The 144,179-nt window shown below is 39.3% G+C and overlaps 1 protein-coding gene across 2 annotated transcripts; it reads right to left on the minus strand.

Moving 5' to 3' along the window:
- MAOB (monoamine oxidase B) lies at nt 5,156–120,996 on the minus strand. 2 transcript variants are annotated; one of them, NM_000898.5, is made up of 15 exons: nt 120,800–120,996; nt 82,216–82,310; nt 77,414–77,551; nt 41,846–41,950; nt 40,718–40,809; nt 35,671–35,812; nt 34,285–34,434; nt 31,965–32,124; nt 19,994–20,090; nt 18,888–18,941; nt 17,228–17,285; nt 13,721–13,818; nt 7,853–7,964; nt 7,200–7,262; nt 5,156–6,164 (listed from the first exon to the last, which is right to left on the minus strand). In NM_000898.5, exons 1-15 carry the CDS (start codon nt 120,843–120,845, stop codon nt 6,012–6,014), a joined length of 1,563 nt encoding a protein of 520 aa, NP_000889.3. In that variant the 5' UTR covers nt 120,846–120,996; the 3' UTR covers nt 5,156–6,011. The 2 variants fall into 2 exon arrangements, with proteins under 2 accessions (NP_000889.3, XP_016885013.1); XM_017029524.3 differs by lacking the exon at nt 120,800–120,996 and adding an exon at nt 82,438–82,462.

Genomic DNA, 144,179 nt, shown 5'->3' on the forward strand with positions numbered 1-144,179 from the left:
TGAATGTTGGCAGAGAAAAGATGTCTCTGTTAGGTACACTCTGTTTCCATAGGAAAACTAGGGGCAGTGAGGAAGTAGAGGAGATCAGCTCCACTGTGGTTCATTCAAATCTCATGATGTCCCGGAGCATTGGTCATTAGTATTGAGATGCCTCAGTAGGTCACATGGCACAGCAGCCACTCAGATTTGGGCTTCATTCTCCCATTCCCTGTGACTTAGCCTGCTCTCTCCTTGTATCAACTTTGTCTTCACCACTGTCATAGAAAGGCTTTTAGCCAGGCCAACTCATGGACCACTGGCCACCTATAGAGTGCTTTGACTCAGGAATCAATCCTAGTCCAATCAGTTGTGGCCAGTTAGTAGGATCAAAAAACCAGGTGACGTTTTTGCAAAGATTCATTTCTGACCACCTTTTAAAAAGGGAACCACAGGCATGGCAAGCACTCAGTGTTTCATAGACATCTTTCTGGCATGAGACCTTACCGATAGATGGGATTTATCCCACTTATGCAGCCTTGAAGATCCCAAATTGAGATGTTCTCTTTATAACTAAAATATCCATGAGACTGTCACATAAACAGGTTGTTTTTCTAAGATTCAACATGTCTCTCCCTTGGACAAAGAAAAAAATTAAAAAATAAATAAATAAATGAAATACTGTGCTTCTTTCAATAGAATTCTTTTAAGTTGTGTATTGGTTCCTATACGTTACACCTCTTAGGCACCACTGTATCCTCTCAGCCCATCTTTTTACTCTAGCCATAGACGCGGCAACCAGATGTGCAAACTGACATCAGCACCTTCCCCAGTGGCTATTCCAATTCATGGGCAAACCTGGAAGTTCAAGGGAGTTAACATTCCAGCGAACACTTTAACTATTCTAGGGTACATTGTGCAAGACTCCTCAAAGGGTCCCCAGAAGGACTGAGCCCCTGTATCCCACACCAGTGACCAGCTCAATAATACATCCTCGGATTGGCTCTCCCACCTCCCTTGTTTCACAGTCCTGCTTCCTGGGATCACTTTCCAGAGTGAATGGTCTCCATAAAAGCCCTTGTTTGAGGCTATACTTGTGGGTGGTACCCAGTTCAAGACAACCATGCCTTCCAATCAAGATAGTCTTTCTTTAATCAAGTAGTTCCTATGATCCAGGAAACATGTATCACTCTTTAACTTGTTAAATTGATGCTTAACTTTTATTTTAATTTAATTTAATTTAATTTTTTTGAGACAGAGTCTTGCTCTATTGCCCAGACTGGAGTGCAGTGGCACGATCTCAGCTAACTGCAACCTCCACCTCCCAGGTTCAAGCAATTCTCTTGCCTCAACTTCCCAAGTAGCTGGGACTACAGACATGCACCACCACACCTGGCTAGTTTTTGTATTTTTAGCATAGACGGGGTTTCGTCATGTTGCCCAGGCTAGTCTTGAACTCCTGACCTCAAGTGGTCTGCTCGCCTCGGCCTCCCAAATTGCTAGGATTACAGGCATGAGCCACTGCACCCGGCCCAGATGCTTAACTTTTAGGGAGCAACACTGTTTGCTTTTATTCTAAGTATGTTATTAGCATCTTTTTTTCACTCCAATGTAGCTGAGTAGGTGAAAGAGGATGGAGGCTGAGCAGCAGTCTTGTGAGAAAAGCTCAATGCCAGATCTCCAAGCTTTACTGCATCTTTGAACCAGTAATTCTTAGCCCTTGATTATGACCTTCACAGAGAAGGTCTGTGAAGACACTCACCACCTACCACCCTGCTATATTCAATTCCTCATGTATTTAGGTACAAGGGGTCTTTCCAAAGTCCCCCAGTCATTTTGTTATGCACTCACAGTTGAGAATCATAGCTTTAGATCCATCAATCGACCCAAGAGGGAAACTGTATCCAACCAGTTAATGCTATCTCAACTAAAATCTAGTAAAGAAGACAATTGACACTTTCAAAATGAGTATGCCAAAAATTTAAGTTGGCTCTCTGCAAAACAGCATAGGAGCATTCTGTTTGCTGAGTAAGTATAACAGGATTGCTAATTCAGAATTAAAATAAAAATTACAAGAATCCATTCATTTATTATTTTTTAGACATTATGATGGCTTAGGCACCACAGGAGGTACGGAGGATGAAAAGATGAATAGAAAACTGTCTCTGCTCTCAAGAATAGATGATAATAATACCAGTGTATTGAATGGGATGTAAATAAATCACTTTATTTTTTGTCTTCCACTGTTCATTTAAACCTGCTCAGTGAGGGAAGTTTCTCCATTTCTTGCATTTGAAAACCCTGGCAGGTCTATGACTCTATCATCAATTGCTCTTAAATAACAGACAATCCTATGACTTCCTTAAGCCACAAACCACAGTCTCAATTCAGTAATTTTGATGTCCAGTACTGTGGAATGATCAAGTCTCTGAACTTGATTTAAAGCTCAGTCTTCTCCCCTCTTCCAGTTAAGACCAGCTTCAGGGGCAGCTGTGCCATCTTGCAAGGGACATGTGGTAAGCTTTTCCTTTCCTTCTGTACTCCTTCCTTCCTTAGCTTGCCAACCGTGGATTCTGGGACTTTATGGGTTGAGTGTGGAAGGCAATGAGGGAAAGTGGTTTACTGAACACTCCTACTTGACTGTTCCTCTTATAAGGTAGTTTTATATGATCCAAGCCTGGCTGTTATGAGAACTAACTCTTTCTTGTGAGGACACTTTTGGGTGTTTTTTTCAAAGACTCTCCCTCTGGCTCTAACCTTGACTGCCACAAAACAGGCAGTGCCTCTCCTTTGGGTAGCCAATTTTAATCCCTGCTTAGCTTGTTTTCTGGCAGTTGCTGTGGCAGCCCCTAACTCTCTGGTCAAAACTATCTCAGCAAACTATTGCAAGGACAAAAAACCAAACACCGCATGTTCTCCCTCATAGGTGGGAATTGAACAATGAGAACACTTGGACACAGGAAGGGGAACATCACACACCGGGGCCTGTTGTGGGGTGGGGGGAGGGGAGAGGGATAGCACTGGGAGATATACCTAATGCTAAATGACGAGTTAATGGGTGCAGCACACCAACATGGCACATGTATACATATGTAACAAACCTGCACGTTGTGCACATGTACCCTAGAACTTAAAGTATAATAGATAAATATATATATATATATACATACATACATATATACTACCTCGAGCAGAATCGAGGTCTTTGATTCTTCAGAGGTACGTGAAGCTCTCAAAGGGGTTTTCTTGATGCTTCTCTCACTAGACTTGGAATGAGAAGGCAGCCCCCCCATCCCTCCCTTTTGTGCTGTGTTGGACCCAGAGAATGGCAGCTCTCTCTCTAAAGAGATCTGTACAAATCTGCCCCTTTGAAAACCCTCTCTACTCCTTTTATATTCTCAAAACTGGTGAGGGGTTACAACAGAAAACAAAAACACGTTTTTTATATCTTTCCTTTGAAGTTCTCTATTTTTGTCTATCTCAGGACTCACCTTGGTAGCTGATATTTAATGTAACTTGGCACCTCAGTCAAATCATGTAAATTAACACGACACAATTGCAGTATCATGTGGTCAGCACAGAACAAGAGGTCAATGTATGTGACATTGGGAAAACAAAGAAAAGGGGCACCTCACTCAGCTGGAGAATGAGTGATCCAGGACATTTTTGGAGAAGGTGATTCCTTTTCTTTTTTTTTTTTTTTTTGAGACAGAGTCTCACTCTGTCACCCAGGCTGGAGTGTGATCTCGGTTCACTGCAATCCCCGCCTCCCAGGTTCAATCAATTTCCTGCCTCAGCCTCCCCAGTAGCTGGGACTACAGGCACGCACCACCATGCCCGCTAGTTTTTGCATTTTTTATAGAGATGGGATTTCACCATGTTGCCTAGGCTGGTCTCCTGAGCTCAAGCGATCTGCCTGCCTCAACCTCCCAAAGTGCTGGGATTACAGGTGTGAGCCACTGTGGCCAGCCCTTGACTCTTTCTTAGCAGATGCATTAGAGTTAGCAATGAGATCAACTTTTAGGGAGACTTTTTTGGAGAAGATGCTCAAGAAGGCACCCCATGCCATGTACATTTTTAGAGAGAATAAAAAAAAATGGTTACAAAGAAAATCTTGGTGGGTTTCCCATTTAGTATCTGCTATGGATTGAATGTATCCCCCAAAGTTCATGTGTTGGAACTTTGATCCCCAGTGCAGTGGTGTTGGAAGGTGACATCTAATAATGAAAGATGTTTGGGTCATGAAGGCACTGCTTTCATAAATGGGTTAATACTATTATCATGGCAGTGGATTTGTTATCACAGGAGTGGATTCCTTATAAAAGGATGAGTTTAGCCCTCTCTTGCACTCTCTCACCCATGTGATGCCTTCTGCCACACAGCAAAAAGGCCCTCACAAGATGCCAGTTCCTTGATCTTGGACTTCCCAGCCTCCACAATCATGAGTCAATAAATTTCTGTTCACTATAAATTACTCTGTCTGTGATATTTTGTTATAACAAACAACACAAAATAGAGTAAGACAGTCCCTAAATTTTCCATAAACTCATACATGTTAATGCCACTGTAAAATCAGAAACTCTATACTATTATTAATTAATCTTGGGAGATTTCTTCAATTTCACTTATGCTAAGAATAAGCTTCATTTTTTAAACAAAAGTATAAGAATGGCCATTTATGGATTTAAAAAACATACCAATGAAAACTGACGGTGGGAGTCGAGAGGTATGAGTGCTTTGAAATGATGATACCATTTAAAAAATAGTCCAAATAGAATTTAATGGACTGTGAAACTGCAGTTTCAAATTAATGAGTGTACCTAGTAAAAAGCTTTGCACCAAGAAGGAATATGAAATGTCAACTGAAATATTATAATTAGCTTAATAGTTTAAGCATCTTGCTTATTAATATGTCATTTATTTTGGCAGGTATTTTTTGGGGTAGTGAAGGCAAGGAACTGCATCTTTTAGTATTCTTACCATATCTTTATAAATCATTTTCAGCATGCTCACACATATGCCACCCATGATGGATCATGCAATCAAATGCATGCATCATCCAGGCTTCAAGGAAATTTTGACTAAATGCTTTCAAGTCACAATTATATACTTAATACTGGATCTTGATTTGATGTGTCCAAAGCTTGAAAGTCATTACCCAAAAAGAAAGGACAGCAGATATGGTCAATCAACTTTTATTTTTAATTACCCAAGTGTGTACTGTCCTTTGTATGAAGATACAATGGAGGATACAAAAGGAAGAAGAGATAAAATTTCTACCATCAAAAAAGTTAAAATCAGCTGGAGACACACCGCACAAAACAGTAAGACTTAAGGCTATATACTGAGTAGCATTTGAGAAGTGTAAGACAACTTAGCACAGAGTAAACCCACACAACGGGACACCATCGGTAACTATGACAGGGAGTGAAGGAGGATAATTGGGGAAAACATCCAAAGAGGTGGGAAAAGCGTTGGATTTGTGTTCTAGTCCCCCAGATACCAGTGGCTTATTGTGGCTCTTAGGTAATTAAGTTCCACCTCTGTGGGCTTCAGTTTGCTCAACTCTAAAACAGAAGGTGAGGACTAAATGGTCTTTACTGTCTTTCAGCTGTAACAATACAGTATTCTAAGGACGAATGCAAAGAACTAGGGAAGGTGAGGCTATTACAGGTAAGAGGAAGAACAAGCACAAAGCCATAATGGTAGGAAAAAATTCATTCCTTGTGCATGGGCAAGGTGTGTTGTGGGGCAGCAAGAACCTTAAACAAGCCAATTTAACTATTCTAAAGATTTTGAGGGCAATAAACTTGGAAACTGGTGAAACAGAACGCTAAGCCAGGTAAGGGACACTAAGCAGGGGCCACAACGGAGAAAGAGATACCATGTATTTTACAGTCAGAGTTGGATTTATCTTCATGCTCCCCGCCTCACTCCACACTATTTGTCTTCATGGAACTTTACTGCAACTCTTTCCCCAAACTCATATCCCAAATACAGTAAGAAGAGAGTGTGATTACAGACACCCTCTCTCTTTAGACTCTCACAAGTAGCCCCCTTTTGTGGGCCAGGAAGCCAAGAGCCGTTGCTGAAAAGATGGTGGTCAATCCAATCAGCCTGAGCAGGCCTGGCACGGAGGGCAAATGTCTCTCCAAAAAGGTGGTGGTGATGGGCTGTGCAGGGACATCCTAGGTTCAGAAAACATTGGGTATTAGTACAGGGCTTGTGCACTTTATTCCAGAAAGTCTGTACTTTCTCCAGCTCTCTGAACATGACCCATTCTTGCCAACGTCTAGACCAGTAAACACGATGTTCCCTCTGCTTATACTGTTTACCCTGTCTTCCTCACTGGACCCTTCACTTCCTCAGGGAGGCTTTCTTTCCTGAGACCCCAGCCTAGGATGACATTCTCCTTTTGCATTTTTTCTCAGCATGTCTTCTTCACTGTTCTGTACTTTTTGGTTATCATCTGCATTCTCCACCAGATGTTGAGCTCCACAAAAATGCTGCTGTGCCTTTGCCACAATGGCTGATACAGAACACGTGTGCCATAAATACTTGTTAGTAAATGAATCAATGGTCCCTACAGCCCACAATCCCATCCCTGGCAGAAGCACTAAGAGAATGACTGTGGAGTGGCAGGCCTATTCTCTTTGACTTCACACTTAAAAGGATAGAGCAATAATTCTGACCTTTGTGACTTTGTCCTCTAAAGTGCGTTTGCACTCTAACCTCTATGCATCCCTCCTTCCAGCCAGGAAAACTTCCTAGGATTTTATTACAAAAATGATGAGTATATTAAAAATAAAATTTTAATCTAAATATTCTCCATTTCATTCCATTTGTTTGTCCCTGGACAGGAGATGCTAACACACTTTCCTTTCTTTTCCTACCTCATGTGGAGAATCACCAGGCTAGATATTTATTTGACAGGCATTTATTGAGTTATTATTTTTAGAAGTCTCCGAGAAATGTCTCCCTCCTCATCAAAAAATATTTTTTCCTAATAATCTGTAATGAATGTGACAGCTACAAATTTATCAAAGTTCATCTAAATCTCTCACCTCTACCCTAACCCATGATACTTATTTAAACATTCATGTTTAAATCACTTAGTTGAATCACTTAGGAAAAGGTATGTGAATATATACAAGTGTGCTCTTCTTGAAAATAATGGGTTTAGAGAAAAGATATCTAATTTCATGAAATAAAACATAGCCTACCACAGACTCTGGTTCTGACTGCCAGATTTCATCCTCTGGAATCTTCCCCATGGCATGCAGGATCTGAAATGAAAGAACACACTGGCAAATAGCAAAAGTGACACCATCTTTCTTCTAATCTGCTCCCTAAAGGACTAAGTAACTGTCTCTTGAGATATCCATCAAAAACACCAAGGTAAAGGCCAGAACACTCCATACAACCTTTAAGAGGCGCCAAAAGGTCTTTCTCCTGTGGTATAAGAGGTTCCAATCATTAGGCTTACCATAAATTTTAATAGTTATGAACACACCTCAAATAGGGATGACATCAGAGGAACTGTCAGAAAATCTTTCCTGTGAAATGAATTGAATTTTGAGTCCTAATAGAAGCATGTTTGGTTCTAGAATATCAGACCTAGGTTACCTTTCAAGTATAGTCAGGTTGATCGTTTGCCCCATGGGCTCTTTTTACTTCGGGTGACATGTTAGGTATTTTCATTATTACTTCGGGCTAAGGTGTTCACTTCACCTGAGACAATAGTTAAAATAGTATTTTATGGGTCTTAAGATGGGGGTTACTGGAGAGTTGGTCTCCAGGCTCTCAGATATCTTTGACCTACATGTCAGGACCATGAGTTGCCTCCTTCCCCATAATCTATGACCCCAGACCCTACCTCTCGGGCTGCTCTCTCCCCGGCCTCTACAGCCCCCTCCATGTAGCCGCTCCAGTGTGTGGCAGTCTCGGTGCCTGCAAAGTAAATCCTGTCCACTGGCTGGCGTAGAACCCTTGGAACAAAACCAAAGAGGCAAAAGTGGTCAGTCTCAGAGAGTCAGAGAAAAGTTTTCCCATAAAGACCAATGCTGGTCAGCTTCCACAGATTCTAAACAATCAAGAAGGACATTGGCAATTTTGGAATAATGTTTATGTGGTTCCTCCAGCTCTTACATGATCCTTGTCACAAACAAAATAGAATAAAAGCCAAAGTTCACTCCTGCACCAAGAGTTGCAGGTGAAGGAGCTGACATTAATGGACGTAAATTATGTATTTGCTTCATCAACATGAAGTGAGGGACTGTGTAAGCCCAGTCACATGGCTCCCTTTATGGCTCACTGGCTCTGTGGCAAGGTGATACATGCCCCCAATTCCCCACTGGCTATTCCACTAGTGAACTTGGCAAATCACTTACTCTCACTGTGCTCTGGCTTCCTTGCCTCTTAAAGGGAATGGTCCACTGATTTCTAAGACCCTTTCAATCAGTAACATTTAACAAATCTGAGAGTCTGACTATGGCTCCATAACTCCTATTCCTTGAACACTTGCCTGTACTGGTGAGGTCGGTACTATTATTATCACCATTTTGCAGATAAGAATATGGAGGTAGACTGTGGTGGACATTGTGATGAACCACGCAGGCCCCCTTCAAGAATGAAAGACTTATTCCCAGCTGCTGGGAGTGCTGCCAGAAGAGGGCCTACTGATGTCAGCCCTCTTTGGAGATTGCCTCTGCTAAAAAAAACTATGTTACCTACTAGGTCATGCCTCCTTCCAATAGCAGTTGCATCCAGTGACTGATCACCACGGGCTGTAAATACCTGATTCCCAAGCTCCAACTTGAGACCTCCCACTCTGAAGGGCCATTCTAGTTCTGGAACTTCCTCTGGGGTCAGCTGAGGCCTTCACTGGAACTGCACTGCAGCCCAAGTTCTCCCTATGCCCACTCCTGCTTCCTTCTCCCTTCCACAGCTGCCAATCCTAAGGGCATGCCTTAATATATATCCTGTCTGCTAATCGTTGTTTCAGGGTCTGCTTCCTGGAACCTAACCAGCAACAAAGACAAAGTAATTTGCTCTCGGTCACAGCTAGTAAGTAGCAGAGTTGGTATTTGAACACAGGCAATCTGACTCTGGAACCTACAGTCTTAACCACTTAGTTATACTTCCTCTCTCTACTGCATTATTTCTTCAATCTATTAAAGAACTCTGTGATGTAGCTACTATTATCATTATCTCATTTTTACATATGAGAAGACTGAGGCTTGGAGAAATGTTCAGTGATATGCCAAGAGCCACACTCCTAGAAAATAGCAAAGCCAGGATTTGAACCATGTCTAACAGATGTCAAAGTCTCTATTTTTATCTTATATTCTTTGCCTGGTGTATCATCACCCTATAATATTTAATAGTTAGTAGACTGCCCACATGCTATACAAGGGACTGAAATGTCATAGCACTTGGCCTGTAAGAGGGGCAGTTCATTGTTGCTCTGACAAAAATACCATAAGGAAAGCACCGTCAACATGCCATTATTCATCCTGTCTCATGGTTCTCTTATATCTGATAAGCGATGTCAAGAACTAACATCCATGTTCCATCTTAGTCAACACTGTACACCACTGGGCCTTTTATTAGAAAACCAAATGAGCTGGCTTGCATTGGTGGGTTTTCTTTCACCTGCTCTGATTGTAGTCATCACAAAAAGGAGAAGAAAATACAAGGAGAGATATTATATAGAATACAGATGGTCTCCAACGTATAATTGTTAACTTTATGATGGTGTTAAAACAATACACATTCAGTAGAAACCATACTTCAAGTACCCATACAACCATTCTGTCTTTCACTTTCAATACCGTATTTAAAACTTGACATGAAATATTCAACCCTCTATTATAAAATACGCTTTCTGTTAGATGATTATGCCCAACTGTCGGCTAATATAAGTGTTCTGAGCACGTTTAAGGTAGCTAAGCTAAACTATGATATTCAGTACATTAGGTGTATTAAGCGCATTTTCCACTTATAATATTTTCAATTTATGGTGGGTTTATTGGGATATAACCCCATCATATTTTGAGGAACACCTGTATTAGTATATTGATGACAACACATGAAATATATAGAGAGCCTAAGGGTACTCAGGAAGGAACCCTTCCTACAAGAGAAGGTGGATTGACTTTCCCCGTGTTGATTAAACAATGCCGTTTTTCACTACATGTTTACTTTTTTTTCAATGGAGAAAACTAACCCCAGCTGGAGACCTCTAGGAGGCCTGGCTAGACCCTAAGAATGAAATATTAGAAGACAGAACAAAGGCTTAGAGAACTAATCATACTATAAATCAGAATATGTGAAAACCAAGAATTAATTTTAAACAAAGAGATAGTTTCCCGCCACTTGTCATTTGGAAATTATGTTCCTTTAAGGGAAAAAAAGAGTCCAACAACCAGGTAAGAAAAATACCTGCCCCTTCTTTTGCAGGTGCGTGAACAGACAGTATATATTTACAAAAGATATAGGACATCATAAAGGGGAACTCCACATATATTTCTTGTGGCTTATGAGTTTTACTGCATAATCACGACAATCATTTTTTTCACCCTATCCAGAAGAAACATTTCTTAAGAAATGTATATTTAGTTCTTTACCAAGTTGTACTGGTAATTCTGTCTTCTCTTTTCCTTCAGAACATGTACTGTGAACTTTCAGGGCTCTGAATATAAAACTTATTGCAATATCTTAAATACCATGGCCCTGAAGGGTCAAGGGAAGTCTTCTGGGCAGGTAGTCTCTGTTCAAGCTGGGAATTATGTTAAGCTATGCTGTGCCTTAGTTTCTACCCTAAAAATTGAAGGTAGTTATAGGAAGCCTGACATATATCCCTGGGAAGGAATAAAGATAAAAGAAGGCATTACTGTATCACCACCAATGCCAGATACAATGGGATTTATCTTGCTTCTCTCACGTGGTCAGGATCAGGCCAGTTCAGGTTAGTGTCCTCTTTGTTCCCCAAACCAAAAGGTATTTATGAAATTGAGCATAAAACCCACCACTCTGTGGTCAGAAATCTAATCATATCACACTTCTGATTTAAAACAAAGCCAAAAACAAAAGTAATGCAGTGATAGCTGTTCTCTGTTGAAATATCAAGTTTTGTATTCCTGAATGTGTCATATAGGGCAAACTGTTCTTCCTCCCCCTTTGATCTGATTCTCCATTCTGTCCTTAATATCACCCATAGCCCATCTGATATAATATTTTGATATTTGTCCCTGCCCAAATCTCATGTAGAATTGTAATTTCCAATGCTTGAGGTGGGGCCTGGTGGGAGGTGTTTGGATCATGGGGACGGATCCCTCATGGCTTGGTGCCTTCTTCATGATAGTGAGTTCTAGCAAGATCTGGTCACGTTAAGAGTGTATGGTACCTCTCCCCACCACACTTGCTTGTTCCTGCTTTCGCCATGTGACTTGCCTGTTCTCACTTTGCCTTCTGCCATGATTGTGAGCTCCCTGAGGCTTCACCAGAAACTGAGCAGATGCCAGCACCATGCTTGTATAGCCTGCAGAACTATGAGCCAATTAAACCTTTTTTCTTTATAAGTTCCCCAGACTCAGGTATTTATTTTAAGCAATGCAAGAATGGCCTAATACACCATCCATGCAAAGTTCTTCCCCAGACTTTCCAGAAACCTGTGGGATCCTAGCGTTTTCCTCATGCCATTCCATCTGCATAGACTGCATCCCCAATAGCCTTTCTCTGCCTCCTACAACCCTCAGGTGGTATGTGCATTATGAAGCCTTCCCAGATTTCTCTAAGTAAAGCTAGCCTGTGCCTCTGTGTGTTCCAGTGGTATCTCTATGCCCCTGTATTAGAGCATTTACCTCAGTGGTAACATTCTGAGTGGTGATACAGTAGTGCCCTCCTTTATCCTTATTCCCTTCCAGGGACATATGTCAGTACTTTAGAGTCAATTTTTGATATCATGTCCTCTCCCCATCCCCACCCTAGCCCTCAACACTGTCAGCTCCTTCTCAGCAGGGAGGCTGTCCTTGGTATTGAAGTTCTCAGCACAGTGCTTCGCAAATGGTTGGCACTTAGCCAATAAATGCAGAATGAAACAAATACCATTGACATATTCTACACTCAGTGATACGATTTGGCTCTGTGTCCCCACTCAAATCTCATATTGTAGCTCCCATAATTCTCATGTGTTGTGGGAGGGACCCAGTGGGAGATGAGTGAATTATGGGCGGGGGTCTTTCCTGTGCTGTTCTGGTGATAATGAATGGATCTCACAAGATCTGATGGTTTTAAAAACGGGAGTTTCTTTGCACAAGCTCTCTCTTTGCCTGCTGCCATCGACGTAAGATGTGACTTGCTCCTCCTTGCCTTTTGCCATGATTGTGAAGCCTCCCCAGCCATGTAGAACTGTAAGTCCAATAAACCTCTTACTTTTGTAAATTGCCCGGTCTCAGGTATGTCTTTATCAGCAGTGTGAAAATAGAGTAACACAGTCAGCATATCTAAAAATTAACTTAATGACCCAGCAGCTTATCAGGTGCTGCCCCTTGGCCCCAGAATGTTCTCTTGGATAATATTTTGCCATCTTTAAGCAGGTAAAGAAAGTGCTAACCAAAGTTATTACGTATCTTCTGATAAGCAGGTTTTACTCCTTATTCGACCAGTTTTCATGGACAGATTGATTAGCCATTTCCACTTACCCCCTCTGTTTGCTGCATACTTTCAACAGTCTTTGACTCACTAGTCTACATTTCTCATCCTGTTTAGATTAAGCTTTTGGCATTAAATTATTGCTTGGTTTAGTAATAGTATAATAGTCATAAAAATCACTGCTATATTATTAGTTCATTTATTGTCATCAAATAAATTAACTAAACAACAACACACTTGGATGTATAATGCTGTGAATGCTAAAAGCCATTGAACTGTGCACCGTTTTGAATAGGTGAATTGTATGGTATGTGAATTACGTCTCAATAAGGATGTTAAAAAATAACTCATACTTCCCAGCATCTAAGGATTAGGATCAAAAAATAAAAAAAACTCATACTTTCTTGAGCATACTGATTATTGCTCACTTTTCATCATTTTGTGCTTTCCCATCCACTTGCTAAGAAAGTGAGGTTCAGAAAGGAGAAGTGACCTGTTTGGCATGACAAAGTTTGTTATTGGTAGAATCAGAGCTGGGACCCAAGTCTCTTCATGCCCAGTCTAGAACTCATTTTGTTTTTATAATTTTGTCCCCGTGTTGGCAGTTGTACAGTGGCATTTGAGGAAGTTTTACTGAGTCCTAACTCAGTATAAGGACACTTCTTCTGACATTGGGTGAACCCTTGGACTACCTAAAATGCTACTCTTTTTTGATTTTTAATTTTTATGGGTACAGAGTAGGTGTATATATCTATGGGTACATGATGTGTTTTGATACAGGCATGCAATGCGTAATAATCATATCATGAAGAATGGGGTAAAATGCTATTCTTATGCTGAAACCTTCTATGGTTATATTGATTGGAATTGCTCTTCCAGGGAAAAGCAGCACCATGATGTATGTATAATTATAATGATTTCATTCATAAGATACACGATTTCATTCATAAGATACAAAGGAAATTGGGTTGTTTTTTTTTTTTTTTTTTGTATTTATAAGAAACAAGGGAGAAGAGCTACCTGAACCTATTTAGGTTTTGGATTCAGGTGCAGGGGATTTCTGTAACAGCTTAGCATGCTTTTACTCTACCTTCCATATTGAGTCAGGATCCCAGGGGGGAAATAAGTTGTGTAGCAGCCCCCAGAGTACTGCTCCTCACACCAGTTCTTTTCTTCATAATGCACTGGCTGCAAGATAGAGCAACAAAAACTTGAAGGAGACTCAGAGAAAGCTATTTAGCCTAGAATAAATCGAACAGTTTAGTAGGCTTTGTATTGTCAAACCAATGTATTTCGGAAATAGAGTTGCATTATCCTGATGTTTTTAAAGATATGTCTTTGGGCAGGTAAATGTCCTTGGTAATAAGCTTCTAAGAAATTCAGATCTTAGAATGTTTTTTTCATTTGGTTTCTTTGTATCTTAAGTACTGTTCATAAATTGCGATAATCTAATTCCATTTTTACCTTGGTTTTACCTATTAAAAAGTTTTAGTGCCTGATGGTTTCAAGAAAAGTTTTTAAAAGGATTTATGTTTACTGGAGTGACTGGATAGGAAAAAAAGACAGAAAAATATGTCTGTTGAAGAAAAAGGATTATCAGGTTCATGTTTTGGTGGAGGTGAGCTTTCTTGAGGGAGGCTGAACAAACATGTTTTTGTGGCAGGCAAGCACTTCTGTTGATGGTGGTATTTGTAAACAACTATTGGTCTGAAAAATATGTTTTTGACACGAACAGGAAAAATTGGCAGAGATTTTGTAAAGCTCAAATGCTTTTTTAAAGTAACCAAACAGAAGCTTTATCATTAAGCATTACTTCGAAAAGATAAAATCAACGTAGCAAGTTTTAAGAAAACAATGTTTGTTTTAAAGGGAGATTTTGAAAAACATTTTGTTTAAAAGAATTGCAATCACACAGCTGACTTTGGACAGTCATTTGTAAGGCATCCTATTTACAAAGTATGATTATGAGGTTCTGCCTGATGGGTTAAGTGGCTCCAGGTCTTCTGTGGTATCACCACGCTACACGCCCCAGCACCTGACGGCTACATCCACCTCCTAAGCAAGCTTCTCTGGCTGTCTCCAGCCAATCAGAAGAAAAGTTGGACTTTATCTTTCAATGTATCTTGTTCCCAGGAATTTCTTCCTTCCACAAAATAGACACCAAAGCAAAAAGAAAACAAGTGGCCTTCTCTATGCCAAGAGCAAACAAGGACAGGACCAACTTATTTTTATCATCAGGAATTAATCATGCACACCCTTCTTAGGAAAAGAGACTTTCTCAAATGAAAAATGATCAGCCTTTTTCAAAATATGAGGACAAATGCTTTCCCCTTCAACTGAAGTTCCCCAAACAACCATCTCACGAGTTGTTGCAGGAACTTCAATTAACAAACTGCTTTAGCCTGGGAGTGCCTCAGAATGTAACTTCACAAAGCTTGAATATCTACCAGGGTGAAATATCTTGAATGGCTTTTTTTTTTAAATCAACTCCACACTCTTTATTCTCCAGACCTCTAGCACTGAATGGCATTTTTTTTTATTATACTTTAAGTTTTAGGGTACATGTGCACAACGTGCAGGTTAGTTACATATGTATACATGTGCCATGTTGGTGTGCTGCACCCAGTAACTCGTCATTTAACATTAGGTATATCTCCAAATGCTATCCCTCCCCCCTCCCCCCACCCCACAACAGGTCCCAGTGTGTGATGTTCCCCTTCCTGTGTCCATGTGTTCTCATTGTTCAATTCCCACCTATGAGTGAGAACATGCAGTGTTTGGTTTTTTGTCCCTGCGATAGTTTGCTGAGAATGACGGTTTCCAGCTTCATCCATGTCCCTACAAAGGACATGAACTCATCATTTTTATGGCTGCATAGTATTCCATGGTGTATATGTGCCACATTTTCTTAATCCAGTCTATCATTGTTGGACATTTGGGTTGGTTTCAAGTCTTTGCTATTGTGAATAGTGCCGCAATAAACATACGTGTGCATATGTCTTTTACACTGTTGGTGGGACTGTAAACTAGTTCAACCACTGTGGAAGTCAGTGTGGCGATTCCTCAGGGATCTAGAACTAGAAATATCATTTGACCCAGCAATCCCATTACTGGGTATATACCCAAAGGATTATAAATCATGCTGAATGGCATTTTTAAACAGAAAAACTAATAATTTTTAACAGATGTTAAGTTCTGTTTTTAGTGAGTATATACTGTATTTTTTGTCTTGATACTTTACTCAATATCCTTGAGCCTGGAGGCTATGCCTATATTTAAACTTGCTAATTGGTATATGAAAGCAAAAAAAAAAAGCAAAACATATTCCTCATTAATATTGTTTCTCTAATTGTTCTAGTTTATTTGCTGAGAAAGAATTCCAAGAAACATCAAGAGCATGTGTTTCACCTGTATCAAGTACAGAAGATCTGCAATGGTGGGGCGAGGAGGGAGGGAGAGAATTTTGCTTTAAAATAGTGAACAAAAATGACAAATTTGAAAGACACAACAACTTAACCAGGAGGAAGCAAGTCACTCCAAAGCTGAGCAAAGTAAGTGTTAGAGTAATAGGACTAAGTCATGTAGCTGCTCAACTAGATTGTGGTATATACTACAGAGACTTGGATTTAAGAGGCTTAACAAGTTAAACATTCTCAGCCTCCTCATTAGACTTTTCTCACGCATTAACTGCTCATTTGTACATTGGTCTCCATTGTCTTCAAATGCTTCACAGATAATTGGATTTAATAATCACTTTCAAAAGGTGACATAGTCTATGTCAAAACATTAAAAACTTAGCAGTCTGATGAATGTCATGAGAACACCAATTCATCATTTTAAATATTGATGAGGGAGGTGATTATGGGTACTTGTTATGAGTACTTTGGGCCCTCTGACTGTCACCAAATGCCCCCTACCCTGCCCCTATCCCACCTTTAACCACCTTAGAGTTCTACTTGATTCATTTGAAGATCACCGTTTTCTCAGGCTACTTCCAAAGGTGTCTAGAAAACTCAACTGGCATACAGACAGACAGCCTGTCTTCTTTACATCTCTCATGTTCAAGGGTAAAACAAGGCAGAAAAGAGGGCATGCAGGAGTGGGGACAGGTAATCTTATTTTTTTACTGTGAGACAGTGGGGGATGGGGTAGGTATAGGTTTATGTACCTGAGTGAGACTCTGTCCTTCTTACAAGATCACCAGAGAGGGGAAAAAGCCCTTTTCATCCCCATCCTGGCTACCAGGATCTAGGATCTTCCTATGGGTAGTAGAAGCTCCCCTCTTTTACCCCCCTAACAGAACTGGAAGCAGAGTGACCCAATGCCCTCTCCCAGGAAGAAACTCTGAATTCAGGGACAATGTAGCATCACCTAAACCACAGCATATTGCAAGTTCCCTGACCTGCCACCAGCACAGCCAGGGCCCACACTCTCTGGAACCACTTGTAAACTGACCAGTCCTGTGTAGATGCCTCTGCAAATATATTGGGAAAAACATGAACTTCAGGACCCAACTTGCATTAACCTATCCCTGCTAGTCACTTGGGGACAAAGAAAGGCCTCTCACCCTTAGTATAGGGTTGGGAAGCAGCCTTACCTCCAGAGCTTCTAGGGAACCCAGAACCTTGGCATAGAGTTCACAAAGTTTCTTCAACCTGTGAATGAAAAGAGACAAAAGAGAAAATAAAGGAAAGAAGGGAGGGAAAAAAAAAGTGGGAAAGAGGCATTTATCCCCTCATAAAAAAGATTCCATGAGCCATTGATTCCACTCCAGCATTTCATTTTAATTTTTTAAAACAAGGCATTTTGTTCCATTTCAGATGTCTTAAATCTTTGAGGTCACAAATATTAATCACACAGGATTGCTGGTAAGTCTTTAAGAAAGTAAAGTGACATGTTGCCTGAATCATGGTATTATTTTATTATTTTAAATCCAGGAGCCCTTTTGTTTATGAACAAAATGTTTCTGAAACAAATGTTTATGAAAATGCCTAAGTTCTTCTCCCTCCCTCTCTTCTTTCTCTCTCTTTCTGTCTTTTTCTTTGTTTTTATACAAATGATGTAACTTGCCACAAGCAGAGGAATGGATAGAAAGAGCAAAGAAATAAGTACAGAAGTAGAACCAAATATATAAGGAAATTTAGAATTCATAAAGGTGGACATTTTGAACCCACAGGGAAAAGACAGTTTTCAATAAAATGGCACTGGGACAAATAGCTGCTCGTGAAAGAAATAAAGTAGGATGCTTACGTTATTTTCTTACACCAAAATATGTTTCAGAAGGATCAAAGATTTACATATAATAGGTCAGACCATAAAACGAGTGGAAGAATGGGTGATTTCTAAAAAATTATCTTGGAATGAGAAAGTCTTTTCTATGTATGATAGATACTCAGAAACCATGGTTTTAAAATGGATAAATTTGATTACATAAAAAGATAAAATTTTATTATAGTATAAAATGAATAAGCCATAAACAGGATCAAAAGGCAAAGTGGGAAAAGATTTGTTCCAGACACTGGAAACCCAGCAGTGAGCCAATCAGACAAAACATCCTACCTTCATGATCTTATATTCTAGTGGGGACATTTTTAGGGAAGAGGCCGAGGCAGACCGCTACGGCCCTGGCTATGTGCAGAGGTAACATTGGTCATTGAGGAGAACCCTGATGGAATCGGAAAGCATGCATCATAATATAATTCAGGAGCTCTTTCCTGGTAAATAGGTTATTAGCAGTGGTGTGGGAATAAATAATTGGCACTGGTGAACACTAATTGCAAGAAGAAATTGCCACCTCCAGAGGAATTAGTCCCACTGTACCTATAATCTGTAATTGTTATGCATCATTCATGTAGTATGTGTACAGCAGACTTCCCCACAACACAGTAATTTTTCTCCCTGGTTTATCTCCTTCACAAGCAAATTTTCAGCCCCTGGGTTATATCCATTTTCATATTCTCCGTAGCCCCTAGCATGGTGTCTTATGTACAATAAACTCAATAAATATTAATTTGAATACTTTGGTTCTTAAGTTATCAGCACTATGTCTTTTACAACAAGACCCTTATAATTAACATAGCAAACACGTAGCACTGGCAATACACATATAATTAGGCAGTCCGTAAGTTAAAAAGTTAAGTAAAAATGAAAGGCAGGCAAGTAGGTAGAAAAGAAGGAAAGAAAGAGAAAAGGGAGGGAGGGATGGAGTGGGGGGGAAAGGAAGGAAGAAACGAAAGAAGCAGCATTTCTTTTGTTACCTTTCCTCTTTGGTAAGACGTGCCAGTTTTCTGGCTTTGTGGGCCAGGATAAATCTAAAGAATATAAACAAGAAAAAGGGGAGAAATTAATGGTTGGTTTCATCCTAGCCTCATTTTCGTAGCTACACATGTGCCCAGTTTACACAGTTAAGTCAACCAAAAGAAACAAACTATACACTAGCTTTTCTTACGTTCAAAGTTTTATGATTTACATATCAAATTTCTGACACTGAAGAGCACTTTCTAACTTCAAGGAATCAAGCGACTAAAAGTAGATGACTGGCCATAATTTTTGCCTTGGATAACACTATGGCTGACCCACTTCCCCTCACCCAGCTGGTGGTCAATAAGAATAACCCTTGGGCCTCAGATGCCCACTTAAGGCTATGTCTGAGCTCTTCCAATTTCATCCAGTCCTTGCTCTTTGGTTTTGTCTCCACCATGGTGTCTCCCTAGCACCCAACCTTCTAGATTCCATCTCCATTTCTAGCCCCATGATTGCTTTCAACTAACAATTAGCTTTGATCTCTCTGTTCTGACTGTTGGCTCTCTCTGAGATAAACTCATACATGTCCTGAGGCCCATCTTAATTTTGGATACTCCAGGTCACCACCTCTCTGGGCCAGGATATCCTGGTCTTCCCTTCCCACGTGCTGGTCGTCCCTGGAAAGCTGAAGACTGGGCTGGTCTTGGCTCTTCTCTACTGGGACTCAGAAATCTCAGCATCTCATTTAAGTAACATGGATGCCCACACAGCCTCCACAAGAAGTCTCTTAGTAAAACACCCCAAGTCAGGTCTTTTTATCATGCTTTCAACAAAAGATGGGTCACCTAAATATGTCTACCCCCAACACTAAATACTAATAGAAAACTAACATAAAAATTTTAAAATGTTATTGGTATTCTGCTTCCTACCTAGATATTTATTCATTGGAAGACATTATTTAGAAAAGAACCAGTAATAATTTTTGTACCGCTGAATTTGAAAAATAATACCACTGGGTAAAAAAAAAATCACTTAACAAAGTTTGGGGCACATTTGTTAATAGTATGTGATTATCTTGTCAACACTGAATAGCAGCCACAACACCATAATTGTGCCTTACCCCATTATGGCAGCATAGTTGCCTTCAGGTTTGGTATCATCCAACGTGTAGGCAACTGGAGCTTCTTCTCCATCAATAATCATGGTTCCACAGTAATCTTAGAGAACAGCAAAATGGAAGAGCATATTCATCACTCTATCAAAATATCCATTACAGATATAATGAAGTGCATGTTTTTAAACTTGAGAAGCCCAAAGGCCAAATAAAGCATGTTATACTCCAAACATATGAAGGCAAACCAAACTGATGTCAAAGGAGGGATAAGTAGCCAGCATTTTTTGAAAAAATCAAACCATAAGCCCTTCTCTGCAAAGAATAAAGCATATGATATTAGGAATTCATCCAGGTCACCGTTTAATGAAATCTGGTTCTCCTTGCAGTTAATACTTGGGCTCCCTGTTTTCTCTTTCATAAGAAATCAGAATAAATCCAAAGATGTGTAAAGGAAATACCAGTTCATTACTGTAAAAAAGAAGAGACTGAACACTGACACTTTATGAAAAGTCACTTATTCTAAGTAGTTCTTTATTATCTGGAGGCAGTGTTTAGAGGGAAATTTATAGCACTAAATGCCCATAAGAGAAAGCAGGGAAGATCTAAAATCAACACCCTAACATCACAATTAAATGAACTAGAGAAGCAAGAGCAAACAAATTCAAAAGCTAGCAGAAGACAAGAAATAACTAAGATCAGAGCAGAACTGAAGGAGACAGAGACACAAAAATCCCTTCAAAAAAATCAATGAATCCAGGAGCCGGTTTTTTGAAAAGATCAAAAAAATAGACCGCTAGCCAGACTAATAAAGAAGAAAAGAAAGAAGAATCAAATAGATGCAATAAAAAATGATAAAGGGGATATTACCACTAATCCCACAGAAATACAAACTACCAACAGAGAGTACTATACTATAAACACCTCTAGGCAAATAAACTAGAAAATCTAGAAGAAATGGATAAATTCCTGGACACATACACCCTCCCAAGACTAAACTAGGAAGAAATCGAACCCCTGAATAGAACAAGAACAAGTTTTGAAATTGAGGCAGTAATTAATAGTCTACCAACCAAAAAAAGCCCAAGACCAGACGGATTCACAGCCAAATTCTACCAGAGGTACAAAGAGGAGCTGGTACCATTCATTCTGAAACTATTCCAAGCAATAGAAAAAGAGGGACTCCTCCCTAACTCATTTTATGAGGCCAGCATAATCCTGATACCAAAGCCTGGCAGAGACGCAACAAAAAAAGACAATTTTAGACCAATATCCCTGATGAACATCGATGCAAAAATCCTCAATAAAATACTAGCAAACTGAATCTAGCAGCACCTCAAAAAGCTTATCCACTATGATCAAGTCGGCTTCCTCCCTGGGATGGAAGGCTGGTTCAACATATGCAAATCAATAAACGTAATCCGTCACGTAAACAGAACCAATGACCAAAACCACATGATTACCTCAATAGATGCAGAAAAGGCCTTCGATAAAACTCAACAGCCCTTCATACTAAAAACTCTCCATAAACTAGGTATTGATGGAACGTATCTCAAAATAATAAGAGCTATTTAGGACAAACCCACAGCCAATATCATACTGAATGGGCAAAAGCCGGAAGCATTCTCTTTGAAAACCAGCACAAGACAAGGATGCCCTCTCTCACCACTCCTATTCAACATAGTATTGGAAGTTCTGGACAGGGCAATCAGGCAAGAGAAAGAAATAAAGGATATTCAAATAGGAAGAGAGGAAGTCAAATTGTCTCTGTTTGCAGATGACATGATTGTATATTTATTATCTGGAGGCAGAGCAGAGAGGACATGTATAATTGAAATTCATAGAGTCCCAAACCCTCATTTCAAACATGACCTCCAAAGACTCTTTCCCCTGTCAAGAACAACTTGAGAAACAATTTCAGCTCATCCTGGATAAGAGTGTCTTCCTCAGTTCCCTCCTGAACAAAATACAGGCACACCTCAAAGATAATGTGGGTTTCATTTCAGATAATGGAAATAAAGTGAATATTGTAATAAAGCAAATTGTGTCACGTAAATTGCTTGGTTTCCCAGTGCATATAAAAGTTATATCTACACTACACTGTAGTCTATTAAATGTGCAATAGAATTATATCTAAAATATGTACATAATTTAAGCATACTTTATTACTAAAAAAGCTAACAATCATCTGAGCCTTTAGTGAGTTGTAATCTTGTTGCTGGTGGAGGGGCTTGCTTCAATGTTGATGGCTGCTGACTGATCAGGGTGGTGGCTGCTGAAGGTTGGTGTGGCTGTGGCAATTTTAAAAAAGAAGACAACAACGAAGTTTGCCACATCAATTGACTCCTTTTTTTATGAAAAATTTCTCTGAAGGCTGCGATGCTGTTTGATAGCATTTTACCCATGGTAGAACTTCTTTCAAAATTGGAGTCAATCCTCTCCAACCCTGTCACTGCTTTATCAACTAAGTTTATGTAATATTCTAAATCCCTTCTTGTCATTTCAACAATGTTCACAGCATCTTCACCAGGAGGAGTTTCCATCTCAAGAAATCACGTTCTTTGCACATCCATAAGAAGCAACTCCCCATCTATTTAAGTTTTATCATGAGTTGGCAGCAATTCACTCACATCTTCAGGTTCCACTTATGATTCTAATTCTCTTGCTATTTCCACCATATCTGCAGTTACTTCCTCCACTGAATCCCTCAAAGTCACTCATGAGGATTGGAATCAACTTCTTCCAAACTCCTGTTAATGTTGATGTATTGACATCCTTCCATGAATCACGAATGTTTTTCATGGCATTGACAATAGTGAACTCTTTCCAGAAGGTTTTCAATTTACTTTGCCTAGATCCATCAGATAGGCAGGAGGACTGTAAGGCAGGTATAGCTTTACAAAATGTATTTCTTAAATAATAAGACTTGAAAGTTGAAATTACTCCTTGATCCATGGGCTGCAGAATGGACATTGTGTTAGCAGGCATGAAAACAACAATAATCTCCTTGCACATCTCCATCAGAGCCCTTGGGTGACCAGGTGCATTGTCCATGAACAGTAACATTTTGAGAAATCTTTTTTCTTCTCAGCAGTAGGTCTCAAGAGTGGGCTTAAAATATTCAGTAAACCATGCTATAAATAAATAGGCTGTCATTCAGACTTTGTTGCTGTTTGATAGCATTTATAGAGCACAGGCAGAGTAGTCTTAGCATAATTCCTAAGGGTCTTAGGATTTCCTGAATGGTAAATGGACATTGACTTCAACTTAAAGTCACCAGCTGCATTAACTCCTAACAATAGAGACAGCCTGTCCTTTGAAGCTTTGAAGCCAGGTGCTGACTTCCTTTCTGTAGCTATGAAAGTCCTAGATGGCATTTTCTTCCAATATAATGCTGTTTGGTCTATATTAAAAACCTGTTGTTTCCGGTCGGGTGTGGTGGCTCTTGCCTGTAATCCTAGCCCTTTGGGAGGCCAAGATGGGCGGATCACTTGAGGTCAGGAGTTCAAGACCAGCCTGGCCAACATGGTGAAACCCCGTCTCTACTAAAAATACAAATATTAGATGGGCATGGTGGTGTGTGACTGTAACCCCAGCTACACGGGAGGCTGAGGCAGGAGAATCACTTGAACCAGGGAGCCGGAAGTTGCCGTGAGCCGAGATCGCGCCACTGCGCTCCAGCCTGGGTGAAAGAGTGAGACTCCATCTCAAAACAAAACAAAACAAGACAATCTGTTGTTTAATGTAGCCACCTTTGTCAATGTTCTTACGTAGAACTTCTGGATAACTTGCTGCAGCTTCTTCATCAGCCCTTGCTGCTTCACCTTGCACTTTTATGTTATGGGGAGGAGGCTTCTTTCCTTAAACTTCATGAACCAACCTCTGCTAGCTTCACACTTTTCTTCTGCAGCTTCAACTTCAATTGAAGAGAGTTGGGGGCCTTGCTCTGGATCTAGGCTTTGGCTTAAAGGAATATTGTGGCTGGTTTGATCTTCTATTCAGATCATTCAGTTCTCTGTATCAGCAATAAGGCTGTTTCACTTTCTTATCATTCATATGTTCACTGGAGTGCACTTTTAATTTCCTTCAAGAATTTTTATTTTGCATTTACAACTTGGGTATTTGGCACAAGAGGCCTAGCTTTCAGCCTATCTCAGCTTTCAATATGCCTTCCTCACTAAGCTTAATCATTTCTAGTTTTTGATTTAAAGCAAGAGATGTGCAGCACTTTCTTTCACTTGAACACTGGGGAGACCACTGTAGGGTCATTCATTGGCCTTATTTCATTACTGTTGTGTCCCAGGGAACAGAGATACCCAAGAAGATGGGGAGATCTGGGGGAACAGTTGGTTGACTGAGCAGTCAGAATACATACAGCATTTATCGATTAAGTTTGCCATCTTATATGGGTGCTGTTTATGGAACTCCTAAACAATTACAATAGTAACATCAAGGGCCACTGATCACAGATCACCATGACAAACATAATAATAATGAAAGTTTGAAATATTGTTAGAATTACCAAAATATGACACAGAGACATAAAGTGAGTACACGCTGTTGGAAAAATGATGCCGATAAACCTGCTCAGTGCAGGGTTGCCACAAACCTTCAATTTGTAAAAAGTGCAATTATCTGTAAAGTGCAATAAAGTGAAGTTCAATAAAAAGAGGTGTGCCTGTATATGCAATTTCAAAAGACTGTGACAGGGCACTGGTGAAAATATCAGGGCAGAGTCTGAAATGTTATAACAATATATTACTGCAGTGTCCAACTCCTTCTGCTCCATCATTTACTTGCAAAATTGAGGTTGTTTGAACAAAATTATTGTGGAAGACTCAGCGGCAAATGTTGTATAGAAAACCCAACAAGAAGATTTCAAAATAAGGAAGAAAGAACAGAGAAAGGACCTCCCCAACATGTGTGCATACGTGTGTGTAAGCAGACAAACCAGGAAGCCTTTTAAAGGGAACTTGTCTCTTTCTCGTCTCCTGCACCCCTCCCCACTGTGCACCTGTTAGAATCAATGTCCCAATCTGCCACTGGCTTGAGGGGTGTTTGAATGTCCTTCAGGCATGCTGGGGCAGGAAAAGATGTTGAGAAAGTCTGAAGTATGTGAAGAAGAAATGTTTAAAGTCTAAGAGCTCAAGGTTTAAAAATACAAGAGAACCATCTTAGGAATCCCCTAATATAAGAAGGCAAGAGAGAGAGCAGACAAATAGGACAAGATCTGATCAAAGAACGTGTGCATACTGATCATGTGGGGATCGGTTGGACAGGACCAGCATAGGATGCCAGGCTGGCCAAGGTGGAAGTACTGCTTTCTCGATGTAGGGGCTCCTTGGACACTTCCTTCTCAGAGTGAATCTGGCCTCTGAGTCAAGTGAGTGCACTTAATGGAGGTGAAGGAACAAGGAGCAGAGAGAAAAGTCATGTTCATGCCAGGACAAGCTATGCAGCATGGAAGAGATTTCTGCCACTTGCAGATAGAAAGCTCAAGAGCCCCACCCATGCACACAAAACATCTCATCAGCTTTGTAGGGCTTTACTCTTAGAAAAAGAGATGATATTCAAGGACATCCAAACACTTAAAGAAGTTCTTAAAGAATAAATGCAAAGACAAAGAAGAAACAAATTCACAACTAACAAATGAAACAGAAAAACTATGGGGGGGTGGGTAGGGGGAGGGACCCAATAATTCAGGTAGTAGAAGAAATTTCCCCCAAAGTGCTAACTTTCTCAGAGAGAAAAGAAGCCATTGTAGCTCTGGGAGGTAACAAAGAGGCATGTTCAGAATAAAATAAGTCAATAGAAGCTTTTGTAATGTAGGGGTGTGGAGGCAGGAGCTTTGATGAGATGATAATAACATTCATCTGGATGAATAACTGAAGAAGTTTACCAAGGACAAAATTAAAGGAAAAATAATAATAAGGGAATGTCCTACCTGACATAATATATAACATATTATAAACATATCATAAAGCTACAGATATTAAAACAGTACAATGCTGCCATAGGATTAGATAATATAAACTTGTGCTTTCCAAAGTGGGGGTGTACACCTAGATTGCACATCTAGATAGTGGAAGAAAATACTAGAGATTCTGGTTTTTCAATTTAAGCTTTTTAAAAAGTCTACTTTTCAAATGTTTTATAGTTACAACGATATAATTTTTCAGAGGTACTTGTGTACAATTTAGGAATACCTATAGTGATAGTTTATGTGTACATTTTTTAATAAGTAGAGCTGCAAAAATGTTTAGAACGCAGTGAAAAAGGTCAGTGGAACAGAAAGAATCAATGTGTATCTGAGAATTTAGTAGGGGGAAACCATCATACAACAAATCGTTAAAAACTGATTCACTGGGAGAAAATATTTGCAATATAAACAGAAAAAAACTTTAATGAGCAAAGGTAATTTACAAAATGATACTTTGTTAATGATAAAAATTACAAATTATAGATAAATGAGGCAATTTCTCCTACCTGATTGACAAAAAAATTTTAAATATTATTAGCTGGTGTCTTAGACTGCTGGTGTTGCTATAAAGGGATACCTGAGGCTGGGTAATATATGAAGGAAAGAAGATATTTACTTGGCTCATGGTTCTACAGGCTGTACAAGAAACATGGTGCCAGCATCTGCTTCTCATGAGGGCCTCAGGAAGCTTCCACTCATGGCTGAAGGTGAAGAGGAGCTGGCGTGTGCAGATCACTTGGTGAGACGGGAGGCAAGAGAGAGGGGAGGGAAGTGCCAGGCTCTTTTTAACAACCAGCTCTCATGGGAACTGACAGAGCAAGAACTCATTTATTACCTCAGGGAGGAGGACGGCACCAAGATGTTCAGGAGGGATCTGTCCACATGACCCAAACATTTGCTTTTAGGCCCCACCTCCAACACTGGGGATCAAATTTCAACATGAGATTTGGAGAAGACAGATATGGAACTTATATCAACTGACAAGGATGTGAGAGGACAGACCCTAACAAAAATTTCACAGGTCTACCCAAATCAATTGACTTGATAATTCCATCCTACAGCATTTATCAAAAAGAAATGCTCCTATACAAATATGTAGAGCTATATGGAGGATGCTGTTTATTGCAGCATGGTGTATAATAGCAAAAACATGGAAACAAGAAAAATGACTATCAACAGCTGATGTCTTGGGTAAATTCTGATAAGGCACACAATGAGATACTGTTTATTCAGTTGTCGAAAGGGGTTAGATTTAAATGTACTGCTATGGAGAGATGTCCATGGCATATTGTTAACAGGAAAAAGCAAATTTCAGTGTGATATGTATGATGTATGTTTTTTAAAAAACATGTTTTTGGAAAAATATATTAACATATTTATTTAAAATTAAAGTTATATTTGTATAAAATATTTATTATATTATTTAACATGTATTTCCAGTATATATAGTTCTCTCTACATATATATAGGGATGCTCACACACATATATTTAAAGTACAGGTTGAGTATCCTTATCCCTTATATGAAATGTTTGAGACAAGAAGTGTTTCAAATTTTGGCTCTTTTCAGATTTTGGAATTCTTGCATATACATAATGAGATTTGAGTGTGAGACCCAAGCCCAAATACCAGATTCATTTATGTTTCAAATACATCTTATACACATAGTCTGAAGGTAATTTTATACATATTTTAATAATTTTGTACATGAAACAAAGTTTTGACTGTGACCCATCACATGAGGTCAGATATGGAATTTTCTACTTCAGACATCATGTCGATGCTTCAAAAGTTTCAGAATTTGGAGCATTTTGAATTTTGAGTTTTCAGATTAGGGATGTTCAACTTGTATTACCTATGCATACAGTAAATCTTTAAGGATAAACAATCTAAATTTTTAACAGTGGCCCTCTAGGGGGAGGAACAATAGAAGAGAAACATTTTTCACATACTTTCAGTTTTTGAAAGTTTTATGGTCATTATATTTATTTCTGTAATTTAGAAAAACAAGTACAGCTTCTGCCATTGAAAACATAAATTGAGATAAATTAGATGTAAATATTCAAGGGAAAGTAGAAATGGTTCATAGATGAACAAAAGCAAGGAGACCACAAGAATTCAATGCATTGCTAACAGCCTATCCTTTCCACAGAAGTGGGCTAGAATGAAGGGCTGATGCATCCCGTGTAGGATGGGGTGCTGACGGTGAGGGCGGCTAGACTTAGAATGCCTCAGTGGAAGGCCAGCAAAATATAGGAAGCCTGTCCTTGCAAATTCACAAAGATGTTACACACTAAGAGACTGGGAAGCATTTCCTGGGATAATCAATCTAGAAGCAATCAGGTGCTCTTACCACACACAGGAGATGACCATGTGAGGAAATGGGTATGTTAATTTGCTTGACCACAAGATCATTTCACTATGTACATGTGTATCAAAACATTATGAGGTACACCTTAAATATCTACAATTAAAAATAAAATAAAAGCAGTGTTTAGCATGATGCTGGGATTGGGTGGGGGGTGTGGAGGGGAGAAGCAATCAAGAGTTGGCTACCACTGTCTGTATCAAAATACAAAATGTTACCTTCTCTTTAATAACCCAAGCCACACTGAACTTGTGAAACAAAACAAAGCAACATAAAACCAAAACTCTGGTGATTACTGACTGTGTGCCTGATATGTGCTAATCACTGTGCTGGATTGTTGGGGCTGCTTAATTCATACCCTTCTATCTTGTTACCTCATATTGACTGAGCTTGTATGTTACTAGTTAATTACAGTGTCTTTGGCAGTGATGTTGATAGTCTAGTGCAAAGCAAAGATCTTGTTATAAGAGTGAACTTCTTCAGATTTCATTACAGAAACTTTCAAATAAGTGTCATTGAATACACTTATCAATGTAACAGGAATCATATTGGATGTGAGTCTGGAGCCCTACTTGGTGTTTCTATAATAGCCTAGAACTCAATACATTGTGCAATTACCAGTTTGCATGACTGTCTTCCTCCTGAGCCTGGATTTTCTGGGCAAGGAAAAGTGCCTTTGAATTCTCAGTGCCTAGCACTGTGTCTGGCATACAATAGGCGCCCAGTTGAAGAAATACATTAAAGTTGTAACTCAAAAGAAATCTCAAATGCTTTGGTGAGGCTATCTCATGTCAACAAACTTTTTTTTTTTTGAGATAGAGATGGAGTCTCACTCTGTTGCCCAGGCTGAAGTTCAATTATAGCTCATTCACTGTATCCTCCACCTCCTGGGCTCAAGCAATCCTCCAGTCTCAGCCTCCCGAGAAGCTGGTACCACAGGTGTGCACCACTATGCCTTGCCCACAATCATTTTTTAAAAGTCTTATGCAAGGCTCATTACCAACAAGGACCAAGTCAGATTCTGAGGGGTGGAGGTCTTGGGTTTTCTTTCTGATACTAGTGCCTAACAACTTGCCTGGCACATAGCAGGCCTAAGATAAAGATTTGCAGGCATGAATGGAAAGTTACAGTTTCTCTCCATAAATAAAGGCACCCATGCTCATTCAGAGAAGACTGTATTCCTGGTCCTAAACCTTATCTACTTGCCACCAGCCAGTCATTTAAAATGGGTGGCCTGGGTCACAAGAGGAAGAGATTCAGCACCAGTGTGTTACAGCCATTAGATTCAAAGACTAAAATGACAGGGCTCTTTGTGGTGGGTCACTGCACTGACTTTGCAAACAGTAGATTACTTGCCCAACTGATGCACCAATCCAATAGCAGTCCTAAACGTGATTATCTGCAATGTGGAGAATGAGGAGCCTGTGATGCAGCGGAAAAAGAGTAGTTACACAGGAAGAAGCACCCTAAGCCAAAATTGTGGCACTTTCCCCATTTGCCTCCAACCTTCTTTCTGCAGTCTTGCTCCTCCTTGGAGTACATCCCGCCCTTCACCCTCCGTTCTAGATACTGACTCTTCTTACATGGCCTCCACTTGGAAGAAAAGTGGGTTCTATAAGAGCAAATATGACAAGATTCTAGCGTTGTGCTGTCTGCATGTGGCTACTTGCATTTATATTTAAAGCAATTAAAATTAAATAGAATTCTTATGCCTGTAATCCCAGCACTTTGGGAGGCCGAGGCAGGTGGATCATGAGGTCAGGAGATCGAGACCATCCTGGCTAACACGGTGAAACCCCATCTCTACTAAAAATGCAAAAAATTAGCCAGGCAAGGTGGCACGCACCTGTAATCCCAGCTACTTGGGAGACTGAGGCAGGTGAATCGCTTAAACCCGGAAGGCAGGGGTTGCAGTGAGCCAAGATCGCACCACTGCACTCCAGCCTGGGCGACAGAGCGAGACTCCGTCTCAAAAAAAAAAAAATTAATTAAATAGAATTTTAAAATCTGATTCCCAAGTCTCATTAGCTATATTTCAAGTGTTCAGTACCCACATGTGGCTAGTGACTAGTGTATTAAAGCAGCTCTAGAACATTCCCATCATTGTAGAATCCAGCACTTTAGTGAGCAACCCTGCAATGTTCTGCCCAATTGAGTAGTACACTTGTTGAATATGTGCAAGTGAATAAATGAATTTAATTTAATATGGTAGAATCGACACTAGTGAGAGAGAGCCAAGACATTTTCAGAATCTCAACCTTGGTGATTGGCTTTATAAACCCATACTTTAAAACACTGAATTAGAAAAGATTACTCATCTCTTTTCACAAGATTTTGGGGGAGGATTAAATAAACCTTTTATTGATTTACAAAGAGTTGGTTATATTCTAAAGAAAGTTAATTCCATGAGTTTGTGCCAATATATTTTATTTGAAAGAACTGTGCTTAGAACCTGGATTAACATTTTATGTCCAGCATACTAACAAAACAGTTACATGCAAACACATGTCTTTAAGTTTTCAAAAGCAATTGAAACAAAAACAAAAATTGCCAGGTAGGACCTAATTAAACTAAAGAGCTTCTACACAGCAAAAGAAACTATCAAGAAAGTAAACACACAGCCTACAAAATGGGAGAAAATATTTGCAAACTATGCCTCTGACAAAGGTCTAATATCCAGAATCTACAAGGAACTTAATTCAACAAGCAAAAACCAAATAACCCCATTAAAAAGTAGGCAAAATGCATGAACAGACACTTCTCAAAAGAAGACATACAAGTGGCCAAAAAGCATACGAAAAAGAGCTCTGCATTACTAATCATCAGATAAATGCCAATCAAAACCACGATGAGATACCATCTCACACCAGTCAGAATGGCTATTATTAAAAAGTCAAAAAATAAGAGATGTTGGAGAAAAAGGAGCACTTATGCACTGTTGGTGGGAATGTAAATTAGTTAAGCCACTGTGAAAAGAAATTTGGAGTTTTCTCAAAGAAGTAAAAATGGAACTATCATGCGACCCAGCAATCTCATTATTAGGTATATACCCAAAGGAATATAAATTGTTCTACCAAAAAGGCACATGCACTCACATGTTCATCGCAGCACTACTCACAATAGCAAACATATGGAATCAACGTAGGTGCCCATCAAAGGTGGATTAGATAAAGAAAATGTGGTATGTATATAGCATGGAATACTATGCAGCCATAAAAAGAGAATTAAATCATGTTCTTTGCAGCAACATGGATGCAGCTGGAGACTATTATCCTAAGTGAATCAATGTAGAAACAGAAAACCAAATACCACATGTTCCCACTTATAAGTGAGAGCTAAGCATGGGGTACATATGGATATAAAGATGAAAATAATAGACACTGAGGACTACTAAAGGGGGAGGTAAGGAGTACAGCAAGAGTTGAAAACCTACCTATTGGTACTATGTTCACTACCTGGGTGACAGAATCATTCATACCACAAACCTCAGCATCATGCAACATATCCATGTAACAAATCTGCACATGTACCCCTGAATCTAAAATAAAAGTTGACATTTTTAAAAAATGCATGCCTTAGCAACAAGTTTCTTGGACCTTCTTCTAAAGGTTTTTATATAAGGAAAGTACTCACCCTTTTTCCTCCAGAAAGGCTCTTTATAATAAACTATACACTTGATGACTGAACCCAAAGGCACACGAGTGATCATCTGGTTTCTCATCATTGGCAGAGGGGGATTGAAGTGAATCTTCATGCCCAGAGTAGGAGGAATAGCACTAATCACATATTTAGCCTGAAAGAAAAGCAACATGGTTAAACATTGTTGCCGTGTTGCTTTTGTTTTTTTCCCAATGATTCTCTCTCATTCTATCGTTATATTCTTTTCAGTCTCTTAAAGAAGTGACAAGGATTTTGTCGAAACCTAAAGTAGCCCTTATTGTTCCTTAGTTCAAAACCTCCAATGACTTCCCATTGCACTTAAAGTCAAAGCCAGATTTCTCACCATCATCGCCAAGGCCACACATGAAATGGGCCCGTTACATCACTGATCTCACCTCCTGTTACATTTGCCCTGACACTCTTACTTCTGCTATTTTTGTTTTCTTTTTGAGACCCAGTCTCACTCTGTCGCCAGGCTGGAGTGCAGTGGTGCGATCTTGGCTCACTGCAACCTCCACGTGCCCAGGTTCAAGCGATTCTCCTGCCTCAGCCTCCAGAGTAGCTGGGACTACAGGTGTGCACCACCACACCCAGCTAATTTTTGTATTTTTAGTAAAGACAGGGTTTCACCATGTTGGCCAGGGTTGTCTCGATCTTTCGACCTTGTGATCTGCCCACCTTGGCCTCCCAAAGTGCTGGGATTACAGGCGTTAGCCACCAAGCCTGGCCCTGCCATTTTGATCACCTTGCTGTTCCTTGGTCACACCAGGCTTGCTCCCACCTCAGTGCCTTGGCACTGGCTGTTCCATCTTCTTCTCTCAGGGAACCACATGGCTCAATCCCTCGTCTCCTCCAATTCTCTATCAGATATCACCTTCTCAGTGAGGCCTTCCCTGATCACCTTATTTAAACTTGCATAACCAATTCTCCCATCTCACTTTCTGGTATGCCCTCTCCCCACCTTCCTGCTTGATTTTTTCCGCACTAATTATCACTATCTGACATACTTTATATTATAACTATATGTTTCATTACTGTCTTTCTCCTTCACTAGAAGGAGAATTGTATGTGGGCAGAGAATTGTATCTGTTTTGTTCACGACTGTGTTCTTAACTCCTAGAATCATGTCAGGCACATAGGAGGTGCTTGATATTTATCAAATAAATATTTTCTGTGTTTTTCTAATTACATAAAAGCAAAATACAGAGGGTTGATAATACCTTTATAAGTTTTTATAAATCCTCCCCCACCCCAAATATTCTGGTTCTCTTTTCCTTTTTTTCAGTTAGAGATAGCTTTTTCACTATTGGCAAAAAGACTGTCTATAAAGTGTGTGACATTGTTGACTTCGGCTTTGATTATCTATGAGACTGTGGCCTCTTCCCACTTGTTTAAGTGTCTTGGTAACTCTGAGTGGAAAAATTTCAAAGCAAAGTTGAGTTCAAAGCAAATGTTGAGTGAGAGAATGGAAAAAAGTGCTTTTTTCCATTCTCTCACTCAACAACGATCACCACAGAAGACTTCTGTGACCAAATGTGGAGTGGTTTTTCCCCACATATTAAGCAAGCAAGCAATTCTATAGCAGACATCAGCCATGTGTCCTCTGAATTCAACTCAATTCTGACAGTATCTACCTGGAGATAACTTCTGATCCTACAGGTTGAGGGCTCAGTCTCCAAGACTGTCCCCCACCTTCAGATGTCAGTCACAAGTCCAGCTTCCAGAATTTCTGACCAATCTGCTTCCAGTTGATGTTCCTACAACCCCTTCAAGTTTGATTGATTTGCTACAGTGGCTCACAGAACTCAGGGAAACATGTTTACTGTTTTATTATAAAGGATATTACAAAGGGTACAGAGGAAGAGGTGCATTGGGCAAGAGTTGTGAGAAAGGGCATGGAGCTTTCATGCCCTCCCCAGGCATGCCATTCTCAAGGAACCTCCAGTTGTGCAGATATCCAGAAGCTCCCAGAACTCGGTCGTTTTGGGTTTTTATGGAGGCTTCCTTATGTAGGCACAATTGATTAAATCATTGGCCTCTGGTGATCAATTCAACCTTCAGCCCCTTGCCCCATCCCCTCCCTGGAGGCTGGGGGTGGGGCTGAAAGTCCCAACCCTCTAGTCTTTCCATGGTCTTTCCTGTGACCAGCCCCATCCTGAAGCTACCTAGGGGCTGCCAGCCATCAATCATTGGCATCAAAGGACATCACTCTGGAGATTCTAAGAATTTTTAAAGTTGTATGCCAGGAAACTGGGATGAAGATCAAATATATATTTCACAATATCACAGTTACCTCATACATCTCATGGTTTAGGGTCTCCACAAGGACATTTTCTCTTGTCTGGTCAATGTAGATCACAGGCCTCTCCAGCTTCACTCGGTCTCCAAGGAGGTCCATTATCCGCTCACTCACTTGACCAGATCCGCCCACAAATTTCCTCTCCTGGAAAGAGAAAAGGAGGTGAAAGAGAAACGCAGGAATGGGCATAAATTGCTAAATTCTTAGTTGTCCTCACATATGTCTACTCTGAGATGTCTAACATTTCATTTTGCTGCAGTGAATAGTGGCTTTCACCATGGTTTTCTAAGTAGGAATTGCTGTCTTTGGACAAAGTTACAGGATTTCTAAGTTACTTTACAAGCTATGCTCTTGTAGATTCCCAGACTCCAACCTTAGCTGGACATCTTCAGAATGACCCCTGTATCCCACCTTTCTGGTCACCATCCCTGCTCTCTGTCCTATCTGCAGTCTTTTGCTTAGAGCTGGAACTGGTGAAGCTGTACCTAAAGCTCTTCCCTAGCTTGCCTGAGCAGACCTAAGCCTGCTTCCCCTTGCTTTGTGGCTCAAGCGCAGAACTTCCCTGCCTCCCACCATGTCCCCTTCCCCCAGGCCAGCCTACTCCCTGTTGCAGGCTGCCCATCTTATCCTGGGTCAGATGCCTGCTGCTTCTGTAGCCACCGAACTCATTTCACCTCACTGTACCCACCTGCCCTCAGCCTTGCTAAAACTTCCAAATGTTCTACCTGGCTATGCACACAGTTGACCTGGCTGCCTCCTCCTCAATTTTCAGTTAAGGTCAGAGAAGGAGAAGGAGAGGGAGAAAGAGAAAAGGAGGAGGAGAAAGAGGAGGGGGAGGAGGAGAAGAGAAAGAAAGAAGAGGAGGAGGGGGAGAGAGAAGAATGGAACATGACAACCAAGCAGATTATTTAAGAACTCCAATATGTTCCTACTGTGTCTAGCACAGTGCCTTATACAGTGCCGGGGCTCAAGAAATGGGCATTGAATGAATGAATAGATAAATGAATTCCATGAATAGTGTGTGTTTTAAATTGAAAATGCATTACTGAATTTCCTTTATAAGCTTTCCAAGAAGTGCTCAAGCTAAGCTTAATTCAGATGGTCTCCTACAAACTTACCAAATAATAATTGAGCGTATGGAAAATGGCCACAGTGCATAAAGAGAGACAAGCCTAGCTTTAAAATTACATTGGACACTGGGTTCTCACAGTGGGTACCTGACAACAGACTGCCTTACAAGAAACACTTTGAGCTGCCATGGTAATGCTCTAAAAGCCACAAGCCTGCTTCCCACTTCAGCAGTTCATGATTGAAGGATGATGATCTTTCATTTCAGTAGCAGTGTTTTTCCATTGGGACTGTGGAAGAATGGATGGGTACCTGTCCTCCATTTGTTGTCGAGATGATTCTTGTTGTGCCTCCACACTGCTTCACATACCACAGGAACCAGAGAGCAGAGACCTCATGGGTCTCTGCAGTGACACACAGGTTCACAAAGAGAGTGGCAAGCTGCTTTGCAGATCTGCACAGGAAGAAACAAGAGCAAACTTGGCAAACGCAGGAGAGCAGCTTCTTAATTCTCTAAAAATTATTTAAGTAACACATTTTCTTGGTTAAGTTTAAAACAATGTGGTAAGGTCAAAAAATTGTCACTAGAATCTAATATTACAAAACGTGACATCGGAGGTTTTTGAAATATCAGATTATTTTCCCTGTAAACAAAACACCTTACTCAGAATCAGCTTCTATTCCAGATTCTGTGCTTTCATGATTTCTCCTTACATTCCTGCTGCTCTTCCAGTGATCCCCATCTCAGTAAAAAGCACCATCATTTACTCAGTGGTAAAAACCAACACTCTAGAAATCAAACATTATTTCTCTCTTTCCATCAATCTTCCCCCATCCAATTCATTGGGAAGTCCCATTATCTCTCACCACATCACTCCACCTTCACCACAAATTTAGAATCCATCTCTTTCCAGGAGTACTGCAATTACTTCCTTCAGACTGGCCTCTCTGCCTCCATTCATCCTCACCTGGTATCTGTTCACCACACTCAAAGCCAGAGGCTTTTCCCTCCCTCCCTACCATGATGCTCTCTCTGAAGTATAAATCAAATCATGTCATTTTCTTGCTTAAAAAGTCTCCAGTGGTATCCTATTAAAACCAGAATAAGATTCAGATCTTACACCATGGCTTCCAGAGCCCTATGTGATCCAGCCCATGCCTACCTTTTCTGTCTCATCTTGTACCCTCTTCTTTTTACTCTAATGTTTCCTTAGAAAGACATATTCACATTTGTCTATGAAAACGACCACTGGCTTCCATATTCCCAGCATCCTGACATTCTCTATCATTTTGCTACTGTATAGTATCTTTATAACTCTTTTCACTGTCTGAAATTGTCTTGATTATTGGTTAATTCTTTTTAATTGCTGTCTCCCCCCACTAGAATATCAACCTATGAGAACAAGGATCTTCTGTTTCTCACTCACCATAGTGTCCCCTTTAACAAAATAGTGCTTGGAACATTGTAAGCACTCAATAATTACTTGTTGCATGATTGAACGAATGAATGATTGATGAGAAATATCAGTTAAACAAAATTTTTTAAACATCCATAACATGCAAAGGATATGCTAGGTGCTGTACCAAACACAAAATTAGTCACAGTTATCTATTCAGTTATTTTACTGCCTAACAGAAGACAAGCTCAAATAATGGATGAGGGGACAAACAATTAATAGAGCATAAATGGGTAAGCTTTTGCTTGACATTGGCAGGTAAATGGTGAGAGGTTATCACCTATCAGGAAGCACACCAGAAAGCAAACTATCTCATGCAATTTCGAGGACTCCATTATATCTAGCACAGCATAAAATTCATCAGTAGTAGTGTGCACTCTGGGATTTCTTTAATAAGGTCCAATTCCCCTTTTGACTTTGACATGAAGTTTGCATATTGTTAATCTTGTTATATCTGAGGCAGCATTTTCCACCTGGTAATGCTGACAATGGTTGGGATAAATGATATTGTCTTCCATTTATTGAACTCTTTCCACACTCCATTGTCTTTAAAATCATTATCTTGTTAAATTGTTGCAACAACCGTATCAAATATCTATTATTTTTCCACAGTTCACATGCTAGAAAACGGAGTCTCGGACAGTTTAGGAATATATAACGACACAACTTCAAGTCAGATCGTACTTGACGCAAAACTCGTGCTTTTGATACCTCAAAATGTTTTCTAATTAGTCAGCTGACAGCCTTGGAAGTGCAGCTACTCACCAAGGGGCATCTCTCTACTTTACTGTATCTTGACCCTAGAAGTTTGTAGAATCATGCCTAACACACATACCAATTATTGACATTATTTGCAGCTGTAACAACCTGACAGCCCGTCTATGACAGTCCCCATCATTACAGCCTGTGAAATGGTGTCATATATACATTAAAGCGACTTACAGTTAGTTTTGTAAGATTTCTCAGGATAATTGAAGGGATGGAAATTGCTAGCTCATGCCTTCCTTGCAGAGGCAATTTGTAATATCTAACTAAAACACATATCCAGACGTCAATTTAAAATAAAAGTAGTATTTTATTTGTTGCTTCCTAAAATCCTATTTCTTTTCTTCCTTATTTTTTAGGTGGATTGAGGGGCATACAGTAAAGGGAGTAATAAATAACTGAAACCTAACATTGGCCCAGCTGGAGAGCCAATATTTAACAAAAATATTGCTGGAATTCTAGTTGTTATTGTTGGCAATTTGGTGGGAAAGAAATAATTCTGGTTTGAAATAAAGGGAGATCTAAAAGTAATTCTGAAGGGCCAGTCCATTCCTAATCCTTTATTTGAATTTACTCTAGGAGCTTCAGTAAGAAAAGAAATAAGAACAATATTTGAAGGATGGAAGGTCAAGGAAGTTAGTGCAATATTTCCGTATTTTTTGCCCTGTTGACTTTTTAAAAGATAAATGTTATAATATTTTTCTACATGAAAAATACATACACATTATATAAAATTTGGAAAATTTATAAGATAAAAGGATGAGAGAACGAGTGTCTTCCATATTTCTGCCCCTCCAGAAGATAATTACTAGTCTCATTTTGATGCATTTTTTTCTAAGTATAGGTCTTTTAAAAAATGTTTTTACATAGCTGTGATCACATTGAAAATACAATTCATGTTTGTGAAGTGCACTTTGTAAATGATAATAACTGAAAGAATAATCAACATTAGTCTTGGAATGTATGATTGTGCTTTAGTTTGAACAACAATAGGTTGGATATTCTGGGGATTACTTCATTTAAATCCAGGAAATAATACTGTGTGTATCTTGCTTGGGAAGAGTTGGAAAATTGTCTTGTGTTCTTATACTCCTAGTATCTCAGAATGCTTTATTTTGTCAAATGACAACTTAGAATATTCACTAAGTGGAGGACTAGGCCAAGGGCTACGATAGAAAATGTCGGGTCCCTGTGATCCCAAAAACATATGATTGATTTTATCACCAAGAAACTTAAAAGTTCTCTGAGGAGAGAAGACCTAACTGAATTTATTAAAAGCTTTTCATAACAGGAGTTATAAAACAAATGCAGATAATTACATACTTATTATATTTTGAAAATCTAAAGTATATAATTTAAAACTAAATACTACAATTTTATTACTATTAAAATAAATTATATTGCAAACTACATTCTCATAGAGGTGTTAGATAGCATTAGGTAAATGTTTAAAAGAATATAATTAATAACACGCATTGATTTCATGACATAAAAGGATTTTACTATTCCAGAACTGGTTGCTTTCAAAGGTTGAAAACACAGGAGAGGCATAAAGATGTTTATTATAGAGTATTGTATAATGATAATAACAAAAAACAGAAAGTAACCAATGTGTTCAACAGGATGATAATGGACAAATACATTACGTATTCATTTCCCATGGAATATTCTGGTACCATGAAATATGATGTTTAAAGAATAATTTTTAATGATGTAAAGTTTTTAAACATTTTAAAAATAAATGTTTGCATGGTAATATTAAACGTTAAAAATACTTCAATGGATGTCCATTGCTTTTGCAGTGCATATATAAATAGTTGTTTTTAGAAATGAGATCATATACCATACCACAATAGCCTGCTTTTCTATGTGTTTAATATTACTATTTTTTCCAGTCATTAAATATTCCTCTACAACACGATTTTTTAAAACCCTCAAGTACTCAATTTTTTAGATGTTCCATACTTGATTCTGCCGATCTTCTACTATTGGGCTTTCAGATCCTCCCTTTTAAAAATAATGCTTTGAATCTGCCTCTTTCACTGTTTCTCCCTCTCCCTCTCTCCTTCTCTCCCTGTATGCCTCTCTCTTCTTTTTTTTTTTTATTATTATACTTTAAGTTTTAGGGTACATGTGCACATTGTGCAGGTTAGTTACATATGTATACATGTGCCATGCTGGTGCCTCTCTCTTCTTTTGCCTCACTTTCTTAAAGCTAAATTATTAGAAGCTGAATTTTTATATGAAAAATATATGAATTTTATGTCTTTTGATTATTTCCATTTTTAAGATTCAGATATTCTAAAAGCTTGTTTTTACTTTTAGTTGGCAGTGAATGAATGCCTAAAAATGAAGACATTAACCCCCGAGCCAAACATATTCTCAACTAATGCTCTTTAGCAAGACAGGGCAGTCTCCTTGAATTTGGCTTCCATTTCTCTTATTTTGTTTACCACAAATTTACCACGTGCTTGAATGGGAACCCTCATAATCCTTTCCATTTTCCCTGCTGTCCAAGAGCAGTGTGGCCTCTCCATGTGGTCTGTCTATACAAGCCTTCACAATTTCTCTACAGTTCCCAGTTCTGCCAACAAGAATTTAATGCTTAACTCATAGGTACTTGTTTTTTCACTAAAGGGGAACAGCCAGTCCAGTCACACATGTTTCCCCTGTAGTTGTGACCTATCTACACAAAGGCTTTAGAGGTTCCTCTTTAAGTCCTTGAAGAATTGCACTACTTCACACAAGGTGTGGCAAATGCACATGCTAACCATCTCCACATTTGACCACCAGTGAAGAATACAAAAATTGTCCTATATCAACAACTTAATAAATGAGAGCTTTAAGCTGATGGTCTTTAAGCTGTTTCAGATAAAGAAAGTGGTACCTTCTGGTCTGTTCTGAGGACTTCACAGGGTAATACCACCTTTGTGATACAAAACTACTCCAAAGAAGTAAGTTGTATGTACAGATATCTTCAGGGTAGGAGCCAATTCCAATGGTTTTCAGCATGCCACTGGCTGGTGGTGTGGTTTTAGACACAAAGCAGCTACTTGTCCCATACTTGTTGAACGGTATTGCTAAATAAACCTAAAAGGTGGTCACAGTAAATGCCTGTGCCTAATGGCAAGACTTACTCAGTCCAGCAGAGCTTGTCCAGTAGCTCCTTCATTGTCATGTTGTCCCACTCTTCTGCAAGGGGAGCCTTCCATGGGGCATCACTCGGAATCTACATTCAGATGAGGATTCGAAGGAGAAAGACAAATGTAATTTTCTCTTTTATTTTATTCATTTTTGTAATTTTCCACTTTAAATAACTATTCAAATAGTATTAAAAACTCTACCTTAAAGAGGAAAAATGTTAAGTTTTCCAAATTCATCCAATATTGCTTTTACTGCATAATCAATGCTGTCTATGTAGCTTTCCTATTATAAATCTGTACCACCCAAGCCATATTTAATTTGTGATAAAACTTCCTGCACAATAAATAGAGGCATGTTGTAACTGGGCTATTTCTAGATATGGATTCCTAAGTTACTAACTTCTAGAGAACACTCATAAATTTAACTATTTAACAAGGATCACAGAGCTGCAGCAAATCATGTCTATGGAGTTTTCAGTTAAGCTTTATGTGTGTTCAGAAACAGAAAACCAAACACCACATGTTCTCACTCATAAGTGGGAGTTGAACAATGAAAACATATGGACACAGGGAGGGGAACATCACACACTAGGGCCTGTCGGGGGTTGGGGGGCAAGGGGAGGGAGAGCATTAGGACAAATACCTAATGCATGTGGGGCTTAAAACCTAGACGATGGGTTGATAGATGCAGAAAACCACCATGGCACATGTATACCTATGTAATGAACCTGCACGTTCTGCACATGTATCCCGGAGCTTAAAGTAAAAGAAAAAAAATGCTTTATGTGTGATTACTTATGACTTGTTTGGGCATGGTGGTGAATCAAAGACCCAGAAGTCTAATTTTGCTATGTACTGAAGATTTCCAAAATTTGAAACATCATTCCAAGAAGGCTGAGTGACACCCAATCTCCTGCCCACTCATCAGTAGTATACAAATATCAATCTGTTTGACATCTTATTATTGCAGAGGTTAGAAACAAGTTCATTCATTCATTTCACAAATCTTTAGTTACCATGTGTTCACAATGTGCTAGGTGTTGGAGATATATTTTACTTTCTTTCTTTGAAGGATGAAACTTATTACAAAAAAGAATACAAATATAGTCAAAGAAGCTTTACCTCTCGCCCCATGTCATCCATTGTCCTCCAAAAGTTGTTATGATCTAAGTAGGTAATTGGATTCCATACAGGTGGGAATGGCCCCCTGAAGGGGTATGATTTGCCCTGTGAGATACAAGATATTTTTAAAAGGAAATATTTACTACAATGTAAAAGTAGGTAATCTGCCAAATTGGTAAATGTCTGCAAGCAAAATTATGTGAGTTATCAATATGTGATATACACTCAACTTTTTAGCTCCTTGTGTCCTCAGAACCCCACTTAACTTTTTAGCATAGAGATTGCCAGCAAAATTCTCTGTTAATTAAGTTCACTGCCACACCAAGCACGGTAAAGAGGTTTCTCTCTGAAACTGGAGCCTTTACCATACAAAATGTAAATACAAGTACATAAGTGGAGTTAACCTAAGGAAATCTTATTTGTCAATGGTACTTGCAAATATCTCAGAGTCAGGAGCCTCTGTGTGCCTGGAGAGTCAGAAAATTATAACTATAAGCATTATACAACTTAGAAGGGGATCAAAAATCAATCACAAGAATGCAACCATCTGTTAGAAGAACCACAAAACAGGGCCCAGAAAGCTTTCCCAAGGACTCAGATGTGCTAGGTAAACACAGGAGTTCCCAGAGATCAGCAAAGTCAAAGCAGAAAGATTAGACAACTTCAAACTTCTCTTCTAGACATGTTATACCACCTGGTTCTTCCCACAGGGATACCTCGACACAGAAATAAAGGGAACACATTGTTCCAAGGATTTAAAATAAATAATATCTGGGAGAATTAACCTGTTGATGGCACTTAAGAGACACGCAAAAAAACCCACTTTGGGTCAATCTGAAAACCCGAGTCAGAAGCCAGGTCGTGCATTCTGATAGCATCTTTCAACGGAATCAGAATAACTTAAGGTTCTCAGTCAACAGAAACTTCCCCAAAACTCTGAGTCATTCAATAAAGATGCACCTTCTGTTGATGTTGTACAGGCAGAGAAACTAGAATTGTGGAATAAGAGATTTCGTATTTGTTCTTGTATTAATTCTGTGGCCATGTTGGTCTTCTCTCTCCAACAAGGCCATAAGATTCTCAGGGAAGGGTTGAGATACAGCTTTATGTTTCTTCTCAGCCAGGATTCCTTAGAGAAACAGAACCAACAGGAGAAAGAGAGAGAGAGAGAGAGAGAGATACATACATAGATATATAGATACATAGATACATAGATATAGATAGATGATATTGATATAGATATAGATGGAGAGAGAGACAGAGACAGAGAGAGAAACAGAGAAAGAGAGAAGGATTCAGATTTATTTTAAGGAATTAGCTCATGTTGATTGAGAGGGACGGCAGGTCCAAAATCTGTAGGGTAGGTCACGGACCCAAGGAAGAGTTGCAGTTTGACTTCAAAGGCAGTCTGCTGGCAGAATTCCCTCTTTTCCTGAGAGTCATCAATCTTTTTCTCTTAAGGACTTCAACTGATTGGATAAAGTCCATTCACATTATGGAAGTTAATCTGCTTTGCTCAAAGTCTACTGATTTAAATGTTAACCTTATCTTAAAAATAGCTTGACAGAAACATTAGAATAATGTTTGTCCAAATATCTACACAAGTTGACGTATAAAATTAACTGTCACCCTTCTTAACACTATTGAGGTGTACTTTAGCTACAATGTACTCATTTTATTTTAGTTTAGTTTCCGTATTTTGTTTTTTATAGTTAGAAGTAATTTTAAAAATTTTAACCTGCCATTAAAACTGTATATATTTACAATACACAACATAATATTTTGAAATATGTATACCCTGTGGAATGGCTAAATTGAGCTAATTAACATACGCATTACCTTACATACCTATCATTTTGGGAGGTGAGAACACATAAAATCTATTCTCTTAGCAATTTTCAAGACTACAATACATTGTTTTTAACTATAGTTACCATGTTGTACAATACATCCCTTGAACTTATTTCTCCTATCTAACTAAATTTTGTATCCTTTGACCAATATCTCCTCACAAATGTACCCACATTAAATAATTTAACATGCAATTTGGGGAGTTATGACACATGTGTACACCTATGTAACTACCACTCCAATCAAGATATAAAACATTCCCATCATTCCAGAAAGTTCCCTCTTTCCCCTTCCTAGACAATCCCTGTCCCCTTTCTGGCCCTGGGCAACCACTGTTCAGTTTTCTGTCACTTATAGATTGTTTTTGCCTGTTTTCACATTTTTTAATGGACTCATACAAGATGTACACCTTTGTATCTGGCGTCTTTTGCTCAGCATGACATTTCTGAGGTTTGTCCAAGTTTCCGTTTGTTCCTTTTTATTGCTAAGTAGTGTCCATTGTATGGATGCATCACGGTTTGTTTCACCTGTTGATAACTATTTCTAGTTTTGATCTGCTGTGAACAAAACTGCTATAAACATTCTTGTACAGGTCTTTTTGTGTACATATGTTTTTTTCTTCTCTTGGGTCAATGCCTAGTAGTGGAATGGCTGAGTCACACAGTGGGTGTATGTTTAACTTTTTAAGTTTAATAGTGTTCCAAAGTTGTTGCACTGCTTTACATTACCAACAGCAATGCATGAAAGTTCTAGTTGATCAGAATACTGACACTTGCTGACTTTTCTTTTATGCTTTATGCTTTAAATATAGTTTCTATTTGTTTTACACATTTTTACAAAGTAATTTGTTTTACAAATTTTTACAAAGTAACTTTGTTTTACAAAGTAATATTTGTTTTATAAAAAAGTTGCAAAGATAGTACAGAAAGTTCCCATATACCTTTCACCTAGTTTTCTCTAATGTTAGCATCTTACATTACATGGTACATTGCCAAGACCAGGATATCGACACTGGTAGATCACTATGTACTAAACTTCAGATTTTATTTGGATTTCACCCATTTATCCACTAACCATCCTTTTTCTGTTGCAGGATCCCATCCAGGATACCACATTTCATTTAGTTGTCCTGTCTTCTTAGTCTCCTATGGTGTGTGATAGTTTCTCAGTAGTCCCTTATTTTTCATAACCTTCAAAGTTTGAAGAATACGGGTCAGTTATCTGGTAGAATATCCCTTAATTTGGATCTGTCTGAAGTTACTTTTTTCATTTTTAGATTAGGACTATGAATTTTGGGGAAGACTACCACAAAGACCAAGTGCTCTTGTCATCATGTCACCTCAGAGGGCACTTGATATCAATATGACTTATCACGGATGATGTTAACCTTGATTCCTTGCTTAGGGTGGTGTCTGTCAGGTCTCTCCACTGTAGAGTTGCTACTCACCCCTCTTCCATGCTCTGTTCTTTGGAAGAGAGTCATTAAGTTCAGATCATCCTCAAGAGGGGATGGTGGGAGCTAACTTCCACTTTCTGGAGATGGAGAATCCCCACAAATTTTTTGAATTCTTTTCTAAGGAAGATTTTCCTCTTTTCCCCTTTTACTTGCTTATTCATTCATTTATTTATAACAGTGGACATATATATGTGTTTTATACCTTGTGTTATAATCTAATACAATATGATTTATTTGTTGCTCAAATTATTCTACTTCTGAGCACTCCTTCAGGTCGGCTCCTGAGTCCCTTTGACATGTCCCCATCCTTTTGTCTGTTGAGCATTTTTTTCATTTTTGGCACTAGAAGATTCTCCAGACTCATCTTCTATTTTCTCTGCCCAAGCCCTAGGATCTGTCATTTGTCCAAGAAGGCTTTCCTTTTATCAAGAGAGTGGTATTTAGAAGCAAGTTCTGGCTGCTGAGTGCATGCTGATTTTGTTTTATAATCAGCTTTATTGAGAAATAATTCATGTTCCATACAACTTGCATGCTGACCTGAAAACCTCCACTTATCCCTCCTTCATCAGAGTTCAATACATAAAACTTGCTCAGCAGAAACCTGTGGATTGATCCAGGGACCATTCTCCACGAAGAAGAAGTCAATCCCCATTCTAGCTCTGCCTCTCCTAAGATGACTGACACAGAGTAAGACAGTTACTTAATCGTCCAGGCCCCAGATATCAGTCTTTGTAATTCAACATCTATTGACTCCATCGTCTTCTTCCAGGAAGTATGCCCAGATTAGCATAAACAGTTGGGTTAGGTGGTCTTCTCAGTGTCCCAGAGCTCTCTGTTTCTCTTTCATCTGCCGCTAACTCCACTGCACCAGTTTCATGCATTTACTATTCTATCTCATTCACTGGGCCCTACGCTGCAAGAGCATGGGCTCTGGAGCCAGTCTCCCTGGGTTGAGTCATGGTCTGCCACTCACTAGCTGTGTTAAGTTGCTTAACTTCTCTGTGCTTCAGTTAACTCAGTAGTGAAATGTGATCATAGTAACTGTCTTGGAGGCATGTTAGAAAGATGAAGTGTGTTGATACATGTAAATCACTTTGAACAGTGGCTGGCATGTTGTAAGTTCTCAATCAATATTATTACCGCAGCTGCTACTATTATAATTATAATCTTTGTATGCCTAGGACGTGCTGGCAGAGACTGCTGGCACACAGTAGGTTCACAATATATGCTTGATATAATCTCAGCTGTGTGACCTTGAACTTGTCATTTATTTGACACACAATGCCCCGATTTATAAACTGATCTTTTGTACTTTGGTTCCTTATGTTATAACTATCTATCCTACTTGTTTTAAGTCTCCCCTTGAACCCAGACCCACTATGGTCTCTGCAGATCCCTACCAGCAGAGTAGTGCCCAACCCTGCCCCCTCAACACAATGCACTTGTACAAAGTGGGTGTGGGATGGAACTTAAATAGCAAAGAACCAAATCAAGATGCACATTGAGAGCAATGTGCATCTATGACTGGTGTACAAAGTCATCCTTCTGCACTATCAGTGTGGCATTGTGCCCACGAGTAAAGGGAATCACAAAGAGATAAAACCATAAGCAGCTAAATAGCCACACCATAAGTGGGAAGAACAGCATATTTTTGCTTGAAAATCCATTAATAAAAAGATAGGAAGAAATCAGTATTCAGCCAAACAATTAAATTATTTAGGTTTTTTTGTTTGCTTGTTTTCACAAATGCATTGGTTCAGCCAGAAATCACCACCAGATGACTTGAAGAAGAATGTGAGCCCAGCAGATGTGGTTAATTAATGTCTGTCTGTCACTGCCAGGGCCTGCACCAGCAACCATGGCAGCTCCTGGAAACATAAAGACAATTGATTCAGAAAGTGAGAGCTCAGTCTGACACATGGGACTTGGCCTGGGAAAAAGTGAAGGACAGCTTTTGGAACAAGGCAGAGTTAACTAACTAACCATGACCTGCATGTGGAGCCCTGCCCAACAAAAGCATCCTGCACATCTATATCTATATCTATATCTATATCTATATCTATATCTATATCTATATCTATATCTACACATAGACACACACACACACACACACACACACACAGAGTCTTGCTCTGCTGCCCAGGCTGGAGTGCAGTTGCACAATCTTGGCTCACTGCAACGTCTGCCTCCTTGGTTCAAGCGATTCTCCTGCCTCAGCCTCCTGAGTAGCTGGGATTACAGGTGCACACCACCACGCCTGGCTAATTTTTGTATTTTTAGTAGAGACGTGGTTTCACCATGTTGGCCAAGCTGGTCTTGAACTCCCGACCTCAAGTAATCCTCCCAAAGTGCTGGAATTACAGGTGTGAGTCACCGCACCCAGCCATATCCTTCTATATTAACCTCCCACCAGAACACATAAGATGGGCACCTCTCCACCATCCCTCCTTCCTTTCCCCAGAGATAAATTATTTGTACAGTACATGTCATATGGAAATGCTGTGATGAGGGTGGGAAGGGGCCCCTTCCAAGACTCTATTTGACAGATCCCATCTGAATAACCCAGTTGAAATGTCACCTCAGCTGAATTATACGGATTCTCATTCAATGGAGTCCCAAAAATATTGAGGGTTGCCCAAATAGCAATAATCCCAGCAATGCAATGGTGTCAAAGACCAGCTGTTAAAGCCCTCCTAACTCAGGAATGCTCCTAGAAAGGAGGTTTGCTCAAGACTCTAAAACCAAAAACAGAGTAAATGTGTGAGTAAATGGGAACCAAACAATATGTAAAGGAAACTATCATGAAGCAGAATAAAACACTTTACCCTTTAACCTCCTTGGTGTCTTATGTCTAAGCAGGCAACAGCTTAGTTTAGGTAAATTCATAAAAACAAATCTTCTTTTGTAAGATTAGGGAAAACTTCTGATAAACACAGGAAAGAGCTATTGTTAGACTCATAAAAATTTGCAAATCTTCAAGCTTCAGGGAGTAAGTGGGGTAAGGAGGAAATGTCTAAGTTTATAAGATTACACAATCTGAGGCAAGAGTTTTGTGCCTCACATTTGGCCATGATGGAAACATTCCAGTGATTATTACTGTTTTGAACATTGTCCAGGGAGGCTTGTTCTTCTGAAGAAATCATGAGAAGACATTAGAATAAGTCCTTGTCCTAGGATGTACCTAAGTTAAAAGGTCTAATTACATATAGCATTTTTCTTTGATCATTACAGCAGCCCTGTTAAGTAGGTCCAGCAGAAGTTATTTCTTCCTTTTACAGGTAAAGGAAATATAGCTCAGATAAGTTTAAATGACTAGATTGGGATCTCATAGCTCATGAGTGAAAGCTATTGGAAGGGCCGGGCGCGGTGGCTCACGCCTGTAATCCCAGCACTTTGGGAGGCCGAGGCGGGCGGATCACGAGGTCAGGAGATCGAGACCATCCTGGCTAACACGGTGAAACCCCGTCTCTACTAAAAATACAAAAAATTAGCCGGGCGTGGTGGCGGGCGCCTGTAGTCCCAGCTACTCGGGAGGCTGAGGCAGGAGAATGGCGTGAACCCAGGAGGCGGAGCTTGCAGTGAGCCGAGATCGCGCCACTGCACTCCAGCCTGGGCGACAGAGCGAGACTCTGTCTCAAAAAAAAAAAAAAAAAAAAAAAAAAGAAAGCTATTGGAAGTTCAATTTGATTTACAGTAGCTGCCATGGTCACTGTCTTCTTCAAGCCAGATGTGAACAAGATCCGCAAAATGTAAATTAATGTCACTCACTCATTTTGTTTGTTTTAGAAAACAGTTTTTAATAAAAATTTATTATGTTTACTTATAGTAGGGTTATTATTGTTATTTTAAGTAATTAAATCATGTCAATAAATATTGTTAAGATTCTCAATTTCAATTTATAAGATGGCAAGTATAGAGAGATAGAGCCACAAAAACAAAAGCTACTTGGAATTCTTAATAATTTTTAAGACCCTAAAACTTAAAGTATAATAATAATAAAAAAAAGAATGTAAAAAAGTTAGAGGCTCTGGACTAGAATCTCATTAGAAGGATTACACGATGATTTTTAAGAGACCAACAGAACTGACTTGAACCAGCTCTTCAAAGTAATAGCTGTATGAATACAGGCAAATTGCTCAACATTTGTAAGCTTCAGTTCTCTTATCATTAAAATTGGAATCATGATACCTATCTTGGATGTACTGTAGGAATAATGGAGATTATACAAGGTACACAGGATGCATGCACTAAATGGATATTGCTGATGGTTTTGTGATCATTATGAGTGTACCATCATTTATACAACCACTTCTTACCCATAAATCCATGACCACACTTTTGATGAATCTCCTCTGGATGAATTCCTAGCATAAGAATTCCTGCCATGAAAATTTGTCTTTGACTTTTTAAAGCAGACTTTCTGAAAAACAGTAAGCAAACTGATTCTCACACGGCCTCATTTTGGAGCCTGTATGTTCAGTTAAAACATTTGAACTCCACTTCCTAGAATTGTCACCTAGTGAGTGAGTGAGTGGCTCTCAGAAACAGGCTGGCTGGGTCACACATCCATTACTATTATCAACATCAATGTTCTACATGTCCTTCTCCCCTTCTTACCTCTGTTCTGGAGGTAAAGACCCAACACCCCAATTTCTGTCACATTTGGGAAGCCCTTTTGCCATCATATTCTTGATGCTGGACCCAGTCCCTGTCAGTAGAAACAGGTGGCCTGGTCCTTCTCAGATTCAGTTCCTGAGGAGTGACCTTTTTCTCTCAGAATGTCTCCTCTGATGTTCATGGGAACCTTGCCCTTCTAACTGTTGGGAGCCAGGGTAAGCCACCTTCCCCTCTATAACTCAATCATTTTTACAGTTATGAACAAGGGTTGTTCTTGGGCCATAAACTAATTTGAAGGACCAAGCTTTCCTTTTGACCTATACTTGCAGTTTGAGAGAAAATAAAATTAGTCTTTCCCATCAGGGAGGAGGGGAGAAGTCCTGCAAATTGTAGTTGGGCAAATGGTTGTCTTCTTCTGTTCGTGTGCCTATTTCATGACCCTTGTTCACATTTCCAATTTTTTAAATTTTTAAAAAGTTTTCTGGGTACATAGTAGGTGTATATACTTATGGGGTACATGAGATGTTTTGATGATACAGGCATGCAATGTGTAATAATCACATCATGGAGAATGGGGTATCCATTCCCTCAAGCATTTATCCTTTGTGTCACAAACAATCCAATTATACCCTCTTAGTTGTTTTTAAATGTACAATTAAATTATTATTGACTAGAGTCACCCTGTTGTGCCATCAAACAGTAGGTCTTATTCATTCTTTAACTATTTTTTTTTATCCATTAACCATCCTTATCTTCCTCCCACCAACATTCTACTATCCTTCCCAGCCTCTGGTAAGCATCCTCTACTCTCTATGTCCATGAGTTCAATTGTTTTGATTTTTAGATCCCACAAATAAGTGAGAACATGTGATGTTTGTCTTTCTGTGCCTGGTGTACTTCACTTAACAAAATGATCTCCAGTTCCATCCATGTTATTGCAAATGACAGGATCTCATTCTTTTTATGGCTGTATAGTACTTCATAGTGTATATGTACCGCATTTCGTTTATCCATTAATCTGTTGGTGGACACTTAGGTTGCTTCCAAATGTTGGCTATTGTGAACAGAGCTGCAACAAACATGGGAGTGCAGATACCTCTTTGATATGCTGATTTCCTTTCTTTGGGGTGTATACCCAGCAGTGGGATTGCTGGATCATATGGTAGCTCCATTTTTAGTTTTTTGAGGAACTTCCAAATGGTTCTCCATAGTGGTTGTACTACTTTACATTCCCACCAACAATGTGCAAATATTCCCTTTTTTCTACATCCTTGCCATAATTTGCTACTACCTGTCTTTTGAATATAAGCCATTTTAACTGGGGTGAGATGCTATCTTACTGTAGTTTGGATTTGCAATGAGGTTGAGCAGCTTTTCATATGTCTATTTGCCATTTGGACGTCTTCTTTTGAGAAATGTCTATTAAAATGTTTTGTCCATTTTTTGATCAGATAATTATTAGATTTTTTTCTTATAGAATTGCTTGCTAACATTTCTAAGCACACAGAATTGGCACTGACACTGTCTTCTGATTGCACCATCACATGGGTGAAACTGGAGTGAGGTGCAGACAATGGCAATGCTGCATTTTTGGAATCTTCCAGCAGCACCACAGCATGTGAAAGGCCTGGGATTGTCCACATAGAAAGAAATGGGGAAGATGGGAGTCATAGTGGCTGAGAAACCAGGTGAAGCCCTGCAAGAATAATAATAAGAAGCAATAATGACAACAAGTAGTATTGAGTGCTTACTCTCTTCAGGCCCTGTTCTGTGCACTTCATATGTATTGACTCAATCTTCACAGTGACCCTATGAGATAGGCATCATGTTGTCCTTTTCAGATGAAGAAACTGAGGCATATAGAGATAAATAATTATATTTTGCCTAAGATCTCACAACTAGTATGTGGCAGCAGGATTTAAATTCAGACATTCAAAGACCAATGCTCTCGATCATGAAGCTTCCCAGCCTTTCCTTTTAATTATAATGATTGAACACTATTTGTCAGACACTGGGCTAATAGGTTTAAGTTAATTCATTTAATCCTCACAAAGATCCAGTGAGTAAGCTGCTGATAGTTTCATCTTGCAGTTGAGTTTCATAGCACATAGGGTTGAGTAACTTGTCCAAGGTCACACAGTTTGCATACTGCAGAAACTGAATTTAACCTCAGATTTGTGTAGGTAGAGCTCACGTTCTTTCTTCTTAAACAGCTTTATTGCAGCATAAGTGACATACAATAAATTGCACATGAGTAATAGAGTTCAAGCTCTTGTCAGGTCTCTGCTCTATGAGCCACTTCTCATGTGGTCCAAAGATAGTCTCTGGAAGGCATTTAATCAAGTAACCACTTGAGATTCTTACAAACTAGTTAGAAGCTAATGACGGACTCAATGACCAGCCAGATCATTTTTGTGGCTGTCCCTCCTGTTCCCATGCAAGGCCTAGTCCAGTCCATCCTCTAATGGCTGTCACATCAGTTCATTCATTCATTCATTCATTCAACAAATATTTCTTGAGTGCCTCCTGTCTGCCTGGCACTGTTCTGGGCACTGGAGGAACAACAGATAAAAGTCTGCTCTCCTGGGAGCTTATATTCTAGTAGGTATAAACAAGGAAAAACTGACAAAACAGACACTACACAAAATAGATAAGAAAATCATGTAGTAGATTAGAAGGTGAAAAGTGCTGTGAAGACAAAGTAGCAGGGAAGGCAAAGAGGAAGTGTTGGTGGTTTGAGGTTGGTTGCAATTTTAATTAAAGTGATGTCAAGGAAGGCCTCAAGGAGAAGGTGACAGTTGAATGAAGAGATGAAAGAGGTGAGGGGGGAAATCATGTGAATATCTGGAGGGGAGAATGCTCCAGGCAGGCAGAGGCCCTAGTGTCTTCAGATGGGAGCATGAATGGACTGCACAAGAAACCAGAAGGGGGCAGCCTTGTCTTATCTCTTTTCCAACTGGACTGTCCCCTTGTTCACTGGAACAAATTCAAGCTCCTGTGCCTGGTTCTCAAAGCTGCCAAAAGAAGGTGGCTGCCAGGAAGAAGATGCCTTCCAAGAAGAAGGTGGCTGCCTCTGTGCTCTGGTCAAGCAGTTTCCCTGATGTCAGCAGGCTATCCTCTCCTCACCAGTGTATCATCACTGCATCTTTCCTCAAAGGCTTTTTATTTTCTAATATCCATCAGCGCAAAGTATAAACAACTTTCTTTGCAAAGCTCAAGACTGACTCCTTCAAGAAGCCTTCCAAGCTTCATCTCACTACCCATCAGTGCTCTGCACATAAAGTTCACTCCATTTGAGTCCCTACCATCTTAACTTGTACTTGCCCATGTTATCTTGATAGTACTGTATTCTCTAGGTATTCCATGTGGGTATGTCTTCCCTCTCCAGCTATATCAGGAAATGAACCAATCATCTGTATCATCCCATAATGCTTAAGAATGTTATATATTCAATTGGTGTTTGACATGCATGGGATGGTTGGATGGATGAATGGATGTTTGGATGGACAGATGTAAGGATGGAAATGGATGGATGAATGAATGGATAGATAGATGACTGGATAAACAGTACTAAAATAAGAAGAATTCTTCAGAGTCTGAGTCAGAAGTTTGACTGCTTTCTAAACACAATCAAAATTAATTTATTCTGAAAAAAGTAAAGTGTTTAAGAAGCTGAAAATTGTAATTCCTCCCTCAAAGACCTGTCTTTCTCCTATTTACCCTCATAATCTGGTGTAAATGCATCTGTCAGTGGAGACAGGTTTGAGTTCCACAGAAGTCTCCAAAATTAGTCCATGCATTGACCTCAAAGAATAAGGGTGTGTTCAGAAGGATGCAGGGTTTTATGACCCTAATTCTTTGCTGCTTGTATCAGCCATTTTCAGCTGTATCAGCCATTTCCAACTGTATCACATTTCTAACCATCAGGACATGCCATCATGCCAAGAGGTTGTTTCCAAAGCAGAATAATGCCCACGACTAAAATTGGTTTTGCTGTGCCAACTTTCTCACTCTTTCAATTTGTAAACACATAAGTGTTTATTTGATCAAATAGCACAGGCATCTAAAGTATCTCAATAAATATCATCCCTTTATTTAGGACATGTAATTTTTGGATATCCCCAACATATTGCTCAACATGCACACCAGCACTAGCAAAACTCCAGAGTGTTCTGGCCTTGAATAATGTGCTTTTCAAAAATAGAGACGACTATCTACCAGTGTCAGCTTTTCCAGGAGAAATCTTGGCTCAAATAAAAGGCTGTTTCACCACAATATTAGAGATTATAAGAAAGCTGAAAACTGGAAGCCGTAGTTTTTGCCCTTCTCTGGGACAAGGGCTCCTCTGAAAATTTGTTGCAAACCATGAAGTCTCTCCAGCAGAGTGCATACATATAGATAATATAACACCAGGAGAAGGTACTTGAAGCTTACTCAGGGGCCTTCTGGCCAGAGTCCAGGAAGATGAGGTTGAGAAAGCTTGATGACAACACCAAGTGTTGGTGAAGTAAAGAAGCCACCAGAACTCTCATATCTTGCTAATGGTAGTGTAATATAGTATATTCCCCTTTGGAAAACTGGCAGTACCTACTAAAGCTGCATGTACACATTACTATGACCCACTTCTAGGTATACGCCCCAGAAAATGTTCTCCAAACACATACACGAAAATGTTAAATATCCATCAATAGCAATATGGACAAAAAATAAATTACAGTTCCTTAATCGTGCACCATACAGCTATCCATCAGTAGCAATATGGACAAAAAAAGAACTTTAGTTCCTTAATGGTATACCATACATCAAGGGGAATAAATCATCCTACAAATACTCCTAATAGCATGATTGAATTTCACAGCAAAAATTTAGAAAAGCAGCTGGACACAAAGACTACATACTATAAGATTTCATTTTTAGAAAGTTTTAAAACAGGGAAAATTAATCTATGGTGATAGAAGTCAGGATACTGGCTCTCCTTGGGGATGTGTAATGCCAGTAAGGGAACATGAGGAGGCCTGTGGGGGCTGTAGCGGGATGAAAGCTGGCTTTATGAATATGTTCATTTTGAAAATTCATCAGCTGTTCATTTATGTTTTGTCCTGTTTTCTGTATGTATGCTATACATCAACAAAAATTTACATACTCAGAATAGACTAAAAATCCATTGAATTGTACACTTAAAGTGGTGAACTGCATGGTATGTGAATTAGATCTCAATGAAACTGTAAGTAAATGAATGGTTGATGTAACTTCTGAGTTCAGGGTGAGGAGGGTTAGCAGCCAGCAAAGGAGCCCTGGAATGTTGTAATATACAGAAATATACAGTAGATTCATTGACTACTTGAGTAGAAAGAGACTTCAACTTTCAACTTTCTACAGCCAGCATTGCTCTATTGTTATGGAGAAAAGCTTCCTAACCAACCTGATGCACTGTAAAGACATCCATATCACTAGACAAGGTAATTTCCCTGGAAAGGGATGTTCAATGTCCATACTTGCTGTAGTGACTGACTTCCTCTGAGAGAGAAATAAGAGGAAGGGGTTTAAAAATCAAGTTCCTTTTTGGATTCCAGTGGCATTGGATTTGGAGTGGTCACCGTAATAGGTGACATAGGCATTGCTGATGTGCTGTGCCAGGCTGGTGGTTGCTAGGCTACCCTGAGGAAAGAGATCCACATTTCTATGTTTGATGCCTCCCAGCAAAAGACACATTTTTCTTTAGTAGATGAGCTTCAGAAGCTTCCAAGGCCATCTCCAATGACTACCAACAAGAGCCTGAGGTCTTCTAGTGTAGGATTTCTTCCTCCCAGAAGTTATTTCTTCCTCTCCTCCTCCTCCTCCTTTTCTCTCTCTCTCTCTTCTTCTTCTTTTCTCTTTTCTTCTTCTTCATCTTCATCTTCTTCTTCTTCTTCTTTTCTCTCTCTCTCTCTCTGCTATAGCTCTCTGTTTTAACTACTGACCAAAACGATTCTTTGGGGAGTCTGGTGAATTTCACTGACTCATTCTATTGTTTTCTGTATGCCTCATCCCCCATTACTTTTACTGCTAGACAATAATAATCCATTCATCTGTAAAGCAGATTGCCCGAAATCAGTTGCTTGACTTCTTTTTTTCTCCTATCCCATACATAATCAGCCATCAAAACGACCAGTTCTAAATTCAAAATATATCTAGAATCCAATCACTTCTCATCTCCTTGACTGTTACCTCCCTGCTCCAAGCCACTGTCAGTTCTAACCTTTATTACTGCATTAACTTTGTTAATTCTCTCTCTGCTTCCACCTTTGGCCCCCAGAATCTCCTAGCAGTCAGAGTGAGTCTTGTAAGATATAATTCAGAACATGTCACTCCCTTGAGAAAATCCTTCTGATGACTTTTTATCGTGCTTACACAAACTCCAAAGTCCTTTCCATGGGCAACACGGCTTTTGTACTTCTCTTTCCCCATCTACCACTCTCTCCCTTTGTTCACTTGCCTCCCTGCTGTTCTTTAGACACATAAACTTATCCCTGCCTGAGGGCCTTTGCACCTGTCACTCCCTCTTTCAACAATATTTATCTGCCAGATATTCACAAGGCACTATTTAAATGTCACTTCCTCAGAGATGCTTTTCCCGTCAACCTTTATTATTCTTCATAGCAACTGAGACTATGTGGTACATTTGTTCATATATATATACATATATTGAGTGCCTCTCCACGCTGGAATGTAATCCCCACGAAGGTAGAAATCTTGTCTTTTTCACTGGTGTATTCCCAGTACCTGGAGGAGTACTCATTCAATAAATCTTTGAAGAATAAATAAATATCTGATAGTGTGTTCATTTGAAACCATGTTTAGTGGCCAGAAGAGATTCAGAGCACATAGTAATAATGCTCATATAAACAAAGTCATACAATATCTGTCTTTTTGTGTCTGATTTATTTCACTTAGCATATCTTCAACGTTCACCCATGTTGTAGCATGTGTCAGAATTTCATTCCTTTTTAGGGCTGAATAATACTCCTATATATGGATATACTATATTTTGTTTATCCATTCATCTGTTGATACACAGTTGGGTTGTTTCCACTTTTTGGCTATTATGAATAATGTTGCTTTTTGAATATTTGTGTAGTAACTCATATTACAGATGAGGAGAATGAGTCTTAGGATAAACATCTTCGCCAGGATTACACAGCTGATAAGCAGAGTTCAAATTCAGGTGTGCTTAACATCAAGCTAGTTTCCCAGCTCCTGCTTCCTCTCATGCAGCAGAAGATCCAAGTCCTGGATGGATCCTTGCACACAGGCAACAGCAGGCACCAACATTGCCCACCTCATCACCATTCTACTCTACTTCAATATAATTGTGACTTTAAGAGTATTAGGCAGAGCGACAACGCAAAGGATAACTACCAAATTAGAACTAACACTGTATTTGGGTAACTGATGAAGACAATCAAAACTACTGACAGGCTCGGACAGACCCAGGAGAAATCTAGGCATCATACTTTTAAGTGCTACTAACACTTAAACAAAATGGAAAAAGCGCAAGCTATGAAACAGGCATTAAGAAATACACTGAAGAAGCGGAAATTAAATAAGACATAGTTCCAGGCTCCAGAAGCTCCAAAGTCCTGGAGAGGCAGGTCCATGAAAACAGAGATTTACGGCATCATAATTATAACATGGCATATGGCTGGCTTCATAGCTTCGCCTGGCTATGTGGCTGTGTATGGAACAGCCCCTTGATGGCAACCCTAGTCTTTGGATAAAGGAAGTTGTTTCATGGAAAGTGTAGTCAGCAGGATTCATGACTCTATTGATCTCACCAGACACTCTTACGCTTCTCTGTCCAGAGCCTTTGGGTCATCCAGGTGGCAAGGTCCGCAAAAGCCCCAATAAACAAAGTTTGGCGTGGAACTACTAAAGAGAAGAGTGGAGTTCCCAAGTGGTCAATGTGGCAGATGCTGTGATGAGCTTGCACAGATTGCCCTTCAGAAATTAGGAACTTATTACTTCAGTTACTCGGAGTGCTATTGGCAGGCAGCCCTTGATTTTCAGCCCCCTTCAGAGATTATCCCAGCTGCAGAAAATCCACTTTGCCTAAGGTCATGTCACCTTCTCTGGGCACCTCACTTCCAATGACTATCTACATGAGGATAGAAAGGCCTGGCCCTCTTGCCCCACTCAGGACAGCTCCCAAGGGCCATCTCATCTTCAGAATCCCTTGTCAGGTCAGCTGAGGCTTCCACTGCAACTACATCACACTTATTCCTCTGGCCACCCCTGCCTTCTTGCCTTCCAACAATCAATGGCTGTTGATCCCCACAGTACCCACTAACAAACCACCAACATGCTATTCGCCACCTCCAAGTCTGTGTCTTGAGGAACCCAACTGCAACAGCCATCCATTGAAATGGGCACAGCAGCCTGTAGCAATGTCTAAAAAATCTCAATCCCAGGGCTCTGGGGTGGCCCAGACCTCATGAGAAACTTCTGACACAGGCTTAATGGGACCTCATTTGAGAATTGAGGTGTTTTCTTTTGGGGCGGAGATTGGTGGCAAGGTCCCAATTGTTTCTATTATTCTTATCAGAACCTTGCTAAAGGAAATGAGACATAGAGCAATAGCTGCTACAAACATACTCAAATAGGTGAACAGACCAAACTGAGAGAAGAAAGTCTGTAGTCAAATCTAACTAAGGCCCTCAAGACAAAGCTTATTTTTACATCATAGATCATAATTTTAAAACACCATTAATGTCCTTATAAAGGTTTGTGCCATGAACAAAAGTGAATTTCCTGTTTTAGAAAGGTCTCCAACCTAAACAACAACTCCTATTATACATTTTGAGTTATTTAGGAAAGGACCTTGGAGTTAAAGTCCACTTGATCTCCAAATTCCAATAAATCTTAAACAAGTCTAAATATTGAAATCTTGTCTTCCATGCATTTTTAACATGTTCTATCAGCTGTATTAGCTTAAGTACAATTCTTAGAGAAAAGATCACTCTACTTTTAGTCTTACTACAAGAATTTCATAAACTCCCACCAATAATTTACATAGAAGGTGGTTTCCCAGCTCTAATATTCTAATTTAATTAATAAATCTATTGTGGTTTTTCACAGACAAAAATATTTAAAAAAGTGCTTGTTTAAATAGCTGTTATTAAAGAATTGTAAAATTTCAGGTTCATAAAGATATGTTATGGTTTGGAAAATTTCACTACAGACATAAAGTGATTTTTATGGTGATTTCATTGTACAGCAGCAAAGAAATAAAACCAAATACAATAGCATTTACAAAAAAGGGAACACTCAGCTTCACCATAATCATCGCAAACTCTTATTTTATAACATTCAAACACCAGAAACCACTTGCAAAAAGTCCGTTTTTGCGTACAGATACATGATATTAGATACCAGAGGTGAGAGCACAGCTTGTGATGTTCAACATCCCAGCAGGTAACCATGAACTCAGGCATGCAACAAACTGGGCCTCTGTATATAATGTGAATGTAAATAGAATAGAACCAATGCCATGATAGTATTATGGGTCATCAGTGATATAATGCATACACATCTCAACATAGTGACTTGCACATAGTAAATGCATAGATATTGACTAATATCATCCTTACTATCCCTACACTTTTCTTTCCACAAAAAGTATTGCCAACTTTCATGTAGATGATGAAAGCATTGGCTCAAGAAATGACTATTCTAATTCTATGACCTCAGGTAAGTTACATCTCTGACACTTTCATCATCTGTAAAATGTAGGTACTAATACCTACCTCCAGGGCTGTGGCAAAGATTAAATGAGATCATATATGCAAAGTTCTTAGAAGGATATTAGTTGTTGTTGTTATTATGATTTTAATAAATACCACAAAGCCCCTTTCTACACACACCTTGAGCCTCCCATAGGGCAATTGCCTCCCTCTGGGATAATTCTACCGTATGAACTAGCAGATGACTTTGTAGAAGAAAGCTCAGAGCTTCTCGCCTTTACAGCATCACTGAGCATGCTGGGATTTACCAGCACAAAAATCCATCCCCAAATGCTTACCCTAGCACCTCCTTGTCATGGAAGGTACTCGTTTAATTGCATTTTCTAGCAAGCCCTCTCTGAACCTCCAGGACTGGACCCTGAACTCCAGCCCCAGAGAGCAGATCAGCTAATCCAAAACAACTGCACCACTCTCCTATCCCGGCTGCAGCCTCACTGGGCTCACAGGTGCCGGATGACAGGCGCGCCCCTTGTCTTTCAAAAATATTATCCGAATGCTTTTGATGCCTCTGAAATGTATAAAGTAATGAGAAGATGGAAAAGTTCTTGGTAACCTGGGTACGTGCCTTAGTACAATATACAAGGATGGATGGGGATAGAGAGGGAGGGAGAAATTGACTTCTAAAATAAAAGATTTTTCTCAAAACAAGTTCTTCCTTAAATGTCAATTATTATCCTCAGATTATTAGATTATCCTTTTGAAATCTGAGGACATGTGATTATCTCAGTTGAGAAAAAATTGTTTCTAAAAAACAAATTGTCAAAAAACTCCTTTCTAAAGAGGTTCTCTACCACATAAGATTTTAAAAATGATGAAGGTACCTGATATTTATAAAGTCATTTCATATATTATCATATTTAATTTTCAAGGGAACACTTGGAGGTTAGAAATTAATAATCCCACTTTACAAACTAGGAATTGAAGCTTCTACGAAGCATTAAATTACATGCCCAAGGTCCATGGTAAAGTTATTGAAGCCCCAGGAGTGTAACAGAAGTCTGTGTCTCCAGAATTAGCTTGTCTTTCTCTACAGAGAGAGCCTTATGAGACAGAAATTCATATCCTCGAATTTATCCAAGCACAACATGTTTTCTCTTCTCCATTGAATAACTCATCCAGTACCAAAGTCAGCCTCTGATTAATGCTGGTGCAGGTACCAAATTTTCACTCCATAAATTGTTTGGGAGAAGTGTTCACTTTCTTTAGTGATACAAGCCAAAATGATGATTCACTTAGATGAGTCAGAATACTTCTCCAAAGAAAGTCAATGCTTTGAAATAAGAACTCCACTTTAAAATAAATCAAAGGAGACTTTATGCACAAATAGAAAGGTTTTCTTGGTCCCAAAAGGAGCTCTGTTGCTATGAACATTAATCCCTAGTGTAGAAATTGTGTTGATTTAAAGGAGATTCACTTGTTGAGGGAATAAGAAGGATGCTGGGAAGATTCTGATTAGAAGAATATTCTGAAGACTAGTCGAGAGATGACACAGCAGGAGAAACCTGGAGTGAGATTCAGATGAAGGAAGAGGCAAGTTTGGCCAAAAAGCTACTTGTGAATTTTACATGGAAGACACCCTGGAGATACTTAAAGGGCATTCAAACTTTACCAACTGGACTGAGATAAAAAGAATATCAAAGAGGCATCTGTTTATTTGAAACAATTATTTTCAGGAGGAAAAAGTTTTCAAAGAAATTCACTTAATGGGTACTTTGAATTGACACCCATATGCTTTTTGAAAAGCCATTTCAAAGGAGAAGTCATGAGCACAAAGAAAGTGGGTATGAGAAATAAGGATTGTGATAGGCAAGTATCATAATTACCATCATCACCATCACCATCATCACCACCACCACCACCAGTATCATCATGATCATTACCACCATCACCATCATCATCATCATCATGGTTAACACTTTTTTCACATTTGCTGCATACTAAAATCCTTTTAATAAGACTTTATACGTTTATTTTTATTTATCTCCCTCAACAACCCTATAAGCAAGGTATTATTATTTTCATTTTTTAGATTAAGAAACAGAGGCACAGAGAGGTTAAGAAACTTGCCTCAAATCACACAGCTAGTAAATAGCGAGTTCAGAATTCAAACCCAGGCCCCTCTGGGTTCTAAGCCTATGCTCTCAGTATCTAAAACAGATGGTCTTTTTTTTTTTTTTTTTTTTTTTTTGAGATGGAGTCTCACTCTGTCACCCAGGCTGGAGTGCAGTGGCATGATCTTGGCTCACTGCAACATCCACCTCCCGGGTTCCAGTGATTCTCCTGCCTCAGCCTCCCAAGTAATTGGGATTACAGGTGTGTGCCACCACACCCGGCTAATTTTTGTATTTTTAGTAGAAACGGGGTTTCACCATGTTGGCCAGGCTGATCTCAAACTCCTGACCTCAGGTGATCCTCCCGCCTGGGCCTCCCAAAGTGCTGGGATTACAGGTGTGAGCCACCACGCCAGGCCTACAGATGCATTTATTGTTAGAGCTTTCAACTTTCCCAAGAAAATACACAGTCACATATGTTGTTCAAGGCTCTGAGGAACTTTGATATGACAATGTCTACATATCTTGGGGCTGCTAGAAGATATTAGCAAAAGACCCCTGAGGCAAAGGCTGTTTCTTTCATAGCTAGGAGAGAAATTCTTTAGGATACATTATATAATAATTCATGGCTTCTGTTACATTTATAAGCATCTGCCTCTTTCTTTTTCTTGACATTGTGTTCAGTTATTTCACCTTTTCCATCTTCAAGCCTGTGTATTTGTGCTCAGGAAGTCGGTCACTGTGCTAGTATTTTCTCTTTCTTTGATCTGTACCATTTGGACCCACCCAAAATTAAACTTTTAATTCAGAAGGTCCCTACTTCCCATACCATTCTTATGTATAGCTTCAATTTTAAAATTCTGTTCAGAGATATTGTCTCATATGATGGCTTTAAATTCCAAAGCAGGCCACAAGGTGCTAGCTAACTCATGCTGACCTAAAGTGGGTTTCAGCAATGACCGTCATAATGACAACTGCGGGTTGGTCTAAGTGTAGTTTCGAAGTGCTCCTCTTCAAAATTATTGAATGACTGCTGACAGCCCTCCCATTTCTCACACATATGTACATGAGTTTGAATAGGATGCTGTGAGTTTCAAAGCTAGAGAACACAGCAGGATCCTAAGAATACTTCAATTACCAATTGATGAGATGAAGTAATAGAACAGATTGTGATGATATATTAAGGCTTCACACATGTGCTGCATTTCACTTGTATGAGAAGCTCTATGGTTGAGTGAGCCACATAGTCTAAAAATCATGATTAATATTGTCATTTTTATTTCAGTGGGTTCTGGGTTAAATGCCTAAATGAAGAAAGAGGTTTGGCCCTTCATAGGAAAAGATTTGTGGCCAGGTGCAGTGGCTCACACCTGTAATTCTAGCACTTTGGGAAACCGAGGCGGGTGGATCACCTGAGGTCAGGAGTTCGAGACCAGTCTGGCCAACATGGCAAAACCCGTCTCTACTAAAAATAGAAAAATTAGCTTGGCATGGTGGCAGACACCTGTAGTCCTAGCTACTCAGGAGGCTGAGGCAGGAGAATTGCTTGAACCTGGGAGGTAGAGGTTGCAGTGAGCCGAGATCACTCCATTGCACTCCAGCCTGGGCAACAGAGTGAGACTCTGTCTCAAAAAAAAAAAGAAAAGATTTGTATTCTTCTTTTGTATCTGCCCCCAAAGAAAGCAGAGTAACAGCTGGGGTGAATTGCCGTCCATGAAGAAGAAATAGACACAGACATATGTGTGGCCATGTGCACGTGCACACACACATGCACACGCATGCACACATGTGCACACACACGCACACATGCACACACACATCTATTTGCTCATGAAGGAGGTTCTGCAGAATAGTACTTTACAAAGGAAAGTCACATCATGTTACTTCTCTACTTCAAACCTTCCAGTGGCTTCCCACATCACCCAGAGTAAATGTCAATGTTCTTAGAATTGCCCTCTAGGCCCTATGCCATTTAGCCCTGTTCTCTCTCTGACCTCCTCATATTGTGTTGGAGTCTGTGCGTACTGTGTCATGAGAACCATCTGTGTTCACTTCTTTCCAACTCTGCCTTCAGGGACGGTAAGTTGGTAGCTTGACATCGGACATTAAGTATTTACACCGTGCAAAATCTACAGGTGAGAGTTTTGTTTTTTGTTTGTTTGTTTTTTGAGAACCACTGTTTCCCTCCCCCAGCTTTCTTTTGTCTACTTCACTCCAGCCACAGGGGGTTCCTTGCAGTGCTGTAAACGTAAGCTTTACAAAACAGCTTCAGGGCTTCTGAACCTCACATTCCTCTGGCTGGAACACTCTTACCCAAAGACCCATTTTTAATTTATTTATTTATTATTATTATACTTTAAGTTTTTTGCTCTCTCACCTGCTTTAGGTTTTCTGTTGAAATGTTACCTCCTCAGTGAGGCCCTCCCTGACTACCCTACTTGAAATTGGATCCCACCCTCTCACATAACCCCACACTCCCGTTCTCCATAGCACTCATCACTTTCTAATACAACACACATATATATTTTCCAATGTGTGCAGATATTGTATTATACATTGCTATTAACATAATAACATCTTATACATGCATTTGGGAGATTTGGCATATCTGGTTAAAAAGTTCAAACCCTTACTAAAAATTATTAAATCTTGACAGGGGAAAAGCAATAAGATTTTGAAAGCCAAAGCTTTTTGCATAATTCAGCAAGTTATTGGTTAACTAAACTTGAGCTCTAAAATATACTTGAAAATTAACTCATATCCCCATTAGAATTGAGAGTGTTAAATTTAAAGTCGCATTTTTTTAAGTTTCAAGGAACATAATATATGAATTTTTGTTACGTCTGAATTAACTTCATTTAAGAAGGTCCATGTTTTATAGCCTTTTTTATTCTGCACTTAGCCATATTTCTTGATTGTGCCTGTTACTGCAAGTGAAAAGCAATTATAAAATCAAACATGACTAATTTTATTTTAGGCATACCAATATTTTTCTATATATTTTATTTGTTTGTTTATATCCTCCCCAGATAACACATAAGCTCCACAAGAGCAGGGATTTTTGTATGTTTTGTTTGCTTCTGTATCTCCAGTTTATCTGTAACTCAACTGTGGACAAAGAAAATAGTCTTTATTTGTGGAATTTGGGTGGGAGCCGGTGATGTTAAGTGTTGAGGTGGGGGACCCTCCTGGTTTCCTGACACCATACTAGGTGGCACTTCTTTTCCTGTAGGACTAGAGTGCTTGTGGCTAAAATATTTCCGTTTTCTCCTAAGAGTGATGCCAAATCAGGGTCTGCCCAATTGTGCTCTAAAAGGGACAGGCTCACATACGGGTAAAGACCCATTCTTTCAATCATTTACACAAGGAACATTTACCTAAAGCCTACCAACTGCCACATCCTGAGCCAAGTGCTGGAGATGCAGCAGTGGACAAAATGGAAAAAGAAATAATTTTGTTGCCTTAGTCCATTTTGTATTGCTGTATTAGAATACCACAGACTGAATAATTTATAAAGAAAAGAAATTTATTTCTCATAGTTCTGGAGGCTGGGAAGTCCAAGAACAAGGTGCTGGCATCTGGTGAGGGAATTCCTGTGGCATCATAACGTGGTGGAAGGCATCACATGGTGAGAAATCACAAGTATGAGCAGAAGGAAAGGGGCCAAACTCATCCTTTTATGAGGAGTCCACTTCTCCGATGACAGACCCACTCCCACAATTAACTAACCCACTCCTGCAATAACAGCAACAATTAATGAGAGCAGAGCCCTTATTACCTAATCACCTCTTAAAAGTCCCACAACTCAAAACTGTTGCACTGGGGATTAAGTTGCCAACACATAAATTTTGGGGACATATTCCAACCAAAGTATCTGCCGTCATGGAACTTGCCTTCTACCAGGAGAAAGTAGTCAAAAACAAATACATGTATAATATGATATACATGATATAATTTATAAGTGCTATAAAAAATAATAAAGCAGAGAAAGCCTAAATTAAGAATAGAGAATACCAGTGGGGGTGGGAGAGGCTACTCTGGCATCTCTGAGGAGGTGATATTTGAGTTGAGGCCCAAGAAAGGGCATTTCAAGTGGAGGGAATAGCAAGTGTGTTTTGGTTACCAATGGCTGCATAAAAACATAACCCCACAATTTAATGGCTTAAGGCATCACTCTATTATTTTCTCTCACAGTTGTGTGGATTGACTGAACTCAGCTGGGCAGTTTCTTGCTGGAGTTTACTTATGTGGCTGTGTCAGATGGCGGTTGGGGCTGGAGTCATTCAAAGGCTCAACTGGGTTGGATGTCTGACACAGCTTCACTTCCAAGTCTAGTACCTTTGTAAGGAGGGTTGGAAGGTTGGATTTGGCTGGCACAGGGGACCAGAGTGCCTACATGTGGCTTCTCCAGTATGGCAGTCTCAGGGTATTTGGACTTCTTACATGGTGTAACTCAAGGTTTCAAAAGTGGAACCCACCAGTTTCTTAAGGCCTAGGCTGTCAAACTGGAGTAGCATAACTTCAGTCATATTCTCCTGGTCAAAGCCGTGACAGAGTCCTCCCAGATTCATAGAGAGGAGGCATGGACCCCAACTCTCCCTTTCCATGGGAAGACTATCAAAGAATGTGTAGCCACCCATCTTTAATCTGCTTCGAAGCACAATAGCCCAGGGGCAGGAATAAACTTGGCACACTAGAAGCCAGAGTGGCTGGACCAGGGTGAGCTGGGCCAGGAGATTGGTGGGGCATATCATTTAGGTACTTGGAGGTCATGATGAAAATTTAATTTTATTCACTATCTTTCTAACTTATTTATTTTTACTGCTTTTTCTCCCAGGATTCTACAGTCAAGAAACCTTAGCTCCAGCCTGGATACATAGACAAGATGTCAACAGATATCTGGGAGAAATGCCTGGAACCAATCAGGAAGAAATATGAGGTCCCTAAAATAGCAGCAGCACAACTATCCTGGCCTCATCAAGAAAAGTAGCAGCTTAAAAACAACCTGTTGTTTTTAGATGGACTCTCATCCTTTCTAATCCAAAGGATCAATGTTATTAGATATCATAATGACATCCTTTCAATTGCCAAAACATCTACTCCACATAGGTCACCCTTAAACATGTAATTTTATATTTTCCTTTCTGCCTAAGTATGAAGTTATACAGAAAGCAATGCTTCTTCTAACCCTATTATGTTTATACTTTGCAATGGAAACATGAAATAAACCCAAGAAACATGTATGGCTCTCTATTCTTACGTTTATCTTGTGTGACACAGAGTTCCAGCATTCTCACTCAAATGAGCAGCTTTAATACTTTTTTTTAAATTCCTGGATTAAGAATGAAATGAGAGATTTCAATGTCTCTCAATAGTCCTTGATTTAACCAAATAGATGATTCATGTCAGTGTCCTCCACTGGAAGGTCAAGTAGGTCACAGGTGGTCAAATGGAGATAAAAAGAAAAATCAGTGATGAGGCATAAGACAAAAAAAAAAATCAGCATTAGGAAGCAAGAACCTGAACGGAAAGGGGAGAAGGGTTGAGGGCCTGCCCCGCAATTCAGTCCTCAGCACCCTTATCCTTTTCCTTGTCTTTTTTGAGACTTCATCTGCTCTTAAGTATAATCTCTATGTTGGCCTGCACCTAAGCTGAGCTGCCAAATACCTGGATGGTGGAGTGAGATGGATCAGGGTTAAAGCCCCCACTCCATCACTTACCAACTGGGGCATCTTGAGCAAGTTGTGTAAATGCCTTGTACTTACTTCAATGCTCTCCTTTGTGAAGGAGAAATAATAAAAATCATCAGGCTTTTCTGAGTATTAAGTGAGATAATGCATATAAACTGCTTAGAATGGTGCTTTGTATCTATCAAAATCTCAAAAGATGTTGCTTATTGTTATTATTAAATTGAGTTTGGAACAGAATTTCCAGGAGCCACCATGTACATATGAATTTGGTTTCCCTTGAGAGCCTAAATTATAGGTAACTATGAATTGTGATTTTTCTCATGGTTTGCACATGAGTAGAAGCTGTCTGTAGCAACTGCCCTTAACATTTGCCAACTTTAAAAAAGGGGAAATAGTAAATGTCAGCAGTAAAATGCTCCAGGTCGCTCTGCAGTTCTTTTGCTCAGAATTTTGCATGAAGCATGTGTGCTAAAAGATGAAAAGAGTAAATAAACTTCCATTGAACTACAGGCTTATCTTCTCTACAACTCTTTACTTGTTGGACTTTTCTCTGACTGTATGTTAAGATAATCACCATTTATGGCACTTTGGGACAGTTCTATTGTTTCTCCTGAATTAGTCATAGACAGGGACAAATGAGCAAATGTATTAAAATAATGACACTATATGAAAAGTCTTTATGCTCTCCATAAATTTATTCCCTTGAATTTATTGCGCAGTGTCTTTTAAGGTTTTTGTAAGTGTTCAAAGCATTCTCTTAGGGTAGTCTCTCTGACCACGTCAACCTCAATTACTTCCAGCTTGCTCACTTTCTAATGCATTAAAATCACAGGACATAGCATCTCCCTGTGTACCTAGGATAGTTTTCTCAAAGTGATTCAAAGTTTCCCTGCCCTTAGGAAGTAGCAGGCACATAAGGAACTTCACTCATTGTTTACTTCTGGATTCTTTGTGATGACAGATGTTTGAAGTTAACAGAATAAAGGAAGTTAATTTGCGATGTACTGTAGGGTCTCTGTTGTGAGATTTAGACATATGTTTTGTACGGGTTTTATTTTTTAACAAATTTAAGATGGATTAGCAATGTTTGCAAAAATACACAGAATCTACTAACCTTTTATCCCTGTGCTATCCAATACAGTAGCCACTCACCAGGCTATTGAGCACTGTGTGCCTGGTCCGAATTGAGATATGCTGTGAGTGGAAACCACACATCAGATTTTAAAAGCTTAGTACAAAAGAAGAACGTAAAATCTCTCATTAATAATGTTTTATATTGATTACAAGTTTAAATAATATTTTGGATATACTGGGTTAAATAAAATGTATTATAAAAATTAGTTTCATCTTTTTCACTTTTTAATATGGCTACTAGAAAAATGTAAAATTATCAATGTACATATTAAATTTTGATTGGACAGTGCTGTTGTAAGCTATTTTAATACTTTTAGATTTCACGCATATATCAAAAGAGATTTTTAAAGTAATGTATTTTACTTCTCTAAACTTAGGTTTTCTTAGAGACTAGTAAATCCTGAGATGCCTCCTGTCTCCTGACAGGAGGAGACATTCCTGACTCTACAAGAGTGCCAGCATGGCCAGTTAGGGACCCAGAGGAAAGGATCTCAGCTAAGCCCAGTAATAGCCATTGTCCCCTATTCTAGGGTATTAAAAGTCTGACTGGAACTGAAGGAAACTTAGAAGGTAATACAGCCAGAAAAGATCACTTTATTTATCTATTTATGATCGATTTAGCCTGTTTGGGCATGTGAGTTTAGTTGCAGCCAAATGCTTCTCTCCTAGCCTACCAATAACACAGAAGAAAAATAATACTGGATTTTAAGGGGGAAAGTTCACAGTTCAGTGTATAAGAAGCCCATGAAAATATTTTCAGGTAAGTTTATTGGCCTGGTCCTCTTTTGAAAAGAATTTGTAAAGCTTCATCTTACCTGGTGTCTCATCATTTACATTCTTACTTGCTACTAAGAATCCCCAGAACCTATTAGAAAAGTTTGTTTCCAAAAGGAAAGTAAAGAAACTCTATCCTTCCTATCAAAATGTTCTTAGGATCTTCAGTGTATCACAGCAGCCTCGTGACAATGATGTTAATCAGTGTCTTGTTAACATCTTGTTTCTTTAAACCTCAGAATACTAAGTGGGACAGGTACAAACATCCTTCTTTTCAACAGAGATATCAAAACACAAAAGCATAAATAACGTGGCCAAGGACACACAAAAGGTCAATGATTAAGTGTGTGTGTGTGTGTGTGTGTGTGTGTGTGTGTGTGTATGTGTCAGACACTCAGAAAATTCTGCAGCACAATAATACCAGGATAAGGGCCTTTGAGGTTCTGCATTAGAACAGCTGCTTTGGGATCTAGACTGTCTGAACTCAAAGGATCTAAGCTCAGTCACTAAGCCTGGCTGGAAGCAGTTTGGTGATTGTTAATGGATATGTAACCCAGGAGACTGCTGCCTAGGCAGGTGAGAGGCACAGAGATCTGCTAGAAACACTGGGCCTAACCTCTTCTCATAGATCATGAGCTTTCCAAAGTAAAGTCTGTGTCTAATTACATTTTTAAAAATAAAAATGAGAGGAGCTCTTTATAAAATGTTTTGGCAGTACTAAAAAGTACAAAGAAGAAAGCAACGAATTACTCCATGTTGTACCATCAAGTTAAACAAAAAAAAAGCCGTAACATTTGGTGTATGACATTCCAGACCTCTTATATAAGCATCTACAAGATAGAAAAATGAATAGACGAATGGATGGATGGTTGCTATGGATGGATAAATGAACAAATGGATGACTGAGAGAGGGAGGAAGGAAACAAAAAACAAGGAAGGAAGAAAGGAAGGAGGGAGAAAAGAACAAAGAGAAAATAAAAAATATGAGAATTGAATCATATTATATCTGTTATTTTAAATGATGGAAATATACTTCAATTTGATGGAAGAAACATAAACTGAAATGAACTGAAGGAAGTGCTAAACTTCAAATAGATGTTTCACACACCCTAAGAGATATTAGTTCCTGAGGGAACTAATTAATTTATTAACTATTTATTAACTATTAATTTTGGTATAGATTGATTCATTGCTATGAAAGATTTAAGCAGCTGTTACCTCTCTTATGTGTCTTCCTTTCTCACCTTCTCTACATTCTGATTTTGTTGATTATATAATTTTTACCATATAAACATTTTTAATAACATGTACATAAATTACTATGATTGTAATTCTTCCAATTGTTTAAATCTTTATTTAGATATATTTTATGTTCAACACCAGTTTCACTAAAGCTGATCCATTCCTGAATTCTTGATTTATCACTTGGTGATATTCTGAACTAGAATGCTGCTATGACAAAATTTCCAATTGTGTGTGCCTTTGTCTTAGTGGACAGGCTGCATGTAGCCAGCAAACAGGTGCCACAAGACTGACAGGTAGAAAAAATGATAAAGCATTCGTAAAACTGTCGCCAGCTTTACTTGTTCATCAAGTACAATCATCTGGATAATCTGGAAGGCCAACCAAGTACTTACCAACCTTAAAGCTCTAAGAGAAACTGTTAGAATGTCAGTGGTTGTTAGCATTTACTTGTAATACATTTGCTTTTTTGCACACATACACAAAACGTTGACCCCTGAACAACACAGGTTTGAACTGCATAGGTTCACTTCCAAATGGATTTTTTTCTGCCTCTGCCACCCCTAAGACAGGAAGACCGACTTTTCCTCTTCCTCCTCTACTTCTGCCTACTCAATGTGAAGATGATGAGGATGAAGACCTTTATGATGATCCACCTCCTCTTAACGAATAGTAAAAACATTGTCTCTTCCTTATGATTTTCTTAATAACATTTTCTTTTCTCTAGCTTACTTTATTGTAAGAATACAGCATATAATACATTTAACACAAAATATGTGTTTACCAACATAATTAACAGCAAGCTATTAGTAGTTTTCGGGGAGTCAAGTTATATAAGAATTTCTGACTGCACAGGGGGTCAGCACTCCTGACCTCCACATTGTCCAAGAGTCAACTGTTTATGAAGTCTCGATGTACAAGTAACAGAAAACTGTTTATCCTACTTAAAAACAGACTTTTATAAAGAATAATCAGGAAGGTGAGGAGGATACAGGGCTTTGGAGGGAGCTAGTGGAATAACTGTACTCAACTGTGGAAAATCTTAAGGAAAGGAGGATCTTGAACTCGATTTTTCCAATATGTGAGAGTATAAGTTTGGCAAGAAGAAAGGCGGGCCAGGTGGGTGCTGAGGCTTAGAAAGAAATGACAAAAAGTAGTCCCCAACCAGCAGAGAGTGAGCTCTTTGCAGTGTGTTCTTGACACCCAAAAGCCTCAACTCATGCTCTGACCCCATTGCATCTTGTCATTTGCAATTAATCTCTTTAACCTTTAGGTCCTCACCTGTTAAATGGGGATAATACTTCTAATTCACAACTAAATAACTTATAGTTATTTGAGATTGAAAACACTTGGTAGTTTCTAGATGTCCATATAAGAGTAATGTTACCATTGTTATTACTTCTTGGTGGTTGCAGAGGCCAAGAGAAATGCCCAGGACATGTGATACGCAGCCTGGGAATCCACGCCTAAGCCTTTCTGCAGGCTGCTGCTCTGCAGAGGACATGGTAAGGCAGGCTAACACATTTCAGGCCATCTTGCACTTTCTGTCAATCTCTTGGTACTGCAAGTTGCCAAAGCTCTCTTTAATCTGTTACATGGTTCCCTTATTAGTCACCATCTTTTGGTGAGCTGGGCCCCCTGTCTTTGCAGCTCCTTTGGACTACTTGGCCATAACACATGATCACATAGTATAGAAGCTGTAAAATTTTGCACAAGATTTAATCTATATCGCTGTTTCCCTTAGTGAATTTCACTATCATAACTTAATTCCATACATTGTCTACCCTCCACTCCCAGCAAAATTTAAAACTAACTGTTACCCACAACCATAGTCACTGTTAAGTTTATCCAGATATGTGTGTGTATGCATAGAAAATATGTTTACTGATTGTACCATATTTTAAGTTCCAAATGGAAACCTTGGAGGCGGAAAATGAATTCATCTCATATCCTAAATGTTGTTCCAAATTCAGCCATCAAAGGCATAATTTTCAGCAAATTATTACATGCCAAAGATCTGCCTGTATTCTCTAAAGAACACAAATGAGCACTTTGGTTTCCAGAATAACAGCATAAGCTTTAGAATGATCACTAGACAAATGTGTTTCACTTACTAGAGAGAAAATTACTATTCTCCACATTTTTCCTTGAAAAAATCTTCCATAATAAGACATATTTGTTTCAAACAAATAAGAAATGAAATGCAGTGTGGGTGGAAGTGGTAGAAAAGGTTCATTAAGCCCACTTCAGAAAGGGCAAACTCACAGAGCCAGTAAACTCAACATGGTAAGTGTGAAGTTCATGTAAAATGGGCAACTGTTCCTGAATAAAAACAAGAGTTGGTCTAACCTGTTCCTGGAGACTTCTGTCTTTATGAGAGAAGCAAGTGTATTCTGGACTTTGATCCAGCCTCCCCTGGATTAATAGGATCGGGGACAGGGGTGTGAAGAAGGGAATATTGAGGACCTAGAGAAGACTGGATACTTCTGGCCTGTTGATTTCCAGGAGATGCCAAGACCTTACACAACAGGACGATTTCCATTTGCTAAATGCAATTATCATTTGCATTTTTTATGTCTCAATATTTCTACTCTAATCCTGTTGCTGTTTCTTAGTACTGAGAGGCCATTTAGACAGAGAGATTAACTGAAATGGCATCGCAGATAGATAGCTATGGTTTCCCCTCTCTGCCTTTGTGTGCATTTTGTGTATCATATTTTCAACTGGATTTCAGAGTTGTCAGCAAGACTGAGGGGTTGTGCCAAATGCCTCCTCCTCTGTGAGGCTGTTTGAGCAATAGCAGCTATGGCAGCAACAAGCAGACAATATATTTGAGAGATGAATCCTCATTCGCATGCATCTTTAGCATTGAAGGTTGACCATATGCAATGCAAAAAGGACTTTGACAATAAGCTTTGTTTCTGCCCACTGGGAAGTAGGTTAAGACCAAAAAGTCCTTTTGCTCAGCTTCTCCAGATAGCTGAAGTTTGGAAATGAACATCAGTATGAAGTTGGACTCTTAATTTTAAGTCACACTACATCTTTATAGTGGCAAAACTCTTAACAGTTCAACCTTCAGACCTAGAGCAGTTTCATGGGTGTTTTACCAGACTTTACTTTCAAATTTCAGACTGATGAAAGCTTCTGAAACAGAAAAATTTTATTTGCCTACATTGTACCAAACCTTAGAATTTTCTCCAACTTCTTCAAAGAGCCCAAAAGAACAAAGACAACCATACACGCATGCACATGTAAACACACAATGAAAGAGAAAGAAACATAAGTCAAAATATAGCAGGATTCCTTAAGAAGTTTTTGTTTTTATCTTTTTCTTTTTAATTATGAAATATTCCTTAAAAGAAAACAATTTTTTCAAGTTACTTCCAAGACATCTAAACAGCTGCCTTCTAAACTATACCAGTGGAAATTAGCATGCCTATTTGTAAAACGGATCAAAAATCTCAGTAGATGTTTAACAATAATTGTAAAGTACTAACAGCTGCATCACTGACTCCAGAAGTAAGGAAAACACCTTCTAAATTATATAGATTTGAGCTGAAGCGATCCCTTTCTCACTGATAATTAAATCCCAATATAGTTTGGTATCACATCTTTTATTTATGAAGTTGTCTTTGGAAAACCCTACTTTAACAACATATAACAGATCTACAGAGCATTAAAAATGAACGCCACTCAGTAGATACAAACATGTCTGACAGATCAGATCAAGACAGAGGCCTGTTCATCACAGCACACTAGGTGTTTAAAGATGCCTATTATGGAGCTGGCATGAACACACTTCCTCTATCAGAAGAACATTTCTATGACAACTACCACAGAACTGGTGATATTGGGAGTCATCCTCTCTTGAGGAAACACACTCTTTCATGTGGGTAGTTAGTCCACCATGAGCTACTGTGCCCTTCCCCTTTTCTGGGTAGCTCCACTTCATTCATTTCAATATCAACCAGTATATCCAAGTTCCTTAGCTTAATGTTACTAAGGTTGCACATAAAACTCTATTTCCCATTATCAGCCACATAAAAAATTTTAAAAGCAGATTCTTTGATAGCAGGATCTGACAATATGGCAAGTAGCATACTTGATACTCTCAAGATTCAGATTAAGAAATACATGCATGTTCCCTGATAAAAAAGAAACAAGGCCCAAATATACTATCTATTTACATGAACTGTAGTTTGCCCTTGGGGACAGTAGTTATTAAAATAGGTAATAGAGGGCAGTGTTCAAATTCCCAAAGTACTGCTTTCCATGACACAGGAGGCAAATTTCTCAACTACATTCTCTAGTATGTGGTAGGAGAAAGAATGTCGAAGTTCTTGTTAATAATTCCGGAAATGAATGTAGCCATCCAAGATGCTTTTTACAGGTCAAAAATGAGAAAAATGACGTATACAAAGACATGGAAGTGGAGATGGTAGAGAACAAGTACTTAGTTTGAGAAGGACTTCTTAGCTATAAGGTCTTCGTCATTATGTATTATCATGTAGCTCTTCACTGCATGTGACTGATCACGAGGAGGCCAAATTGGCACCTTTGTCAAGACTGCAGAAACCTTTTTTTTACAGCATCAGTATTTTTTCAATTTGTCTCATTAGTGATAATTAATTTGAGAGTAAGTTACTACGTAAAACATATACACATATGCATGTGCATACAATTTCTTAAAATGCACTGTTATTTCCCATTTCCTCCAGCAGAGGTCAGAAAATAGCAATACAGGAATACGAAAATCTACGAACCAAGAGAGTATTTTAGAGTGATCTTCTCAAGATAGTATTATAAAGGGTTTGTTAATTGTTCTAGTTTATCTATATTTTCTAATCATATTTTTACAATAAACATGCTTTACTTTTGTCATAATTAAAAAGCAGTAAGACTTATTTTAAATATAAAGAGCATTATTGGCATATGTATTTACCCTGTATTAAGTAAGGACTACTGCTTAACTACTTGTATTTTCCTAACTGCACATAGAGTAATGGAAATAGTGAAAAAGCAGCACATTTGGCCATCACTGTGAAATATCATTTAAGTGTAACATCATTCCTGTAATTGATGACTCAGCAATTTCTCTCAGACAAGGGACTTAATGTCAGGAAAAAACAAAGCATCCTGGACATAGCTCTGAGCTGACAATAATCTCTGCACACACAAAGACAGGCAAGTGAATATAATCTCTGGTCATTTCCTTTGTCTGGAGAAATTTAAAGATCCTAGTGTTCTGAAAAGTCAATCTCTGCAAGCCTTACAGGTAGAATAAGACATAAGAAATCGGTCAAGAAAATCTACATTTAAAAAAACAAAGAACCCAACAAAGGGTGTTAAGAACTGTTGATTGATGTTCAACAAATCACATTATCACCATGGTAGATTTTCATTTCTAATTCATGTGTCTCTTTTTCTCCTAGACACATAGGGAAGGAAGGTGGAAAGGCTTATAAAATAAAATTTGGTATTTTTAGTAGAGACGGGGTTTCGCCATGATGGCCAGGCTGGTCTGGAACTCCTGACCTCAGGTGATCCGCCCGCCTCAGCCTCCCAAAGTGCAGGGATTACAGGCGTGAGCCACTGTGCCCGGCCAATATAAAATAAAATTTGAAGGTCAACCAAAACATTTATTTATAAATTAAGGAAAACTTTTACCCACATTATACCAAATTAAGTAACTGCTTAGTTCCCATTTTATTAAATGTTTCATGATTTATGGTCAGTTATTTGTTTCGATATTATCACTCACAAATAATATGAGGATGTCAAAATTGTTATATAAATCAAAATTGACCGTTGCTAGTTTCTTCTGTCTTCTAAGGGGATGTTTTCTACCAGTGAGGAATAAGTTCCTGTGCTGCTTACTTCCACCCACAGGAGCAAGTGAAGATGAGAGAGGAAAGACTGAAATTGAAAACCTCCGCCAGTTCTTCCATGGGACTCCTGGATGGGGCCCAGATTAGGTGACTGTCTGATTGTCAGAGAACATGAGTGACTTTGTGGACCAAGATGAGGATGCTGGAAAAACAGAGGAGCAGGGAGATGTGAAGAGAGTCTGAGGACCAGCAGCATGGTGGGAGACTGGAATCTGCAGAGAAATGTGACCAGTGAGAAATCCTCAGGGGATGCTTTGATCTAAGAGGTTATTAGAATGAATGTCCAACATTCAGTTCTAATCTGTTTGTATTTCTGCAAATTTAAGAGCCTTCCCCCGCCCACCAAACCCAAGCAAACTTCAGTGACGTTTGCTTTTCACATATGCTTGTGGCGGTCTGAGAAAAATCAGGACAAAGAGGTGAGTGTGAACCCAGGTTGGCATAAGCAAAGAGAAGAAAAGAGTCACAGGCCGTGAGATGTGAATGAACATAGGTATCATGGAAGCCAGAACTATGAGCCACAAATGATCACAGGAATGAGAAACTCAGTAAATTCACAGAAATCTTGGGGAGAACAATGAAGCTTCCTTGCAAAAGACGGGATCTGGGACTTGAACCACTTTGATGTCAATCTCCAAAGAAGAATAACTTTAGCTGATATATAGGCCACAATGATAAAATGTAAGAATATTCCATTAGGCATATTGCAAATACTCTTTACAATGTGCAGTCTAGGGCAGCATTTTAAAAACTTTGCACAGGTTTTTATATAACATAAAAGACTTCCCGGTATTTAAATAGATATTTAATAAATAAAGCACAAATGTTTTTTCTTTATGGGTTTTGTTAAACATTTTACCACATGGAAGATACCACTTCATCAATAACCTTCCTAAATAGGTAGAATTCCCACCTAATTCACCTTTGATAACAGTGAATGAATCTCAGAGTGGCTGAAATACCATTATAAAATACATTTGCATCATCCAGAGATATAGAAGATTCTCTGAGAGAATGATCTGGAATTTGTGTAAGGAAACATCATAGAGAAGTTTTCAAATCCTTCAAAGTCTGGCCTGATCTTACCTTTACATGGTGGATCAGACGCTCAACCTCATTCACTTTGTAGGTCTCCAATCCTAGCTCCTTGGCTAATCTCAAGATACGATTCTGGGTTGGTCCAACATAGGATCCTCCAAGGTCCACATATTTAACCTTTTGGTTCTGTTTTCCCATAGGAAAAAATTAAAAAAAATTTGTAAAAAATGTATAAAATAACAAAAGACAGTCCTGAAATAAGCAAATCGACATTTCACAAGTTATAGATACAGCTTAAGGGTATATCCACGAAAAACTAGATTTTGTTATCAACTCTACTTCATTCACATGACTTAGTTATTAAATCAATCTTTAAAGCAAAATTGATTGAACTCTGAATAGGCAAGAGCTTCTAAACCTCATCATTTACAATATACCATAACATGGCTTGGTTTTTAGTGCTTTGAATTTGTGAGCTGTGAATTATTGACGAATCTCTTTACTCAGTACTTCAGGTGAATGTTGAGGAGCCTAATGCTAGAGAAAAAGCAAGAAAGAAAACGATCACTTCTTATGTGATTTGTTAATCCAGACATTTGAAAATAGCACTAGGGAATATTTGGTCATAATTTGGACTTTGAAATTGCTTTTATGTTTAATAGTATATTTACGTAGTTTTGAATTGGTTTCATTTCCAATGACTGAGGGGCGAACTTTGAACAAAAAATTAGTAGAAAAGTTTCCTATTTCTGAGTATGTCTAAGAAAAACCAGGTTCCTACCAGTTAGAAACACTAGAAATGGTCCTTCTCTTCTGTTTTTGTTTATTTGCGTATTTTTTGTCTAGCTTTCCACTCACTTACCCTTCAAAAATGCAATTTTCACAAGGCATCTTTGTTTTACTCACTAAAGTATTCCAAACTCCTATAGCAGTTGTCCAATAAATTTTCTCAAATAAATGAAAGAAGGATGTTTTTAAAAATTCAGCACCTAATTGTACTAAACCAGCTTCTTTACGTAAAAGGCACTCTTATATGCTGTATTTTTCAAGGAATATGAAGATTTCAAGAACTGGGAGAGATAAGATGTACACAGGCAAAACCTTGTAAAGCAACATATAATAATTGTCCTTGTGTGGAACAGGTAAGTGGTATTAACACAGAAGAAAGGCAAGTAGCTTTTGATTGGAGTAGGAAGGGATGAGATCCTGGAAGTATGTGAAGATTTTGCCATACGACAAAGGTAAAAAGAGATATTTGAGGAACACATAATGGCAAAAACAATGGCCAGTAGACAACAAGGGTTAGATCAAGTTTGAAGGCTTGTGTGAAATCACAAATAACTAGGTCAGGCGGTGTATGTCACAGTCAATAACAGATAAGGCTTTCAGGCTTCTCTGAGTCTCTGGCTCTCAAGACTGGTAAGGTACCCTCTTATGCCTCCTATGGCACCACTCCAAGCTGTCACCCACCCTCACTGTAGCATTTTCCTTGATAAGCTATAATTAGGCAATTACAACAGTCATTGTCCCCCTGAGAGACTGTAAAGTCTGTGGAGCAAGGCCATTTTGGGGGGATTACTGTGCCTGATTCATAGTAGGTACTCAGTAGATATTTGCTGAGGACAAATTCAATTATAAAGGAGATGACTCAAAGTAAAGAATGAGTACAGAGGGCTGGCAAGATGGTCGAATAGGAACAGCTCCAGTCTGCAGTTCCCAGTGAGATCAACACAGAAGGCAGGTGATTTCTGCGTTTCCAACTGAGGTACCCAGTTCATCTCACTGGGACTGGTTAGACTGTGAGTGCAGCCCATAGAGGATGAGCCTAAGCAGGGTGGGGTGTCGCCTTACCTGGGAAGTGCAAGGGGTTAGGGAACTCCCTTCCCTAGCCAAGGGAAGCTGTGAGGGACTGTGCCATGAGGAACAGTGCATTCTGGCCCAGATACTTTGCTTTTCTCATGGTCTTCACAACCCGCAGACCAGGAGATTCCCTCGGTCCTATGCCACCAGGGCCCTGGGTTTCAAGCACAAAACTGGGCGGCCATTTGGGCAGACACCGAGCTAGCTGCAGGAGTTTTTTTTTTTTTTTTTTCATATCCAAGTGGTGCCTGGAACACCAGTGGGACAGAACCGTTCACTCCCCTGGAAAGGGGGCTGAAGCCAGGGAGCCAAGTGATCTAGCTCAGCAGATCCCACCCCTGCACATGTATCCCAGAACTTAAAGTATAATTTAAAAAAAAGAATGAGTACAAAATGTCAGATATATATCATTGATGAATCCTTCCAAAAGAAGAGCTGTGAGTCAGAATTTTATATGTCTTATCTCTCTGGAAATGAAAATACTCTGTAGCTTCTATATCTATTATTCAGATCTTGAATGTATGGAAGTAGGGCATTTCCTTGCAGAGAAACTTGCTTTGCTTGACTCTGTGTTTAAATAGAAAATCATTAATTTTAGGCAACAGTGTCAGAATTGAAACAATTAACCAGCAATTAAAATAAGGGTATTTATAAATTGGTAAATAATTCTTTTAAAAAAATAAAAGCTGAAGCAAAAACAAGAAGGAAAATTAGGCAGGTAAAAGTTTAGTTTATGTGAATAAATAAAAACACATCCATGTTCATGGATTGGGAGAATTAATAATGTAAAATGTCCATACTACCCAAAGTGATCCATAGATTCAGTGCAATCCCCATCAAAATGCCAATGTTATTTTTCACAGAAACAGAAAAAACAATCCTTAAATTCATATGGAACTACAGAAGACTACAACTAGCCAAAACAATCTTGTACAAAAAGAACAAAGGTGAAGGCGTTATACTACCCAACTTCAAAATATATTATGAAGCAATTTTAATCAAAACAGTATGGTACTGACATAAAAACAGACTCACCAACCAATAGAACAGGATAGAAAGCTCAAAAATAAACCCACACATTTACAATCAATTGAGTTTTGATGAAGATTCCAAGAACACACAATGGGGAAAGGACAGTCTATTCAATAAATGGTGCAGGAAAAACGGACTATCCACATGCAGAAGAATAAAAGTAGTCCCTTATCTTATACCATATGCAAACACCATATACAAATAATCAACTCTAAATAGATTAAAGACTTAAACACGAGACCTGAAACGGCAAAATTACTTGAAGAAAACAAGGGGAAAGCTCCATGACACTAGTCAGGGAAATGATTTTTTGGATATGGCCCTGAAAGATCAGGAAAAAAAGCAAAAACAGACAAATGGAATTGCATCAAACTACAAAGCTCCTGCACAGCAAAAGAACAATTAATAAAATGATAGTTTTCTTTACATATTTGCAAGCCGTACATCTGATAAGAGGTTAATATCCAAATTATATAAGAAACTCAAACAACTCAATAGCAAGAGACAAATAACCAGATTTTTAAAGAATGGGCAAAGGAACTGAACAGACACTTCTCAAAAGAAGACATGCAAATGGCCAACAGGTTCATGGAAAAAGTTCAGCACCACTAATCATTAGGGAAATCCAAATTAAAACCAAAATGAGATATCACCTCACACCTGTTAAAATGGCTTTTATCAAAAAGAGGAAAAATAATCAGTGTTGTCAAGGATGAAGAGAAAAGGGAACCCTTGTACACTATTGGTGGGAATGTAAATCAGTACAGCTATTACAGAAAACAGTATGGAGGTTCCTCAGAAAACTAAAAATGGAAAACTAAAAATAGAACTACCGCATAATTCAGCAATCCCATTTTTGGGAATATATCCAAAAGAATTGAAGTCAATATGTCAAAGAGATATCTGCACACCCATGTTCATTGCAGCATTATCTACAGTAGCCATGATATGAAATCACCCTAAGTGTCCATCAGTGGATAAATGGATGAGGAAGACTTGGTATATACACACAATGAAATACTATTCAGCCTTTAAAAATAAAGAAATGTCATTTGGGACAACATAGATGAATTTGGAGGACATTATGCTAAGTGAAATAAGCCAGGCACAGAAAGACTTATAAGTGGAATCTAAAACACGTTGAATTCATAGAAGTAGAGAGCAAAATGAATATTATCAGGGGCTGGGGGGTGAGAACTGAGGGAATGAGGAGTACAAAATTTTAGCTAGACAGGAAGGGTACAAAATTTTAGCTAGACAGGAAGAATAAGTTTTGAAATCCATTGCACAGTAACTGTAGTAATAATAATGTATTGTGCATTTCAAAATAACAGAGTAAATTTCAAATGTATCACCACAAAAAATGTCAAGAAAGTGAGGTGCTGAATATGTTAATTTAGCTTGATTTAATCACTCCACATTGTATACATATGGTGAAAACATCACATTATACTCCATAAATGTAATACAATTATGATTTGTTAAAATAAAATTTAAAAAATAAATTTAAAAATGGGAGAAAGTCTCTCCAAAAAAGTTTAGTTTGTATGATTAGAATGATTGTGTTGGTGTGAAGGAAGCATCGAAGTTAGGAGTGGAAAGTACATATAATTATGTTATTTTTCTTCCTATTTCTCTCTCTGTCTCACACACACACACACACACACACACACACACACACACACACACACACACACAGAGGCACACACATATCTGTCCATTTCCCTCTTACTCAATCCTAACTCTATGAGGCCAAATATCATGAGATGAAAAGACAAAAAGGAACAGAAGAATTGAAAGGAAGGCAAACTGGGAGAGAGGCTGTGAAGAATGTTTCAGAGTTATTTTCACCCTCTTAGAGTCAAATGAAATTGAAGACTTTTGGGGAAAAAGACAAAAATGAAACCCCAAACTCAGCTTCAGTCCCACATTTGTCCTCCGGATTCTTAATGCCTTACCCTAAGAGTGTAAGTCCTGCCTCCCACACGGTCCCGGGCTTCCAGAACAACCACATTCAGTCCAGAGTCATGCAGAAGTTTGGCTGCTGCCATACCTGGGAGAAAAGACAGTAAGACATCAGGATCAAATACAAGGATGCCAGACAAGCTCCTCATGCTAACAGCCAATGAGAAAAGTCCATGCTGGCTCACGTGCACCGCCTATTGTTACATTCAACTTACAAGTGGATACGGTTTGTCAATAGAGGCCCAGAGTCTGATGTTTCTGGAAACGACAAAAGGGATTTCATTTTTTAGTAAATTTCTCAAATCTTAAACACATCCTCTGCCACTATATCAAAATGTCTATTTTAATGACTAAATTGCATGTCTGATAACATAAATGAGAACACAAGGCCATGCTCAAGAGAAATATATGAGTTGCAGACACAGGACTAAGTCCAGTCACTGACTTCATTCTCAGGGTAAATATGAAAAACTGGTAAACTGAGGGACAGTGGGCCTTCAAAGTGTGTGCCAGGAACTGGGATTTACTATTAAAGTTGGACTTTTAGAAGTTGACGTAAAGTTTCAAAATCAAGGAGGTAAAATTCGACCCCTTATGCATCTGGATTTCCTGATATGACCCATCACTGAAGAATGAAATAATTCCATTCATGACTAATTTAATTATTAATTTAGTCAAAAATACTTAGTGAATGCCTATTACATTCTCACCACCATGAATTTAGCTCTTAAAAAAACCCACAGCTTTACTGAGGTAAATGTACATGCAATAAACTTTACCCATTGTGATGGTTAATTTTAGGTGTCAACTTGACTGGATGGTGGGATACCTAGATGGCAGGTGAAGCATTGTTTCTGGGTGTCCCTGTGAGGGTGTTTCCAGAAGAAACTGGCATGGGAGTTGGCAGACTGGGAGAGGAAAACCGGCTCTCAATGTAGTGGGCACCATCCAATCCAATCGGCTGGGGCCCTGCAGGGGCAAACAGGTGAAAGAAGAGGGGACTCTCTCTGTCTCTGCCCTCACTCTCTCTTCTGGAGCGGGATGCTTGTTCTCCTCCTGCCTTTGGACATCAGACTCCAGGTTTTGGACTCTGGGACTTGCACCAGTGACCTCCGGTGGGCTCTCGGGCTTTTGGCCTCGGACTGGGAGCTGCACCATTAGCTTCCCTGGTTCTGAGGCTTCCAGACTAAGCCAGCTTCTCTGATGCTCCAGCTCACAGTCAGCCTATCATGGGGCTCCTCTATCTGTGTGATGGTGGGAGCCAATTCCCCCAGTAAATGTATTCTTCTATGTATCCTACTGGTTCTGTCTTTCTGGAGAACCCTGACTGATACATCCATTAATGCAGAGTTCAATACATTTTGACAAAGGACAAAGCATAGTGTGGAGTACATGTATAAAGTTTGGGGTACTAATCCATCCTGGATGTAGTTTTTGACCTCAAAGCTCTTAAAATACTGTATTTTTTTTTAAAAGCACTCTTACAGAATTTAGCAAGCTTTCTCAGAGAACAGAAATCTGGTGCTCTTCCCATGATGAGTGGGCTGAATGTGCTCAGTTCCAATTACCTTCCTCATTTGCTTTATGAGACCAAATATTAAGGCCATGCCAAGATGCTCTCATGCCTTACAACGTAAATAAAACCGCTTCTATCTTGTCTTTCAAAAATAATAGTTCTGTGACTTTTAGACACCACTACTGCAAAATTAAAAAGATTCCTATAAAATAGCTAATACTCTTATTATACTGGGTTCTAAGTGTTTTAATAAATTAATTCAATGAACTTCTACGACCCCATGAGATAAGTACTGTTGACATTCCCATTTTATGGCCGAGAAAATCGAAGCCCAAAGAGATGACCAAGGTCGCATAAGGAGTAGGTGACAAAGCCAGTTTAACTGCAGCATCTGTATTCACAGCCATTATACAACACTGTCTTCCCCGGACCCCCATGGCCATCCTCTTCATTGATTGCATCTTCCAATTTTTGCTACAAAGAGAAATTACACTTCAAAAGATATTTCTCACTTTTTTGGATCAGCTTGTTTTTAAGACACACTTATATGTTGTGGTTTATAAGAATCCATATAACATAAAATATGAGCCCACATTAAAAACCATAATGAAAAGCCAAGGCTTTAGTCACCGTCTATCAGTGATCTTAAAGGAGGAATTCCCATTTTATAGAGAGGCTGATTTGACATTTCATTATTTGAGTTAATCCATCTTCCCATCCCTGTCACCGGGGGCAGAGCCAATGCTTCCAGTTGCTGATGGGATAACAGTTCCAAAGTCCATGAACCCCATGCAGTGCACACAAGCATTGCACAACCCTGATTTAGGAATACAGGGCACAGGATTTATAACCCCAGTTTCCTAATTTTACCTCCATAAGGAAAAAGAACCACTTCTATTTAAATTCAAAATTGCAAACAATTCAATGACATTTTTCTTACCAAGCATCAATTCAACAAATGAAATAACATGCAGCCATAGTAACAGCTATTATCACTGAATTTAGATAAACCGCTTGAGCATGCTGAGGCTTAAACAAAAGAGTTCAGAAGGAAATACATCGTTACTTGTATACACTAGCATTTTATATTCCACAAAAGGTACCGTCTTTTAGTAAATGCATTTACCCAATAATATCTGATGTTAAATATAAACAGTTATTAAAACAAACAAAAGACTTATCAAATCATTGAACGGAGTTCTCTATGCTCATGTACCTTAAACAATTATAAACAGAAAATTACAAAAATATCTTTAAAAAGGGCAACACAAAAATATGTTGCTGGAAGTAACTTACAATTTAGCTCACTAATGTTCATAGGGGGTAGTCAAGAGGCTTGTTGGAAATCAATTGACAGAAATTGATCTGAAAAAAAAATTGGTCCAAATATCAGTGGCTTAGGGAAGTCACTGCAATTTAGAAGGAGGGAATTTTAGGGTACATAGGAAACTGAGTTGGAGTCTGGTCAAGAGGTGATTAAGATTGTCTAGAAGAGGTAGCTCAAAAACCTCCCTCAATGATGACTGATAAAAGGACTAATAGTTTGACTGCTCAAGGACTAAGCAAACAATGAACTCTACAGAGCATCCCTCACCTAAAGACAGTTATTTCCCAAGAGTTCTTTTCTATGTTGGTTGTTTGGAACTTTTAATACATTTTGCCATAGAAACAAAAATATGAGAGATGGTATATCCTCTGGGAAGTATGAAAATTTTTGAGTGCAATACTATTGCAAAAAAAAATCATACAGTAGCAGAAATACATTTGCCTTAAAACATTAGACAATGTAATCGCCACTGTTTAAACACTTATGCAATAATCTCCTGATATAATGCAATTAACAATTTGTTTGTTAAAAATGAAAATACTGGCCAGGCACGGTGGCTTACGCCTGTAATCCCAGCACTTTGGGAAGCCGAGGCAGGCAGATCACCTGAGGTCAGGAGTTCAAGACCAGCCTGGCCAACATGGGGAAACCCCGTCTCTACTAAAAATACGAAAATTACCCGGGTGTGGTGGCGGGCACCTGTAATCCCAACTACTCGGTAGGCTGAGGCAGGGAGAATTACTTGAATCTGGGAGGCGGAGGTTGCAGTGAGCCAAGACCATGCCACTGCACTCCAGCCTGGGTGACAGAGTGAGACTCTGTCTTAAAAAAATAAAATAAAATAAAATGCCCAGAGTAATAACAGCCACCATCATAACTCATGAAGCACTTTGGTCTGGGTGAAGCGCTTTACACAAAAAGCTCAACTGATCCTTACCACAATGCTGAGGAATATTATTATCCTCATTTTAAAAAGAAAAAATGGCAGCTTAGAGACATTCAGTGACTTAACTGTAGGTTACGCAATTAGTAAGTGGCAGAGTCAGAGTTCAACCCAAAACCTGAACTCTTAGCCACTACCCTTGGACAAAAAACAAAAAATTAAAAACACAGTAACTCTACATATACACTGATTGATATAAAGTGTCTTAAAACATTCTACTATCTGACTAAATATAAGAATCTTAAATACCAGCTTTTCTCTTAGATATTTAACCTTTGCAAACAATTTAGGAGCAAGCTTATCATCACTTCATCTTTTTAAAAAGCTAATGACACTTGAATTTAACATGCAGTATCAATTATAATCTCACAACCAAATGGTAATTTGGCACTTTCAGAAGCAGTCCCTATGTCCCCATGACAGGCCCTTGGATGAATAATCATAGCACAGCACACACAAATAATGGTAGACTAATATTTGATGTTATGAAATTATAAAAATATTGCATCTCTCTTCTGAGAAGTTTACTTGGAAAAGGTTTCATAAAAGTGATGACAATCTCAATTACGAGTAGACACCCAAATTTTTTAAATACTTAGAAATCAGTGATGTACAACATGATTAGCATTCTGCACTTTTAGTTTTTTGCCAAGAAAATGGCCCAAGTTAGATGCTGTGGGAGACTGGGAAATACACAGTGGCAGTAACACAGAAGTGCCCTCTTTACAGTGTCTTAAGGGCAGTTAGAGGAGCCAGAATACAAAGGGAGGGGTAAAATCAAAATCACCACCTGCCTCATGCTTGGCTTTGTCAATCTGTTTCACACTCTTCATATCAAAATTTGATATTTAACAAAACTTTTTTAAAAAATTAAAATGCAAAGTTAATAGTCTTGAAAATACTACATAAGGACTCTTTCCCAGTTTAAAGTTATGAAAAGAGAGAGAGGGAATCATGTTAACCAAAATTGACAATGAAATTCACTATACCTCAAAGAATCCCTATTGTAATCCTGGTAAACTATATAGGCATTCCCTTGGGACTGTTTTTTTTTTTATGTTGTTGTTGTCATTTTTGTTTGTTTGTTTTAGTTTTGTTTTGTTTTGTTGAGACGAAGTCTCACTCTGTCACCCAGGCTGGAGTGCAGTGGCGCAATCTTGGCTCACTGCAACCTCTGCCTCCTGAGTTCAAGTGATTCTCCTGCCTCAGCCTCCCCAAGTAGCTGGGATTACACGCAAGCACCACTACGCCCGGCTAAGTTTTGTACTTTTTGTAGAGATGGGGTTTCACCATGTTGGCCAGCCTGGTCTCGAACACCTGACCTCAGGTGATCTGCCTGCCTCGGCCTCCCAAAGTGCTGGGATTATAAAAGCCAATAATATGCAAACATCCCTCATCACCTCTATCACTCTGACAAAGCAGTGGTTTTATGAGAAAATTCTAAAAACTACCAAGTCATCTTCTCATCAAATAACTGGAATTCTCTGATTTCTCTGAAGAGAATACTTTCTAGTTATTTAACACAAACACACACCAAAAAGATCTGAGGTAAGGAGATAAATATCACCAATTTGACATCAAATTCATAAAAGAAAAGTGGTTTTTGTAGGTAGAATTTAGATGTTAATTGTTGAACTTTTCAACACAGAGTAGCAAGGAGACCCTGAACAGTAAAGCCATCACTGAAAACAGCTAACATTTTGAGCATTGACCGTGTGCCAGCTGCTATTCTATGTGTTTTAAGAACTTATTTATCCTCCCAATAACTATGAGGCAGGCAGATGTAGAAAATGAAGCATAGAGAGGCCAAGTAATGTGCACAAAGGTCACACAGCTAGCAAGTAGCAGAGCCAGTATTCAAATTCAGGCAATCTGACTCCAGATAACAAGCACGCCAGCAGCCTTCATCATATTTCACAGTGAAACATTGCAAATCTTCCCTTTAACATCACGGATCATACAAGCATCAGGGCCACTGCTAGCACATTCATGCATGCCTTCGTGTAAATTGCAAGAAGGCACACACTCCTGGCTAGTAAATTTCCAAAACATGTCCTTCATTCAGGCGAATGCAGCTCACAAGGTGCATGCAAACGGCTTGGCTGGCAGAGTGGGGGACTGCATTACATCCCCCTTCTACTTCATCAGCCGAATGCCCTTGGGCAGGGCACCACCTGAACAGCTTATGCTGTGGCCTTGAAGCTCAGAAAACTTTTATTTCCTGAACAATAAGAATTTAATTGTCTATTCTTTGTCTCCTCAATGCTAGTACACAGTTGGCACTTAAATGTTTGTTGAATGAATTTATTTAATACCCTTCTACAGGGGTGACATTTGATTACTGAGTAAATAAATAAATAAATGGCTGTAGTGATCAGTGTCTGTATAAGTATTTTAAATACAGTATAAGAAACTAAAATACTTAAGACATACTGAAACTGATTTCCTCTGGTCATCCAGAAATGGTAACATAAACTTTTGACTTTTTCAAAGGGAAAGAAAGACAGTCAGCCAACAGTAATAACCACCTTACATTTGTACAGCATTGCACAGTTCCCAGCACTCACACGCATTCAATCCTTAACAATAATGCCATGAATCTGGCACCGTTACTCCTATTTTTCGGATTAGTAAAAGGAGGTTCGAAGAGATTCAAGGGTTTGCTCACAGTTATACACCTAGCAATGGCAGAGCTAGGTCTGAAACCTGGTTCTGTTTCTTTGTCTTAATGGGTGTTGCCTCAGCCTTATTACCTCCTATAACATACAGAGATCCATGTTGCTAAAACAAAATTCTTGAAACATGCAGAGTTTTAAAATCAGAATTTTTAAATTAACTTTCTTGGAAAGAATATGTTGATAAAAATCACCTGGAGTCTATCAATGTCCAAAGCCTTGGGACTGTATCATTAGAGGAATATTTGCAGGCATGTGGAACAGTGCAGCATTCTCCAGGGCATCTCTACTGAACTACATATTAGGAGGTGTTTTGGCCAAATAGTTCCTCCTCCTTAAGTTCAAACTGGCTTGTCTTCCTGAGAATGCACCAGTCACAATTTTGGGGAAAATCTAAACAACACGTGACATAAACCAAATATTGCAATGTGTACCATCATTTTGATCATTGAGAAGCAATGTTTAGAATGATGTTATTCATGTCTTGTCCCACAAAATGAAAAAAAGAGAAAATAGACTCCAAGCCTTCTCGGAAACATGATAACCTTTGCTCTCTTTCCTCTAAGACAATCAAAATATATAACATGAAAACAAATGGCAATAGCTTGTAAAATAATGGAGACCTTTACTGAAGCCTCAGGCTGTGGGATGATTTATGCTCTTGAAAAAGATAAAAAACATCAAGCTTTCATAAGTTGCCATAGAAACCTTTCTCCAGATGCAGCCGCTTTGAGATACTAGAATGAGATTGCCTTCCAAGGTCTTTCAGAATATGTCTAAAACCATAAAAATTGTCTCTTCATCACAGTTTATATGCAAATGATTGCATTTTCTAAAATGTCAGCAATCATAATGAGTCTTGTTTAATAACCAAGCTTTTGTCTCTACCCTTTGTTGTTTGAAAGGAGTTGACTATCTTTTATGTATTGTAATCGTGGAAGACAAAATTTGTTTTTGCTTTATCTCAACATAGTCTCCCATGAATAAAGGAATCAAACCCAGAAATTATAGCTTTGTCTTTCTCGGGTTTGTGTGCTATATTATTCATTATAAAAACTGTTAAATAAAATTAAACTTTTAATTTACCTGCCTCAAATCCTTCTGGGAATTAGAGGAAGTGTGTATGCATAAACATACTCTCAAGAAATTTTTTTTTAAGTATAGAAGATAATTATATGATGCCATGATCATTTCCTTTTTTATTTTTAATTTTTATGGGTACATAGTAGGTGGATGTACTTATGGGGCACATGAAATATTCTGACACAGGCATACAATGTGTAATAATCACATTGAGGTAAATGGGGTATCCATTTCCTTAAGCAATTGTACTCCCTCAGTTATTCTAAAATACCATGATCATTTCTTTGATGGGGATCTGAGGATGAAATATTTCACTACTATGATAGTAGCCCTCCTACGGATTACCAACACAATTTTTAGAATCACAAGCATCTTTAAGGAAGAATATAAAACTGAAGAGCTACCATTTCTGCTTTGGGTGACCCCCTCCCCAGATCCCATTTTGTGATGGGTGTTACAAATGTTATGAAGAGGGTTAGAAGTCTGCTATAGAGTATGCTGACTACGTCTCCAGGAAAACATCCCCTTTCACCAGAAAGGAGAAGACAGATTAGGAAATCTAGAAAAAGAGGACAACATGTGGGAGGTGCCAAGGAAAAGAAGTCTGAGTGTGATGTAATCAGTGATTGGAAGAAATAAAATTACAAAGGAGTCATTCAGTGATGCCAAAGCCTGGCCCTGCTTCCATCTTCTAGGAGCCTAGTGAGTCTGCCCCAACAAGAACCTGTGAAACAAAGACTAAGGTAGTCAGCAGTGTGCAAGGACCAGAACCAAATGAAAACACCACCTGGTCAAGAAGAAGCCAGGTCTTTGCCCTTCAGTAGAAAAAGCTTTATGCCCAAAAGGCCACCTCCTGGCTGCATAACCTCAGACAAGAGTCCCCACCTTTCTGGGACTCACTTTCCCCATCTATAAAATAAGGTGATTAAATTAGGCCCCTTTCAGTCTGTGATCAACCCAAATGAGACAGGGTGGCAATGTCACATAAACTGAGATTTCATTACAGAGGTAGTATCTTTATGACCCCAAAGCATCTAGCCCAAAGTCTGCCCTGTGGAGCTTAAAATTTGGGTGTCACCAATAGATGTGAATAAAAATATGTGTTTTATTTGTGTTCATATACGATAAGGAAATGCTGATTTAAACAAAGCTGTTTAGGAATAGATGTGCTAAGATAATTAGGGATGAAATGTCATGATGTCTGTAACTTACTTTGAAATGCATCAAAAATCAAGAGAGATTGATAGATGGAGAGAGGGATAAATAGTTGGATATACTGGAATAAAGCAAATATAGCAAAAACATTAATTGTGGAGTCTAGTTGGTTGGTATATGAGTGTTGACTGTATAATTCTTTGAAAAATTTCATAGTAAGAGAATTCTGGAAAAAAGTTAAACTGGTTTCTATTCCGCTGGACTTGTTCAGAGCCCCAAGTTAATGTATCACATAATTCCATAAAGATACTATATACCATTTATATAATTTCTTAGTCTTTAATAACTTATTGGGCAACAGGGGACAAAAGTGATTCTCTTGAGGGCGGAAAGTTCTCCTTATATTTTTTCAAAAACATACCTAAAGCAACTGGTCAATTTGGTCAATGTGGCTAAAACTGGTGGTGGGTTCCTTAGAGTGATATCCAAAACATGATGTGCCTCTAGAAAAGAACAAAGCCTAACAGAAGAGGCACCATGAAGGCAAGGAAGAGGTTAACTACAGATATTTGGAAAGGGAGCTTCCTGGGGAGGTCAGAAGTGCATTTGGTACAGCCAAGTTACAGAAAAGTAGAAAATGATGGGCCAGGCGCGGTGGCTCACGCCTGTAACCCCAGCACTTTAGGAGGCCGAGGCGGGCGGATCACGATGTGAAACCCCATCTCTACTAAAAATACAAAAAATTAGCCAGGCGTGGTGGCAAGTGCCTGTGGTCCCAGCTGCTCGGGAGGCTGAGGCAGGAGAATGGCGTGAACCCGGGAGGCGGAGGTTGCAATGAGCCGAGATCGCACCACTGCACTCCAGCCTGGGCGACAGAGCGAGAGTCCGTCTCAAAAAAAAAAAAAAAAAAAAAAGAAAAGAAAACGATGAAATGAGAAGGAAAAGGACAGGGAAAGTTCCCCTGTTTTTTTTCTGGCCATGCAGTCTGGCAGGATCACCCAGGAAAAGGTACACCAAAGATAGGCCCGGGGGCAATGCCCTCAGCTAGAGCAAGGAGGAAGGGAAAGTGTGCTGCCACCTCTGAGGAGCTGGAAGATGGCCAGATGAGTAAATTTGGGTAGCATGGTGTTGTGAAATGAATTGAGTATGCCTCAAAATTCATATGTTGAAGTTCCAACCCCCTAGGACCTCAGAATGTGACCTTATATGGAGATAGTCTTTACAGAGGTAATCAAGTTAAAATGAGGTCAGTATTGTGGGCCCTAGACCAACCTCACTGGTGTCCTTGTAAAAGGAGGAAATTTGGAAACAGAGACATGCACATAGGGAGAACTCCATGAAAAAATGAAGGCAGAGATAGAGTGATGCCTCTATAAGCCAAGAGGCACTAAAGATCGCCAGCAAACCACCAGACACTAAGGGAGAGGCATGGCACAGATTCTCCCTCACATCCCTAGAAGGAACCAACTCTGCAAACACTTTGATCTTGGGCTTCCAGCCTCCAGAACCATATGACAATACATTTCTGTTGTCATAAGCCACCCAGGGTGTGGAATTTTGTCACAGCAGCCCTAGCCAACTAATATACATGGGAAATGTTATCTTCTGTACTAACTAACTTCATTGTTAATTAAACTTATTTGGGCTTATTTGGGGATAACATGGTGATGAAAACCCTGGGTAGCCACTCCAGAATGGTTTTTCTTATGTTGTCAGTAGTGCTGAGAAGTTGGGAGAGGGTAAGAGAGCAGAGAGGGAGTTCCTAGCAGAAGCACTATTTCGAGTGACCTGTTGGAACTGGGAAATGGGGCATTAGCCCAAACAGATGTTAAGTAAGCAGTTGGGTGAGCCTCATAGTGACAAAGCTTAATAATCTCAGTTCTAACCCAAATGCCCATCACTGATAGATTGGATAAAGAACATGTGGCACATATACACCATGGAATACTGTGCAGCCATAAAAACAATGAGTTAATGTCCTTTGCAGGAACGTGGATGAAGCTGGAAGCCATCATTCTCAGCAAACTAACACAGGAACAGAAAAACAAACACCACATGTTCTTATTCATAAGTGGGAGTTGAACAATGAGAACACATGGACACAGGGAGGGAAACATCACACACCGGGGCCTGTAAGGGGGTGGGGGAAATGGGAGGGAGAGCTTCAGGACAAATATCTAACGCATGCAGGGCTTAAAACCTAGATGACAGGTTGATAGGTGCAGCAAGCCACCATGGCATATGTATACCTATGTAACAAACCTGCATGTTCTGCACATGCATCCCAGAACTTAAAGTAAAATAAAATGAAATCTAAGTTCCAGCTTTGGAGCTGTAAGCAACACAATAAAGGAGAGGCCTTTCTCCATTCAACACAGAGCAGTAAATAATAATGAGGGGATGTGAATAATCTAGAACTTAAGTGAGAAATAAAGCTTCCTGAACTTCGCATCAAAAAATCAGCCATTGCCAAGATTATACAAGTCCTATGCTTCATACAAATTCTGTAGCATTTTTGAAGTGTACAACTCTACTTTAAAATTCAATGATTGTCAATGACATTTATGTAACTATTCAACTCACCGAGACATTTTCTGGCTTCAGAGCCTCATTGTCTTTCTCAGTGTCAAGGAAAAGTTTTGGCACGCCCAGGCACAAGAAGTTCCATCCTGCCAGCTCAGATGCTCCAGGTCTCTGGGCACCCAGACCAGGTAGGATGAAACATGGTGGCAGGTCAAGACTGTGAACTTGACCAGAATAGGTTATTCAGAAACATGTGTGTGGGAAAATCCTTTCCTTAAGACCTTAATAGCAACTTTCAAACAGAAGTCACAAGTGGTAGAAGAATCAGTTCTGGCATTAAAAACATTGGCTTCAATAATCACAAGCCAAGCAGATTCTTCTTCTTTTCTTAAAGCCTAACCCGAAAGACTCATATTAAAACTGTACAGTCCCATCCTAACAGTGTATAGACTTTGACCCACATAGGAGGGCACAGACTCATGCTCAGTGTCTAGCATATACGTGTGTGTGTGTGTGTGTGTGTGTATGTGTGTATGTGCACTGAAGCTGTGAGCAACATACATAACCAGGGGCATTATCCAGAGCTAAAGGTATCATTGAAACAGCAATGCAGAAGCTACAACTGCTTCTTCATCTGTCACTGGGGATTGAGTGGCACCCTTCCTGCTAAAATAGAGAGACAACATAAAGGTATTACAATACATAACTGTAGTTAGAGAACAAAAACAAGGACTCTTGGAAGTCATAACACAACAACCAGACTCCTAGAGAATTTTATTTTATTGACTCAATTAGAATGGGCCTTGCATACAGAATTTGAAACAGATAAACAAATGCAATGAGAAAAGGCAAAGGTATGGCTCTCTTGGCAAACACCATTAAGGCAAGTGACCTGTGGGAAGGAGCAGGAAGGGATAGGGGAACAGGTATGTTTTCTTAGAAGCTGCTTTCACAAGCAGATGGCCTCTGTCCCAGTGCTTTGGAGCTAATTCTCCCTGCTTTAGTCTACAGTCGGTGTCTCTGGCAGCAGCCTAAATCTGAAGAGACAAAACATGTCTTCCATCACCATGGAGAAACAGCATCTCCCCCCAGCATTCAGGAATTTGCCCTTGAAAAAGCAAAAATAAAAAATAAATATAAAACAAAAAAAACCCCAAAACTCTACATGATTTTTTAAGCAGCGTTCAACTTTTTTTTTCTTTGGAGATGGAGTCTTGCTCTGTCTCCCAGGCTGGAGTGCAGTGACACCATCTCAGCTCACTGCAATCTCCGTCTCCTGGGTTCAAGCAATTCTCCTGCCTCAGCCTCCTGAGTAGCTGGGATTACAGGTACACGCCACCATGACCGGCTAATTTTTGTATTTTTAGTAGAGACAGGGTTTTGCCACGTTGGCCAGGCTGATCTCGAACTCCTGACCTCTGGCGATCCGCCTGCCTTGGCCTCCCAAAGTGCTGGGATTACAGGCATGAGCCACCACACCTGGCCCCTCAACTATTTTAATTCTGATAAAAGAACCTGCTGAAATCCTAGTGTTTTAAAAATTCAATTATAGTAGATTTTACCTTCTGCTTATATCTATAGTTGACGCTTGAACAACACAAGGGTTAGGGACACCAACCACCTGTACAGTCAAAAATCCATGTATAACTTTTGGCTCTCCCAAAACTCAATTACTGTTAGCCTACCGTTAGTCTTACTGATAACATAGACAGTCCATTAACACATACTTTGTATGATATATGTATTATATACTGCATTCTTACAATAAAGTAAGCTAGAGAAAAGAAAATGTTACTAAGGAAATCACAGGGAAGCGAAAATATATTTACTATTCATTAAGTGGAAGTGGATCATCAAAAAGGCTTCATCATTGTTGTCTTCATGTTGAGTAGGTTGAGGAGGAGGAAGAAGAGGAGGAGCTGGCCTTGCTGCCCCAAGGGTGACAGAGACAGAGAAAATCCACATGTAAGTGGACCCGAGCAGTTCAAGCCTGTATTGTTCAAGGGTCAACTGTACTTTCACATTATTTTCTCTTGTTCCATTTAACTACAATTTAATTTTTTTTTTTTTCATTTAAGGTAAAAGCATTGGATCCAGGGCCTTTCTACACCGCTAGCATCCCATCACAAACACCATTGACTAGAAATCCTCCTCCAGCCCCTCAACACAAACTACCTATTCTTTAAATATATATATATATATATATATATATATATATAGAGAGAGAGAGAGAGAGAGAGAGAGAGAGAGAGAGAGAGAGAGAGAGAAGAAGAGAGAGAGAGAGAGAGAGAGAGAGAGAGAGATGGAGTTTCGCTCTTGTTGCCCAGGCTGGAGTGCAATGGCGCAATCTCAGCTCACCGCAACCTCTACCTCCCGGGTTCAAGCCATTCTCCTGTCTCAGCCTCCCAAGTAGCTGGAATTACCGGCATGCACCACCACGCCTGGCTAATTTTGTATTTTTAGTAGAGATGGGGTTTCTTCATGTTGGTCAGGCTGGTCTTAAACTCCCGGCCTCAGATGATCTGCCCACCTCAACCTCCCAAAGTGCTGGGATGACAGGCATGAGCCACTGCTCCTGGCCACAAACTACCTATTCTGTGATCATCTCCACATAAAATTAAATCTTGCAGCAAGGCTAACATCCCCAAAGCACTTTCCTGGAGTCCTGCGGTCCATCCCACCCTGGCCTCTGCCTTCCTGAGAAAGGAAAGACCCTGCCAATATGGCTGCAAAGAATTTCCTCCCCAATTTCTTGCTGCTCTGAAAACAACTTCCACCTCCCACCTCCCGAGTGCTAGCTTCTGGAAGTTACGTTGCCTGGACTTGTCTCGGAGTCAGAGATATTGAGGTTCTGGCAAGATTTCGTCTTCATTTTTCATTCTAAGTTAGGACTTGGAAACCCAAAAGTCCCAGGGAGCTGAATAGAATAGTAGGTAAAGTGTGAGATGGGCAAGTGTAAAACAATAGCCAACAGCAAGGGCTTTGGAGAGCTGAATAAAAACACTAAAATCAAATTTTAAAACACTGGCGAGCCAGCCCCAACTTGTGAGAGATTTGGTCCATGGGCTACCAATTTAGAACCTCTGATCTAAGCTACCATCTAGGCCTCATTCCATTAATAGGAATGTGGCTTCAGCAAAGACAGACACCATTTTCCTGAGCCCTCGCAGATTCAAGTCAGCTGCCTGCATGGCTCCAAAGATGGAGGCTCTTCCTATTCCCCAACAGGGCTTTCTGTCAACCCACTGAGGAAATTCCTCCCTCCTGTATGTGAAGCATATTTACAATGTAGGGCTCATTGACAAACCTGAACCAATACATGATCAAATCCTACTCATTTTCCCAGGTTTCCTTCTGCCTTATCACTTGGGCCCAGTCATTGGGCTAGGAGCTCAAACCTAAATCCTGGGCTTCATGCTTCAGTCTTTCAGGTTCCATATCCCATCTTACCCATAATACCCTGCAATACCTAGCAAGACCTGCCCTCTGCCAACCTCTCTAGCCTTCTTTCCTTCTGCTCCACATCCTATACTCTGGCAACACTGAACTCCTTTCCCCTCATTGTGGTTCTTCTCACACTCTGCGCTGTTTAGTGTTTCCATGCCTTCGTTCTGCTGAGATTTCATGTAATTCCACCTCATCCCCCAAAATCAGTTCAAGTGTCACCTCCTCGAGAGAATTTGCCCTAACCAGGCCCCAGGGTGTGTTAGGACTCCCTAGTGTGGATTTTCCACAGCAGTAAATACTTTATCCCTTACTAGATCACCCATAAGAAGGAGGATACCATGGCAGGCTAGGAGAAGGCAGACTGAGGCAGAGTTTGCATCTAAATGCGCAAGAATCTTTGGGGAGCTCCATAATTTTTAACTTTTCACTCAGATTATTTTTGGAAAGAGGCTTTTCCTGTTATTTCATACCAACAGATTGGAGATAGGTTGAAACCTTTCCATGTCTGGCCAAAACGCAGCTCGTGGTTTGATAAAACGATTTAACAAAAGCCAAAACAAGCTGGCAATGTTTGTGAAGACAAGGCCTCAAATGGAACTCAGATGAAATTACTTATACCTTCATTAGGTTCAATCCCTTTGAGATAATTTACACTTAAAAAAAGAATCATTCTAGATAGATCTCAGTGAGACGCCCTGAATGCAGTTGTCAGGGTCAAGTATCAGAAGAAGACCTGGCATACAAAAATTACCACTAGTGCAAAGATTTAGAGAAAAACAAAATACCTATTGCTGGTTGGGCAAATTATTACAGGGGTGCCTGTGGCTGAGATCTAGTTTCCCCATTCACTTTAGGATATCTGCTCAGTCGCCCCAAATCAAAAACAAATCCAGGTGTTTTTTTTCTGTCGATAACATTTTTATCATAAACCTGGAGCAATCTGAGCAGTATCTTTTGCTTAATCATCATCAGAAAGAATACTTTAACATCTCTTTTCTGAAATTAAGGCCACCGTATTTGACAGATGCCTTCCTACAATTAAATGAATCATATTTTTGAGCAATAGTTTTTAATTTTCCATTGTACAAAATGGCTGCTTTATAGCTTTTCTTCTTAAACTTCCTACATGACACCATCCGACCTCCATCCCTCTTCAGCTGATGATCATGCCTCATTTTTATGGAGAAAGTAAAAGAACTTGTTCATCTTTCCATAATCAACCCGCCTATACACACACCTTCACCTTTGCCTGTATGTGAAGTTTTACCTCCTATGACTTAAATGAAGTGTTATTTCTTTAAGGAAGCCAATCCTCCATGCAGTTTTTAGATTCCATCCCTATCAGGGCTTCGATCCTCTAATCATATATTTTCTCTCCTACATCATCAATTTCTTCTTCTGTCCTGGATCATTACCATGAGCACATGAGCATGTTCTGGTATCTTCCATCTTCAAAAAATATGTGGTCAAATACCTCCCTTTCCCTTTGAATCCCTTCATAGCACTTCTTCAAATAATAATCTATACACATTGCATCTATTTCCCCATCTCTATTTCCCCAACTCACTCCAGTCAGACTTTCATCTCTACTATTTCACTGAGACTGCTCTTGTCAAAGATGTCAGTGATTTTCATATTGCCAAATCTGGTGGGCACACCTTTGTCCTTAAATGACTTGTTCTCTTAGCAGTATTTGGTCATGCCTTCCCTCTTGACTCACTGTCTTCACTTGTTTCTGAACCACAGGCTTTCATGGGTTTCTTCTCTAACTCATTGCTGCTTCTTAAATACCTTTGCTGGATTCTTCTCTTCCCAACCTCTAAACATTGGAGAGTCCCAGGACTCCACTTTTGAGCCTCTTCTTTTTTCAATTATTCACAGGTGATCTCAACCAGTTCCATAGCCTTGAAACTTCAGACTTGATATGTAAACTGCCTACTTAATTGTGCCTTCCTCTATGTAATAATCATGTCAAATATAACATGTCCCAAACAGAGCTTTTAAGTTTCCTTTCCCAAATCAGTTCCTCTCTAGTCATTTCCATCTCAATAATGTTACCACAATTCACCCAGTTTTTCAGGCCAAAATCCAGGAATTGTCCTTGATTCTTTTTCTTCCTGACCACTCTGGCCTCCAGTCAATACATCAGCAAGTCAGTGTCACCTGAATACAACCATTTCTCAGCATTCTTACTAATACCATCTTGGTCTAAGACAATATCGTCTTTTTTGGGGACTACTGCAAAAGCCTGCAACTCCTTCAATTCTTGCCTTTCTAAGATATCAAATTACACATCTCAGGGTATCTTTCAAAACAAAATCCAACTCATTACACTTCTGTATTTCAAATCTTCTAATGACTTCCATTGCAAACAGGAGTCCCACCCTGTAACTTACCTTACAGGGCCCCATATGACCTCACTCTTGCTTAGTTGTCTTTCCTACCACCCCTTGCTCATTCTACTACAGCCACATTGTTTTTCTTTCTGTTCCTTGAAAATGCAAGGGTTGTTCCCACCATAGGGGATTTACAGTAACTGTTCCCACATTCTGTAATGCTCACCTCCCTGATAGTTACATGTTCAGGATCGCAGATCTCAGTTTGAATGTTCTCTCTAAGGAAGAGGTATTTCCTGACTCTGCTTCATTACTGCATCCTATTTTACTTTTCATCGATTAACTTATCACTAGCAGTACTTTGTAGGTAGCTAAGTATTTATTTTGTTGGTCCATTTGGTAATTTATTATGTGACTGCCCCTCCACCAACTAGACAATAAGCTCTGTGAAAGCAGAGATCTTGCGTGTGTTATTTCCTGCTTTATCCCTAGCACCCGGGAGAATATCTGGCATGTAGCCATCCTCAACAAATATTTGTTGCTGGCAGGAAAGAATTCAGACGAGTCAATTAATTCACCTCAGAAGGATGAAGAGCAACTCATTTTGCAAAGAACTAACGCTAGTGCGGCCATCAGAATGCATTCCTCCTCAAAACCTGATGTATCAAAAACGTATTTTAATGTCAAGGTGACCGTTTGATCACAGTTATCCTCCAAAATTTTTAGTCCCAAATTTTCTGTTCCAAATGTTTCTTTAACTACAAATTTAATACAAAATTTTGTCAAGGAAAAAATTTAAAGTACCAGTGCAGAAGGGTAGTTTTCCACCTGGACAAGGATTCAAAACAGACCCCCAAATATCAATAGCATAATGTTAGCTCCATAGCTTATCTGCCTCATGTCTAAAATCTACAGTCTCCTTTCATCAGTAACACCATTTTGGGCACTTGTCAGAAAACTAAAATGCTTCCCCTGCTGAATGTCATGTAAGCACCTGAAATTTTAAAGAGTTATTTTAAGGGCTTTGTTAATTATTAATTCCTCTGGGGTATTTAAATTCTAGGCCTGCACTGTTAGATTATTGAAAAGAAAGATACCTATTCAATGCTGTACTAGCTACTTACAGAAATTTCTTACATTTTAAATGTATTTTAGCATTATGCTCCAGCTGAAACGTGTGTGTGTGTGTGTGTGTGTGTGTGTGTCTATTTTTAAGTACTTTGAACAAACTCTCTGTACTCTCAAGCTGTGGGCATGGTCCAAAATTGTCAAATGAGTCAGCAACCCAAGTTGAAAGGTAAAGCCTCCTGTAACAGGAACGGCCAATTCCGTCATGTTGAAGAGAGGTATAATCCAGACCTGAGAAACCCGTGCTACTTTTCAAATTCCTCCTGAACAAAGAAGTAAATCCTTTGCCAACTCAAAATGGCAATGTCACCCCTTACACCCACAGTTGCAAAATTACAACATTTTATATGTCTTTAGTGACAAAATTCTAAACCCAGAAAATTATGCAATGATATTATGTTCTTCTGTGCTTCTTTGTCCCTCTGGATTTGTGTTTGATTCTATGAGTCTTTATTTCCTTTACCCTGTATTGTATTTTTGTGGGGTTCTCCATGTAAATTCTTAGTGCTATGTCTTACTATGTCCCTCTGTTATCTCATGCTTCCCCAATTCCTTGTCTCTCTTAACTGACCCAAATTCAAAGCCAATAAACATTTATTTATTTTCACATTTGTTAACTCAGCTGAAAATATAGAGATTTGGGAGTCATCTTAGGAAAAGTGAGTTTTGAATCCACTGAGTTTCACTAAAGGCTTGTGAAAGCAGTAGAATTACATCACAAATTTTACATACACTAATACCACACAGAAAATATGTTCAAGGAAGTCTACTTATTGGATTAGGCCACTTTAATTGCAGTATCAGGACTCACCCTGTGGCTATTGGCCATACACCTGGGTGTGAAATCTGTACACTGGAAGTAGTTGGGACACTCACTGAATACATGCACCGGAAGGGCATAAAGGCTCTTAAAGGCAGAGAATGCAACTCAACAGCTTGGCTAAAACATTTCTTTTATGAGTTACCTACCCAGTTCAGAAACATAAACAAATACTGGTTCATTCAGAAAGAAGAATGGATTCCACCCCATATTCTAACCACAAGTCAAAAAAATGAAATAAAAATAACCTCCCCAGAAAATATAATTGAATAAGAGACACAAGAAAAATATTTGACTTTGCCAGCAATTAAAAATGAAAAATAACCATTTTTCACCTCCCAAGTTAGAATACCACATTCACTCTCAATTTGAAAAAGATTGATAAAGCAAAGGATGCTATTAAGTGATCCCAACAGTGTGATAAAACAAAGCTGGCTGGAAGAGTAATTGGTAAAGTACTTGAGAAAAACAATTTGGCAGTATCTGTCAAAAACATTAAACTGTCCATATTTTAAAATCAGGAATTATTACCTTATGAGTCAATCCTAAGGAAGAATACCAAATATGGGAAAAAGTAATTATTTCTGAATATCTTTAGTGCACTGTCATTTATAATAACAACACACACACATAATACATAACGTCCAATAGTCTGGTATTAGTTAAGTAGGTTTTGGTATGCCTTATTTGACGTTACTTAAATTATGTTCATAAAGACTGTAATAATATGGAAAATGCTTATAATAGAAAATCAGGTGAAAAGATAAAAAATCGTGTCTATACTATGACAGCAAATATAAATGTGTGGTACACGTGTGCGCACACACACATAGCCAAAATAAATGAATATATTTTCAAGAGGCTGGAAAAAATATATACCCAAAGTTAAGAGTGGTTGTCTTTAAATGGTAGGTCTTTAAAATGAACTTATAAAAATAATTATAATTCACCCAGAATTAGTCAAAAAACCCCTATTTAGTCATGATACTACATGGGCAATTTCATTTACTGGACTATTTCCTGAATTATCTTCACAACTGATCAACTTTCTTTGTAAATTTATACTTTTGAGATCCCTAAATTAAGCACTTAGTCACATAATTGCAAACTTCTCTATAAATCACAGTCCACCTTCCTTGATATTGCTACTAACCTTCTCTATTTCAGAAAAATAATGGATACAAGTAAATTGATAGAAATGCCATCCCAAAGTCAACTACTTGGTATTTTATGAAATTTACTTCAATTACAAGCTAATGATCAGATTGGGAGATGGAGAGAAAGATGCATATTATTTTTTCAAGGCTAGGGAGCTATTTCTTTTAATTGCTGTTTTAACACCACCAATACATCTCTATTAGATTACAGTGTAAATCTTGGAATTTAATAACATTGTTTATATTATGCTTTTTAAACTGATGAATACAACATAATTATTGTTCATCAATTAAGGGACTGAACTTGGCATCACTATCTGTAACTCTAGGCTAAGGAGAATACTTACTACATGTTAAACATAATGTCAAAATATATGTATATATAAATATATTCATGTAAGTAAACGCATTTCATATATGCACACATTAAATATATACGTATTTTCTCTAGTTGGAGTTTTCATGTGAAGCATTTTGTTTATTTTATAAACATATAAATATATATACAATACATACATACATTATCTGTATACGTATATATGATATTACTTACCAAATGCTTACTGTTTAGGATAATTGTTTTGGATAATCATTTTCTTAGTGATAAATGTTTTAGCTTCATTGGTCTTGTGAGACACATTTATGAATGTGTCTTAATTTCCATTTAGTTTGCATTTCATTCCTGGAAGCTTACCTTGTTTCACATTATTTTCCAGGAATACCTACAATCCAGGAAACAATCACCTCAAACAATGGATGGATAAACTTTGATGAGTGGATTTATTCCTGCCAATATGATATCTTATTTGGGCTTTGGGATTAACTACATAGAGGAGGTTTAGGTTTGATTTCAACACTCAAGATGGCCCAGAGTCAGCTTTTAAAGGACGGGAAGGGTATGGCTTGGCATGGTACATGGATGCTCTACTTAATGTTTGGAACTGGGTCAGAACTAGACAGAACTGGGTCAGCCTCAGGACAGCATCTTACCTAAAGAAGCTGAACAGGCTAAGAGTTTTTCCCAAAGGATCTCTCCCAGCACCAACCATCTCAGAAAAGCATATGAGAGACACAGGCAACCCAGTAATCCAGGCATCTCTACCCTCTATCCAGGAGGCAGCACAAAATGATGGCTTTGTAGGTGTACCTGCACTATGTGACATTCAGTAAATCACTGCAGATCGTACTTTAAAATCTTAAGAGGGTGATCCTCAAAAGGTTAAACAAAGAGTTACCTTATGATCTAGCAGTTTCGCTCCCGGGTATATACCGAAGAGAAATAAAAATATCTCCACACAAAAACTTGTACAAGAATGTTCATAGCAGCACTATTCATAATAACCAAAAAGTGGAAACAACCCAAATGTCCATCAACTAATTAAAAGATAAACAAATTATGGCACACCCATATTATAGAATATTATTTGGCCTTAAAAAGGAATGAAATATTGATACATGCTACCACATGGATGAATCTTGAAGACATGATGCTAAATGAAAGAAGCCAGACACAGAAGGTCACACAGTGTTTGATTCTATTTGTATAAAATGTTCATAATTGGCAAACATCTAGAGACAGAAAGTAGATTAATGGTTGTAAGGAGCTGAGGGACTGACGGTGGTGATGGGGAATGAGGAATGACTGCTAAGGGATGTGGAGTTTTCTTTTAGGGAAACAAAAATGTTCAAAAATTACATTGGGGTGATGATCATAAGACCCTGTGAATCTATGAAAATCCACTGAATTGTACATTTGAAATGGGTGAATTGTATGTGAATAATATCTCAACAAAGCTATTATTTAAAAATCTTATGAAGATAAAATTTTAGAACTCAATAAGATTGATTATTGTCATTACTTTTTCAAGTGATTCAGAGGTTTTCATGAAAAATGTTGTAGCAGGTATTGTCGATGTTATACCCATATTCCCTCCTCATTCACTTCTACGAACAACCATTGTTTATTTGAACTACAGTGACTGACTCTTTGCCCAAAAGCTTTTTTTTTTTTTTTTCTGGCTGCAGGCGCTAAGGTAGTTCACACAGGTCTGTCAGACAAGAGGAAGGACCCCTAAAAGTGAATTTTAAAATATATTTGGAAGAATGATCAAAAGTTACCTAGGTCAGGGGTGGGAGGGAGGAGAACTAGGAAGACTACACGTGACAGAAGCAGGTACAAAGGCCAGAGGTTGCAGATTATTCGAGAACTTCAAAGTGGATCAGTGTAGCTACAGGCCCTAGGAAGAGCCACGGGAAACAAGGCATCCGAAGTAGGCCAAGTTCAGGTCTGCAGTGTTTCTGGGCCATAACCATCATTTCAGACTTTATCCTGGGGGTAATGGAGGGCCATGGAAAGATCTGAAGCAGAAGAGTAAATCTCATGAGATTTACATTTTAGAAAAATTGCCCTTCCAGGAGAAACGTGTGAAAGGAAATACACCAGGCTGTTAACACAGGTCACCTCAGGAGGGCAGGAATGAGGTGAAGTTCGACAAATATTTAGCTTTGTCTTTGAACAACTTTGTTTGCTTCACTTCTGACAATAAATATGTTTTGTGACTAAAAAATATCCAATCTGCTTTTTCCCAATTCACAAGTTGTACTTCCTTTATTGTAAGAATGAACTAGAAGGATGAACCTTGAGGATATTATGCTAAGTGAAATAAGCCGGACACAAAAGGACACATTCTGTATGATTCCACTCATATAAGAACTGAGAGCAGTCAAATGCATAGAGACAGAAAGTAGAATGATGGTTGCCAGGGGCTGGGGAAGAAGGGAATGGGGAGTTATTGCTTAATGCGTACAGAGTTTCTGTTTGAGAAGATGCAACGGTTCTGGAGATGGATGGTGGTGATAGTTGTGCAACAATGTGAATGTACTTAATGCCACTAAACTGTACACCTAAAACAGTTAATACAGTAAATTGTACATTAGGTATATTTTACCATAATAGAAAAACAGAATGGACTGGAGAAGGGCTAGACCGAATGATGGGACACAAATGAGCAGACTCTGGGAACTACAGTGGTCCACGTGAGGAACACCAGATCCAGAAGGGGCATGGAGACAGTTAAGTGGTTACCACTGTGGGCAACTGTGGGGAAATCTGGGAGACAGTGTGGAACACACTTTAGCTATCCTAAGAGATGAGGAAGATGGGTTACTTATCCATCAAATCATGTTAGTCACAGACTCATGGCTGCTTTTCGGGGGGCATTAGCCCCACCCGCACTGCTCACCTGCCTGGGTTTGAGCCAAGAGGAGCTCCAGTGGCCAGAGAAAGCCTGCAGGCAAAAACTTGCATCAGACAGAGGCCTTAAGTTCATGTGTATGAAAATAAGTGCCAAGGAGATTTGGTAGGATCCCTGCAATGTCTGCTACAAATGTCAAGACTCTTGGCTGGAAACCTGGCCAGAATATGGTTCCACTTCCTGAAACCGGAAACATTGGTGGCCAAAGAAGAAGGAGCAGGCAAAGGAAGGGAGCTGGCAAAGGAGACTGGTGGAGCACTAGCGATTTAGGAGGGAAGCAGGAAATTGTACTATCATGGGAGTGATGAGAAGTGACGTTTTAGAATGCCCAGTTAATACATAGCCCAAGAAACTAGAAATTATTTTCTTAGATCATGGAAAGTATTTTAGAAAACAGTATTAGTTAAATAACAGTTTATAGGCTTTAAACACCTCATACTGCACTGTACTACAAAATTCAAATGTCAAAGATGGAAAAAACAATATTCAACTAGACAAGAGTATGAGATAAGTGTTTCCACTCCTCATCTCTTTCTTTCCTTTCACTTAATGTGTGAATTATACAAACCAATATACTGTACAGACCACCTTATAGGAACGCTGTATTTGTTGAGTTAAAAATTAACATTCCTTTTCTTATCATGCGTACAAGAATTATATGTAACCAAAGTCCTTTAGAAATACCAGGCAGATATTGCTGTTATTATATTTTGCACATGTATTTTGTTTGTTCTTCACATACAGCTATAATTACAAAATTGAATAAGCTCCCATTTAAAAAATCACTTGCAGATATCATTTTTCACCTGCCATTGAGATCTTCATTGCATTTTAAAAATATTGAAAAATGATGCTAAAATTTATATATAGGATGTATCATTTAAAAGCTGGTTTAAATTCTAAGTGCTAATATTTCTTTTTTAAAATCCCTTTTTTCCCTAAGAAAAAGTATTCAAACATCTTTACACATAAACATATATTCAATGGAATTTTAAAATTCACTAATGCCTTTAATTTTAAAGATTAATTTTAAATGTATTCTGAAGCAACCTTTAAACCTACAGACTCCTTTCAAAGGAATTTATCTATGGGGAAGGAAGCCAGATTTTATAAAATATCTGTTTGGCGAAATATATTTTTTAAAGAACACAATAGGAGAAAAGAAATGCTTTCCTATTTTCATCAGCTTCTGCTAGTTTTCTGATCACAAACTAAAACCCAGAAATAAAGCAAGTGCACACCCCAAATGATTTTTCTTCTACATGCAAAATGCTTTTACCTTTCCTACTTACTGTCATCTCAACCTCTTTGTATTTTTCCCCATTTCTCAGACCTGTCCACTGGAAGCTCAATACTGTGGACTGGCCAACTGATTTATCTACAGAAAACTCATTTCCCCCTTGGACACATTCTCTATGAAATCAGAGAGAAAGGAACAAGGGGAGAGAAGCAGGACACGGGTGGTATATTTTGGATGTTCTGCCTTTTATCAACTAGGACCATGTGATTTCCTTTCAGACACTGACGGTTCCTGTGTGCAGCCCAATTTCTGATAACATAAAAGGCAAGTATGATATTTTACTTATACCCCTTATAAGGCCAGGAATATCATACCACCCATGAATAAAACTAAAAAAGCTAGCAGAGGACAGAGACTTGGAAAGCAAAGCCAAAGTGATCTTAGCATCCATTCTAACTTTGTCCAAAGGTAAAGCTCTTTCACGGCACCGAGAGGCTTCTTTCATTTAAAAAGTACATTTTTGTGCATGCACCAAAAATAAATAAGCACAGAAAACGTAATTTCACATCAATTCTTGTGTGTGTGTGTGTGTGTGTGTGTGTGAATGTGTTGAACTGGAACCTGATTATTCATTCCTAGCACTTAGCACACAGGAGGCATTCAGTTAATGTTTTCTAAATGATAGCCTCGTAGCAGACAGACGGGGATAGAATGGCATGTTGCCGGCAAAGATTTCGGGTAGATAGTAAATATATGAGGCTGAATCACAGGGTTGAAAACTAGCCCGCAATTTCCTTTTACAGACCCTTCCATAAACAATGTGCTTTTTCTTTTTCAGTCAGAGAACAGAATTCTCAAAGTGCTAATGGTATCATAACACTAATGGTCTAGCTGCATAAAGTGTAGTTTGATGGGGTGTGGGAAGGACAAGATCTCTCTCTCTCTATTATAATTTGTTTTGGAATAGAACAAAGTGCTGTTCCCACTGGACTTTAAATAACGCTAAATTTTGTACACCCTCTGACTTTTTTCTATGCTTTTCTAATCATCTTCAAGAAAAACAGCTGGGAGATAAAGGCTGCCTATGTCTCCCAACTGCTTTGCATTGCTGTAGTTTGAGCACCTTGCTTTGGTTCCCCTCCCCAGCCTGCTGTACATCACTCACATAGCAAATCAGCAGTTGAGGGGTTAGCTCCCCAGTGACCTGCATGCAATTTTAACAGAGACCTGCTTAGAATCTTTAGGACCCCAAAGTGTATGATTCCTGCCTTTCTCAATAAAACAGAGGGACTTTTCTGCCAATCTCTAAACTTAGATTAAATGGATAGTTGTCTCTTCTGCCCTGTTGTAAAACCAATAGCAGATTAGTAAATAGAAAATAAAATGAAAGAAAATCATTTTTCTGACTCTTACATCATTTTTTGAATCACATAGAAAATTAAATCTCTGGACATGCTGATTCAAAATGTTGCAACTCATTTAAAAAATGGTTATTTCCAAGTAGCACATATCAAAAGGTTCATCGTCAAAACCCTACAGAACACCCCCTCACAATCATGATTTCCTATCTTTCTAGTTCACCTGCTCAAATTGCTCTAATATAAATGTTCTTTAATGACACAAAGACCTCCAATCTATTAACATCTCCATTTGAATCTATGAACCAGCTTGCTCCCTCACAACTTCCCTTTCTCCCTTATCCATCAAGAACTCCATTGTCCATTTTTTTTATAATCACTTTCAGCATTTTCAACACCCTGTGAGAAATCCTACAGGAAGCTGCATAAAATGGTCACAGGATAAGGGAAAGAATAGAGGTGTGTGCCAACAGCACTATTTTTCCAAGAACCCAGAATCTGAGCTGGATCCAAAATGGTGGCTTGGAATAGATGGACAGCGTCCAAACTTCTGTATCCAGTCTTCACAGATTAGGGCTGTTTCATAATTTCTCTCTTGGCTGTACTGCCACGGATTCCTCCAGTAAAAGAAGGAATCCATATTTTGAGCACTTCCAGATCGGAGGCTCTAAATTTCAGCTCTGAATCAGCACACAGAGTGGTAAGAGATTGGGATTCCCCAGAGAGTGTTTGGGCCAGCATAGTGATCAACCTCTACCTTTCACCCTTACTTGGGGGCTCTCAGGGCACCAAAGAGTGCTTATCCAGAACTGATGAGACTAAGCACCGTCTCCAGGCCCTACCGGCCTCTTGCATCCTTGGTGGAGGCCATTAAAGAACATGGGCGGTGGCTCACGCCTGTAATCCCGGCTCTTTGGGAGGCTGAGGCGGGCGGATCATGAGGTCAGGAGATCGAGACCATCCCGGCTAACATGGTGAAACTGCGTCTCTACTAAAAATACAAAAAATTAGCCAGGCATGGTGGTGGGCACCTGTAGTCCCAGCTACTTGGGAGGCTGAGGCAGGAGAATGGCATGAACCCGGGAGGCGGAGCTTGCAGTGAGCCAAGATCTCACCGCTGCACTCCAACCTGGGCAACTGAGTGAGACTCCACCTCAAAAAAAAAAAAAAAAAAAAAAAAAGAGAAAGAAAAAGAAAAGAAAAGAACATGGGAAAGGTCATGCCCTTTAATTGCTTCTTCCTCCAACTGTCTGAAACTTCATGATTAGAACATCTTGTGACACGCTGAGCAAAAATGCTGTTCAGTCATCCTCTGTCTAGCTTAGGGTCCCCTGGTAAGCAGCCTCTGAGATGGGTTTGCATATAGAAGCTTTATCGGGGTTCAACATGTATGAAGAAAGGAAGCAGGATTGGGCAAAGGAAGGAGTTGAACTGAGAGATGCAAGCACAACAGAGAAATCAATCAGTCCTACAGTGAACTCTCAGGCTAATGTGGCCTTTCAGAGTTATCCTGGATTGAAGCAAGAGGGTACGAAGGCCTGGGTTAGTCAGCTCCCTTCAGTCAAGGGTGACTTTCAGAGAGGGACTTGGCTGTGAGCCAGCAGCAGCCAACACTCTCAGCAGGTCCTGAAGGTAGTGGGACAGCCTACTATAACATCCACTATACAAAGAGTGAAAGTGAAATTTCAACACTCTATGTACATTAGAATATAGATTTAAGTTCCAACTACTTAAAGCTATATTTCAAGGAAGAACATTTGAATTTGCTGGTTACCTCTCCAGTAAATTCCATTGCCAAATCCTCCTTCAGGGCCTCTGAGGCCCTTGAGGTGAAGCTGCTGTCCTCCTCTTCTCTGTCTCATCTGATCCAGATAAGCATGTCTTTCTCAGCACCCACCACCCCTCAGAACATTCACCTGTACATGTCTGCCTCCTTCTGCTTGGTGTACCCCTGAAAGATGGGCACATGTATTACCCATCTGTGTATTCCCACACCTAGCCCAATGTTTGGTAAATAGGGCACTCGATAAGGGTTTATTGAATGACTGAATCAACGAATGAACAAATTTCTTTTTCTCCCTGCAGAAACAATGACATAGGGAAATACATTTGATGAAACGAGGACAACTCTTTTAGTGCACACCCTTATGTGTATTTATCATCGGTGCTTAACAAGGGCTGTTTGATTTCCACTAACTGGCACAGCATAAAAGGGCTATTCTGAAACAGTCGACTATATCTTATGGGTTTCCTAAATAAATTAAACTCTATCACAGGATTTGAATGCAAAATACAGAGGAAATTAAAATGTAAAACATGAAACAGCTGTTTGATCAGCTGTTACAATAGGCTGTGAACAAAGGCTATACTCATGTTTTATCTAGATGGGTAAAAATAATTAATCATAGAAAATGGTTTGTTACAGGACTATTTTCTTTTCTTTTCTGCATAGAAACACAACAGTTATCTAATTAATGATGGCAAACTTCTGGAAGCACAGGCTAGATGGTACCCAATAAATTTAAAAGTACTATAAAAGTATATGTTCCCAGTAGATAATGGTAGGCATAACGTAGTAATTGCAAAAAACAGCTTTCCTGCATGTTACAGAGAGCAAAACTTACTTGCCACCACTAAAATGTTACAAAACTGAAGATATTTTTAATTTCTAGTGCCTACAACTTCATTAAATTACGACTACAAACTGGTGAAGAATCTTGATTATCTCTGTACTGTCTGGGGGATCGTTGGGTGGGGAGGAAATGTTGGTTTCCTATTGAAATGGCTAAGAAGTCCATTATTACAATTCCATCATAAGGTAAATTGGTAAAACTTTCTTGGGCGACAATTTTGCTATAATTATTAAATGCCTTAAAAGAATTTCTAACATTTATCTCTGGAAATTTCCTAAAGAAACAATCAGAATTATGTACAACAATTTAGGTTCATAACAGCTTTGTTGAAAATAGCAGAAAGTTTGAAAAAAACACAAATGTTCAGCAATAGGAGATTGATTCAACAAGTTGTGATACAATCATATGAACTAATGTTATAAAATCATGAAAAAACATTTAAGACATAGGTAAACATTCATAACATGTTGGTATTTATTTTTAAAGGGGATACAAATAAGTACAGTAAATACAACATAAAGTTTGCATAAAGAAAATATAGGTGGCAATAGTAACAGTGGTAAATATTTTATGGAGTTCAATTATGGATGATTTTCATTTTCTTTTTGCCATTTTCTATAATTTACAGATTTTCACAACAAATGTTTATTATTTCTGCATTCATGCTATTAAAAAAGATACTCACACCTCTCTAAAAAATGTCCTCAAACTGTAGATCATCAAGATGGAATGTGATTGCATCTTTCATTTCTATCAGTGGCCTTTCTTCTTACCAAATGTTTGAAGTAATTTTGGTTATTAACTAAATTGGTTATTAATTCTTAACTTTATCCTTCTGAAAAAAGATGCTTTGCTGGATAACAAAAGCTCTTCCAATGAGCTTGTTTCTTTAATGTAGAAAACTGGAAAATAACCCAAAGAAATGAGATATAACTAAAGACATAATTATCAATACACAATTTAATACACACACACCACTGGGATCACAGCAATAAAAAGTAGCCCAACTTCAAAATATGAAGTAAGGATTCCAAATTCAATTAAAAGAATCATTAAAAATGTTGGAGAGGTTAAGCAAAAGGGACGATTATTTAGGCTAGAAGGAGAGCAAATAAAACTAAGTATCTAGTAGGACATTTTCATCATTGTGTAATTCTGATAAATGTTATTGAGGAGGAGAGTAGAATTAAAAATGGCCTAGCTAAGAGATGCATAACATAAGATCAAGAGCTCAAATTTCAGATATGAAGTGGAAATTAGATAGTATATGACATTTAAGATGCCATTAAATGGAGACTATGGTAAGATGACTAACATTTGAAAGGTCAGACCTACCTGAAGATGTTTTCTGATGGTGCCCCTCTCTCACAAAACAAAAGGTTTAAATGACATTTTTGTTCGTTTTTGTTTGCTTGTTTGTTTTTGAGATGGAGTCTGTCTCTGTCGCCAGGCTGGAGTGCAGTAGTGCCATCTCGGCTCACTGCAACCTCCGCCTCCCTGGTTCAAGCGATTCTCCTGCCTCAGCCTCCCGAGTAGCTGGGACTACAGGCGCCCACCACCACGCCCGGCTAATTTTTGTATTTTTAGTAGAGACAGGGTTTCTTCATGTTGGCCAGGATGGGCTCGGTCTCCTGACCTCGCGATCCGCCCGCCTCGGCTTCCCAAAGTGCTGGGATTACAGGTGTGAGCCACTGCACCCGGCCGACAGTTTTTATATAACAAATAAGATGAACTATTCATTTTGTGTTTGAGATTGCCAGAGATACACGTTTTATCATTTAGTAAACTGGGTCACAGCCCTTGGGAAGAAAATCTCTGTTTTTAGTTTTTTAAAGAAGAAAAAATGTAAATACAGTCAAGTCCTTCAATCCCAATGATAAAACTTTGGAGGGAAGTTTGCAAAAATAAAATATAGGTGGCAATAGTAACAGTGGTAAATGTTTTATGGAGTGCCTACAACTTCATTAAATTACAACTAATTATTGTTTGTGATACTTCTTTTCTGGATAGGCTGCCAGCAAGACAGTGAAGAAAGCCAAGTGCAACTTTGGACACCTCCTTCTACTCATTCTTCCCTTCTTTCTATCCCCATTTCTCTTGAAACCTCCCTTGGGCATTCAGAATAACCCAATACATTATAATCAGCTGATCACCTCTCAATCCTTTCCTGAATTTCTATCCATGTTTTGGCTTCCCTGGTTATCAGGCACACGACCATCCACCTTATCTTTATAGTATAAACTGTCAATGGCTCCCTATTTCTTACCACAGGAAAACCTAACTTTTCACTTTGTTTTTCAATTGCTCGTTTTTGGATCCTGCCCCCCTCCTACTAACTTTCCTTCCCATGTCTCCCCTTCCTTTTATTCTAGACAAGCTGGACTTTCTACTGTCCTGTAAATATAAAGATCACCTGCTAACTGAAGTCTCTGGCCCTATGATTTAAATGATTCTTCTCATCTTTAAAGCCTCTCTCTTCTCTACCCTCCCAAACCTGGACTGTTCTTCAGAATCTGTTAAATTCTACTCCCTTAATGAGACCTTCTCCAACTCCTGGGGTCTTTAATGATTCTTCTAACTTAGTCCTTGGGTCCCACAGTTCAGAATTCAATTATACATTAGTTTAATTGTTCCTTATTGCATGTATGTGCTAGTCTTGTGTCTCCATCTGCATTTTAAGTTTCCTGAGGCTGGGAACTTAGTCTTACTCTTTTTCTATACCTTCCTTCAGTAAATAAATGCATGCTGACTTAGGAAACATTGCTAACAGGGACTTGGCTTTCTGTATCTTTATTTACTGAGTTAACAGAGGAGGCCAAAGATGGATCCATTTTGTGAGCATGAAAACAGAAAGTAGAAATAGTGCATTCAAAGTATTAGTGATTCTAACCTCTCACCCAGCACCATTTGATCAGGTTGTCCTTCTGTTTGCATTTTCTCCTAAGGCTGAGGGCTCATCCTCCAGGACAATAATTTTATTCAAAAGAAGGGGCTGTGAGGTCTGGAGCCAGCCCTTTGCACTCTCTAAATGTGCTTTTTCTTGGATGCAAAACCAGGCGATCTTAACTAGTAGGTAAAACTCTAAAGATGCTTCCGTCTTCAGTCACCAATGATTCTATTAAACCAAAGTATTTTTTAGCTTGGTCTTCTAAGTTTGTTCCTTGAATATTCAAAATCAGGAAGGAATTTTATACCATTATGGCCTCCTCTTAGGGGAAATAACAACTTTTATGCAGACACACTACTAATAAGTTAAGCCCAGCGAATGAGATTCTTGCAAAAGCACAATGGTACACATTTAACCTGAGCAAATTTCCAAAGCATTCTCTTGTGGGGCTGAAAACACTCGTTCTTCAGACACATATTACACCTGAACGTGGCCCCTCAATTTGGCTCACTTTTGCACCCTTCAAGGGTATTCGATCTTGCATGATTCCAGGGTGCCCTCAATTGAGTACTGCCCAGTGACTTGTACAAATAACAAAGTTAACATTTATTGAGAATTCTAGGAGTTAGCCCAGGAACACTCACCCGCTTTTCAAGTACCAAGAAAAATTGAAGAAACTTGGCTGAAGAAGTACCAAGACAAATTGAAGAGACAAGCTCTTTGAAAGAGCTTTTGATATCTAGCAGGGCATCTTTTGCAGAAGGATAAATTGAAGAATTAATAACCACATTTATTTATTAATTATTTATTTATTTATTGAGACAGAGTCTCACTCTGTCTCCCAGGCTGGAGGGCAGTGGCACAATCTCGGCTCACTGTAACCTCTGCCTCCCAGGTTCAGGTGATTCTCCTGCCTCAGCCACCCAAGTAGCTTCGGACTGGAGGCATGCGCCACCACGCCTGGCTAATTTTTGTATTTTTAGTAGAGACGGAGTTTCACCATGTTGTTCAGGCTGGTCTTGAACTCCTGACCTCAAGCAATCCACCCACCTTGGCCTCCCAAAGTGCTGGGATTACAGGTGTGAGCCACCATGCCTGGCCAATAACCACACTTATTAATAACAAAAATTCCCTCAAATATTTTTAAGAAGAAAAGCCACTGATATAAATGAAAGATGCAGTCACATTCCATCATGGTGATTTATACTTTGAGGAATTTTTTTGGAGAGGGAAGAGTATGGTGTTTCTGGAAACGTGAGTTGCAGAAATAATACATATTTGTTGTGAAAATCTGTAAATTACAGAAAATGGAAAAAAATGAAAATCATCTGTAATTGAACTCCACAAAAAAACTAACCTGTTACTATTGCCACCCCTATTGCCCAAGCTCCACATTTAGGGGAACAGATGGGATTTGAGCCCAAGTCCCAGGCCTCCAATGCCCTTTGTGTTTAACAGCTGTGTTATCTTCCTTCCTCTTCGTATACAAATGTTTTGCATTTATAGTTTCTGACATATTTATCTCTTAAAATACATATTAAAATAATTAGAGTTAAAGCCTTTTGTTTAAATTAAGCTGCTGACTTTCTCACATCATCTGTGTTAGTAAATCATATACAAGCCAAGAAAACAGGGCTTGGAAGCAGAATCTCTGTTACAGGCTAATGTTCTCCGAGTGTGCATGCACGCGTGTGTGTGTGTGTCAGTGCATTCAAATGCACAGCCACAAACCACTTCCTCAGCCCAAAGTTTGACAGTGAGGAAGCTGGCACACTGGCACTTCAGACCACTAGTTGCTAGTGGACATTTTGTCAGCCTGATGAACAATAATCATCAATATCTATTGTGTGCCTGCCAAATGCCAAGCCACATTCCAAGCACTCTACATGTATTTTCTCCTTTAATTCTCTCAGCCACTTTGTGAAATAGATACCATTATTATCCCCATTTCCAAATGAGAAAAGTAAGGCATGGGAAGGTTAACTAACTATTTTGCCCAAGGTGGCACAGCTAGTTAGTGGTGGAACCAGGGTAGACACCATGCTCTTAACCCCTATGCTCCACCACTGCCCCTGAATGTATGGCAGGGAGCCTAGACCTCAATACCCAGTCAGAGGAGAAGAAAATTGTGACCATTGTCAATGCCAAGCCAAGCCTTAAACCTGCCCTGGTGACTTCTGAGGACACATGGGGGCCTAGAAATTGTGACTCTAGTGGCAACTGGCTCTACTCACACAGCCCACCAACCGGCCCCAACACTGTGTCCCAGGGGTGTTAGAATCAAGCAGAAAGAACAAGGCTTTGTCATTCTTAACCTTCACAGAGCTTTTGTCATTCTAATCAAGCTCCTAACACCTTGTACAGCATGTAGATAACGCTTGATATGCTACCTTTTTATCATTTATTATTAAATAATATTATTAAATAAATAATATCATTTGTTATTAATGCATTTATCTTCTATTGTAGTTAAGACAGGAATCAAATGGCTGAAATGAAGACCAGATCAGAATTGGAATAATAGCCAGGTTGAGGTGAGGCTGAAGTACAGATCTAAGACTTCCAGAATTTCTCCTGAAGCGGAACCCAGTGGGTCTCAGAGCCCAAAGTGAGCCTGAGTTCCTCAGGCCCCTTGCGGGGGGATAAAGGAATTGGCTGAGCCAGGATGAGGCTGAAGTCAGGCGAGTCTCTCCTGATGCCCACATGTATACATGGCGTCCTGTTGCCACCTTATCTATGCTGCACATCCAGAAAAATTATTGGTTGGTGAAAAGAAGTGATTACATAGAAATGCCTGTTTTTGCTCCCTTAGATTGAAAAACTCTACAGGACAAACAAGGATATATTTCCAAAAAGGTAGAGTAAGGCACCTATAAGCCAAAGCCGAAGTGATCACTGTTTATGGTCCTACATGTGCATTCTTTCCAATCCTTGAAACAAGCCGGCCAGGAAGGCATTATGAGTCTCATTTTAAAGATGAGGCAGCTGAAATACAGGGAGGTTATGTACCTTTTAAGGTTCCACATAGGTAAGCATAAGAAATGAGATTCATAACTAGTGTGTTTGACACTAAGCCTATTCTCCCCCTCCCAGTCTTTTTTTATAGGCAGTCTTTGTCTGTGGCCCACGCTGGAGTATAATGGCATGATCATAGCTCACTGCAGCCTCGAGCTCCTGGACTCAAGTGATCCTCCCACTTCAGCCTCCAGAGTAGCTGGGACTACAGGTGCACTCCTCTATACCCAGCCTTTGTGTGTGTGTGTGTGTGTGTGTGTGTGTGTGTGTGTGGAGACCATGTCTCATTACGTTGCCAGGGCTGGTCTCAAACTCCTGGGCTCAAGCAATCCTCCCGTCTCAACCTTCCAAGATAAATCGTATGTTCTTTTAATATTGCTGTATTACCTCTGTGTATTCTTTCCTTGACTAGGATATACAAATTTTCAGGCATATCTATATAATTATTATTTTTTAGGACATTCAAGTGGGTTACAGGAGCCCAGGGAAGTTCTCCATTTTTCTTCACCAAAGGTGAGAAAGAGGCTTTGCCATTAACATATGGGCCACATCTGCCCACCACACACCTCAACTCATAACCCCTTGTGAGCCATCTCTGACATTCCCTGCCAAAGCCAGTACCACTAGCCTGCAGCCAGGCTTGCTCTCCCTGCCACAAAGATCACCTGCCAGGTGTTGGTTACAATTTGGAAGTCTGGTTCCAACACTTCCAGGGATCTCAAACAAGTGCCTGCCACCCTCAAATGACCAAATCTCCTCTCCTAAGTCTGGCCAAAACTTTCTTGTTTCTGCTTCAAGTTGCCTTTTTTAGTTTTTATTTTGGGGATTGAACAAGAACTATTCCAGAATTGCAAAAGATAGTTTCCATGGTTCCACCCACCCAAACACTAAAACTGAGAGACGCGGGACAGATGCAACGTGCTGCTGTCCAGTTCCATGTGGGAGATGTCATTGCTCTGCCAAGTCTCTGGAGATGATCTGCCCCTTGGGTAAAAGAGATTTCAGTGCATACTCATTTATACACCATACACATTTCTAAAAAGTTAGTCTACAACTATCTTGGAACTTTTAAAACATCAAAAAAGAAAGTTATGTATTAACCAGCTATCCTCCCAGTATGTCTCTGTTTATCCCAAAGGGAGTGATTAAAATTTGCTGACAGCTTTAAAAATTATCAGGGAATTGCCAGAATGTCCCAAGTTTAATAATTAACAAAGCTTAGAACGCAGAGTCAAATCCAGAGACTTTTAAACATAAATCATTGTGTTGGTCACCTACTAATTCGAAAATTCTACACACTACACTCTTGATTTTGGCCATTTCATCTACTAAAACCTCTATCGTACACATTTGTAACCCCAATTTCATTCCAACTGCTAGATTTCTCTCCCTGGGTGTCCTCCCAGAACCTCCAACTCTAGACGTCCTATCTTTTCCCAAAACCTTCTCTCCCTCTTCTTCATATCCCTCTTTTTGCTAATATCACCATCAGATGTGACACACGCCATTTGATGCATGGCACTCTGAATAAAAAATCATCAGTGCTATTCATTGATCACAGAAAGAGCTAAACCTTTCTGATATACAAGCCTCCCCATAATTCATCCCAACTGACTTTTCTAGCTTTCTCTCCCACCAGACCCCTCTGGCAACTCTCCGCAATGAAGTTCTTAAGTTATCCTACACGTTAGCATGTTCTTTCACATATTTGTGGTTTTATACAAGCTGCTCTTTAGTTTAAAAATGCTTTCTTCATCTAGTCCCCTGGTGAATTCATATTCATTCCTGAAGACATAGTTCAGATGTCACCAACTCTGTGAGTTCTTAGATTTTCTCAGACAGAGTTTGATGTTCTCTCCAATCACCTTCCCTAGAATTTTTTATATGCACTATTAAAGCACCTATCATATGCCAAAGAGTAGTAATTATTCTTGACTGTCTTCCACATCAGCTTGTGAGGGCCCCAGGAACAATGGCCCTGTATAAATCATCTTTTATTTCTTTTGGGACAAAATGTGGAACAGGAAGTAAATGTTCATTGAATGAATGAATAATGAATCAATGAATGGACCCCTCCCATGGCACGCACCACCTTCTACCTTGTATTGTCTGAGTATCCCATCACCCTTCTTGAATTGACAAGTCTTCCGGGGCAAGAACAACATGATCCATTTTTGAATCCCCTACACAGCCTCCCTCAATTCCTATTGTCTGAATAAATGGGTAAAACTCTTGAGGGGCTTGTGCCATATTTCAGACTCTGCAAAGCTATTTTACTCACATTGTTTCACTTGCCCTGTAATCCAGCAGTGACTAACTGGTGTTATCCCCATGTAGCAGATGAAGCAATTGAGTAAGACTGGGCCTTGGAAGGCTGCTTTCTTGGTTCTTAGAACAATGCCTATTCCGTGGAATGTTCTTGAGAAAAGTCAGATCTACTCATCAGTACCTTGTTTTGATCAGAGTTCGGGAGGATGAATGCAGAGGTTTCACCACTGCTTGCAAAAATAGTTAAACCCTTATCTACCTTTTCCAGATGAGTCTAACATGAGTAATGTGATTGAACCTGAAGGTGTGGAGTATGAATCAGAAAGGGACAAATCATGAAGGGAAAATAGAAAAATCTGAATCCATTGGGCATACTTTAGTGAGAAAATGACTTCGGGGGCCTGAAAAGAGAAACTTCAGCTTCTGTAAGATGGGGTGCTATGCAAGGCAGCATCAAGAGGCACTTAGTAATATTTTCTAAAACACCTAAGTAGGTATGCTTTTAAGTCCAACTTCCTCTAGGAGAGAAGATGTCAAAAATACTGAAAGAAAACTGAATTTATACACAGCCTTGGCCAACCTCAGCATGTTGTGATTACGCATCTATGTACCTGCAACACCAGGCACAGGGCCTGGCATGGGCGAGCTCACCAGAGCCTGCTAGACAGATGTGGTAGCCTGAGATCCCACCCAAAGGGGAGAAAGGCTGGAGCAGAGGCAGGAGGACTGGACCATGGTCAGCACCAAACATCCAATGCCTTGGTTTTTTCTCCAGCCACAGGAGAGTCAGAACAACTCTGTCCTGCCCTCCTGGCAGGGAGCAAGGCCAACCTCTACTTCCCAAAGGCCACTTGAGAACTCCTTAAGGCAAGTCTTAGACAATGCATCCACGGGTCTGGAGGTGTCCTAATTACTGCTCAAGTACTAGGCAGCGTTAGGAGGTGGGCCAAAGCATGCCCAGGGGGCCATTAAACAGGCTGTGCTGAGAGCATCATTGATTCCCATTGACCCTATCCCATAGGATCTGCCTGATCCTCCACAGAGGGTAAGTTCCACCACTACCCCCATCCCTTCTTCTGGCTTCTATTTTTCGGTGCCCTTGGTATGTACACAGCCCCGTGTGGCTGAGGGGGTAGTGTCTGTCCCCATCCTTGCCAAATATGGGCTAGGCCAGAGAGCAAAGCTGCAGCTTGGCCACCCTGCGCTAGGAGTGGGGTGGGGTGGAGTGGGGGTGCGAGAGGCATAAGAGGAAAACAGGCATTTGCCAAAAAGACACTGCAGCCTCAAGTTAGATCCGTGACAATCACAGAACCTCAAAGAATCAGGAGGGCCTGGAAAGTCTTTGGCAATCGATTGGCCAGGCTCCAACCTCTTCTGTTCAAGGTCGTTTTCCTGACGCCAGGACAACAATACGATGTGGTGCATGCTTGCTCTAAGCGAGGGTGCGGAGTGTCCAGGTCAAGTTGGAGCAAATGACTGACCTTTGTGCCACCTCCCCACCCCTTTTCCCTGGCTTCGAAAATTCCAGCAAGCGAAGGCCTAGCAGCCTTCTGGGGGAGAAGTTCAAAGTCTGGCCCCAGAGCTGCAACAGGCTTCCAGCCTCTGGCCTCTGCGTCCGGGAACGCACCCAAAATTGCCCCCAAAGGAGGGTTCAGTGCACGGCGCTCTGGACCCACTAGAGCCCTGCCCGTGCGTGGACAGTCTGGGGACTCCAGGGTCAGCCCCTGCCCCACGGCCGCCCCCCGCGTCTCCCCCAGGCAGCCACCTGTCCGAGCGCGTGAAGAGGAAGGAGGGCGCACAGCCGCGACTAACCTGAGATGCCGCCCCCCACCACGACCACGTCGCATTTGTTGCTCATGGCGCTCGCCCCGTTCCAGGCCTCCCTGGTGCCCGCTGCTCCGTTTTCTGGGCCTCGATCCCAGTCCTGCCTGCCAGCCAGCCCGCCCGCCTGCCCGCCGGCCTGCTGCGCGCTGCCCCCGTGCACCAGCGCCTCGGCGAGCCGCTATATTACCAGCCCCGGGAGCCCGGACGCGCAGCCCCGCCCGCCCGCCTACGCGCAGGCAGGCCGGGTGCAGCGCAGGGCCACCGCCCCCGCCCGCAGCTCTGCAGCCCAGGCCCGGGGAGGGCGGGTGCCTGGGCGGAGAGGTCACCTAGGACTTCAAAGAGTCCCGCCCCAGAATCCCCACTCCTCAGCCTTCTGCACGGTATTTTCCCATCAGCCTCCCTAGTGCACTATCAGGCTTGGCGGCTGGGAGGACGGCAAATTGGGGTGTCTTCCTTCAGGGCCCCAATTACTCCTTGGGTGTAGGGCAAATAATAAGAAACTTCCATTGAGTGATTTCAAGGTACCAGGCACTGTGCTCAGTACTTTATGCATGATTCCTGTTCAAGCTTACAACAATCCATTTTGCAGATGAGGAAAACAAAACATGGTGAGTGACAACATAAGATAAAAAGTCAGAAAGAAAAAAAAAGAAAAGAAAAGAAAAGAAAAGCTAGGAAGATTCCAAGACCCACTTTGATTCACCACACAGTACTACCATTTCTTGGCATTCCCAGCCCACCTCACCCTCCTTCCAAATACCCACTTCTTTCCCCACTCCCCCTACGTGATTAAGTCAGGAAGGCTCCTCCCTAGCATCACAAATGCCGCACCTTAAATACACTCTTAAGCAATGCAGTGTGTCCTTGGTGGAAGCTGTTGAGGCTAGACCCCAGGAGACTAGTGGCAGCAGGGAAGAGGTGGTGGATCGGCATTGTGGGATTCAGAGCCCCCAGAAGCAGCAAGCCAAGTTACCTGTGTGACCCTGGAACGTGGGTATGAGGAGCCTGGTTTAGCCAAACACAGGGATGATTCAACAAGATTATAGGAGTTTAAGCTAAGGTGACTCCAGGGAAAACAGAAGTTTATGTCTTCTGGACAGTAGGAAAGCCACCTCTGAGAACTAAAAGTGGGAAGCAGCAACATAGAATGGCTTTTCAAGAAATAAACAGGTGAAGTGCTTCTGTTCAGGCCTGAGAGGGGCTGGCTTCAGATCTGGGGAATTTGATGAGAACCTGAAGCAAACCTCTGCCTCATCCCACACCATTCCCTGTATCTACCTGCTAGAAAGGTATCCTGAGCTTCTGCTGTCCTCAGACCAGAAGACAATTTGGGCACTTCTGTGACTGAGTCACAGGTGACAGGAAAAGTCTTTGTCCACCTCTGACTTCCATCTGTCCTGCTTTGGTATAAAACAGTCAGACCCTGTGCCTGAACCCCGATCCCTACCTCATGTCCCCACTGCAGAGAATGAAGCTACCTCACCCTGCAGACAGTTTGTGCTGACCTCCTCCTTGCCATCCCCTATCTGGTCCACTTCTGTTCACAGGTCCCTGAAGCTGTGGGCTTCTTGGCTGTGGATACTCTTGTCTCCCCACCTAGCCTGCAAGTGAATTACGTGCCAGGTGAGGTAGGATGAATGGAGAGGATCTGCTACGGTTTGAATGTGTCCCCCAAAGTTCACGTGTTGGAAATTCAATCCTCAATGCAACAATGTTGGGGCATGTTTAGGTTCCAAGGGCTCCATCCTCATGAATGGATTAATGCCACTATAAAAAGGGCCTGAGACAGCAAATTTGACCTCTTGCTCCTTCTAACCCTCATTGCCCTTCTGCCATGGGATGACATATTGGGAAGGCCTTTGCCAGATGCCAACATCTCATCTTGGAATTTGCAGACTCTAGAACCATGATACAATAAATTTCTCTTCAATGTAAATTACCCCCCTTAGGTATTCTGTACTAGCAGCACAAAATGGACTAACACGAGATCCTTGTGGGATCTTCTTGGAATCTCTTTTGCTTAGTTCCAACAGTGCAAGTCAGCCAGGAGCCTGGGGATCTAAGACTTTGAATAAAAGGCAGACTGATAAACCCTTCTCTATGTCCAACTGGCAATGAGGGCAGGAGAGGATCCACACGGTTCCATGGTATCTGGAGAAAATTCATTAGCAAACAGCATTTTCCCCAAACAAAGGTAATCAGTTACCTTGTGCTCCATGAGGTATATTTTTAAAAGGGATGGGGGTGGGGATTGAATTAGAACCTAGGACTTGGTCATAGGAAAAACAGCAGCCACCTGTTGTCCCCACATACAGGCAATCATCTGGATCCATTCAGGACCCTCAGTCTCTTAGGTGGGATGATTTCTGAGGTCTGTCTTCTCCATCTGCATTGTGTGGCCAAATGAAAAGCAGGACTTTTCAAACTTGAACGTGCATACAAATCACCCAGATTTTGGGTGGGGTCTGAGAAGACACATTTCTAACAAGCTCCAGGTGATGTCAGTGCTGCTGGTCCATGGACCACACACTTTGATCACATTGTCTATTCCAGGCCTCTGCCTCCCCATCATTTTGAGAACCAGTTCCATGCTCTAGAGCCCCTTACCTATTCCAAGGTGCTCTTTGTAAGAAAGTGTCCATTCATTATACCAGCATTTATTAAACACCTGCTATGCTGAGCCCTGGGAAAGAGATGAAAAGGATGGAGTCTGTCCCTGCCTTCATGGGGCTCATGCTCTGTCAGGGAAGACATACAGGAAGAGTGATCACAAGCATAATTCTGAATATTGCCCTGGAACATAAAGCAGAGCTAGATAACCCAGCCCAGGCAACCACAGAGGACCTCCAGGAGGAAATGACATTTCTACTGGGGCTTGGAGGATGAATAGGAGTTAATTAGCTACTGAGGAAGATGAGCACTCCAGGCAGGCTGATCAGCAAGTGCTAAATTGAGAGGCAAGCCTGAGGCTGGAATAATGGAAGAAACATACACAGGCTAAGGTAGAAAGAACATCTTTGGCTACCTTTATGACTTATCACAAATACCACAAAATTAATAGTGAAGAATACGATGATAACAGTAGACGATTAACAATAAATACAATGATAGGAATCATCACTTATTTTTGTGTATGTTTCTGTCTTCCCCTCCCAACTAGATAATCAATTCCTGCTGGAAGGGATAATACATTATCTTTTATTCATCCATTCAAGAATAATTTATTTAGCAACAACTGTGTGTCAGACATTGTGCTCATCATTAGGTATATGCCATTATAAACAAGAAGCAATGTGAATTCTGGGAAAACTAAATATGGAAACAGACCATTACAATAAACCTAATTCACGTTCCAATGGAGCAGTACTCAACAGCTCTAACCAAAAGGCGCAGAGGAGTGCAGTTTGCCCCTAGCAGTGTTTGTGTGCCTTTTCAACTTGATGAAATCTATGTCCCTTTCATCAATTAAAATGAACTTACTTTCCTTTCATTTTTTTATTAGAAGATTCCCAAAGAGATAAAATGTTCTTATTACTTCTTTCTTACTGTCCAGCTTTTCATTAACGGATATTTCAGCGAATGTCTCATGATGCCACAGGCGGTTTCAATAAAGAAGTAGGCTGTGCAGAACAGAGTTAACCAGATATTATCTAAGTTGTACATTTCGCTTTTTTTTTTAATGCAGGAAGCTTGACAGGGGATAGAAGATTTGTTTTAAAATTAGATTCTTCAGAGCTTTCCATTTTTTCCCCAATGACTCTGTTAATCTTTTTAAAAACATATAGAGGGATAAAGTGATGAAAGGGTCAGCCGTTACAGCCAGGATAGCTTTTTAATAATGTTGAATTGGAAGTGTTATAGGGCTCCTGGTTCTGCCCAGTGCAGTGTTCATCATCAGCTTGGATCCTAATCTGAAAGCATCCAAATCTTTCCCTTGAGGTCAATGAGAAGGTGGTAGGGGACCCTTCAATGGGGCAAGACCTTGCTTTTGGACCCAAGGACTTGTTTAGGGGGGATCACACATCCTCAGGCAACACAGAAGTTGGAGGAGCCCAGCTTCAATCCAAGTCAAGGCCTTTCACAGGAAAATGGGCTACAGAATCTAGGCCCACCTCAAAAGTCCACAGGCTGGTTTAAGATGCCAAAGGAAAGACCTACCCCAGAGCCAGGGATTGGTCAGGTATTTGATCAAAGTAAAGTTGGCAAGGAACAAGTCAAATGACAGGTGGGCATTCACAACTCACCTCAATAGACCGACAGCCATGTGAAGGTGCTGACCTGGCTTATAGAGACAAGATTGAGACAGAAAGAAAAATAACTTTTACTTTCCAAAGAACCAGAATATGGCCTTTTTCCTTATGGTTCCATTGTCATAGTATGAGCAGGACAGGAAACATAGGGGCACATTACAGAGGGGTTGGCCCCAGAACATACAAAGTCAGGCAGAGACACGAAGTCACAGGTCTTCGGAAAGATAGAGGTCATCCCCAAACATGCTGTAGAGCATGTTGAAGAAAAACAAGACCTTATTTGCATTATAAGTGCTAAGCAATCTGCACCCAAAGTGAATTTTTTTTAACAATGAGTGATGTCAAGACTAAGAATATTTCTACAACTTGGCAGGGTATGGTGGCTTATGCCTGTAATCCTAGCACTTTGGGAGGCTGATGTGGGCAGATTGCTGGAGCTCAGGAGTTTGAGACAAGCCTGGGCAATATAGTGAGACCTCATCTCTAAAAGAAAATAATAACTTAAAAAATAAAAAAGAATACTTCATAACTCATACATGGGGCCTTAAACAAGGAATGATGTATCAGAACAGATGACATGAAAAGAACTGTATGGCACACAGAGGAAGGTCAAATAGCAAAAATTCTGATCAAGAAGAAGTGAAAATCAGAACAAACATTTCTTAAGAACATTGGGTCAAGGATTTTCACCAATTCTTTTAGTAAAAAGGAAATTAAAAATAAATATTAGGGGCCGAATACTAATTATTGGTTGTTGAACAGAGTTATTTTGAATGAATTTTTCTTCTTTATATAATTCTAACTTCATAGTGTAAGCTCACTGATGCAGAATCAATTATTTGGTTACATTTATGTAGCCTTGAGTTAAATAATCTCTCCATGTTTTGTTATAAAATAGATATTTATGTCATGTAGACTCCTGATGATGATTGCAATCAAGCGTCTGGTAACTATGGGTAATCAGATAAGAAAAGTAGCTCTTCTTATAGATGGCTACTGTAGTAAGACATATTCCTGGCTGGGAGAGTTATTCGTTACAAAATGATGCTCATAGCTTGGACTTGTGTTAACTTGAACTCTTCTAAGTAATAGAAAGCCAATTTTTATGAATGGTTGAAACAAAGTATTTGTTTGTATGGGAGAGAGCAAATTAGAGACACTACAGGAAGTTAAAGCCTATGGTTGAGGGTAATGTGTCTACTCCCACAGAACTGAGGATTCTATGCTCACAAATCAACCAAAATCCAAGAGACTGTGTCACAGCCTGGAATACCTGGGAAACGAACGGGAGGTATTCTTATATCTGAAAGTCTGTATCCTTTGACCAACATCTCATTTTCCCATCCCCAAGCTTCTGGCAGTCGCCATTCTACTCTCTGTTTCTATGAGTTTGACTTTTTTTAGATTCCACATATAAGTGAGATTATGCAGTATTTGTCTTTTTCTGTATAGTCTTACTTCATTTAGCATAATGTACCACAGTTTCTCATCCATGTTGTCACAAATGGCAGGATTTTATTCCTTGTTATGGCTGAATAGTATTCTACTGTGTATATATACCACATTTGCTTTATCCATTCATCTGTTGTTGGACACTTAGATTGATTCCATGTGTTGGCTATTGTAAATAATGCTGCAATGAACATGAGACTACAGATCTCTCTTCGACATACTGATTTCATTTCCTTTGTATATATACCTGGAATATATACAAAGGGTTATAGGGTTATATGGGTTATATATCAGTTCTATTTTTAGTTTTTTTGAGAAACCATCATGTCAGCTGTGGTGGAAATTTCCACCAACCCACCAACAGTGTACAAGGGTTCCATTTTCTCCACATCCTCACCAACACTTATCTCTCTTTCTCTCTCTTTTTATAATAGTGCATAAGGTGATATCTCATTGTAGTTTTGACTCACATTTCACTCATGATTAGTGATGCTGAGCACCCTTTCAGGTGTCTGTTGGCTTTTTGTATGTCTTATGTGGAGAAATGTCTATTCAGGTCCTTTGCTCATTTTTTAATTGAGTTATTTGATTTTTTTTGTTTTACTGTTGAGTTGTATGAGTTCCTTTTATATTTTGGATACCAGCTTTTTATCAGATGTATGATTTGCTAATATTTTATCTTATTCCATAGTAACCTTTTCATAGTGTTGACTGTTTCCTTTGCTGTGCAGAAACTTCTTAGTTTGATGTAGTCCTCTTGTTTATTTTTTATTTTGTTGCCTGTGCTTTTGGTATCATATCCAAAAAACAACAACAACAACAACAACAACGAAACACTGCCAAGACCAATGTCAAGGAGTTTTTTTTCCTGTTTTCTTCTAGGTGTTTTATGGTTTCAGGTCTTATATTTAATGAAGTCTATATTCCTTTTTGCATACAGTGCATGATAAGCATGCAATTTCATTATTTTGCATGTGAATACCCAATTTTCTCAACACCATTTGTGGAAGAGACTGCCCTTTCTTGATTGTGTTTTCTTAGCACCTTTGTCAAAGATTAATTGACTATATATGCATGGGTTTATTTCAGGGATCTCTTCTACGTTTCATTGGTCTGTGTGTCTGTTTTTATGCTAGTAACATACTGTTTTGATTACTATAGCTTTGTAACATAGTTTGAAACCAGGAAGCGTGATGCCTCCAGCTTTGTTCTTCTCTCTCAAGATTGTTTTGGCAATTTGGGTCTTTTGTGTTTCCATATGAATTTTAGGATCATTTATTCTATTTCTTTGAAAAATGACTTTGGGATTCCTTGAATCTATAGATCACTTTGGGTAGTATGAACATTTTGACAATATTAATTATTCAATCCATAAACAAGGGATACCTATAAAACATATTTTAAAGCTTCTATGACTAAAGCAGAGTGGCATCAGTTCATGAATAGACAAAATATTCAACAGATTGGAAAGTAAGAAATTGATTCTACTGCATATAGAAATTTATCATGTAATTAAAAGGAGCATCACAAATCCATGAGGAAAAGACGGAGATTGTCATTTCTCCATAAATTTTATTTTACACAGTCTCAAACTTACAGAAAATTTGCAAGTACAGTACAAAGAACCTTTTATTCCCCTGAAGCATTTGAGAATAAGTTGTTGACATTATGTTCTATCACTACCCCCAGTACTTTAGTGTGTATTTTCTATGAACAAAGTCATTCTCCTACATAACTACAATATGGCCCTCAAAGTCAGAAAATTAACAATGAATTATAACTACCAACTAATCCTCCTATCCCATTCAATCTTTGCCAATTGTGTCAATAATACCTTTTCTAGCAAAAGAACCCAGTCCTGGATCACATGTTGCCTTTAGTTGTGCAGTCTCTGTAGACTCCTTTAATTTAGAATAATTCTCAATCTTGCCTTGACTTTTCATGACCTTGACACTTTAGACGAATTTTGTATAATTACAAGACATTTTGTAGAATGTCCTTTAATTTGGGTTTGTCTGATGTTTCCTTGTTATTAGATTCCTAATGTGTATCTTTGGCAGAAATATTATAGAGGCACATTTGTGTTCTCCTAATTGCCTCCTATTCTGTGGTGCACAATTTTAATTTGTCCCATTACTGGTGATGTTAATTTTGATTTCTTGGTTATAGTGGTATCTGCCAGGCTTCTACTATAAAGTTACGCTTTTTACTTTTGTAGTAATTATTTTGTGGAAAAGTACTTTGAGACTATGTAAATACCTTGGTCTTCATCAAACCTTCAATGTATTCACCTATTTATATAAGTATTAACTCACAGATTCTTATCTTATTCAATGGGTTATAATCCATTGCTAACTTTATTTATTTTCATACTCAAATTATCTGCGAGTTAGCCAGTGGGTATCCCTTCAAGATGACTTCTCTGTGTCTAAAATTTCCCTCAAAATGTAGTATTTAATAAATGGTATCAAAATAACTGTATAGCCATAAATAAAAAGATAAAATTGGATCCATTCTTCACATTGTACACCAGGATACATTCCAAATAGATCTGGAATTTAAATGTAAAACAATGAAACATGATGAGTGAAATGCTACATAAACTGAGAGTGGGAAAAACTTCCCTAACACTGACTCAAATGCAGAAGTATCAAAAGAGAAGATGAACAAATGTGATCAACCTCGCTCTTGTGGTGTTCACATGATGTCCAGGATCCTTTACCTGGCTTCAAGGCATCCTGTGAGCTGACTTTAGTCTCGCCTGCTTTCAGCAGCACTCCCAATAATTCCACAACATAGATCCTCTTGGGCAAGCCTCCTCAAGTTCACCCAGGCCCATTCCAGCCTCTGCATATTTTCCAGGAACAAGGAGAGAGCCCTTCCCAGAACCCAAGCAGCTGGCACCCTCATCTCTGACTTCCCAGCCTCCAGAACTGTGAGAAACAGACTTCCATTGTTTAAGCCACCCAGACTGTGGCATTTTGTTATGGCAGCCTGAGCAGAAGAAACACAGAATGGCAGGCTCTTTTTCTCTTCTACTCTTAGCCCTCCTCAGGCTACATTTTTTTTAATTTTTTAAATTTTGTTTACTTTTTCTGCTCATGTACCCTTTCTGAGTCACTTTGCTAAAGACTCCTGTGCCATCTCTGTTACTTCTGCATGATTTCTTCCTTCTTGTTTCCCTGGTCACATGGTTTCCCAATTTCCCAAGCCTAGCTACTAAGCTACTTTGGTGAAGCCGTTCATGTTACTGGGAATGTTGCCTTTTCTCTCTCAGTAAATCAAATGACCCATTAGCCAGTCCTTGAAATACCTTATGCCCATAAAAAATCTACAGTGGAAATGTCTTCAAATTTTACTGTGATTTCTCTAATAGATAGTCTTGAGTTTAGGTAGTTGGGGGTGGGGCGGATATTTTAAAATTGGAAAATTTTAGCTAAAGGATTTTTAAAAGGAAGCCGGCAGAGTTCAACTAAGTCCTTTACACACTTTTTGAAAGAAGCGATGTGACAAAGCCTATGGTCTCACTTTGTTTTCTTGTGTGTTACTTGGAAAATTGCTAAAACAATGGATTTTTAACATTCTTACCATACACAAAAAGAATGATAAGTTGGGGAGGTGATGGATATGTTAATAGGCTTAATAGAATCTTTCTATTCTACAATGTATACATAGATCAAAACACCACATTGTACTCCATAAACATATACAATTATTATTTGTCAATTAAAAATAAGTGAATAAATATTATCGGTTTTAAAAAAATGTTCTGTATGCTATAACAACTTTTTCACAGCTATCTGGCCACGTAGAGTAAAACTATGATTATGCTAAGGATTCCAAGATTCTCTGAACTCCTAGGGTGCTTTCTAAATTGTCTAACAGAAAAAAGATAAAATTATGCTCACTATAGAGACCCAACCAAATGCAGTGTGTAGACTTATTTGGATCCTGATTAGAGGAAACCAATTGTATTTTGGGAACAGCTGAGGAAACTTGAATATGGGCTAGATGACATTAAGAAATTATTGTTCATATTGATATATGTCATAACAGCATGGTGGTTATATTAGAAATGTCCTTGTCAAATAGAGATGCATACTTAAGTATTAGAGGATGAAATGACACAGTGTTTGAGTTTTGGTGTAAAGCACTCTAGGAAAAAAAATAGTGGTGGCTAGTAGATAAAACAAAACTGGCAAAACAGTGACAGGTGTTGAAGCTGAGTGAGAGGTGCATGGGGGATTTATTATATTATTCTTTCTACTTGTATGAATTTATGAAAATTTTCAGAATAAAATGTTTTAATAGTGTATTGACTATAATTTTATTAAACATATTTTACTATGCTCAAATGATTTGAAAGTTGGTAACCAGTTGGTAACTTTGTGCAACTAGGTTGAGTAATAGAGGATTTGCTATAGTCTAAAGAAAATAAAGTTTTTGCATCTTTCTTACTCTGGTGAATCATTCAGTTTATTTTTTCTCCACCTGGAAATTCCCTGGAAAAAAATACAAATAAACCTTTCTACCTCCTCAAGACACATGAAAATTTAACACCTTTTAATCTTTAGAGGACTAGTGATGTGAGTCACAGAGCTGGTAAAGATCTTTGGAGCCATTTGTACAACCCCTCTGTTACCTCCCTCCAGCAGCCTACCTAAAGCCTTGGAGGCAAAGAACAAGGTCAGCAGCAGGCAGGCTCAAACAGTGAGGGAATAGAATACCCAGAGGTCTCGAAATAGGAACAGGAAGTAATGTCATCTCTAAAATTTCCTTCTGTTAACAACAGCACCCATTTGTACAGCCAAGATGAGAACTCAGAACTCCTGGCTAAGAAAAGCAAGTATAAAAAAGCTCAAATATTGTGAAGTCACATTTTATGTGATGTAGCTCCTGTTTGTATAGTATTCTGCTATATGTGGGACATTTACTGGTAAATACCAGGTAGCAGAACATTTTCAAGGTCCAAAAAGCACTACTCAGAGTTGGTGTTGCAAATAGAAATTGACCTGCTGAAATCAGGTTGGGTGCTATTTTGCAAAAATTGCTTTCTTGGCGTTCAAGTGAAGTCATTTCATCAAGTGCTGAGATTTTAGGGAAATCCCAGTAATTTTCAGTCATAATATTCACTGTAGAACTAGAAAAATGGTCATTTATTGCAAAGTGCTACAGTGAAAAAAATATTATTTGAGGTATAATTTCCATGGTTAATTATCTAAGTAATTGAGGTTAGAACAAGTTGTTTCTCTACGTTACCAACATACCAATGCCTTATGTAAAACTCAGGTTTGGAATGTAAGGAACTAAAAGGCAACTCATCTGCCCTATCCTTCCGCAAAACAAAACAAAACAAAACAAAAACAAAAACAAATGTAGGACCGGCCTCCTCTCCTAATGTGATATTTAGGAGTCATATCCTAAACTCCACCATTTCCTGGAAGTCTGTTCTTTACTTTAGATCACAGTTGATTTAGCTATGATGTGAATATGAACTAGTATTAGGTTGGTGCAAACATAATTGTGTTTTTTGCCATTAAAAGTAATGGTAAAAAACCATTGGCCAGGTGCCATTACTCACACCTGTAATCCTAGCACTTTGGGAGGCCGAGGTGGGCCGAACGCCTGAGGTCAGGAGTTCAGGAGCAGCCTGGCCAACATGGCAAAATCCTGTCTCTATTAAAAATACAAAAATTAGCCAGTTGTGGTGGGGGGCTCCTGTAATCCCAGCTACTCGGGAGGCTGAGGCAGGAGAATCGCTTGAACCCGGGAGGCGGACTTTGCAGTGAGCCAAGATCAAGCCATTGAACTCCAGCCTGGGTGACAAGAGCAAAACTTCGTCTCAAAAAAGAAAAGAAAAGAAAAGAAATAAAAGAAAAGAAAAAAGAAACCACAATTACATACCTTTGGACCAGCTAATATAAATAGTCACTGTCCCTATCTTTGGAGGAAGAATAACTTTCTACCTACATTAAAGGAATAAGACAACTGATTGCTTATTTGGGTACTGACTGTACATCCAGTTCTGTGTCACATGTCCTTGGAGATGTAGGGAAAATATTAGAGAGCCTTTGCCCTAAAGAGGGTTGCCATATTGAACAAATAAAAATATAGATGCCCAGTTAAATTTGAATTTCAGATAATCAATGAATAAAATTTTAAGATATATTTTCCCATGCAACATTTGCCACATACTCATACTAAAAAAATTATTTAATGTCTCTCTGAAATTCAAATTTAGGTAGATGTCCTGTATTTTTTCTGGCAACCCAGTCTCCCAAAAATATTTATTTCTGGTTCAGGAAGAGAAATCAACACATGGAAATCAATTTGAGAGTAATAAGGAGTAGAATATAATCAAATGTTATATTATGGGGCACAAAAAAGGCGAAGTGTTAACAAAAGTGGAACTCCTCCAACAGGCAATATGCTACTCAAGGAACTATGTCTTTTGGGATTTTTCCTAAGTCCCCAGACCTTAGCACAGTGGCAGTGGTGTTTAATGGATCCTTAATGTGTTTAATAAATGAGCAAATAAATAATACATCAGTCAGTGTGAGAGGATTTGAGGTGGGTCTTGAAGGAAGATGAAGATATGTATATATAAAGAATAGCAGAGAAAAGGAAAGGACATAGCTGTGTTGGCAGGAGACTGGGAAGAAGCAGCTGTCACAAAGGAAAGTTTCTATAGCAGTGGTTCTCAAAATTTTTTCTAACTGAGAATGACTTAAGCGGAGCAAAAGATTCCACAGCTGCTCATTCTACTTGTTGCACTTTCCAGTAGAAAAAAAATAACTAAAGAAACAAAATTAACTAAAAGTCTACAGAATTGCATGTGATGCTCCTAGAAAGACTGATGTGAAGATTACATTTTTAGGTCAGTTTTTACCTCTTTAGGGGAGTTCTTGTTACCCACTAGTGGCTTAGGAACTATATTTTTAGAAATATTAGACTAGAATGTAGGTGTTAAGTTTCTTGAGATAGAAAATGAAAAGTAAGAAGGCAAATACTAAGTCCTCAACATTTTTTTTTTTTTGAGACAGAGTCTAGCTCTGTCACCCAGACTAGACTGCAGTGGCAGGATCTCAGCTCACTGCAGCCTCTGGTTCAAGTGGTTCTCCTGCCTCAGCCTCCCGAGTAGTTGGGACTACAGGCTGCAGCACCACACCTGGCTAATTTTTGTATTTTTAGTAGAGATGGGGCTTCACCATGTTGGCCAGGCTGATCTTGAACTTCTGGCCTTCAAGTGATCCCCCTACCTCGGCATCCCAAAGTCTTGGGATTACAGGCATGAGCCACCACACGTGGTTGACATTTTGAAATGCAAGTATTAATATGAAGTGCATATACTCTGGCCTGGCAGAGTTTAAAGGATTTTTTTTTTAAGTCGTTTAAAGCCACCTGGGACGAAGAAGGAACAAGACCTAAATTCTAGAATTGCTTCAGGGTAGATCAGGTTGAGACCTCAGTATAACTGACATTTGGACAGGATAATTCTTTGTTGTGGGGGGCCACCCTGTGCATTATAGGATGATTAGCAGCATCACAGCCTTTTATCCAGTTTCTATCGTTTGAGCATTTGGATCCTTCCAAAATTTATGTTGAAACTTAGTCTCCAGTTGAATAATATTAAGAGATAGGAACTTTAGGAAGTGACTAAGTCATGAGGACTCCTCTCTTGTGAATGAGACTGAAGCCTTTATGAAAGAGGTTTCATACAGCGTTCATCCCCCTCTTTGTCCTTCCGCCTTCCACAAAGTGAGCACATAATGTCTGCCTCTTCTACCATATGAGAACATAGCAAGAAGGCCTTCACCAGACACTGAACCTCCTGGTGCTTTGACTTTCTAGCCTCCAGAACTGTGAGAAACAAATTTCTGCTCTTGATTAATTACCTAGTCTCTGTTTTTTTGTTATAGCAGCACAAACGGACTAAGACACCACTAGGCGCCAGTAGTACTCCCTCCCCTATTTGTTTGTGACAAATAAAAATGTCTGCAGACATTGCCAAATGTCCCTGGGGGACAAAATCACCCCCTATTGAGAACCACTGCTCTAGATGAAAGCACCCTGTACCAATTGAATTACATGACTAAGAAGTCTCTACTGTAATTATTTTTCTATCCAATTGAGGCAAATAAGGGACAATTTGGGCAAATAGAGCCTGTGAATTTGAGAAATTTGTCTCAAAGATGAATAAAAGTCCTGCCAAACATGAATACCAGATGATGAAAAGGCAAATTATGACCTATATCCATTCAGATCACACACATTTACTTCAAAGGTCCAGACTTCAGTGGTCCTGGGTCAAGCTCAGTTAGATTTCCTCATTGAAATAAGTGCACTTGAGAATGAAAGGCAAATAATTATCAGCTAATTACAGGGATGACTACCTTTAATGTATGCTTCTGCATCTACAATGTTGGGTAGAAGAAAAATTACCCAAAATAAAGAAAAAGGAGAAAAACCTTTGGAAATCTGGGATCTTTCCTGAGAGGCAATTCTCCTCAAAAAATAAATGTTATGCTGTAACAGTTCAAAACCCCTCTGGAAATTTGCACATCCAATATCATTCTACCAAAAGATGTAGGTTTCATATTGCTTACCTTTTGCTATATTATACTAGAGACATCATTTCATCATTTTCAGAAACAATTACTGCTTCCAACTAATATTAGGGAGCTCATAAATCTCTCCCTATGGGAGAGATAAGATACATTTTTCCATATGATAATGATTCTATTTTTCCTATTATGAACTTAGTGACTGACTTTAAATAAATTCTTATTTTTCCTGATAATTTTTAAAGTGAAATTTAGTATGGGATTTAAAAATATGGATAAGGCTGAGTGCAGTGGCTCATGCCTGTAATCCCAGCACTTTGGGAGGCTGAGGCAGGTGGATCCCCTGAGGTCAGGAGCTCCAGACCAGGCTGGTCAACATGGTGAGACCCCATCTCTACTAAAAATACAAAAACTTAGCTGGGCGTGGAGGCACATACCTGCAATCCCAGCTACTCAGGACGCTGAGGCAGGAGAATAGCTTGAACCTGGGAGGCGGAGCTTGCAGTGAGCCGAGATCTCACCACTGCACTCCAGCCTGGGCAACAGAGTGAGACTCCATCTCAAAATAATCAAATGAATAAATATAATAAATTTTTAAAAATGGATAAAAAGAATCCATATTTTGAAGGCCCACTGTTATAGGGGAATTATTAACCAAATATTAATGAAAACAGTCTTAGTCTTGTGTTAAAAAATAATAATAAAGCACTGAATAAAAGTTTTGGAACTCCAAGTGATAAGTATCCGTCAAAACGAATTTTCAATAAAGTCCCTTAATTTCCTACTCGGTCACATATTGTATGATCCCTTTTATATAAAATATTCAAAATAGGTAAATCCATAAAGACAGAAAGCTGAGTGGTAGTTATCAGGGGCTGAGGGACGGGTAAATGGAAGATTAACTGCTCAATGGGCATGGAGTTTCTTTCCCTTTGGGGTGATGAAACGTTTTGGAAACAGATTGATGTGGTGGTTGCGCAACATTGTGATACACCAAATGCCACCAAATGTATGCTTCAAAGTGGTTAATTTTTATGTTATGTGAATGTCACCTCTATATAGAAAATAAAAATTAACAATACTTTCTAAATGGTGTTTGTTTTATATATATATACAGATTTCCATAAATTATATATATAAACAAAAATTTACATATAAACATCTTTTTAATTGTATAACCAAGTTAACAAGAAAGTGATAGAAATCATAAGGGGCTCAATATAAGAAGCAGATGGAAATACAAGTGGTTATATGAAACTACAGTTATCCTGGAGCCTTTGATGATTTCCCTAACCAAGGGAATTAGACTTTAAGGGCAGAACTAGGACCAGGGGAAACATTTGGGCCACATGGCATGAAATGTTCTGAGACTAAAAATGAAGTTCAAACGCTGAAAGGAATAAGTTGATGAAAGTGTTCATTGGACACAAGCCACCTGTCCAGACGGGAGGAAAAAAAGGAACATATTTTGGCCTGGGATCTGGATTTGAAAAAAAAAAAAAAAAAATTTCTTCCCTGTAACAGCAAATTACAATGAATGATAGAAATAGGTGGGGAAAAGTAACAGTTAAAGACTTAAAAGACTTCTAATGAAAAAGGATAAATACTTATATTAAACTACTAAATAAAATTAAACAAAATTATCAAAACTTAAGGAGTTGAAATCGTAAAGTTTAGTATGTGGGAAGTAAAAAGGAAAAGAACTAAAATATATAAAAGTGATTTGAAAAGCAAAAGGTCATATAAAATTAAAAGATAAAAGGAAGGGTTTTTAGAAAGCATAGCCCTTAGTCAAAAAATAGAAAGAGAAAATAGGATACTAATTCATAGAAAAATAATTTATAACAAGTTAAACAAACTAATAGTGTACATAACCAACACAGAAATGCCAAGTTACTATTAGCTTTCAAATACAATAAATTTATACACAACCATAGTAAGGAAAAATAACAACTAATAGCAAAGTTGGTGACAGTTCCTAGAAAATGGTAGGCAGTGGCCATGTCCCATGTAAGGGCCTGGGCAGACAGAGGCCCTCAACAGAGGCCAGGGTGGCAGGATCCCAATTCCAGAGGTCAAAGCCCTGCCCTTTGGCTATTTATAAGATTACTTGAAATCCAAGACACTCCCTCAGTACAAACACATATGTAGAGACACTATGATACTAGGGATAGAGGTTTCTCTGAGATCAGACAACTGACAAATGAGAGAGCTGTCACTTCACCTCTGGTCTTCTGAGTCAAGAACATAGATTTCTGTCACTTCCCCGAATTCTCAACTTTAAGACGACAAACAGTGAAGCAATTAAACACACAATACCACGTGTTGGCTTTTACGATTTTATTTTCCATTTATTTTTTTGGCTTTGGAATCTCAAAAATGTTATGTCTAGTTAGAAGAATGAATTGCGTAAGGCAAATAAAAATCCTTCTGCTCATACTAAAGAGAACAGAGCTGGGTGACATTACTCAGAGGGAGGAGGAGAGGGACCCAGGGACCCAGGGGCCAAAGAGTACAAGTGGAAAACAATAGAGTCCACCTGGGACCCCAGCAGGAGCAGATAATGCCTGTGCTCCACCAAGGACGATTAACCATCCTCAAAATCGGAAAACTAAGAATTTCACACTGCAGTGAAATTTTCAGAAAGCTAAGATTATGCTAGTTGGGAACCATCACCTAGTCTGAGATTATAACCTCATGCTTTTTTGGTGTTAACATGATTTTTCTGTTATAAAATGATAACAAAAGTTGTCTCTCACATCTGTTTATTTGGAAAAATTAAAATTTGGCAACCTTAAACCAGTCAATCAATTGATTATTACTATTATTTTTAGGAAAATCGTATCAGTCTGAGAAGTGGGAAGGTCTGAGTATTCTGCTTTTGCAGACAAAAATGGCAAACCTTAATAAGAGGGTGCGAGCAGCCACGATGTGTATGTGTGAGTCTGCATGAGAGAAAAAGCTAGACACACACACACACACACACACACACACGAGAGACAGAGAGAAAAACACGGAAGGCCACTGCAGAAGGCGGGAGTTTTGGAGAGGCATTCCGAGAACGAGGAAGGAAGAGACTGAGATGGATGAGGGTCAGTGCCTTGTCTCCGTTGTCTCAATATGGTGCTTTCCTTAGCCTGGGTTGTCCTGAAAATCAGAGCCTGGGACAAGGGTACTCATGCAGGTAGTTGATTTGGGGGAGTGATTCCAGGGAACAGTAATGGAGGCTGGGAAAAGGGAAACAGGGAGGTGCAACACACATGGGGGCACCTGGCGTTTAAACTCACTGGGACCTTTTGGGGAGCGTTAGAGAACACACCTCAGAATTGTCTGCCAGTGGCACAGAAGTCGGGAGCATTTATCACATTCCCCATATCTCAAGGGTTGCCCTGTGGGCTGCTAACTCCCCCACACTTCCAACTTACGCCTATATGAGTACCAAGAGAGCTTCTGCATGTCTCCCAGGTAATGATGTCAGAGGAACCTGGGAGCAGAAAGTGAGAAGTACAAGATGCAGTTGAGATGAGGTGCTGCAAGGTTATATAATATCTGTGCAGAACTGGTTGCCACTTCTATGGCTGGGGTAATAGGTGGGCTGAGGGATGTCACATGCCCCTGAGTGTCTTAGCCAGTTTTTTTTTTTTTTTTTTTTTGTCAAGTAGTAGGATCCAGAAGCAGTTGTTTCATCATAAGAAACAAAAGCTTTCAGGTGAAATATCAGTCAGATGTATTGTTTTTCTCATTAGCCTGTAGCAACTGTGGCCTCATCTTAGTGACAGCTTTGGCAGACAGACATTCTTCTAACATGCCGTGCACCTAAGCATAGCTAAGACTATAGCTGATGTCTCAAAATATCTCACTTCCCAAAGTCCCTAATGTCCTCTCACATTTACACAGCAGTTATAGTGACCTGTTCTTTGCATAATTGCTTAATAATTCTGTCTCAAGTGTTACTGCAATGGGACTCCTTAAATTCTGCATAATCTAGACTGGCTCAATCCCAGCCTAGGACAGGCTTGAATTGCCACATTTGACCAGCCCTACTAAAGTTACAGAACATTTTCACATGATATTTTTCCTTTGGCCTACACATCAGTGCTGCAGGGATAGGCTCAAATGGTAAAAGTGACGTCTACATTCCAGAGTTAGCATAACAAGCAAGCCATAGACTAGCCATAGAATGCTAGGATCTCTGACAGTGTTCTTTCCTCATTAACATTCTGTTTCTTGTCTGTAATAATTTGAAAACTGTTTTTAGGAGAAACTGGCCCGCCTTCTACAAATTAAAGCTGGGACCAGCTTCTGTCATAGTTGTTAATGTATCTCCCAGTGGTTCACTTGATATTCTTGATATTCAACTGAAATCAATTCTGCCTATCTTAAAAAAAGAAAGATCTTGTTGAAAAGTTTTGGATTGTTGTCTCACAGAATCAGCAGGAAGGCTAAAGAACTAGATTAATGAATAAACAGGAACCAAAGTTACAGGATTGACTAGGTTCTCTTTTTTTTTTTTTTTACCAGAACATCACATAAGTTTATTTCAAATGTAACAGCAATGTTAAAATTGACGAGTTTAATTCTTAACTGCACCAAGTAAACTTAGCCATTTAAGTACTTTTTTAAGTTATTCCCTCCAAAAAACTGAGGGAGCTTTTCTTTTCCACCACCACACACACACCATGGTTTCCCAATAGTTCTGTTTTTGGAAGACTTTTCAACTGATGAGTAAACTGCTTTAGAGATATTTCAGAACTTCATTCCCCATATGAAAACTAATCTGGACAAACTATATATTGCATAGATTTCTCTACAGAGTTTTTGCTTTAAAACCTAAATGTAGTTACCATACAGTGTAATTTTAACCTATTTGCTGCACAGTTAAAACTATTTGTCCTGAAAAATAAGATGGATATATCCCGTGATTTTCCAATTAACAGAATTGTTCTACCTCAAAGATAATTATTATCATATATCAAAATAACCAGCTCAACATGGGACATTACTTCAGTCTTTACTGACTCATAGGCATATGAAGTTGTGCCCAGCTTTTTACCTCTTCCACATTCTCCTCCTCCTCCATAAGTGGATGGAATGATTTAATATAAGTTTGATGTAGGACAATTAATCTTTTACAAACATTTACAATTTAGGTTAAGTCACTGACTAGCGTGGAAAAAGAAAGTCTATATATAATGATAGGGAGCCTACACACTCCATTCAAAATTTAATATTTTTCCACCTTAAATTACATACACTTGTCATGAGGCAGCTATTCGGTTTTCAATAACCACATTTAGGGATACATTCATAGGACTGATGAGATAGTCCAGGTGAAATGGTTATAGAAATAGAGGCAGTGTCATCTCAGAAAACCATTTATATATCGAAGTCTATTTTGATATCTGGAAAGTTTACAAAAGCGCTGCTGTATTCTTCAAACTAATTACGACTTCTGTAACTCAAGCACTCTTCTCTTGGCAAGAGCAAACTGAAGCTTATCCATGAAGATAAAGGTGCTTAATGCTAAACTTTTCTTCTAAGCTTAGATTTGGATTGTTTAAGAAAAGAATGCCCCCAAAAAACCAGCAAGGTCTTTCTACATTTTTACCATTTTGAGATTAGAACCCTATAAACTCATTCATCAACTCTCTTCTTTTTCTGTATTATTCTTGGCGCTCAAAACTGTTGAAGTCTACTGCACTTTGTACTTTCACATTCTCAAATAAAAACTTAAGGTTATAAAGTGTGCATAAACATTTTATAAAATAATTTTTCATTTAACATATTTGGAGATGAGACTTTCATGCCATAATTTTACATAAGAGGATAAATATTATGAATGAAACTTCCTTTTAAAGTCAAATGACAGAAAGCTCAAGCCCTGTGCATTGTTTTAAAATCTAACTGAGAACATTTCTAAATATTGGAGATGGGACTACAGGAGGAAAACATGAATATTTTAGATGTCTCCCATCTTACAAAGTTATCAACCTGTCAAAGCTTCTCTCTATGTGCTGGAAAATGATCTGGCATAAACCAGTCCTCTCAGTGGAGGAGGTCACAGTGACATTTGTATTACTACACTTTACACTTCTACTTTTTCAAGAATAGAGGCAATATGTTGAACAATTACACCTGCCCCAAATCCTTAAACTCAATATCATAGGCACAGAATGTAAGCAAATCTGGGGTGTTCTCTAACAGATATGCAACAGCACAGCTATGTTAGTCTCAAAAATACTGTCTAGATATTTTTCCCTATAAAATCAAATGCTCAGTGGCCACTTTTAACAGCTGGCATTAGATGACATTAATTGCATTTATTGTGTCACCTAAGCTTCCTGTTCGGTATTTTTAAATATGTCCAAGAGAAAACACCTGCTTCAGGTTTATTTAGGGATAGTGACCTAGAAGGACATCAACTCCATTTTTAAGGTTAGACTATTGTCGGGTTTACTGAAGGAAAAGGAACAGGGGAAAATTAAATCACAACAAACATTTTTAGGTTAGTTAAGGGCCATATCTCTAGCTGGGATATAAAAACATTAATCTCAGCAGCCCATATTCTAAAAGTTAATGCCGCTAGTAACAATCAACAGCAGGAAAAACAAACCTGCTAACAACCAGCCCACTCATTAGCAAAAAAGAAGTTTAACTCAAATACTTAGACCAAAGTATAACACTACCTAAACCAAACTGTCCCACCTACTAGCAAGAAGAGAAGAAATAATTGCTTAAGTATCAAAATAAGCTTAGTATTTCTTACAAGGATAACGATGTTCCAACTCCCGAGAGAGTGCTCAGAAGGACTAAAGGTGGGGTGAAGGCAATGTCTAGGGATTAGTATCCCACAAATTCTGTAAAAACCCAAAGTACCATAAACACACTCAACTTGTCTATGAATTACAGAACAAGATATTGCTGCTACTTCTTTTTGTCTTTTGAAATATACAATATTTTGTAGGCCCTTCAATGTGAAAGCAGGACATTCAATTTGAAATTATTTGACAACTAAATTTTTAGGACCGTCTAACTTTAACTGCAAAATTAAACAGATCTACCTTCTCCTTCCTTCAAACCATCTCAAAAAATAAGATAAAACAATCCAAGCATGATTTTTTTAAAGTACTTGAAAGTATTAAAACTCTTAAAGGAAAGGCAAGGAAAGGAAGAAGGAAAAACAAGAACAAGGAGGGAGAAAAGCTTTGAAAGAAAAGGTTAAAAGAAAAGTTGGGTTGGGGGAATCAATGGGCCTCTCTTTTATTTGGTCATACGGCTCCACTCATCCACAAGGCAGCGAGGTAGTGAAATTGTACCACATACCCAGAAGAAAGAAAACACTGGAAACAGTCGATAAGCAGCACTTAAGAGTGCCACAGCTGTGCAAAAGGAATATTCCCTGGTTAGGGCTCCACCACTGGGCACTGACGGTCACCACTAGTGTCACCAGAATGAAGCCTAAACTGCTTTCATCACTGATTCTGAATTCAAAGACCATAATTTGACTGGGCTAGGGTCAAATGACCCACGACCTGGCTGCCAGTAGCTGTCTCCTACCATGTCATTTTATGAATTCCATGGCGGAATTCCAAATGTAAAAAGAGGCTTAGATCCTGTCCTAGACAGTCAATAGGAAGGATCATGTCCACTACATGATACATGTCTAATACATTCAAAGTGCAAGAGAAAATAGAAAAGCATATACTTAAATGGTCCTGTTCCAAGTGTCATTACTACCTGTCCTCTGATTAAAGTGGAAATTAGTGCTACAAGGCCTATTCACTCATATCTCCATTCACATATTCATTTAGGCACCAAATGTTCATTGAGATCTCACCTGCTTCCAGGCACTCTGAAGATACCAAGATGAATATGACATGGTCCTCCAGAGTGTTGTATTCCAATAGAGAAAACAGACATTAAATAAATAATTTTAATGCACTGTAGTAAGTCTTTATATACAGATTAATGCTAAGGACTGGCCGCAGTGACACATGCCTGTAATCCCAGCATTTTGGTGGGGTGGATTGCTTGAGTTTAGGAGTTCAAGACTAGCCTGGTCAACATGGCGAAACTTCATCTCTACAAAAAATACAAAAATTAGCCATGTGTGGTGGCACACACTTGTCATCCCTGCTACCCAGGAGGCTGAGGCAGGAGGATCACTTGAGTCTAGGAGGTGGAAGTTACAGTGAGCCATGATCATGCCACTACACTCCAGCCTGGGCAACAGAGGGAGACCCTGTCACACACACACACACACACACACACACACACACACACACACACACAAACACACACACAAACTAAAAAAAAAAAAAAGAGAGACAGATTAGTGCTAAGGGGTGGTTGGCATGAAGTAGAAAGTAATTAACTTAAACCAAGGTGGGGTGCATTAGCCAGGGATGGCCATTCTGGGAATAAGCTATAGTAGTGGCAGATGAGGGTAAGCTGCAAGGTACCTGCATTAGGTAGAGATGAGTAACATAGTGTATCAGGGGCACAGAAAAGCAGATAGAGCTGAGGGTGAAGATGAAGGCCAGATCGAAGAAAGCCTTCCTGGTCATGCTGGGCATGAGCTTTGTCCTGCAGACAGTAGCAGTGCTGACATTGGGAGTGGGATGGTTAGTCCAAACTAAAGGAGGGGTGGGCTGGTGCATAGAGGCTGGTATATTCCTTGAGATAGGGCAGGGATTTCCAAAGGACAACCCCATAGGAAGGACAGAGAACCCAGATGACATGTCCAGAGCCACTGAGGCCCAGCAAGGTGAGGAAGGGTCATTTCAGCTAGACTAGGAAGTCTTGCTACACGTGCTAGTTCCAGGGATGGGGTCTCAGCCATTGGGCTGGAGTAAGAGCAGTGCCCACAGCTGGAAGGTGTGAAGTCACCAAGTTCCACCAGTTGGTAGCAGGTGGAAGGGAAGCATAGGACTGAAGCCTAGAGCCTGCAGCCTGGGGCTTACAGCAGTGACTTGAGGGAGCCAGTACTTGACACCTGGAAGCTCAATTTATGAAACCTCTGGAGTAGACAAAGCAGGAGACCAGAAAGCTAGTGAGCTAAGTCTGCACAGATTATAGGGGGCCTCTTAAATGGGAAAACTT

This window comes from Homo sapiens, chromosome X (genome assembly GCF_000001405.40).
Source record: "Homo sapiens chromosome X, GRCh38.p14 Primary Assembly".
In the NCBI taxonomy this organism is placed as follows: domain Eukaryota; kingdom Metazoa; phylum Chordata; class Mammalia; order Primates; family Hominidae; genus Homo; species Homo sapiens.

What these genes read in the sequence shown, in the direction of transcription:
- MAOB (NM_000898.5), bottom strand. Translation starts at nt 120,845, where the DNA reads ATGAGCAACAAATGCGACGTGGTCGTGGTGGGGGGCGGCATCTCAG. An exon ending in TGGATGACATGGGGCGAGAG is followed by an intron (nt 40,810 to 41,845) that starts GTAAAGCTTCTT and finishes ATCTGAATGTAG; the next exon opens with ATTCCGAGTGATGCCCCATG. An exon ending in CGACAACAAATGGAGGACAG is followed by an intron (nt 34,435 to 35,670) that starts GTACCCATCCAT and finishes TTCTCTTTCCAG; the next exon opens with GAGAGGAAATTTGTGGGCGG.